At 38.6% G+C, this 106,262-nt stretch overlaps 1 protein-coding gene across 2 annotated transcripts; it reads right to left on the bottom strand.

Moving 5' to 3' along the window:
* Nucleotides 1–3,918: 3,918 nt before the first annotated feature.
* On the bottom strand, nt 3,919–96,668 carry UBA6 (ubiquitin like modifier activating enzyme 6). Of its 2 annotated transcripts, XM_081932883.1 has the most exons (34): nt 96,498–96,668; nt 86,771–86,830; nt 85,389–85,483; nt 83,457–83,485; nt 77,521–77,615; nt 68,591–68,702; nt 65,761–65,841; nt 63,573–63,695; nt 57,560–57,683; nt 54,056–54,159; nt 52,043–52,105; nt 49,747–49,823; nt 44,208–44,274; nt 43,136–43,279; nt 38,846–38,913; nt 37,868–37,946; nt 37,367–37,447; nt 36,521–36,598; nt 34,717–34,898; nt 32,693–32,798; nt 31,791–31,880; nt 31,549–31,629; nt 28,044–28,172; nt 18,875–18,926; nt 18,731–18,794; nt 17,722–17,791; nt 15,894–15,965; nt 13,402–13,446; nt 11,737–11,854; nt 11,190–11,383; nt 10,916–11,043; nt 9,314–9,401; nt 8,978–9,072; nt 3,919–5,642 (listed from the first exon to the last, which is right to left on the bottom strand). In XM_081932883.1, exons 2-34 carry the CDS (start codon nt 86,809–86,811, stop codon nt 5,507–5,509), a joined length of 3,111 nt encoding a protein of 1,036 aa, XP_081789009.1. In that variant the 5' UTR covers nt 86,812–86,830; nt 96,498–96,668; the 3' UTR covers nt 3,919–5,506. The 2 variants fall into 2 exon arrangements, with proteins under 2 accessions (XP_081789009.1, XP_081789010.1); XM_081932884.1 differs by lacking the exon at nt 13,402–13,446.
* Between the last annotated feature and the right edge of the window lie 9,594 nt (nt 96,669–106,262).

Here is a 106,262-nt window from a genome sequence, read left to right as displayed (position 1 = left end):
AGCCAACACAGTTCTAGGCTGCATAAACAGAGGGTTAGAATGAAGATCGCATGAAGTGTTAATACCACTTTATAATGCCTTGGTAAGGCCACACTTCTAATACTGCATCAAGTTTTGGTCGCCGTGGTGTAAAAAAGATATGGAGCTGCTAGAAAGAGTGAGAGAAGATCAATAAGATGATTAGGGACTGGGGGCTAAAACATATGAAGAATGGTTTCAGGAACTGGGTTTGTCTAGTTTGATGAAAAGGACTAGGGGAGACATTATAGCAGTGTTCCAGTAGCTCAGGGACTGCCACAAACAGGAGGGAGTGAAGCTATTTTCCAGAACATCTGAGGGTAGGACAAGAAGCAATTGTTGGAAACTAATCAAGGAGAGAAGTAACCTTGAACTAAGGATAAATTTCCTGACAGTTAGAATAATTAATCAGTGGAACAACTTGCCTCCAGAAGTTGTGAATGCTCCAACACTGGAATGTTTAAAAAAGATATTGGATAACTATTTGTCTGGGGTAGGGTTTCCTGCCTATGCAGGGGATCGGTCTAGAAGATCTCCAAGGTCCCTTCCAATTCTGTTATTCTGTTACATGGTTTTTCTCTGTTGACTTTCAGGGTTAAGAAAAACATGGACCTAGGTGTTAAATTGTCACGCCTTTATATGTTGATTGGCTCCTGCGCTTGGATTCCTGGCTTTATGCCCTGTTGCTTTTTCAGTGTTTAAAAATTATTTTCCCAGCTATCATAAGGTTGACAATGTATTCCCCCCTTTTGGAAAAATTGTATTTCTCTGGCTGTTGCTAATTAGTGGCCAGACCTCCTTTCCCCCAATCCATCTCCACCTATCTGCAATCTAAGCACTTTAGGTAATTCAAAACGCATTTTTATTGGCTCCCTGGCTTTCTGATACAGTATAGCTTTATGAATTAATAATACTTTGTATTTTGTGGATGGAGATGACATTTTTCTCACTGGCAATAGAAATGGCTCTTAAACAGAAAGGGGAGACAATATTTTCTCATGGAATTTCTTCCTTCTTTTTAGGAAAGTTTTCTAATGTGTTGTTTCCTAATAAGAGGTTTCAAAATAATTCGTACAAGGGTGAGAAACAAGAGAAAGATAATGCAATATGCAAGGAATAAGAATAATGTATTCTGCAGGTTAGGATAGTTTCTTTACCTATATCTTCCACATTCCCGAGGCAGAAACTAAGTATCAAATATGTTCCTCTCTATGTTTAGAATGTTGAGTTTATTCCAGTCCATTTCTTATTCCAAGCTGGAAGAGAAGTGGCAGGCGTAGAAAAAACATGGGACAGGTAGCAAATTGGAAAGGCAAACTAATGGGTTTTTGTTAAGTCCTTTGTTCCTAGCTTGTTGATGTATCTGTGAGGATGCCCCCCCCCCCCTTTGCAATGTTTGACAGAAATATCTAAATTGGAGTTATAACTTTCTCTTTATTGCGTATAGAGTAGGCTAAAAGGATGTATGCAGATATAGATGATTTTGTGTTCCTAATGCATCCTTACCTTGGACAATCAATTTCAGTCTCCTGTTAATTGCTTTTCATCTCTCAGAGATTGATTTGCTACGCAGTATTTTATTCAGGATCCAGTTTTATGAACAGGCATTATCTTCATGAATAAATCAGTTTCCTTAAGGTTGGTTGGCACCTGTCTTAGCAGTTAAAGGGATACAGAAAGCTTGTCCGTTTTATTTTAATGGGGATTTTTCTGCTTGCCTCCTGGGTGATTGTCTTTGGGAAATGTTTCTATTTTTAAGAGATTCCTAGGGTGGTGGGTTTTCTTTACAGGAATAAGCCAGCCTCAATTGAAAACAGCCCATACTGAGGCTATTAAGAAAGCAACAAGTCCATTTGTTTGATTTTTTTGTCTCAGGATACAAATATGAATTCAAATAAGATAGAACTGGTCCAAGAAACTAGGTAGCTCTTTCCTTTATTAATATTAATTTGCCCTTTACATCTCTTAAGAAGTGTATTGGTTTCCTCAGACATTTTGGGAATACAGGTAGTCCTCGATTTATGACAATTGAGCCCAAAATGTCCACTGCTAAGCAAGAGAATTATTAAGTGGGTTCTGTCCCATTTTAAGACTCTTTTCCTAATTGTTAAATGAATCTTTGCAGTTATTAAGTGAAGCAGTTGTTAAACGAATCTGGCTTCATCCATTGACTTTGTTTGTCCGAAGCCAGTTGGCAAGGTTACAGATGGTGATTACATGATAGCGCAAGCATTATAAATACATGCCAGTTGCCAAGCACCCAAATTTTGATCATGTGATCACGCGGGTGCTGAAATGGCCACAAGTGTAAAAAACATTCATGAATTACTTTTTTCAGTGCTGTTGTAACTTTGAATGATCACTAAATAAATGGATGTAAGTTGAGGACTACTTGTAGGATTGGGGCTGTATAATTACATCATGTGAAGTAATGATGGAGATTTGAAATTGGAAACACTTGCAATATTACCACCTTGTGTACCATTTTTGGACTTGGTCATGCCGTTTAACACTTACCATGCAACAAGCTTTCGGTGCCTGTCCTAGCATTATGCAGGGAGACATTCACCTTAATTAACAGATGCTAGTAAGAAGTAGCTTTGGAAGCATTTTAATTTCTCTGCTATCTTAATCATGGTGGAGAGCATTGCCGGTGTTAATGTGTATGGACACATGGTATTTTTCTTTGCTCTAGATAGTAAAATATTTTGGAGCAGTGCTGCTATAGAAGTACATTCCAAAAGAACTACAGACATACATCAAGAGGTACTCAATAGTGCTATGCTACAGACCTCCATGACTTTTTGATCATTAGATATTTCAGAAATCATAGTCTTCTGATAATGAGAGTTCAAGTCTAAGTAGGATGCAGGAAACAAATTATTCTGTTACTGCTACTATTCCAATGTAAACAATACTGTGATGGAACACTAAACACCAAGCCCCTGATGAGAGTGGATGATTTTTATCTATTTCAATAAAATTACATGCCTGGTTCTCACTGTAAACCATAAATTATATTATATTACAAATATAATGTAATCATATTACAACATGTCTCAAAATACTGACAAAGTTAAGCACATTTTGATGTTATCTTTTCAAATTATTTAATATGAAAGACAAAAAGCAGTTTTTGTAACTACTTATGCTATACATTTTATTTTGTATACACAAATAAAAATAATTCTTCAAAATGTATTGAAATCAATTCAGAAATAATGCAAACTATGGAAGGATAATATAATTATACATATTTTTCTTTTAAATTGATAGCCCTATTTGAGATTATCTGTGTGCGCAAAAAACCTTCAAGACTGATTAAGTAGCTGCACCACAGGTATGGAGATTTTTGTGTTGGCGATGGCCCTTTTTTGTATTTTTCTATAAAGTAATATCTGCAAGAAAGACTTGCAAGGAAAGAGTCTTCAATTTAAAGCTGACTGATGTATGACATCAAATGCAGTTTTGCATGTGCAAATACAGTCTTGTTGCTACTTCTGATTGCTAATTAGTAACCCCAAAGAAAAATAGAGAGCACAAGACATTATCATATCCAGATTGTTAAATAAAACACAAAATTAAATTGTTTAATACGTTGCTTACTATACTTCATGCATGAAATCTTGTTTTGCTGCATCCTAATTTTTAAATCTTTCTGAATACATAGTAATTTTCTTTCTCCAAAATTATTTCTAATAAACTAAAAAACATCAAGTATTTATTTGGCAAAATACAATTTAAAAGCTGAAGAGTTTTGTATGGTAAGAGTAACTCCCAAATGTTGGAGTAAGTTTGCTATGGATTTAGCTCACAGAATAATTAATGTTTGGTGTGTTGTCTCCTGAAATAAGGAACAAGTTGCTATCATAATCTACACAATGACGATAAAGGCAGTGGTGGAACAATATATAATGGGCAACAATTTATTCAGGCTACATACATAAAACAAAAATGAATTATGCTTCTGTAACACTACTTTTTCATACAAAGCCAAACCTGTTTTTTGTTTTTTTTTACTATGGGTGCTCTCCAGATGTGAAGATTTCAATTTCCTGAATTTCCTACCTAATATGACTATTGCAGATGTTTTCAGGGGTTGAAATGCACATTCTGGAAGCTACCTTGGTTGCAGAGTACTGAACTTAATTTTTCTTGTCCTCTGCTAATAAACTTAATGTTTAACTTTACATGTCTAAACTGCTTGCAATCAGACTCATTATAGCTGAAACATGCTTATATCCAAATACTTTACAGAATCACCACATTAAAAAGTGGCCAAAGGAGATAATCACGTACATTTCTAGTATGTTTAAGCCTATTGATTTTCATCTTAAGCATTGCAAGTTCCATGTTAAGTGATAGCAACAATATAAAACTTTCAAACCTAGGGGACTTACATAAAAATAATAAACTCCTCGGCCAGAGATTGCAATAAAACAGTTCAACAACTGGATATATTAAATCTGAATCACTCCTAATTATATAACAGTGGGTTGCTGCTTGTGTGTCCAACCACAAAAAATGGTTTAGCAAGGCTTTTTTTTTTTGCACTAAAAGCGTACTTTTCTATCTATTATCCCATTAAGTGTTTTTCCTAACCAAGGTCAGTAGTTCAATAATAATAATACACAAAGAGTTAGACTGTAGGAAATAAATCAATGAATAGGTGGTATGCATCTATATGTCCCTTTTATTATTATGAAAAAGTGAACCCCACTCTCTTTGTTTAGGATTGGATGAGGTTTAAAACAAGTGCCCAATAATGGGTAATGTGACTTATCAATTCAAATTTCAAAGTTCTCTAAAATATAATATATTTCCATTAAAAGCATGTTAATTCTCTTTTTAATTAGGATCAAATCAGTCTTCTTTATACATAGTTCTTTACAACAATATGTAAAGGACCTATCAAAATCAAATATTTAGGAAATAAATACAAATATCTGCAATTTTTCACGTAATGTTCCTTTGGATGTTCTACTTCTGGTGTAAGTATAAAGTAAACCAACATTATCACTTTTTCCTATCTATAACTTATCCTATTTTATATAAAAATTGCATTTTATACAATGAAAACAGAATCAATATGCAATGGAACATTAAAGGATAGATGGGTTCAAGATTATGATACAGTGGCGAAAAACAGCAGAAATAAATCATTTGGAACGTGGTGCAGTTTCTCCAGTCTTGATTGCCACCTCACATAATGCTCAGCTCCTGTTTTCAGTGCAGATTTTGTATTTGCCTTCAGATCTTTTTGAAGATAGTAATAAGTTCTTTTTTTCCACAAAATAACAGCAATATTTTCCAGCAAGCTTCAAATTTCCTTACAATGTTACAAGTTATTTTGCTGTAGGACTTCTTAGAATAATTCTCTTCCACTGTTCAATTCTGAATTAAGGCTTTGTATATAATACCATTTATAAAAAGGAGATGGTGCCACACTCAATTCATATGACCTACTAAGTTGTAAACAGTAGATTTCTCAGTTATTTTCATGGGCAAAATAATATCTAACTGGTGGTCCTGGCAAGTCTTCTTCACCATCTATTTCAGGAGCAAATGATACTGTGAGGTCCACATATTTCTTATTCACCACTGGCTTCACAAGTTTTTGCATCCTATGAGATATGATTGAAAAGTTAAAAAGTAACAAATAAATCACAAGCAAGTTTTTTAAGAATGAGATGACTAATTTAAGACATAATTTCTACAGATTAATATGGACATTTTAATGAAAAAATCAGAATCAACCTGAAATGTCTTAATAAAAGCATGCTATGATTGTACAATAGTTAGGGGGCATTCTTACTCTTTTCTATCGTTTACTGACTTCTCTGAGGTAGGGATTCTAACTTTCCAGAATAATTTTGTTTTTTGATAAGAAAAGGTAGCTTCAAATAGTCATCAACTTAAAACCATTAGTTTAGTGACAGTTCAAAGTTACAATGGCACTGAAGAAAGTGACCTATGACCGTTTCTCACATTTATGACTGTTCCAGAATCTCAATGGTCATCATGCGATCAAAATTTGGACACATAGCAACTAGCATGTATTTATAACAGTTGCACTGTCCCGGGTCATGTGATCACAAGCAAAGTCAATGAGAACTTAACACATAACAACTATTTTACTAATTTAACAATTCAGTGATTCCACTTGCTATGTATTTCAGCTCCTGATAAAATGATATGATTTAGGATGTGTGAGATAAGCAAAAAAGATAACTTCAAGCTCTACCTTCTGGTTCCTTAATGTCCCCTGCCCTCATTTCCTTTGCCAGGCCCTTGTATGTACTAATTCTTTTTTCATATTTTCTCTTTCTCCTAAAGATTCTTAGCATCTTACACAGATTATTAAACAACATTTAAGTATAACATCCACAAGAACATTTTTTTTAAATTCCCAAAACAAAACCACAAACTATAAAATAGAAAGTAAAAACATAAAAAACTACAAGGTTAAAATCTAAGTAGCTTGAATAAATAGGAAAGTGTTTTCTATCTAGGATCTGATCCATAATTTTGTATTTATTTATATTTCTTGTTTCTAGAACACCCATACCTATGATTACTTCTTTCCTACTTTTAAAGAAAAAAATTCCAAATGGATTATTCCCAGTGAGCAAGGATTACACAAATCAAAAAGATGTGCAGGTGGATCTTGACTTAGAACAGTTCATTTAGGGACTAATTGAAGTTATAATGGCTCTCAAAAATTGACATGACCATTTCGCACATGACACTTCATAACTAACTGATATTTATGATGGTTGCAGTGTCCCAAGGCCATGTGATTTTGCAATTTTCTGACAAGCAAAATCAGTGGAGAGCCAAATTAACTGTGTTACTAACTTAACTGTGACAAGAAAAGTTGTACAATGGGACAAAACTCAATTAACAAATGTCCCACATAGCAACAAAAAATTTGGGCTCAATTATGATAACTTGACTAACCTGTATTTTGCTATATAGCAGAAAAGCACTTGCCCTATTTTAGAAATAAATATATCTTCAAAAACACAATTATCAATTCAGCCTTATACAAAACAGAATTCCTTTCTCCACTCACATCTTAAAAATAGTATAAAAGAAAATTTGAGTGTCTATGCAATGTCACATTATTTTTCAGTTACAAAATAAGATGCTGACAGAATACAGTCCTGTGGTGGAACAATAATTTTATATCTCCCAGTAATACTAAATCCATGTTCTTTGCTTAACAATGTTCATTCATTCCACTAAACAGTCTTATCATAAAAAGCTAAAAATATACAATAATAATACAATAATACAATAGCAGAGTTGGAAGGGACCTTGGAGGTCTTCTAGTCCAACTCCCTGCATAGGCAGGAAACCCTATACCGTTCCAGACAAATGGCTATCCAACGTCTTCTTAAAGACTTCCAGTGTTGGGGCATTCACAACTTCTGGAGGCAAGCTGTTCCACTGATTAATTGTTCTAACTGTCAGGAAGTTTCTCCTCAGTTCTAAGTTGCTTCTCTCCTTGATTAGTTTCCACCCATTGCTTCTTGTTCTACCCTCAGGTGCTTTGGAGAATAGTTTGACTCCCTCTTCTTTGTGGCAACCCCTGAGATATTGGAACAATGCTATCATGTCTCCCCTAATCCTTCTTTTCATTAAACTAGGCATACCCAGTTCCTGCAACCGTTCTTCATATGAACGGTATGCAGTATTTGTTTTTACAGTGGTAGGAGATATCCTCAAAAGGTGATATGCATGTGAACTGAGATTTTTAGAATAGTTGCCCTGATAGCAATTTGGGAAAATGTAGAAGTTGCCAACTGAAGATAACTTGCCAGAAGTGGAGCTGACATTCACAGATCATCATTGGACCCTCTCTTTATAAGGAACTAATCTGAGACCTCCATATGTGCTTCAGATGGCTGTTCCAATGAGGAGATTGCAGGACAGCTTGATATCCAAATTTGATTTACAATTGACAGGTTATTAAATTTGTTTATATTTGTTGGGAATAAAGTTGAAAATCAGGCATTTACATATGTTTTCTTTTTCTTTACTATATTATTTTATCTTTATTTTTTTCTTTCATTTCCTTGCATTTTCACTCCTGCCTATTTTAATTTGTTTAATTTGTTTAATTTGTATTAGTTTTAATTATTATAATCCAAATTGTTAATTAAAAATTACATACAAATAATAGTAAAGTCAATTAACACTGAATCTTTCTCATTCTGATCCAGAAAAATAAAATCCTCCTTGTGATTGTAAGCTGAGGACGACTTGAAAAGAATCAACTAAGTGAACTCAAAGCAGACAGTATAAAACAGTTGTATGAGAATTCAACGGAGGTATCTTGCACAACAAAATTAAAAACAAAATTCTCCTCACCCTGCTCCTAATCATGCTTTACTGATTTAATGGAAATGAGAAGCACTGCATTTCCATGTGACTTCAGTATCTCTAGAAACTTAAACATATGTAGTGATTAAATCTAACAAATAAACTTTATATAAATTAGGTTAGGAAATCTGCTAACTTTACAGCTAATGTAATAGCATTCTCACCATAATGAATGTACTGAACTTCTGGAAAACATAAATCATGTACCAGTTATGAATTATCCCAACAATTCTTGAAAAATTAATCACAGAATCTAAAAATAGTCTGGAGTAGTTAAGCTCCAGAACTTCTTCAGATGTTTTTTTCTTCTAAGGTAACTTTTTCCAACCCATTCAAACAGAAGAAATGAAAACCAGACTATATCAAATCTAATGTTTGATGCTAAGCAATGTTGGATCTAGAAGAAGGCCGACTTCTCTTAACATTTATGAGGAATAACCCAAACAACAAAAAATAGAATACCAATCTGTTTAAAAAAGAAATCTGCCAACATAACCAACATAAAACAGATTTTTTTGGTAGAAACTCAAAGTCCCCATTAATTTTTGTGTTATGCCCAGTTAAAACTTACGTCAGCTTTAATCGTTTAATGTGGCCAGGCATTACAGGTACATACAACATTTTGACTCCCTGGACAACCATGATTGGTTCAATTCCGTATTTTTCCTGTAACACACACATAAAAAAAATCAACTGTATCACATAGAAAATGGAGCAGAAACAAAGGAGGAAAAAGCAATTCAGTGTGATCGTATCCTTGTTTCTATATAAACACATATTATAAAACAAAAACTTCAGCTGATGATAGCTAATAACTTAAAAGGCAGTAAAGCTTTTAATGAAATCTATCAGAACATTAACAGATCTCTGAATTATTTCTACCATATATTTTATTAAAAAACCTTACTTTGACGGTATTTATGAAGTCCAATAGTGTGAAATTATCTTTCCCATGAATAGTCCATCTATCCCAGATTGTGAAAGAGATTCCATTTCTGTTACAAAATAAGAATGAAAAGCATTTTTGTAAATCCCTAAAATAGTTCTGGGGAATAAGAAATTGCCAAACTGATGTTACAGTAGAGCTTTCAAGTTGCACAGCAAAGGAAAAAGATAGTTTCATTTGTTGAATGTTGATAGCAGGTTGCCAAGCCAAAGTCATATTGAATTAGTCCCCCAGAGTCATTGACTAAATGGGCTGCTATGGCAGGTAGGTAAATACAGTAGGTAGGTAGGTGGGTGGGTGAGTAGCTAGGTAGGTAGGTGGAGAGAGACTGACAGAGAGACAGAGAGAGTATTAGAACAGTTATAGTAACAAAATATTACAACTCCCTCACTATAACTTCACACGAATAGGGAGGAGCCTGTTTCAGATATTTTTGTAAATTAATTTCTTGGAATGGACTTAAACCACACTTCTCTGATAGTTGGTTTGGTAATGGATCTTTCCATTGTCTATCAAGGACACCCTCTATGCCTCCTACCTTGGGATTGTTACCTATTTCTTTTAATCCAAATATTCATCGTGCCCTGCAGTGTAACACTATGAACACTTAGAGCAGCGATGGCGAACCTCTTTTGGCTCGCGTGCCATAAGTGGGGGGAGCGCAGGGGGGTCATGTGCAGGCGTGCCACACCCATAATGCAATGCACTACCCCCCCCAGTGTGCATGCGCACACTACAGGCGCGACCCCCCCATTTTTGCATGCTTTTTTCGCCCTCCCCAGGCTCCAGAGGCTTTATAGGAGCATGGGGAGGGCAAAAACAACCTCCCCCCCCCCGGAAGCTCTCCAGCGGCTTCAGGGACCTTCAGGAAGCTTCCCTGAAGCCTCCGAAGCAGTAAAAACGACCCTCCAAGCAAACCGGAAGTCACTTCTGGTTTGCTCGGAGGGTCGTTTTAAGCACTCTGAAGGCTTCAGGCACCTTCAAGAGGCTTCCCTGAAGCCTCCGGAGCTGTCAAAACGACCCTCCGAACAAACTGGAAGTCCGTTCCTGAACTTCTGGTTTGCCCGTAGGGCTGGTTTTTTGCGCTCCGGAGGCTTCAGGGAAGCTCATGAAGCCTCCGGAGGGCCTCTGGGGAGGCTCTTTTCGCCCTTCCCAGGCTCCTATAAAGCCTCTGGAGCCTGGGGAGGGCGAAAAATGGACATGTGTGCTGGCCAGCTGACAGGCAGCGCCTCACGTGCCTTGACAAATGGCTCCGCATGCCACCTGTGGCACACGTGCCATAGGTTCGCCATCACTGACTTAGAGCTTTGTTCCATATAAAATACCGAATGTTTGGAATGTTTAGAGTTCTATCCTATCAGAACATAACTTTGTGGGGATGTTTCAATGAGACATTTTAGGAAATGCTGTTTTCCCCCGTTTCCCCCCCCCCCCCAAATTAGAATAAAATATTATTGTATACTCTTTGTGTTTCCTGTCTGGCAGCAGGTGATGTTCTAAAATATTAACTTTACTGAAAAATTGCATATTTAAAATATATCCTGTTTTAATATCTTAATTTACCTTATTTCTGTTTTTCTAACTGCAGCTGTTTCTGAAAAGACAATTATTGGAATGGCCAAGTTGAAAAAACAGTTCTTATATGCTTGAAATGGGCAGACACCCACTACTTTGATCAATTCCAAAGCAACCTAGAGAAGAAAAAGAGAGGAATATAAAACCAGGGAAAACTGACATATTTAATCTAAAATACAACTAAAACATCATTGGATGTGTGCAACATACATCTACAAACTTGTGTATTTTTGTATTTGAACAAAAATGCAATCTTACTCACCAAGCCAGATACAGCTGCTGTAGAAGTTGCAATAGCAGGGATAATTTTTCCAGCTATACGTTTTGTTTTCAATCTATCTGCAGGTTCAATGTTATACACTTTGGCGCGCAAATTGGAAGCTGCTGTAATAAAGTCTATGTGGCCATTACTGTCATCATCTTTTTCAAAGTTAAGTTCCTTCATCTGTAAATCACCTAATCAGAAACCAAATTTCTTTATTAATTCATAATTACTTTAAATATTTATTTTAATTTTCCTAAAGGAACATTTTGTTTTTACTAATTGTATTTGAAAAGCCATAAAATGGGAAATTTTTAGAAATATTGATTATTAGAAATACTGATCTGGCATTCATATAACATCCCTTTTCCTGAAAATCTTTTGTCCTCTTTTCCTTTCCACTGTGGCTCTTTTTTCTACATATTTATCAATTGTTTGATGTATCTTGATGTAAATTTTATATAACTGTTTTTAATGTATACATATATTGAGTGGATCAATCTGATTAAAAAATCAATTTTCTATATTTCAAATAACGGATACTAACTTTTTGTAGCTTTGTTGGCCAAGATAGCACTCTCCAATTGAAGAAGAGCATTTCTTTCATCCTCACTGCTTACAGGAATAGGATCTGGTTTCCGTACTGCTTCATCTGTTTGTACAACCTATAAACATTAACAATAAATAGTACAACAAATATTTTATTTAAATTATTTGAGAAATAGATTACTGCTTATTATAAAATATAAAAATAAATCATCAGGGAAAAATACTACTTTTCATTGCAGTACAATGTAAAGTAACACACTTTGGGATTGACACTAAATACACTTAAACTGGGAAGATAGGTTTGAAAGCAGCAGACTGGTAGAATATGCCTAAAAGCCAAGTACCAAAAGTATGACATGCTTTAGGGAAGACTCAGATATATGGTAATTCTCAACTTATGACCTTAATGGAGTCTGCAAATGGAGTGAGAAATCTACCTGCTGAAAGAGGGCACCTCCCCTCCATGTGGAGAACTAGTGTTTACCCAGCCTCTTGAAGAACAAAATACTGCTTGCCAAAGGAGGAGTCTCTTCTTCAGGCAGCTATTTTGCTCTCAGTGAAGCTGAATGAAGAAGTCCCTCCATGAGGGATCTTTTTCAGCAAGCCTCTTCAAGAGCAAAATGCTACGTGCCAAAGAGATCTTCAGGATACAAGTTTCCTTTTTCTGTCAAAGACAGCCAGTTCCTCTCTCCACAAATGAGCTTCCTAGTCTAGCACATGGTGATGAGGGGAACCAGCTGTCTGTGCTGGAGAAAGAAGGCACAGCTCTTCACAATTAGAGCTTTCATTCTCTGGAAAAGACAACTGCCTCCCTTCCCCACTGTACATTAGCCCAGGGATCTGCAACCCCAAGTCGGTGGACCAGCACTGGGTCACAGCTTGTGAAACCACGCCCCTGTCAATCCACGGAAAAACCTCCCTCCATGGAACTGAACCTTGGTGCCAAAAGGTTGGGGGCCACTGCATTAGTCTGTCTAGCATTTAGAAACACTTTATTTGCTAACTTTCTGGTTCAAAAGCCATTTTTTGCAATCTTTCTAAAAGGTGAGAAAGTTTTTTTCAGCCAGAGTCTTTGAAAATGACAAGACTATTTGACAGAGTAATGCTGGCTAGAAAAGTCCATGATGAAATCAAAAAATGGATTTTAGCCCTGGACACTTTTATTTATTTTATTTATTAAACAAATTTATATACTGTGTTTCCCCAAAAATAAGACATGCTCTGCTAATAAGCCTAATCAGGCTTTTCAGAGCATGCGTCATAATAAGCCCTCCCCCGAAAATAAGCCCGCCCCCAACTGTTTTAAGCGCATGCGCAACCGGTCCCCACCATTACCACTGTACCACCTTCTGGTACAGCTTGCGGGGCAAAAAGAGGGCTCGCCGTAAAAACAGTGGCACATGAAGCAAAAAGAGCCCACCGCAAAAACAACGGCAGGCGAAGCAAAGTGCTTTCACCCCACGCCCTTCCCTCCCGTGCAAAAAGAGCCCGCCGCAAAAACAGCAGGTCAGCAATGCGATCACCCCTTCCCACCTGTTCCTTCGCACGCAAAAAAACACCGCCCACCCCAATGGTAAAGGCAGCCTGCCTGGTTCCATTCCCCGCTGTCCCTTTAGCGAGGGGTGGCAAGTGGGGGGGGGGAGAAGCGAGGCGCGCCTCTTACCTTTCCAGGTCCGTTGTGTTCCTCGCCCTTTCGTCCAGTGAATCCCTTTGTAAAAAAAAAAGTCATGAGTTCAACTCGCGAGGTTTTTTTTTTTACAAGGAGCTTTAATGGTGAAAGGGCGAGGAATGCAAACGAGCTGTCAGTCTCTGGTAGCGCTAGGGCGCGGGTCTCACTTCTGCCCCTCACGGCCCAACACCGCCCACCTCACCCCAATGGTAATGGCAGCCTGCCTGGTTCCCTTCCCTGCCGTCCCTTTAGCGATGGGTGGCAGGTGGGGGGGGGAGAAGGGAGGCACGCCTCTTACCTTTCCAGGTCCATTGCGTTCCTCGCCCTTTCGTCCAGTGAATCCCCTTGTAAAAAAAACCTCATGAGTTCAACTCACGAGTTTTTTTTTACAAGGGGCTTCAATGGGCGAAAGGGCAAGGAACGCAATGGACCTGGAAAGGTAAGAGGTGTGCCTCGCGGCCCAACACCGCCCACCTCGCCCCAATGGAAAAGGCAGCCTGCCTGGTTCCCTTCCCTGCCGTCCCTTTAGCGATGGGTGGCAGGTGGGGGGGGGGAGAAGGGAGGCACGCCTCTTACCTTTCCAGGTCCGTTGCATTCCTCGCCCTTTCATCCAGTGAATCCCCTTGTAAAAAAAAACTTATGAGTTCAACTTCAATGGGCTTCAATGGACAAAAGGGCGAGGATCGCAGCGGAGGCATGTGACTGTGATTTAGATTCTGGCTACTGACTCACACTTACAAAGGTTGTAATGTCCATGGATATTTGATTACCATTTACAACCTTCTCTACAAGCTTCCTACAAGAAAAGTCAATGAGGAAGATAATAAGGATATGTTCCGAGTCATTCTGGTAAGTACCCTTAGCCTTTTTGCATTCACATGCTACCACTCTGCCCATACCACAGCCTTCCTGTGCTCATGCCATACCATTCATTTTCTGGCTTTTCTATATGCCCACTGTGATATCCTGGCCTGCACTCAAAATATGCCATCCACTCCACCATCTTAGACATGCACCCTGCTATCCACACACTCAGCCTTCTTTCACTCTTATCATGCTGTCCAAGCACATGTTCTCCTTCACTGAGATGCAAACTGAACTCAGCCTCTCAAGCTTTTCCCCAACTTATACATGCTCTGCACTCTCCCAGGGTTTTCCCCTCCCCCATTCCACTCATACCTCTGGGTTTCTTACCTGATACTCTTAAAACTCACATCTCTTGTCTCAATCCCAGCCACTATTATTACCCTTGGGGTTGTAACAGTGGCTGGGACTGACTGGATTGTTATTGCTAAGTGATGTGGTTACACGATGTCACACTTCATGATTGAATCACTTAGCAATGAAAATCACAATCTCAATTGCCATCAGAAGGACTATTTGTAATAGAAGAAGTCAGAGATTTGTTCCTTGATTTATAAAAGCTGTTGCTCCTGGAGGTTCTATCTGTTCTATTTTTTCAGGTTTCTTACCCAACTCACTGTGGCAGAACTTTTGTGGATCACAGGTTTTGTCACTAAAAAGAATGACTGAGGCTTTCAGGTCTCCTTTTTCCTTCGTTGGTGTTTCTCTCCCCACCCCCCTCTATTTCCAGAATTCTGCTAAGGACACTCACCCAAGTTAATTCATTCTATGTTCTGCACAATTCATTTCAGGATAACTAGCATTTATATTCTCTCTCTCTCTCTCTCTCTCTCTTCCATCCATCCATCCATCCATCCATCCATCCATCCATCCATCCATCCACTGTGTGTTCCCCAAATTGAGACCCAATCGTATTTTCTTCTGGGCCCCAAAATAAGCACTAGGTCTAATTTTCGAGGGATGTCTTACACACTTACCTTAGGACCACCACAGCCAGGTCTCCCACTCCCTGACACCTGTCACGCTGCTGCCTGACCTTTTCAGCCGCTTGCAGCCATTCACAGCCATACGCTGTGTGGCTTGCCGTGTTGATGCCACAGCTCACGGCAGAAGGCTGTGTGGCGGGTTGCTCCATTGCGAGCATGAGTGGCGGCACCAGCACGATGCGCCACACGGCTTCCTGCTGCAAGTGGCAGCAGCAGTGCAACAAGCCACATGGCTTCTGGCCGAGAGCAACTGCAAGCAGCCGAAGACATCAGGCAGCAGTGCGACAGTTGTAGGGGCATGGAAGGCCTGGCTGTAGCAGTCCTAAGGTAAGCAGGTACAGGGCACATGGGGCAGCTTCACCACCACCCCTCCCCTAGCTTGATTTTTACGCATGCACTTCACTTCACCTCGTACAACCAGATGGTGGGACAGAGTGCGCAGGGTCTTAACTAGGGCTTATTTTGGGGATAAGGTTTATATTAGGCACATGTAAAATCAAGGTGGGGCTTATTTTTGGATAGGTCTTATTTTCAGGAAAACATGGTCTCTATCTATCTCCATCCATCCACTACCCTAGGTAATAATCAGAAAAAAAGACAAAAAGAAGAATCACATTATTCAACAGTTAAACTTACTTTGTTAGAAGGTCGAAACTCCTGAATTTTTAACCCAGTAATTATCTTGAAAATAGTGTCTTGTGATACATCCTATATTTTGATTAAAAAAAAACCCAATAATTATTAACTGTCTGAAACAAGCACTCTTCAAAGTTATTTCACTTCACTCCACTCCAAAGCAAGGAAATCAACTAGCAAAATAATTTATAAATACATTTGCAATGTATTTTTAGAGCAGATTTTATGAGTCTATGTTTATCAAAACATGACTAATAATGTTTCCTAGACAATATTTCTTTTCCACATATAAAATTATATGAATAAAATCGCAAAGTTGCTTATTGTCTTTTGTTAAAAGGTACTTTAATATTACAGAATGGAAATAATCTCAATGTGTGTGTGTGTGTGTGTGTGTGTGTATGTATATATGTTTGTGAAAAATTAGATTATAATTGATAAGAATAAATATATTGCAAGGAAAAAACCCTCGAAAGTAGAGTATCAAGAAGCATATTTAAAATAAAACGAAGAGGGAGAATATTCAACTCAGAAGATTTATTTAAAACATGTTATAAGGATTCTTACTCCTTTAAATCTAACTAAACACTGGATTTAAAAGGTTTTTCCCCATTTCTTGAATTTTCAAATTACTCTGAAAAACTAACAAAAACAGACTACAGGTAGTCATTGAGTTATGACTCTAATAGAGACTGCCCATTAGGGTTGAAAATTGGGACAATGTTGAATGAGCTGCCTCAAGTAACGACTAGCTCTCTCTGCTCTCCCAATGCATTTCCTGAGGCTAGTCGGGAGATCCTGGGATGCCTAGCAGGCACAAGACTGCCTGCTTCAGGCTTCTCTAGGCCTCCCCCACCCTGCAAGCAGGCCTGCAGTACAGATAACTGCTAGGGAAAAACAATGGGGAGAAAAAATACTGACTGCTCCTGTCTTTCCTAATTCTGTCTCTACCCTTCCTCCTATTAAGATGCCCTGCATTTTGGGGCAAAAAAGAGTAAGTTACCTTGCCTTTCAGAGCTTTCTACTCCGATCAGCTGGCCAGCAGAAGATTTAAAAGCTCTTCTGCCAATTGCTTGGTTTTGAAAAGCCAGGCCTTGCATAAAAGGCAGCTTCAGGTATAGCTTCCTAAAACTTTTCCCTTATTTAATCTCATCCTTTCCTCAGAAAACCACATTTCAATAAAAATAAAAAACCCAAAGAGAAGACTTGACTTCTCCCCCCCCCAAAAAAATAGTTGCTAAAACTAAATTCCCCCTCTGCTTTCCAATCTCTATCCTTTTTAAAATACTTTACTCTAAGCTGAAGAGTAGAGGAATAAAGAAGCAAAGATATAAAACATGTCTGCAACTTTTTCCCTTGAACATCATCTCCAAAATTTGTTCAACAAAATGAAGGATGCTGGATGTTTGCAAGCTTCAAGTCTCTATCTGCCAGCCAGAGGAAGACAGCTGGGCTCTAAGATAGTCAGATGGACAGCTAAAACTTCAAAGAAGCCTCCATTTTGTGGCACAAGTCTCTAATCAAGTAATTTTGGACATTTTTTTCTTCTAAAGAAAACGCTGTAGAAAGATTAGCCCCAAAATGACAACTACTTCCAGGAGGCATGGAGAAGCGCCTGAGAATTGCAAGTCTGATGGGATGGGGACTGCCTGTAGCATGCCAGTGGTCTGTCAAAAGGATGAATGATCACAGTAACACTGCAGCTGTTGCAACTTTGAATATATAGTTTTGGGTTATCAGTCATAACTTTAAATTGTTGTTAAGTGGCATGTTGTTTCTCAAGCACTACCTGTAGTGCAAATACTGCATCAGTTATTTGAAGATTTACCTTTTCTGTAAAAGAGATACAATAAATTGTTGCAAACAGTTTTGCTGTACTCAGTATGAAACTGTAGTGCCTAAAGAAAAAGGAGAGACAGATTGTAGGAAACTAAAACAAAAAGCTTCTCCAATCAAGTTTATAGCAAACTACATTTAACTGAATCTCAAGTCAAATCAGATTCCTTTGGAGAAAATAATTGATACTCTTAAACATAGCAGAATGTTCTGTGAGAATGTTCAGAATCAACTGAGACCTTCCTAAAACTAGGACTGCCTTTTGAAAGTCTGCATAAAGTCACAATGTATACCTAGACATATAATTTGTGGGACTTATTTTTGAGTCATAGGTATTATTTCATCAAAGTTCTCCAATTATAATGCTCTGAAGAAAGCATGTTGAATACTTAGAGACAATGTTTTTTCTAACATTTGTAGACAACAAGGAATTAATCTTTGGGTTTGTAATTTTCATTATTTGTACCCCTCCTTATTATCCTTCCAACCAACCCTCCAATCTTTTTCTCTGCTTCTTCCTTTCAGTCCATCAATTTATATTTAGAAACTCGAAATGATATAAAGCACTATTATGCCAGAGCAAGTATTCAGGATACTACACTACTTCCATTAAATAAAGTACAAATAAGAATTATCAGCCAATATAATAAGAATTTAAATCCTCATTTTGATATATATATACAAAATATTAGGCATGAATTTTCATTGAAATATTTCTAAAATTAGCACTTTCATGTGATTGGCATGTGTAAAAATATATGTTATTGAATGACATATTCAGAGATAACACTAAACAAGTAAAGCCAAAAAAAACCACAATTCACTAACATGTATACATCAGAAGGCTTTATTACAGGACTTAAAGCTTATTCTCAGTCATAAAATATCTTCCGATACCATATTTGTATACGAATACCAATATAAAACTAGTTCTATAAGTCTATAGTCAAACATTTTTGTCAATTACAATAACAACGTATAAAAAAGAGAAATGTACTTACAAAGAGTCATTAAAATCAAACTGAATTGGAAAAGGTGGCCTTTTTGGTGATTGCCAAAACAAACCTGCCAATTCAAAGAAAAACAAATTAATTGCTAAAAACAGCAAAATTAAATTTGTTAGAATATAAAATTACTGCACTTACTGCCATCTTTTAATCGTGTATCAATAGGAAATGAATGCAGTAACTGAAGAGCCTAAGTAAAAAAATAAATAGCATAGTTCAATGAGTATATGTGTTTTTCATTAATGAAAACATGGCACATGTAAACTATTCTAAATATCAGATAAGAAACTACAATGAAATACACAACACAGGACTTCTATTGTAAAATTGTTCCCTTGGAAAGTTTATTATGAACTAATATTCAAACAGTAATTACTATAAAGTAGGTTTGACCAACTTTTGGCTTGTCTGGGCCATTTTAAGTGCAATTTGTCTTGGGTCATATATAAACTATTTAATATTGTTATTATCATGAATATAAATAACAAACTTCCTTTAATTTTTGAAACCTTGTGGAGCTGCATTACTAGATATCCAGGACTGGATGCAACCCGTAGGCCCCAGGTTGGATGCACTGCTGGTACGGGGGTTGATAGCAATATCATTTACTATAAAAATAATTTATTTCTTGTGGAATCTTCACCTAATTTTAATCTTATATAGATTTTTGAGATTTTTATTTATCAATTTACCTAATAATACTAGGCTACGAGGAATGCCATATGGATGAGTGTCTTAGGTGAGGGGGCAACCTCTATATTCTTCTTCCAGTTTGTTTGGTTTTTCTGCTTTTGGGGGATAGGAAATTATCCCTTGGCTTTATTCCTCTTCTGCTAGTCTGATTGGTAGAACTGATAAACTCATATATACTGTATATGCAAACATGTATGTTAAAAGCCAGCATTATTTTCATGTGGCTGAAATGATAGCTAATAAAGTATTTGGCATATTTACAAAGATAATTTAGATTAATATTCAAAAGACATCTAAGAAAAAGGTTATTAAATAGTAAATGTAGCTTTGCAAAAAATTATCTCCCTATTTAAGGTCTAAAAATATTTTCTGCATGATCCCTGCAATGGAAGGATTTTGCCTCAGTTTGGGTATAATGGAATAAACAAAAATAATATCAACTTGAAAATCAAAGAAATTTTAACATCTGCTTGGTTAAAGTCACTTCCCAACATCATCTGGATTTAAAAAAATCTTTTAGCTCTCATTGCTTTAGCAGTGGAGCTTGCATCTCACTATCAAGGTCATCATTCTTATTCTGTACAGTTAATATTAGGAAAACAATATTTTGAATTATTAATAAGAAAGTAGTGATGCTTCCCTATTTATATATTACAGTGGAAAATATGGACATTTATCTAGCCAAACAGCTTTTTAAAGTATATAATTGAACCAGTGGCAAATGAATTCCTCTTCAAGTTTTTTTAAAATTTCAATGTCTATTTAATAACTCTAGGATATTGCATATATTAAGCATAAATTAATTACCGTGTTTCTCTGAAAATAAGACCTTATATTTTTTGCAGTTTCAAAATAAGCATTAGGGCTTATTTTCAGGCAACACGATATCAGGGTGATCAGAGTTCTCTGTGCACGGTGGCACCAGCAGCAGATAAAGGCAGAGGCAGGTGGGGGAAAGGCAGGCAATCTCAACATGCCCTGCAGGCCACAGGCAAGCCAAAAGATGTGACGATGAGCCTCCCACGGCTGGCCGCTCAGTACGTACCAATGTCTCTCAGTTGGCCTGTGGCCCACGCAGCATGTCCAAATCACTTACCTTCCCCCCTGCACCTCTGCCTCCATCTGCTGTCAGTGCCCCTGCCACTCCAGCCCATGACTCAGCTTTTCCTCACGGCCGGATTTGTGTGTCTCCCCGCCTTTGCCTTCTGCTTGGACAGGTAATCAACTCACTGTGCTGCAGCTGCTGCTGGATACCATTGGCCCCCACACCCTTGTATCTCTAGTGCTGGTTACACCCACCCACCCCGACCTGCTGATGACGACCTTAACTGGGGCTTATTTTTGGAATAGGTCTTATATTAACAGCACATTAAAAAATCGGAGTAGAATATATAGTTTAAATGAAAATAACAGTGCTTTCTAAAAATTTCAGCAGACCTTTCTAAGACAATGTCTCTAACTCTCATGCCCTCTATTCTCCTAGTTTTTAGCCACTAAAATTTCATTTATTTTCACTGTATATTTTTATCTCTTTGTAAGCTATCTAGAATCGCCGCAACAGTAAGAATACATATAAATACATAAAATAAAACAGGGTGTTTTTTTTTAAGGGGTGCGGTGGTTCAGTGACTAAGACGCTGAGTTTGTCAATCAGAAGGTGGGCAGTTCGAATCCCTAGCGCTGTGTAACGGAGTGAGCTCCCGTTATTTGTCCCAGTTTCTGCCAACTTAGTAGTTTGAAAGCATGTAAAAAATGCAAGTAGAAAAATAGGGACCACCTTTGGTGGGAAGGTAACAGCATTTTGTGCGTCTTCGGCATTTAGTCATGCCAGCCACATGACCACGGAGATGTCTTTGGACAGCACTGGCTCTTCGGCTTTGAAACGGAGATGAGCACCACCCCCTAGAGTCGAGAACAACCAGCACATATGTGCGAGGATAACCTTTACCTTATTTATTTTTCACATTTTTGAAGTGCCCATTTCCCTCAAAGAGGGACTCTGGAGTGTGTACAATAAAAAATAAAATATAAAAACAGTACATGAAAATTAAAGTTTTAGAATTAAAATTTTAGGAGGAGGCAAGGATGACTTTTCAGTTTCCAATAATCTCTATTGCTTAGCATAGAAGTTACAGCTAGTCTGTTGTTAATCTGATCAATTTTTGATCCAAACTTCAATTCACTAGTCTGAATCACTCAATTTTAATAAGGCTATGAGCATAGAGTCAGGACCAATGTTACCTCTAAGCTGCACGGCTGCGCACGTGTCAGGAAAACACTGCGCAGCAGTTTCCAATTGCCGCGCAGTATCAGACACGGACTGGAGAGCAGCCGCAGAATCGCGATTGAAACTCCCTCTAGCTAACCCTTTCCTACCGCACCGCACATACCTTGCCGACTTCAGGATTCTCCCTAATCAGTGTGGGTCGAAAAGAAATAAGGGAAACGGGAAAGGAAAGGTTGAAGATAATTGGTAAAGAGGGAAAGTACAAGAAAACACCGAACACACGTGGCGCTCAAAGGTTCAAAAGACCGGAGCAAACGCTTCAGAGGCAACAGTTTTCGTGGGGAATTAGAACAGAGAGCCCTGCAGTTTCACTGCCCATCCGGACCTCGCTTTCCGCATGTGGTCAGCTGATTTGCTACTGCCGGGCTCCCCGCCAGGAGTCCCCTGAGTTCCCAGTTAAATTTTTGTTAGGGGGGGGGAAGCTCCTCTGTTTCTTTTTCTCCCTCCTCACTTCTCGGGGCTCCACCAATGGGGGGTGGGCAGGGCTTAGCAGCGTGAGGCTTTTGGCCAACATGATTGATGCCCTCGGAAAGAGCGAAAGAGCCCGGTCAGGTGACATCATGCTTTGTGACCACAATGCTGAGTGATAAAAATTCCAGTCCCACATTGTTGTAATGAAGGAGAATCTATATTTGATAACTCATTGGGATTTTCAAAGTCATTGAGAATATTTTTGCTTTTAATCATATTAAACTTCCTATCTGTCAGTTTAAATTAGTGACTTCCATAGTTAAATCATTTGGAGCAAACTAAAACCACTACTTTATAAACAAAAGAAAGGTGGTTTTTTCTCTTATTTGTTATGGTAGAGCCATTTTAACAATCCATTTATATTTGCAAGTAGTATGGAGTTTAGAAATTTTTTAGAATTAAAACCTTAACTACAATGTAAGTACTTAAAAGTCATCTCCGCAGTTCACTGGGTTGTAAGAGGAGTAAGATTTGAAAAAAGTGTGGCTAAAATATTTTTCACTTCCTACAAGCTAGGCTTCAGCAATATGTGAACTGAGAACTATCAGAAGTATAAGCTGGGTTTAGAAGGGGTAGAGGAACTAAAGATCAAATTGCCAACAGTTGCTGGATTATGGCAAAAGCAAGGGAGTTCCAATAAAAAACCCCATCTACCTTTGCTCATTAAGCTAAAGTCTTTGATTGTGGCTGTATATTGTCGCCCTACTTATTTAACTTATATGCAGAGTACATCATGCAAAATGCTGGGTTGGATGAATCACAAGAAAGAATTAATTGCTGGGAGAAATATCAATGATCTCAGAAATGCAGATGATATCACTCTAATGGCAGAAAATGAAGAGAAACTAAAGATCCCTTGATAAGAGTGATAGAAATACAAAAGTGGCTTGAAACACCCTTAAAAAAAATAAGATCATGGCATCTAATCTCATCATTTCCTAGCAAAAGAAGGGGAAGAAATGAAGAATGACAGATTTTATTTTCTTGGGTTCCAAGATCACTGCAAACAGTGACATCAGCCATAAAATCAGCCACTTGATCCTTGGGAAAAAAGCTAGACAGCATATTAAATGGTTCCGCCCCAGGCACCTGATGGACCCCGAAAGGTTCCTGATGGAGCTTGGAACTTTTCCTGAATCCCTTGCTCACAACTTGACCGAAGCCCTAGTGGGAGCCTGGGATAGAGCTGCTGCTGGGGCTTTGGATCGTGTTGTGCCTTTGCGACCTCTGACCCGGTGTCGATCCCGGATGGCTCCCTGGTTTACCGGGGAGCTCCGGGAGATGAAACGCCGGAAAAGACGCCTAGAGAGTGGCTGGAGGGCCAGCCGGTCCGAATCTGATCGAACACTAGTAAGAATTTATATTAAATCCTACTTAGTGGCGATAGAAGCGGCAAAACGGCAATATTTTTCTGCTCTTATCGCGTCCACAGATAACTGCCCAGCCGCCCTGTTTAGGGTGACCCGCTCCTTACTTAATCAAGGAACTGGGGAAGACCCCTTGCAGGGTAGGGCTGAAGAATTTGTTCAGTATCTGCAGGATAAAATCGCTCAGATCCGGACAGGCTTGGACTCTGACTGGGTAGATTCGGGCGAGCCGACGGGGATGATTCTTGAGGAGACTATCTGGGATGGATTTGACCCTGTGACCCCCCGAAGGCATGGACAAGATTATGGGGGGACTCAGTGCTGCCACTTGTGTGCTGGACCAGTGTCCCTCTTGGTTAGTTTCAGCTTCCCGGGAGGTGACACGAGGCTGGCTCCAGGCGATTACCAATGCTTCATTGAGAGAGGGTTCTTTCTCACCGTCTTGAAGGAGGCGGTGGTGAGGCCCCTTTTCAAGAAGCCTTCCCTGGACCCAGCTTCTTTAGGCAACTATCGTCTGGTCTCCAACCTTCGCTTTGTAGCGAAGGTTGTCGAGAGTGTGGTAGCACGTCAGCTTCCCCAGTACCTGGATGAAGCTGTCTACCTGGATCTGTTTCAGTCGGGTTTCAGGCCCGGGTACAGCACGGAGACAGCACTGGTCGCGTTGGTCGATGATCTCTGGCGGGCCCGGGACAGGGGCTGTTCCTCTGTCCTGGTCCTATTAGACCTCTCGGCGGCTTTCGATACCATCGACAATGGTATCCTACTGCGACGACTCGGGGGGTTGGGAGTGGGGGGCACCGTTTTATGGTGGTTCTCCTCCTACCTGTCGGATCGGTCGCAGTTTGTGTTGACTGGAGGGCAGAGATCGACCCCCAGGCGCGTCACTTGTGGGGTGCCCCAGGGGTCGGTTCTCTCACCCCTCCTGTTCAACATATACATGAAACCGCTGGGCGAGATCATCCGTGGTTTTGGGGTACGGTATCATCAATATGCTGATGATACCCAACTTTTCATCTCTACCCCAAACCACCCAAATGATGCCCTCGACGTGATGTCCCGATGGCTGGAGGCTGTGCGGATCTGGATGGGGAGGAACAGACTCAAGCTCAATCCCTCCAAGACTGAGTGGCTGTGGTTCCCGGCATCCCGATTTGTACATCTTGTTCCATCTTTGATGATAGGGGGAGAAATTTTAGCCCCCTCAGAGAAGGCTCGCAATCTGGGAGTCCTCCTGGATACGCGGCTTAGTTTAGAAGAACACCTGACGGCCGTGACCAGGGGGGCCTTTTACCTGGTTCGCCTGGTACGCCAGTTGCGCCCTTCTTGAATCGGGATGCTCTGTGCACAGTCACTCATGCCCTCGTCCTTTCTCGCCTAGACTACTGCAATGCTCTCTACATGGGGCTGCCCTTGAAGAGCACCCGGAGGCTTCAGCTGGTCCAGAATGCGGCCGCGCGGGTTGTCATGGGGGTACCTAGGTGCTCCCATGTTACACCCCTTTTAGGCGGCCTGCACTGGTTGCCGGTTGTTTTCCGGGTGCGATTCAAGGTATTGATTATGACCTTTAAAGCACACCATGGCTTAGGCCCAGGGTACCTGCGAGACCACCTACTGCCACCAGTAGCCTCCCACTGTCCAGTACGATCCCACAGAGTTGGCCTCCTCAGGGTGCCGTCGGCCAAGCAATGTCGGCTGGTGACCCCCAGGGGGAGAACCTTCTCTGTGGGAGCGCCTTCCCTCTGGAATGAGCTGCCCCCGGAGCTCCGCATAATCCCTGACCTCCGGTCCTTCTGACGCGCCCTAAAAAGTTGGCTTTTCCAGCAAGCCGGCCGGCCTGTTAATATTAATGTTAATTTATTTTAAATGTACTGTTGTTGTTTTTTTAATCGGTTTGGTCTTTTTGGAATTGGGTTTAATCTTTTTTTAACTTTTGTGATGTGTGTTTTTAATGTTGTACGCCGCCCTGAGTCCTTTGGAGAAGGGCGGCATATAAATCCAAACAAACAAACAAACAAACAAACAAACATTAAAAAGCAGAGACATCACCTTGACAACAAATGTCAGTTTAGCCATTGCCAGTAGTTCCCAATATTTTTCGACAGCAGAAACTGGTTTCATGGAAGACAATTTTTCCACAGATTGGGAGGGGAGGAGTATGCAACCTAGAGCCTTTGCACATGTAGTTTCACTTGCCTGCCACTCACTTCCAGTTTTGCAGCCCAATTCCTAATAGGCCACAGACCAGTACAAGTCGCAGTGTGAGGGTTGGGAACTCCTGGTCTACATTATAGTTTGCACAGTAGTAATATATGGCTCTGAGAGTTGGACTACAAGGAAAACTAAGTACCAAAGAATTGATGCTTTCAAATTGTGGTGTTGGAGAAAATCTTGAGAGTCTCCTTAACTGCAACAAAATCAAATCAGTCAATCCTAAAGAAATCACCCCTGACTGTTCTTTGACAGGACAATAACAGCACACCTGGAATACTGAAATTCCAGGAGTCTAAACCATATGAAGAATAGCTGCAGCTTTTGGTCTGTCTAGTCTAAAGAAAAGAAGAATTAGGGATGACATGATAGCAGTATTTCAGTATTTGAGGGGCTGCCATAAAGAAGAGGAAGTCAAATTATTCTCAAATACTGGGAGGGCAGGACAAGAAATAATGGTTGGAAACTGATCAAAGAGAGAAACAACCTGGAATTAAGGAGACACTTCCTAACAGTAAGTACAATTACTGCTTGCCTTCAGAAATCGTGGGTGTTCCAATCACTGGAGGTTTTTAAGAAGAAACTGGACAGTCACTTATCTGAGATTGTATAGGTCTCCTGCTTGAGCAGGAAACTGGACTAGAAGACCTCCAAGGTCCCTTCCAGCTCTATTCTATTCTAACAAGATGCTGAAGCGCAAATACTTTGGTCCCCTTCTCCACAGTTACATGATGAAATTTTAGGCACTCAGAAATGGTTCATATTTGTGACCATTTGCAGTATTCCATGATCACATCACCAAAATTTATGATGGTTTACAGTCCCTTAATGATCAAATGATTCACTTAACAATTTCTACAAAGATGTTGTATAGTCAGGTGCAGTGACCCTCTTAGCAACTGACACAACTTATGGCCGGCAGGGCTCAATTATGGTTGTAGGTTGATGACCAGCTGTATATTGTATCCTTGATCTATATTCCTGGAGCGAAGTTATTGCATTATAGTTGGTTTTTTCTTGAAATTAATTATTTCAATTTTTGTGGATATTACAGAACAGAAATTAAACAGTATCTAACAGCAGAAGCTTGCTGACTACAGAAATAGGGGAAAAGAATTTTAAGCAACGGAGTAATATCCTAAAAACTTGGGTTTTGCTTTGGCAGGATTTTATTTATTTTTTATGCTGTTTGATGATCAAACTACAGTTCTGGATTTCTATGAATTGCTGGCAAGTCAAAGGTAACAGATAGTTTTCCTACTGATACTTGAAATGAGTTTTTTAAAAAAATTATATTAGTTTCATGTGCCTTTTATTACACTGAACATTACTTTAGAAATCAAATGTGGGCACTTGTATCACTTACCATATCATGAGAGAACATGTATATATGGTGCCCCAACCACCAAATATACTGCTCATGTCATATTTATTGTCAATTATATATCCCTTTTAGACTTAAATATCTAAAATCTGTATTGAAACACATCCTTTGGGACAAGAACTATGGTTTTAATCATTTAGTGTCTAACTCTTGGATAATTTATAGACAAGTACTCTCCATGCTACCCTGCCAAGCATAGCTTCTTTCAGTTGTTGGATGTTCATCTTTCTATCATGGTATCAAAGCAACAAGCTCTTTGTTTGCACCTTCTTGATTCTTAGCATCACTGACTTCTCCTATGAATGTGCACGCATTGACATAGCCAAAATAAATCAGACTTAGGGTTGACATTTTGGTTTCTAGATATGTTTCTGGTTTTATACAGTTCAGCACCACCCTGTTAATTGCTATGGCTATTCATGAATCAAAGATTGTTCTCTTTCCTCTTGAGGTCTAATGTATACATTGTTAACAGAAATGCAAAGTTTATAGACAAGGCAATTCAGCTAAGAATCCATTATATTGAACAGACCAGGATATTGTGTACAGGCAATGTTTTAATCGAACACTATTTCATTTTAGAAATGAATATTGGATTTTACTTTTGATTAGCCTGACAACTAAGTAAATAAATAATAAACTATATATATATATATATATATATATATATATATATATATATATATATATATATATATATATATATATATATATATATATATATAGCAATGCATTATTTTAGAAAGTGTATTTTTAAAATGATAGCATAAAAGCATTTTAAATAAGGAAATAATCTGCTTAATTTACCTACAAACAAATAAAAGGGGTACTTTTAATAAATGAGGTCTTGCCTATTTTTATCACTTGTCATTAACAAAAGAATTAAAGCATTCATACCTTATGATTAAAGTACTTCTCAAATTTTAATCTTGCCAATTCAACACATTGGGGCCAGTTTCTTGGTCTTCTACCCAGGCACTTAATCACTTGGAAAGAGCCTTCCAAACTTTCCCCAGATTTTATTCTCTAGAAAACATAAAAACAAGCTTGGAGCATATCTCACAAATTACATGTAATTAAAACATATGTATTTCCACAGTATGTATTAATACAGAATTATAATCAGTAGTAAACATGCAAGATAATAACCAAAGATAAATAGCATAACAGAAATTTATATTTTTGCCCTAACTATATTCAATCCCAAATCTGTACACTGTGGAAAATTCCTAGTTTCTATGTTATATTTTTTCTTTTGAACATGAAACATTTTATGGTTTAAGATATATAAAACTAAGTATTTATGTTATGCTTTGAATTCATTCCTTTACACTAACACATTATAACCTTAGATCACAATTAAATTCTAGCTTTCAATTCAATAAGAATCAAAATTTATATCTATCTCACTGGGTACCTTAAAGTACAACCTTTTATCTTATATATGATGTAATTATTTCACAATCAAAAAACACAGAAAGGGAGAGAAGAGCCAGACGTCGCGATGGCACAACGTGCGGTCTCGACAGTCTGAGACCACCGTTGATTTTTTTACCGCTGCATGGTCCACATGGACCTAAACCGTCCCGAAGAGACGGTGACAGGGAGACAAATCCTTGCTGGTCTCAGGGACACCGCAAAGTCCGATTGACCCAAGGGAAGTTCTCCAAGCTGGCGGTAAACAGACAGCCCCCAGGCTGACAAAGTCGGAGACGACTCCGGAAAGAAGGCAGTGAAAGTGAGTCCAGCTGGTGAGATTTTTTTTCTTTGAGAATGATTGCCCAAAGAATTTTTAAAAAAAGATAAATTACTCCTTTAAGCAAAAGAATAAAGCAGCGAAATTTATCTTTATTGGACTGCCTTAGAAAGTTTTTTTTCCCTCTTTCTATGTAACAATGCTTTGTGGATTGAAATGATTGTAACGCTTCCCGTTTCTCCTCTTAAGTGAATGAATTGATTTTTTTCTCCTATTCTTTGCTACTTTACTTTTTGGTTGATCTAAAACCTTTTTTTATTTTAATAATCCTTCCTTCTACTGTTTATGAAATTTTTATTATTTAGAGATTTTTGCTTTCTTTAAGTCTGAAACGAATAAGAGAAAGTTGAATCTGCCATTCGGAAGCCAGAACTTGGTCTTTTTAATTTTTTTTATTTTTCTTGAAACAATGTATCCTTTGTTCTATTTTCCTTGACTCTACTGATGTTGCAACTAGAGGGTTTGCAGCTTATCTGTGAAGACTGATAACAACTCAAGGACATGGACTGTTCCTTTGCAGGTGTCTTTGTGAAATATTTTGGGCAAGGGAAGGAAAAGAAAAGATAGAACCCTCCATTTTTTGAAAAAAATTAAAAGAATCTTGTGCTTAGGCAAATTCAAAACAAAAGTATTTTTATACATAAAAGAGACATTGAAGGCGAGAGTGGCAGTGGATTTTAGACTTTTTCTTCTCTTTTTGGAAAAATGTATTTATATACAGATGAAGAAACCTTAAGTTTCCAAGATTTTTTGGATGGAATTCTAAATATATTGGAAGGATTTGAGAGATTTGATAAGAAGTTGGATAGACTATTGTCTGGCACAACAAAAGATGAAGGGGCTGGAGCTCCAAAAATTAAAGAAGAGAATGAAGATATAGAAGATGAAGACAAGATAACAGATGAACCTAATAATGGAGCACTCATGAGTGAAAGTGGAAAGAAGGGAACATGGAAAAGTGAACCTGATTATTATTATATACTTGATTATCTGGAGCTCTACCCCTCTTGTCAAGATATGGATTTGATGATGGAATTAAGAATAGAAACAGCTTTAGAAAGACATCTGATAATCAAAGACATGTTAATTTTAATACCAGTTCAAGGGCAACGAGACTATATGAGAGATCTTTCAAGCAAAAAAGTGCAGAGAGAAGTCTTAAAAACTTAATAAAGAAGTTTATAAGAGAATTGACGCAACAACTGGCTAAAGAGATAAGATTGTTTTGTTACTGGAAAGACACAGGCTGATAATGAAGGATGATAATTAAAAACTTAGTTAATCTTTGGTGATTAATAAGTAGGATTTTGTAGACACTTTTAGAATGCTTTTAAAAAAAATGTTTATTTGTTAACAAATAACTCATTATGATAATAATAATGAAATAATAATTTTAACTAGTAAAAACAATTTGGATATAAACTGTAAACCGGGACCTGGGAAAAAGAGTTATCAATTTCACTAACACATTTTTGTTTAGATTTTGTTATAAAGATGTAATTTCTCTTGGGTACTTATAAACTTTACTAACAAATTTTTGTTTAGATTTTATTATAAAGATGTAATTTTTCTTGGGTAGGATGAGAGGAGATGTGATATAAATGGTAAAAAAAATATTTTTTGTTAGATAACTACAATAATGAAATGTTAATGGATAATGTTTAATGATTTCTACATGTGTTGGCATTGGTAAAAGCAATCAGATATAAGCCTTAAATAGTGAGTTGGGGGGAAAAAAGGGAATATGCTATAAAAGGGAATTATTGGAGGTATATAGAAATAACTAATGAATGCCAGTAGGTGATTGTGTCTTTAAATACAAATGATTCTAGATAAAAGCATGTTTAAATAATTATAGCTAAATGAGAATGATGGTACATTGATAATAAAGATTTTTGATTTAAAATGTAATATTCATTCTGAAGGAAGTATAAAGAATGATTGTAGTAGTAACGCATGAAATTTATTTGTAAACAATTGACATGCTTTCTACAAGATGTAATGAAGAACGATTCTTTTTTTTTCATTTTTGTTAATTAAAACAATAAAAAAAATTCCAAAAAAAATTACTGGGGAAAAAAAAACAGAAAGAGTAGAATGTTGAGACAACTGCAATAATGAAATTATTCAGAAATTGTCCCAAGTGATTTTCAAAAGGCAACTGAACTTTCTTGGATTTTTTCTTTGAAAATATTTTATTTCTCATTCAAGAAGCTTCTTCAGTTTAGTTTAGTTCTTCAGTTTAAGAACTGAAATAGCTTCTTGGATAAGAAATGGAATGTTTCAAGGAAAAAAAATTCCAACAAAATCTGGGTTTTGAAAAGTCTATTTGAGACAATCATGACCCAGATGACTGAGAATCTCCATAAACATTTACTCAGAAGTTACAATTCTATCATCACTAATATCACTGAAATATTCACAGTAAGTTTTAAAATGAAATTTTATCCAATTCATTTCAAAAGATCTTTCTAGTTCAAACTTCTGCATAGTTTTTTGGGAAAATATGAACATGTACCAGAGATTTAATTATATTAAACAATTAATATACCCTCAAATATGTAAAACTTACTACATAAAATTTACTTATTAAATGACAAACATAGTAATTTCACATGTAATTTTAATCATAATTTAGAATATTACCTGTAGCACTTCTTCTGCGGATGGATACGTTTGCCAAAACTTGTTGAACAGGGAAGGCTTGTGTGAAAAAGCACTTTCAAACTAAAAATAAAATAAAATGTTATGAGAAAATACTACTGCACATCTACCCATTTTTTTTCCTAGAAAAAGAAACCAGGATTGCAATTCATTTCCACTTTTTCTTTCTTTCAATGGAGCTTGTCTTTCTAATTTGTATGTATCATGCTCATACTAAAATTTACCTTGTCTCTTGCCCACTGTATTGTGTGTTCAGTAGCAGCTGGGAAAGACTTTATTGTGCAAAATGGTATTTCTTCTTCAGGTGGATCTCGCTGAACATTAAAAAAAGTGCACACACAAAAAAGATTATATAGACACAAACATATACAAATAAACTATGATTTGGTATTTCATCTCTAACTCAGTTAATTTCACAGCCTGGATTAAATGGAGTTAATTTTTAAATATATACATATAGGAGCCAATTTTCTTTCAAATCAATACACCTCTCACATTGGATGTTAAGAATTATTTCACTGAGATAAAATTAAAACAATGACAGTGAGAATAATCAAGGCTTGCCTCTAGAATTTGTGGTTATTCTGTCACTGGATGAATTCAAGACAAGATTGGACAGCCATTTTTTGGGAATAGTAAAGGGTCTCTTGAGTGGGGATGGACTAGAAGACCTCCAAGGTCTGTTCCAACCCTGATATTCTATGTTCTAAGTAAGTAGTCTTAGCAATGAGGTCAGAATGCCTTAACAAGTAAATTACATTTTCAAAGACAACTAATGTTTATGGAAACCATAAATTCCAACATGTATTGGCAAAGAAAAACTGAATACTGAAATACTTTACCTTAAATTAGCAAGCAAACTTCTTACTATATGGTTCAGTTTTTGATTATTTTATATATCAATTATAATATTGTAAGTTTGCTTTTATGTTTTGACTGTGTCTTAAAATGGTTTCCAAAAGCCGAAGAATTTGACATGTTTGCTCAAGAATATTTTGACCTTATATACCATATCTGTAAAAATATCAGTTGATTTTTAAAGCATGAAAAAATTATCTACTTCAAAAGATATCAAATAAAAATTATGTTCTCCAACCCAAAGGAAAGCATTTTTATGGCCACTTACATGACTATTGTAAGATTCTGTTAGATGAGGCACAATTACTTCTGTATGCCCTTTGGTTCCCATTGTTCCAGAATCTAAGAGAGGACGTAAACTTGCTAGGCAGCGACTTTACAATGGAAACAAAGAATAAAATTATTTTTATTGAGTAATAATAGAACACAGAATAGAAGAAAAATAATATGATATGAGTTCACAACTCAGCTCAGACTATCTGTCTGAAAAGAGAAAATTAGAGCAACTAATTATAAATCACCACATTGAATCAGATAATTGGAAACATTTATTAAATATTTATATCCTGATTTTGATAGCCAAATCTGTTATTAAATTCTGACCCAGCACACGAAGCCCCAATTAAGCAACCAGGGGGGGGGGGGGGAGAAGTATGATTTATAGGAAATCTTTCAGAATAAAAATCTTTTTCTCTATTCAAAAGAGGAAACTGGTTCAAAGCTTGGAATTCCCTTTTATAATTAGCACAACAAAGAAAAGTACAAAGAAAAAGTTGATTGGATAAAATAAAACATCCTGCATAAAAAAACAGTTAAATTAAGTTAAATATGTTACATGTTAACATCATACAATACCAAACATAATCATTTAAATGAATTTAGCATACTGGTAGGTAGAGATTTTAGAATGTTAATTAATAAAAATCTCATAAGGTTAGAGTCTATGAAGAGAAAAACCAGATGTTACTAACACTGCAGGAGCTCTTTCTTTTACAATTGATAAGGTGCAGGTATCTTGTTATCTATAGACACTTCTTTTATTTTTCAAGCCTGGGGAAGTAAAAGTAATTTATCTGCTTCCAATTACTGAGACAGAGACTTCTAAGGAAAATAAAATACAACTAAATTAAAGTATAAGGAAGCCCAAGTTGCTTGACATAGTCCATGTTACTTGGACCTCACCTTGCCTTTAGAAAAAAGATCCATATCTTTTAATATATTATTATTCTGACAGTGGTTTACATTTTGCAGTTAAAGCAATATCAAGGTGACAAATATATTTAAAGTTATATTAGAAAAGATAAACCATATCTTAGCATAATATATAAACCCAACAACATGATCTTTTAGGATTTTTTTATTTCTACTGTACAACACATTTTCTATGAAATACAAAACTTATCAATAAACCACAGATACAACCAACTATGGCTTAGCAATTATAACCCTAATACTTACACTTACGTACTGCTTCACTGTGCTTTACAACCCTCTCTAACTCGTTTACGGAATTGGCATATTGCTCCCAGCAATCTGGGTCCTCATTTACCAAGCTTAGAAAGTTGGAAGGCTTAGTCAACCTTGAGTCTGTCAGAATCGAACTCCTGGCAGTCAGTAGAATTAGCCTGTAAAAGTGCATTCTAACCACTGCACCATCCGGCTCTTATGATTTAACAATTAATTATATTTATTCTGTGGAAATTATAAATGTCAAGGACTATACAAAACATTTTGATTCAGAATGTTTTAACCTTAAAAGGACCTCTTTGAGTGTTTCAAGATGGAATGACAGTTAGCAAGCAAACTAGAAAAGTGTGTCCCTTTCCAAAAGCTAAATAGTTATGTAAGTATTACATAAACTTATATAAAATTTATAATGACTCAACAAAACAAGCAACATTTCCATTACTGGGGATTGAGTCCACTGAATAAAGATTTGAAAGATGTTTTTATTATGAAGAGTCCTATAAATAGCTCAATCCTAAACCATTGACACTACAATCCACATCTTAATTTCAGTTTGATAGGAAAGTGAAAGGCAGTGAAATTGTTTCAATATTAGTCTAACGAGGGACTTCAAGAGACATCCATTCATTACAGAAATAATTATTCATACAGCATAAACCAAGATAAATTTTTTGAATTAAACAGTTTATAAATTGTTTTGAATTAAGCAAAGCTATATATAACACAAAGCAATGATTAATCTCAGGAAACTAAAGATAAATTACTACCTGGGAGGCGAAGAGAAAAAGCAAGAAAAAACAAATCAACCTCTGATCACAGATTTACCTGTCAATATACCTCCTGGCTTCCACATTGTCTAATGCAGTTACAATTACATCTTGCTTGGTGTAGAAATCATCATTGTATATGTTCTCAGTAGCTGGGCACACTTTGTTAAGGTATGAGTCTATTTTTATCTCAGGATTGATGCTACGTGTTGCTGCTGCTGCAGTACAACTCTTGGGTTTCTAAACAAAATTGAAGTTAGTCTTGTTAATAGTTTTCATGGGAACAATCCCTATAAGCATCAATGATTTAATACTATAGTATGAATAATTGCAAATCACAATGATACCAGGACATAGCAACATTTTAAAGCTAATGGCAATCATACCAACATTACTTTTTTAAAAAATCCCCAAATCTTGCAACGTGAAGGTTACAGGTAGTCCTTGATTAACAGTAATTGGAATTACAATTTCTGTTTGTAAGCAATGTGGCCATAAAGCATGATGTCATGTGACTGCATTGCTTAGCAGCCATAACCCTGGAAGTCCCCATTGGCATTATTAAGCAAGAAGATCATTAAATGAGGACCTTACATAATTGCAACTTCCACCTTCCTGTCAGCATGCAACAAACAAATTAATAGTGAAGCTTGCAGGAAGTTGCAAGTCCCAGTCAGAACAAGCCTTACCTTACGTAGCTCATAAGCAGCCAATGGCAGATGAATGCTAGAGAGCAGGGGTGGGTGCAAAGGGTGATGCAGTGGCATGGCATGAAGGTAAGCAGACGGGGTCAATGCCATAGCATGTAGGGAAAAGAGGTTGAAGGCCACAGTCACTCATCAAGATAAGTAACTTATAGATTTTATCAGCCTCTTTCCAAGCATCCGTTTTAAAAGGACCAAGATTAGAAGGCAGAGTTGGAGAATTTAGTTTCAGCACCATTTTTTTTTGGGGGGGGGGGGAGATCAACAAGTCTGTCCCTCAAAGCTTTTTGTTTACTTTATTAAAGAAATTTTGGTTTCTGGAGGAGGAAAGGGGTTAAATAAGGGACAGGTTTTGGGAAGCTTCTGCCTCTGCATGCAGGCAGCTGGCTTCCGAAGGCTAGCAAGAGTAGGGAGAGGTTTGCAGTTTCCTGACAGCTGGCTAATCGGGGCAGAAACCCAATTCATAATATCACCTTCACTGGCCAAGTACAGAGACTTGTTTGGAAGTTCCTCTGGCACTGGAACACAGTGTTAGTCCCTAATCTAGCTGAGCTCTTTTCCTACTCCCGCTGCTCCCCTTCTAGGCTGTCTGACTTTGCAAAGTCTTTTCCTGCTGGTTTGCCTCATTTATGAATCCAGCTGGGTGATGGGCATCCCAGGACATCCCCCATCCATGAGGTATTGCATATTCATTTAATGGCCATTCATTTAATGATAGCATCACAGACAGTAGGGTGTGGGGTCATTAAGTGAGGCTTTTTTTACTTAACATTGTCACCATTTATGGCCATAATTGGCAAGTTTCATTAAGGATTACTTGTATATAGTTTAAGTATGAAAACCTGTTACATTAAAAAGATTACATGGTGAAAAATGCCAAAAATGAAACATAAAAAAGAATTTAGAAAATGTATCCATCTCAGCCGAAATAAAGGCTCACATTGTAAGTAACATGGTTTGTTTGGTACATATCCATTTTAGTACTCATCACACTGCCCAGAACTAATTAGTATTCAATTTGATGAATACCGAAGTACTACTCAACAAAATCCAAACATTTGCTCCACATTTAAATATATCCAAATATAGCTTCCTAATTAAAATAGCCATTTTTTGAACAAATCACTGTAACATTTTGTCCTCATCACGCAAACCTACCTGTATGTGATGAGGCCGGAAAAGAAACTGCCTATTCAAATTGGACTTTTCTATTAAGTCTGGGTCTGTTATTTCAACCTGTATATTGGACAATTGATGAAATTATGAATTAGCAGTAAAGTGATCAAAACAGTTACATCAGAATCAGTATTTGAAATATTCTGTTTTCTTGTCTCACATCATTTTAAAAATGGGAACATTCCCAGAATATTGTATATTGTGTTCCTTTACTTAAACTATGCAAGTCATCCCATTAAAAAAAAAACGTTGTTATTACCTTTTTTTTACAACGAACTATACATCAAAAATAATGTGAACTAATTTTTACATGTGAGAACTCAACAATCCAAAGCTTGGCTCCAACTTCTAGTATATCCAAGTCATAACAGATTTGTTGTTTCAACATTATTGGAAAATGCATTGCCAATAGAGGTAATCCTTACTTAACAACTGCCCTGTTTAGTGACTATTTGAAGTTACAGTGGTGTTGAAAAAAGTAACTTTATAAACAGCCCTTGCACTTATAACTGTCACAGAGTCCCTACGGTCATGTTATCAAGATTTGGGCACTTCACAATTGGTAGCTGTTTATGATCATCATAGTGTCCTATGGTTATGTGATTGTCATTTGCATGCTTTATAACCAGCTTCCAACAAGCAAAGACATTTAAAAAAACATTAAAATTATAAATTGCAGAAGTGATGTCATAAATTCATCCTGGACACGATACCTTGATTAATGACTGTATTGCTAGTGACAGACTTGCCAGTTCCAATTGTGATTGTTAAATAAGAATTATCTGTACAGTTAGAGAAACAGCAATTAGGAGGGAATATGAAACATACCTTGCCTCTTTCTTGGCCTGCACCAACACCAAGGAGTGCAAAATTTTTTAACATTTCACAGCCTATTGCACCACACCCAACCTAAAATGTCAAAGTATGACAATAATATAACATTTCCAACCTTTAATTAACATAATTAAGAATTAGCTACTTTTTTGACAAATTAAGAAAACATTAACAATTGTCCCTAAAAAGATATAGAGATGCTAATTTTAGAGAGCTTTTAAAATATGTAAAATAAGCTAACACGTGAAATATATCAAAAACAATACAGATCCCTACTAACCACTACTGCCATTTTTAAATAAATGCACTGTATAATGTAAACTACATGTTTTAGTGCCTAGGATTAAATTTTAATTAATAAACAGTACCATAATTTTTAAAGCAGATGACCTCTAAATTTAATTAGAACAGAGCCCAAATTGTCTATGAAAAGTCATTTAGCATTCCATTTAAGAAATCCCCACTGACAAGAGTTAACCTCAAAGTCATACTTACTAAGAAAACATTCAGATTCTTTAATTTCTGGCACAAGGAGTCTCCAATACAAACTCTTAGAGCATCATATCTGTCTCCCCTATAAAAGTCAAAGGATGTGAAAAATGAAAAATATTTCAAGAAACATATTTCAAAATTACTTCATACTATTAATACTCAATTCTTAAGAGTTTAAGCCAAATATTGGCAACCTACAGACTGTATGAACATGTCACCCATGTTTTACCCTATTTCTTATATTTAAAATTAATGTACATGCTTTCAGACTGTATGGAATAAAGCTTTAGAGCAGCCTTTTCCAATTTTTATGTTGCTATGTTAGCTAAGATGATGATAAATTCTAACATCTGCAGAGCCACAGAATGGGATTAAGCACTGGATTTCGATTTAGAATATTGTGATCACATATTTTAAGTTTTTAAGTTAAGTTTGAAGTCATTAAGTTAACTGGGTCATTTCATAGAGTGCTGAGAACATACTTACGGACCCCTCGCATCCTGAATATAAACCCTAACTCCTACTCTCAAAATGACACTATAGAGCACTGCACACCAAAACTAGACACAAGAACAGTTTTTCTCTGAACGCCATCACTCTGCTAAACAAATAATTCCCTCAACACTGTCAAACTATTCACTAAGTCTGCATTACTATTACTATTAATCTTGTCATTGTTCCTATCACCCACTCTTACCACTTATGACTGTAACTTTATTGCTTGCATCCTTATGATTTATATTGTTTCCTAGTATGGTTTGATTGCTTACTTGTACCCTATGACTATCATTAAGTGTTGTACCTTATGATTCATGATGAATGTATCTCTCCTTTTTGGTACACTGAGATCATGTGCACCAAAGACAAATTCCTTGTGTGTCCAATCACACTTGGCCAATAAAGAATTCTATTTTATTCTATTCTATAAATATTATGAAGAAAAATAATTAATGAAACCAAACAAGTTCATTAAGTATTTACCTTGGAAGGAATTCTTCATCATGGACTTTTTCTGGAAATGTGACTAATTCCAATGCATCAATATACAGCTATCGATAAAAAGAAATGCAGTGATCATAAATCACAAAGTCCAGATTCCAAACAGGACCGTATATTAGGATTATGCAAATTATTTTAAAACACCTTTTTACCATGTGGAATAGAGAAATGAAACAGTCTTCTTAAAGAACTTTATCTTTTTCCAGCCCTGAATGGTATTTTAGAGACAGCTCCAAGCTGTCTCTGCATATATGCATGTGTGCATACATTTAAAAGTCAGTTGTTATGAAGTGCCTCTTTTGAAACATCTGTAAATCCTAAAATAATGTTGTATGGCAATATAAAATCCTTAAAATATAAATACAACAGAGCAGGAGACAGGGTGGTGTTTTTTAAATGATTATGGTATAGACGAGGAAAGCTTATCATAGTTTTAAACTTCTTCCACACATAAATGTTTTTATAAGTAGAAGTTCAATACACTGTAGAATATAAATCTCTCTGTTTAGTGAATTAGCAGATAAGGCAAAATTAGATTATTTCAATATAGAAATGAAAATCATTTGCTGTAAGTTTTATTTTACTTTCCATTATTTTAGTTTCTATACCCCAAATCTCTGGTCTACATTAACATTTTCTGATACTCTTGCAAGAAGAAGCAGAAACAAATTGGATCTCATGATATATCAAAACTGAAATTGTTTTGTTAAGAAAAGTACTAATACTTGTATGAAATTTAGGTCCAAAACAAAAAGAGCTTAAGCTCTGCCCAGTACAAAAATATACATACAGTATTTTTTTGTATGTCTATACAGTAGAACCTCTGGTTACAACCATAATTCATTTCATAACTTTGGTCGCAACCAAATGACCCAAAGCTAATTTTGGAAATTTGGCACTTACAAAAAAATGGCATGCAAGGGGAAATCAATCATGAAAAAACCAAAAATTTGTGAATTTTTTGGTTGAAACCTGATTTGGCTGTGGTCAGAAGCATTCGTGACTAGAGGTTCTACTATATTTATATACACCTATTTATATCTGCAGCACCTTCATAAGTCCAGAACACAGCAAAAAAAAAAAAAAAACCAGCAAAAAACAGATAAGCAGGGATTAACACAGATAAACTAAAGCAGAAAACAATACTCTAATCAAGAAATTACCAAGGAGAAAAACCACACCCCCACCAACACTTGCAGAGAAAGTTACTGTACATAAACAGGGAGCAAACTCCACATTCATCAGCACTAACGTAGTTGGATAAGAAAATATTGCAAGCAAATAACCAAAATCAGAGAAGACCAGGGAGTCCACACTTTGGTAAGACAATACCGCCTGATCTCTAACCACAGAAGAAGTTTAATGCTCCTTCCATCTCTCCATAGTTAAACTTCTGTGATTGTTTTAAAAAACACAATCTTTATATACAAATTATAGGTAAACGATGTAACTGTAAATTAAGATAATGCTTATTTGAAAACTAAATTCCATTACAGTTTATTCATTTCACTTTCAGTAAAAAGTACTTATATAAAATATATTGGTATTTGCTCCAGAAATTTAAATGTAATTCTATCCCCATATTATTTTCAGTCAATACCAAATATTAATTTTCAAATTTCAGGATGAATTAATGATTAATGAATTTATTACAGCAAATACATAATGTTTTATAATTGTGTATTAAACAATTTCTACTCTAAAGACTATTGTCATTGTGCTATTTCTTAAATTTAGCTTCATCCTACAATTAAAGTAAACAGAACCTTTGTACACATTTCAATTAGCTCAGTGATGGCGAACCTATGGCACGCGTGCCACAGGTGGCACGTGGAGCCATTTGTCAGGGCACGCGAGGCACTGCCCTGTCAGCTGGCCAGCGCGCATGCGCGCGCTGGCCATCTGAGTTCACCGTTTTTAAAAGCCATTTTTTCACCCTCCCCAGGCTCCAGAGGCTTTATAGGAGCCTGGGGAGGGCGAAAAGAGCCTCCCCCACCACCCCTGGAGGCCCTCCGGAGGCTTCAGAGACCGTCCGGAGGCTTCTCTGAAGCCTTCGGAACGCTTAAAATGACCCTCCGAGCAAACCGGAAATGACTTCCGGTTTGCTCGGAGGGTCGTTTTGAGCGCTCCGAAGGCATCAGGGAAGCCTCCGGACAGTCCCTGAAGCCTTCGGAACGCTTAAAACGACCCTCCGAGCAAACCGGAAGTTACTTCTGGTTTGCTCGGAGGGTCATTTTAAGCGTACTGAAGGCTTCAGGGAAGCCTCCGGACGGTCCCTGAAGCCTCCGGGGGGCCTCTGGGGGGGCAGGGGGAGGCTCTTTTCTCCCTCCCCAAGCTCCTATAAAGCCTCTGGAGCCTGAGGAGGGTGAAAAAAGCATGTAAAAATGGGTGGGGTCACGCCTGTTGTGCATGCATGCACACTGGGGGGGTTCACGCATTGCATTATGGGTACGGCACGCCCGCACACAACCCCCCCTGCGCTCCCCCCACTTGTGGCACGTGAGCCAAAAAAGGTTCGCCATCGCTGAATTAGCTCATAACTGCAATCAGATGGCATAAATATAAGATTTCCAACATATGTTGTATAATTCATTCCATTTGGAGGAATTGGTGAACTATTGTTTGAACTGTCCAAGTCAGAACCTACAATCTTGGTTTAGAATGGTTTTATTTGAAGCACAGTTTATCATTTGGGATACAACAGCACATTGTGGTTACTTAAAAGTGATGTTAAAAATGATACCAGGCATGGGGAAACTGTGGCATCCCTTATATTAATGAGTCCCAACACGCTATACTATGGATTGTTGACTGCCTGGTGTTGCTCAAAATTGTAATTCAACAACATTAAAAAGACTATCAGTTATCCATTATTTAGTTACTGTATTTTTCGGAATATAAGATGTACTTTTCCCCACCAAAAGAGGGTGAAAATTTGGGTGCGTCTTATTCACCGAACGTAGTCCTACCCACCCACCGACCCCTACCCTTCAGCCTCCACACACACCATTTTTGGTCTCTGCGGGTTGTGTTATTAGGCAGCGATCAGCGGCAATGTGCTGTGGCAATCCTCGCATAGATCTGAAACAGAGTGTTCAGAGGCTGCAAACACCAGGCATGGAGATCAAAATGGCAGCCTGGAACAGCTGCTGTCTGGTCAGACATATTCCGTGCTGTACTCACCGGAGCGCCCGTAGAAGATTAATTGCATGTTTGAAGCTGGATTTCAGCCCAAAGTGTGTGCTTACAACCAGTAAATATGTTAATGTTCACCTCTGGGAACAGCTGATTGGGGGTATTCCGGGAGGCCGATCCACCCGCAAATCAGCTGCTCGTGGTGAATCAGTTTAATGTGCTGAAGCTGACCAGGCTGTTTGCTAAGATGAATACCGATGGATGCTGGTAGGCAGAGGCAAAACATTTTTTTATTTTCCTCCTCAAAAACTAATGTGCATTTTATACTCCAGAGCATCTGATACTCTGAAAAATACGGTATGTAGAAAAGCATGGTATGATCACTGATTCCCTTCAGCTATAGCACAATGAAGGAGATGGTGAATAAATCCTGTTTCTACATTTTTTCTTTCTTTCCTGTTGTTCCTTAATTAGAGGATACCATATTTTTCCCACTATAAGACGCACCTAGCTTTTGGGGAGGAAAACAAGAAAAAAAAATCTGCCTCTGCCTTGCAGCAGTTTGCCTCCTTGCCTGAAACAGCCTGGTCAGCTTCAGCACAGCCTGATTTAGCATGAGCATCTGATTGAATCCTTACTGCCTGGAACGGGCCAAAAATGGGACGCGTGGAGGTCGTAAATTGGGTGGATGGAGGCCAAAAATGGGGTGGAGGTGAAAGGAGGCAGCAGCAATGGGTGGTGACAGTGCCGATGGGCAGTGCTGATCCCCGCAATGTGGAACAGCTGATTGGTGGTATTCTGGAGGCTGATCCAACCACCAATCAGCTGCTTGTGCTAAATTAAGTTGTGCTGAAGCTGACCAAGCTATTTGCTGCAAGGAGGCAAATTGCTGGGAGGGAGAGGCCAGCGATTGGACAGGGCTTTGGCAACATTCGCTCTATAAGACGCACAGACATTTCCACCCATGGGGGGGGGGGAGTGCGTCTCATAGTCTGAAAAATACAGTAATTTACTTTCAAAATAATAAAAGTAAAAAAGTATTATTCTTTAGTCATTTATTTAAAAAATATTCCCCTTATGTCACATAAAAATCATTTTGAGAAAGTTGCACTCAATTCACAAGCAATAAGCCATTACCCATTGTTGCAGGGGAGAAAACTTTCCAGTCACTGCTTTTAAGACTTCCTGACTAGCAATACCACCAAGTGCAGCTGTGAGAGGAGCTAAAGAGCCCTGAGCCATCCTTGATAGCCATTTCACAATGTTTTCATTTACTTGATGCTGTAATTAAAAATAAAACAAAAAATCCAGATATGAAAACATTCTATAAAAAACAGTTTTCCAACAACTCATCCAGAATTCATTCCTCATTCAAATTCAGCCCTTCTTCTCACCACTGTAATCATAATCTGACAAAGAGGTATCATATGAAAAAGCAGCCATACAATTTAAAAAACAAACTGTGGTTTAAAAACAACTGCCCTGTTACAAAACACAAGATCATACCGGAGGACACTCTCCCCAACTTGTTCACACCCACATAGCATGGTAGCAATCCCTAACCAGCCCACAAGCACTTAACACAGAACTCTCCACCTAACTCCTAGCGTTCCCCTGCCCTTTGACTTACCTGCAAGTCACTCAGGACATGCAATTTCCAGTTACTTCCCCATTAAATTTGCTTGTGGGAAGTTGGCAGAAAGTTACTAATCATACTCATGTGAGACTCTTCCTTAACAAACCAATTTTCCCTTAGCAACAGCAATGGAAATTGCCCAGATAGCATTCAGAAAGTGATATGATAATGTGATGATCTATTACTGCATCAATTAGAAACTGAAATTCCAGCCCAATTACTGTCATTAAGCGAGGAGTACCCATGCATAAAATTCTCTACTCAAACTGGAATAGAATTTGTCATATACAGATATCCACTTAACTTTCATAGTTAACATATCACTAGTGTTCAGAGATGCCTAATTTAAAACAACTTTGGAAATCTGTTTAATATTTCTGGCAGAAATATTTAGAAATTTATACCAATCATAACTCCATTTGTATTTGTAAATTGTAATTTATTAGCCAACATGGGGCATCACAGTAACAATACTTTCAAACATATATGTCAGAGTCTCATTTACTGTCAAGAAAAGTGAACTAAAAAATAAACTAAAAAGTTTTAGGTATTACTGATCTTTAAAGGAATTACCTTGCCTTCCAGTGTTTTGCTTAAGGACAGAGCTATCTTCACCATTTCTTCAGCATCTTGAAGACATCTAGAGCCAAAACAAAAATAATGTAGTAACCTTATGTTACTGTTAAAATAAAACATAAGCACATACACTTTGCGAGATATCTGGTATTAGCTTTTATCTTTTGTCTATCTAATGTGTCCTTTCTAAGGACTTGGCATAGACAAATGTGGATGTATGTTCCAAAGATGCTTTTCAAGAGGCAACTGGAAAACCATGACCTGGATGATTTAGAATCTCCACAGACATGTGGATGTATTATTTATTAAATTTGTATGCTGCTGAATTATGCAGACTATAAACAGATACCGTATTTTTCGCCCTATAGGATGCTCCGGAATATAAGACGCACCCAATTTTAAAGGAGGAAAATCTAGACAAAAAAGATTATGAACCAAATACTATAGTAAAATATTTTATATCAACTGTATAAAGTTAACAGCAGTTTAAGAACAATTTTATGTCAACCATGTAACATATTAAGAAATATCTTTACTCTCATTAACAGTCAGAGCAAGAAACAGCAAGAAATCCAGAAATGAAAGAACTGTCAATATTACCAATATGTTCTTCATTTCCCCTCCCCACTTATATTTCATCTGGTGCTCTCTTATCCAGCCATATTTCATCTAGTGGTCTCATAACCCCTCATATCTCATCTGGTGCTCTCTAACCCCCATATTTCATCTGGTGGTCTCTAACCCCCTCATATGCATCTGGTTTGAGTGAATGCTGCTGGAAAGGAGATTGTAAAAACTCATGAATGAAACTCATTTAATAATGCTCTTGCTTAGCAACCAAAACCTTGGGCTCAATTGTGATCATAAGTTGTCTTCCTTTTTCTTTCTTTCTTTCTTTCTTTTTCTTTCTTCCTTCCTTCCTTCTTCCTTTCTTTCTTGTGTCTCTCTCTCCCTCTTTCTTTCCTTCCTTCCTTCCTTCCTTCCTTTCTTCCTTTCTTGTGTTTCTCTCTCTCCAATGTTCTTTCTTTCTCTTTCTATCTTTGTCTCTCTCTCCCCCTTCCTTCCTTTCTCTCTTACTCTTTCTTTCTCACTCTCCCCCCCCCTCTCACACACACATACGTACCTTCCAGTTGGCAAAAATTTCTGTTTTGCCAGCTGGGAGGCTGGCAAAGAAGCCTCGTTTTCCCTGCCGCCCGTGGCACTTCACTTGCTGCAACTCGGACAATGGGAAGGTGGGCGTAGCGCTGTCCGGGTTGCAGCAAGAAGAAGGATCGGCTGCGGGAGTCCGGCAGAGCAGCATGCGGAGCCGCGCGGAGCCCCGGGGAGCCGGGCTCCGCGCGCTGCTCTGCCAGACTCCCGCAGCCGATCCTTCTTCTTTAGGGGTCAGCGGATGATCGGCAGCCCAGCAGAACAGCGCGCAGAGCCCGTCTCCCCGGGGCTCCGCGCGGCTCCACACGCTGCTCTGCTGGATTCCCACAGCCGATCCTTCTTCTTTAGGGGTCAGCGGATGATCGGCAGCCCGGCAGAGCAGCGCGCAGAGCCCGTCTCCCCAGGGCTCCGCACGGCTCCGCACGCTGCTCTGCCAGATTCCCGCAGCCGATCCTTCTTCTTTAGGGGTCAGCGGATGATCGGCAGCCCGGCAGAGCAGTGCGCAGAGCCCGTCTCCCCGGGCTCTCCTCCCCGGGCTCTCCTCCCTAATTGTTTCCTCTCTGTATTGACATTATCTCTTTGCTCACTATAATGCCACCCAAAAGACCACCCCCGGGGAAGCTGGGTTTTGCAGTCTCCGCCCCGACATCCTCAGTGTCCAGCCCCAGCGGACAACAGACTTTAACCTCTCTGCTTCAACCCAAGCCTTCTGAGGTGGACTTTCAGCAGATGTTCCAACAGATCTTAAAGGGACAGGAGGACTTAAAAAATCAATTCAAGGAGATGAATGAACAGCTTAGAGAGAACCAAGACCGGGCGATTAATAACTCACAGAGACTGGATCTTTTGGAGGAGGAGACGGCTGAGATGAGGGGGGAGGTGGGGGGGTGCAGAAAGGGAACAAAGTGTTAGAGAACCACCAGATTAAAATGGAATTTGAAAGAATGTCCTTTTTCCTCAGGTTTCAAAATGTGATTGAGGCAGATGATGAAGATTTAAGGGACATTATGATAAACCTTTTGGCTGAATACATTAAAAAAGACAAACAACAGATGGGGTGGGACATGGACCTGGTTTATAGAGTAAATTCAGCATACGCTAGAACACATAATGTTCCAAGGGAGGTACACATTAAATTCCTTAGAAAGACTACAAGAGATGAGATTCTGAGTGCACAAAGGGGGCAAGCATTAAAATACCAGGATAGAGAAGTAACCATTCTGAAACAGATCCCTAAGAAAGTGAGAGAGAGAAGAAAAAACTATTCGCTATTAGCAAAGAAATTATACCAGAAAGGGGTGTGGTTCAGATGGTTGATGCCTGAAGGTATGTTAATTTTCTGGGAGGACACAAGAGTTAGAATCAACACAACCATAGAGGCTCAGGCCTTTAAGGAAAAAAAATAAAGCCCTCCTAGACAAATCTGATGATACTACACCAGACACACAGGACACGGGAGGGGCCGGAGCTCTGCTGGCGGGGGGAGAAGGGGCAACGTCGAGAAAACTCAGATCACAAAAATGAACAAGAAAATCTGTTTGATGTAAAATGATTGAAATTATTTGAAGATAAAAGTTTATATGCTGACAGAATACCATTGACTTGTAACAATCTAATGTATTAATAAATGAAATGTATGAGTACAGGGGGAGGGACCACCTCCTGCATATTGTAACTGCCAAAATTTGTAACTTATTCCACTACCCCTTTCCTTGTCTATTTTTCTTAAAAATCAATAAAATTTTGTTTTTTTTAAAAAAGACATAAATCCTGTCCAATAAAACATCAATAGTATGAAGAAATAAAAAATAAACTGCAATCTTGATATTAAAAATTTATAAAAATCAAAACCAGGGGAATTGCATAAAAATATAACAACAACAACAACAACAACCCCTCCGAGGAGCTTTACCTTGTTGTGGTGGAGGGGCTTGCACGCTCTAGTGATCCTAAGGGCTATGCTGAACAGGTGCAACCATATCAGACAGGTCTTAGGTGAAAGGCCAGACAAAATTTGCTCCACTACCCATTCAAACATGGTGAATACAAGAAAAATGAAATTTATGCCAGCTGAACCGTTGCCCGGATTAACAAGGGTTCCGTTGGATGCTATGGCTCCTGGGCATTCTGCGCAAAATGAGCTACAGGGCTCAGCTCCCTCTGCTAGGCAACCAGGGCATGGAGCTGACAAGCTACTGGAAGAAAAAGCAAAAAAGCGAAAAATCTGGACTAGGGAAGAAAACATCTCTATTATGGAAGCTTACTATCAGTCTGAGCCAGAAAAATGTGGATTTCAAAAACAAATGTATCAGATTTGGAAGGTGAACCACACGGATTGTGATATCAGTGAACAAAGGCTAATGGACTAACAGCGTGTAATTCTGAGCCACAAATTTTTCACTACAGCAGAATTAACAGGAATCGAAGAGAAAGCAACTAATGGTCTGAGTATATCAACAAAGAAGAGTAACATCAAGAATGATTTGCAGACTCAAAAGCAAACTGAGGAAGAAAAGGAGGAAGAGGCTGCTGAAATGGATGAAGATAAAGAATAAGGAAGCACTGAAGAGCAAGCACCAATAGATAGTGCTCAATTAGCTGAGAAAATAAAGTATCAAATGGAAGATGCTGAAAGAACATGTTTGCCAAAGCTGAACCAAGTGAACAGGAAAGAATTGAGAAATGAATTTTAAAATGAGGCTGTGCAAACCATTCAAACCACTACATTAGCTGAAACAAACCAGCTGATGTATGCAGCAGCCTTCATAACCACCAAAGAATTGGGTTTGAAAATACAAAGGAACCAAAGAGGCAAGAAGGGGAAGCCTAAGTGGAAAATTTGGTTGGAATTGAAGATCAAAAAATTTCGTGGAGACTTGAGCAACTTGAAGAATTTAAAGCAAGGTCAGCTAAAGAACAAGCAGGTCAAAAGCAGCCTGGAAGCAAGATACGATTTGGAGAATAAGGAGATTGTGGTAGTAATTGAAGAGCTGAAGCAGAGGGTTGTTGCCATTGCTGAAAAGATTAAACAGTATGAAAATCGAGTAACTCAATTCAAGTGAAACTCACAATTCAGAGCAAATCAGCACCAGTTTTATAAGAGCTTAGAAAGTGGAGATGGAGAAACAACAAATGAAAAGCCTGATAAAGAGAAAGCTCTGAAATTCTGGAAGAATTTGTGGGAAAACAATAAGAAGCACAACATAAATGCAACATGGATCAAGCAGGTTGAGAATTCTATTAAAGTGCATAAAATGGAAGAAATGAAAATAACAAAAGAAATGGTACAAAGGCAGTCAAGAAAAGTGAAGAATTGGAGTGCACCTGGATCAGATGAGCTACATGGTTTCTGGCTAAAGGCACTTTACAAGTATGCACGAAAGATTGGCAGTCCAAATGAACCAGATCTTAAAAACACCTGACAATGATGAATGGATAACAACTGGAAGGACATCTTTGATCCAAAAAGATAAAGAAAAAGGAAAGGACCTTAGAAACTATTGGCCAATCACCTGTTTGCCAACAACATACATGCTCCTTACTGGTATCATTGCAAACCAAATTTACGGATACTTGGAAAGAAATGACCCCTTGAAGGTCCCTTTCAACTTTATTAAATTATTAATAAAAATATTAATACCCTCAACAGATGACTGCCCAACCTTTGCTTGAGTTATTAATTAAAGTTTCTGGAATAGTCAAATGGGTTGCAGTTTTTCTGAGCTATAGTGAAATTTAATACTTAAGGATAATTTTTTCAATTATTCTCTTTTACAGAGTCAGCATATTGCCCCCAACAATTTGTGTTCTCATTTTACCTACCTCAGAAGTATGGAAGGCTGAGTCAACCTTGAGCTTGTTGGGATTTGAATTGCCAAATTGCAGGCAGCCAGCTATCAGCAGAAGTAGTCTGAAGTACTACACTCTAACTACTACACCACAGAGGCTCAATACTTTTTTCTACTTTGTATTCTAAATGGTCTGTGATTATGTGATGTGTGTGTGTGTGTGTGTGTGTACACATATGTATACACACATGCATAGCTAGCTAGCTAGCTAGATAGATAGATCCTGAGCATGTGTAGAAGGTTCTACGCATGCCCAGACATGCACGCTCCCGCTACCGAACCAGTAGTGAAGAAAAGAGGACACCATTACTGATGTGGATGTATGTGTATTGACAGAACAAAATGATAATAAAGGTTATCTTATCTTATTTACAATTAAACCACTTCAACTCCATTGTAATAAATCAGACTTTAAAAAAGTTAAGTATGCATAAAATTACAATTTAATTTAAATCAAGAAATAAGCAAATATAAATATATTAAAATTTATACCAACTTAATTATAATATTTATGTAACTATGATTATAAGTGTATTTACCCAATGTTTGGCATGCGAGCAAAACTGTCCTGAAATTCATTCAAAGCAAGCATAGCAATATGAATCTGTAGAGGTGCCTATAAAAAGAACAAATATTGTATAGTATAAGGAGAAGTTTTAGTTGAGAAATAGGAATTTTAGCAAGGAGAGATAGGGAGACACAGCTAATCAAAGGATCGACTGAGTCTATTTCTGGGGAAGAGCCTCGTGGGCGTGTCTTTAAGACCCAATCCTATTGGATCCTGATGGAACCATACTCATGCCATGCCTGGATGATGTCTCCACCTACTGGGAGAAAATACAGTTTTCCAAAGGATAACTATATTATGTTATTATACAACAAAACAGCCACAAATCTTGTGGCCGTAAAGTTTAAATGATTTATTATGGCATAAGCTTTTATACTTTAAAGCCCACTGAGCAAAATACATGCTATTTTTAATGTTAGCAAATCTGACCAAATGGACACTAATCCTAATAAATCCTATTTCTAGAACATGCTACAAAACTCATTTGTTTTTGCTCAATTTATTTACAGTCATATCCAGCTTGAGCTGCTTTTCCAAATATCTGCCATATTCTTTTTTGCAAATCTCTTTAAGAGACTTAAATAAATTATTTTCACAAGCACATATTTTCTTTTACAGCTTTTATTTATTTTTAAATATAATTAATGACTTAAGCTTTTTAAGGGGATAGTCAACTCAGCAAGCAGTATTCTGGCATTAATATATATATATTTGTGTTATATTTGTACTGATAAATAAATAAAGGGAGACTAGTATAGATCTATTTCGAGCTAATTAGCTCTCATCAGCTAGCCATACCGTTACTGGGATTTGAACCCGGGCTGTATATATCTTAGGCAGGAGTTTTAGCCACTAAGCCACGGGCTCTGTTCCTTATCAGTTGAGCCAGGGAAATAGGTATGTATTTGTGTTACAACCCCTGGTATGACTAAATATGGGAGGAAGGTCACTACTCTCTCTTTCTGTCCTTCGGCTTATCACAGAAGACCATGCAGGCAGAAAACCATATTTTTATTTTTAATGTTGTCTTTTTATATTTGTGTTATATTTGTACTGATAAATAAAGGGAGACTAGTATAGATCTATTTCGAGCTAATTAGCTCTCATCAGCTAGCCATACCCTTACTGGGATTTGAACCCGGGCTGTATATATCTTAGGCAGGAGTTTTAGCCACTAAGCCACGGGCTCTGTTCCTTATCAGTTGAGCCAGGGAAATAGGTATGTATTTGTGAAAGAGGGAGTAGTGACCTTCCTCCCATATTTAGTCATACCAGGGGTTGTAACACAAATACATACTTATTTCCCTGGCTCAACTGATAAGGAACAGAGCCCGTGGCTTAGTGGCTAAAACTCCTGCCTAAGATATATACAGCCCGCGTTCAAATCCCAGTAAGGGTATGGCTAGCTGATGAGAGCTAATTAGCTCGAAATAGATCTATACTAGTCTCCCTTTATTTATTTATCAGTACAAATATAACACAAATATAAAAAGACAACATTAAAAATAAAAATATGGTTTTCTGCCTGCATGGTCTTCTGTGATAAGCCGAAGGACAGAAAGAGGGAGTAGTGACCTTCCTCCCATATTTAGTCATACCAGGGGTTGTAACACAAATACATATATATGTATGTATGTATGTATGTATGTATGTATGTATGTATGTATGTATGTATGTATAAAACATTGCTTTTTCTATGTACACACATACTTTCATATATACATACAATTTATACAACCCCCCCCATCTGACAGCTGTTAATCTAAACAGTATACAAAGTTTAAAGCCGTTATAACTGTTTACACTCATAATGCCTTAATGAAACAATAACCCTCCAAACAAAACCACATCACCAGTAGAGCTTAGCTAACTGCCTGACCCCAAAGACTGAAGGAATACCCAGATGTTCAGAGCCTTATAAAATGCTAGCAGGTCAGAGTAACCTAGATCACTGCGGGGTGGGGGGGGAGAGGGGGGATGCTGTTCCATGGAGCAAGTATAGCCTCAGAAGCCACAAAAATTTTGTTGATACAAAGTGCGGTATCATCAGTAAATTTAGTTTATGTCATCATAATATTGAATATTTTGCTAAATCTGAATATTTTTCAAATATTATTCATTTAAATGGGCTTATGTTGATTTTTCACTATTTTAAGTTCTATTTTGAAAAAAAAAACAGTATATAAATAAAATTAATTTAATTCATGTGCATTCAATAAATTATTTTTAAGTTCAATTATCTTTATATATATTCCAAATAAACTAACCTCAGGTTTGCTGAAGTCAGCAGTAAGATAGGTTGGATTATACAACTGCTTCTCCAATGGTTCCTAGGAGGAAAAAAGAATCTATATATAATTTCCAAAACGAAGAAATAATCACAGGCAAACTGAATTAAGATTGTCCGTATTTTTCAAACTCATGCATTAATATTAGCAGAGTTCAATAGCAGAAACCATGAAAAAAATGGAATGTGATCCCGAAGATAGTGGAAAAAATAAAAATGTTTTAGAGAGTTTCAAGAAGATAAAATCCCACCATTCTCCACAGAAAAATCATCAGCAACAAGGTATAGTTGTTGAGCCAGTCACAATGAGCATAATCTTTATATTGTTCCACAATATCAGTTAACAAGTACTGTACTATTGCTCCAACATCCACCCACCAAAATTCTTTTAGGACAGGGGTTCCCAACCTCTAGACACGGAGGGCATCAGTCCACAGCCTATTAGGAACTGGGACTTGCAAGTGAGCAAAGCCCTATCCGTGCATGTACAGGATCCAGGCAGCACATGAAACCATGCCCCTTTTCCAGGCAGCAGAAAAACCACACTCAATAGAACCGGTTTCTGGTGCCCAAAAGATTGGGGGCAGCTGCTTTAGGATATTAAAATGGGTGAACTGAGTATTTGTATGGGAAGACTGTTGCTGTTCTTGTTAATTTACCTATGGTTTACTCAATTACTTTTTTCAACCCAACCATATGGGCTAAGTTTATACAATAGACTAAAAGTAAAGGATCTATTTAAAAAAATCAATGTAATATATTCTAGCTAAACAACTTATGAATATTTGATGTGTATCATCAGATTCTCATGGGATCCTATTCTTTCTAAATTCTTAGACACGTTGCCTTGAATTTGTTATATATTCTGTTCTGTCCTGTCCTGTCCTGTCCTATTTTAAAACATGCTTAACTAGTTCAGTGAATCAGTCCATGCTTAGTAACCACAATTGGGACTGACAAATTATATTGCTAAGTCATGGGGTGCCTAAGTAGAAAATCACATGATCACTATAGGCTTATGATCCTACTTTCCTTCCAATCATTAAGTTAAATGTTGTGGTGCTAAGCAAAAAAAATGTCATTACTTCTGCCTTCTATATTAACTGCTTCTCACAAGCCAGTTGTAAAGCCCTCAAATGGTGATCACATGAATGAGGCATATAGCATAGCGATGGTTGAAAATGCATCCTGGTTGTGAAGTTATTTTTTTAAGCATTGTCATAACTTCAAAGAGTCACTAATGGGGCAGTCAGTAAGGAAGGACAACATATATATTATTTAGATGCAGCTGAAACTTTTAGATCAGAAAAACCCAGAATCGATTCTCTAATGAAACTAATAAAATATGTAACAATCATATTTCTGACCAAAAGGCATTAAAATAAAACAAAGCTAAAGGAAAAATAGATTTTAAAGGACCAATAATTAGAAACAGGCACACAAACAATACAATCATGATCAAGACATTTAGGACAAACTGCTACATGCCGAAAGGCAGCAAACCTCACTCCCATGTGTAAAAGCCCTAATAAAAATTACAAAGATTTTCAGTTTGCTACCAGAAGCATTTAGAACCTATTTTTTATGCCAAATAACGTGTTATGAAATTATAAAAGGTAACCAAACTTTTATACTTACCATATATATAGTTTCTACTTTGGATATGCATCAAGTATGCATTCAAATTTGTACCAAGTAAGTATTCCTGGTTTTCAACATATGTATGTACTTTCTTCATATACAACACATTCATCTTCCCTTTTCATATGGCCAGGTTTTTTTATATATAACTTATACACCTCAATACTGGCATTCCACATGAATTTTATCAAACAAGGATTTAATAATGTTTGCTAACCGTATTTGCCTGCCTCATTAAGATTTTTCATTTTTTTCTGATTATTCTCCATATATTAATTCATCACATTCAGGTCAATAAAATCTAGAAGAATGAATACACATACTGTTAATAATTATCTTTAAAGTCACTTACAAAATGAAATACTTTAGGTATCTTTACTTGGACAGCTATACCACCATGTAAATAAGGTTCCATATCTGTAGTATTCCCAATGCTGAAGGAATAAGGTGATATCACTGAAAGAGAGAGAAATTTGAGGGGGATTTTATTTTACTTATCTGATATTCTTAAATAAAAAGAAACTGAAAATGTTTATCGTTCTACACATCTAGTTTAACTTTTACTGTTTTGAATTCAGTTCTGACCTAATCAACCTATACAATAGTAAGGTAATTCTCTATCATACATAATTATATAAAATGGAACAAAATTCATTACAAAGTAACGAAATTCTGTTCCATGACTACAAAAAGAACTATATAATAATCAGACTAATATAAAATGAAAAAGTATGTAATAGTAATATGCAGAACTCTCTGGTTTGGAAATGGAACATTCCAGGGAATCCTTCTACAGACTACCGTATTTTTCGGACTATAAAATACACCTTTTTCCCTCAAAAAAGAGGCTGAAAATCTGGGTGTGTCTTATACACTAAATACAGCATTTTTTGCCTTCCGAAACCTGCCCCCTTCACCAAAATGGCCATGCAAAGCCTTTAGGAGCCTTGCAGAGTGCTCCTGGGGACTGTGGAGGGCAGAAATGAGTGAAAGATGGGGCATTTTTTTGTTCAGTTTTGCCCCCCCCCCAACCCCCAGGAGCATTCTATAAGCCTCCTAAAGGCTAATTCGTGCCCTTTTTTTGACAAAAACTGGGCCAGTTTTTTGCTCCCCCCCCCCCCCCAGGAATACTCTACAAGCCTCCTAAAGGCTATTCATGTCCTTTTTTTGAAAAAAAAACAACTGGGCCCGTTTTCGTGAAAAACTGGCCTTTTGGGGGAGGTCTGCATAGTGCAAAAACTTTTTTTAAAAATTTGCCTCTTCAAAACCTTGGTGCATCTTATACTCCAGTGCATCTTATACTCCGGTGCGTCTTATACTCCGAAAAATAAAGTATGTTCTTCTAAGGTAGTTTTGATGGTTTTTCTGAAAATAAATTCGATAAACCTAAGTGAAATGTTTGGGACATGGAATTCCAGACAAAACTGGCCTATTTATGCCTAATATTTAACTGTTGGGCACTAGCAAGCCTCTTGGATGAAAAGCAGGAAGATATGTCTATGAAATTTATAAATAACATTGGTTGGGATTGTAACACAGAAAATAATTTCAAAGTAATGTTGGTAGTTTAGAGAAGTGAGAACAGCCAAGACTTTTAAGGTTTTCTGGAAGGTTAAAAGTGGGAGTTATACGGATATCAGGAGGAACCTCATTCCAGAGGTGTCACAAAAGAGAAGGCATGCGTTCTGGGTTCCAAAAAATGACCTTTAATTGAAAGGACCCAAGGACACCAATTTTGTTGGTTCATACTATATACCAATAGGAAGACACCAAGAGAGATAGTTGGTTCTTCAGATCAATCAATCAAACAAACAGAATAGAGCTGGAAGGGACCTTGGAGGTCTATGAGTCCAGCCCCTTGTTCAAGAAGGAGACCCCATACCAGAGGAGGGTTTCTGTCAATTCGCTGTGCATCGGACGAACTGGTAGTGGTGGCGGCAGGAGGCTCTGCCCACCCGCCTGGACGCTTCTGGCCCTGTGCAGAAGCGTTGCAAGATCTTGTGCGCATGAGCGAACCAGTAGTAAAATAAATTGAAACCCACCACTGCCCTATACCATTTCAGGCAGGTAGTTGTCCAGTGAATTCTCAAACCTCCAGTGATGAAATAGCTATAACTTCTGAAGGCAAGCTATGCCACTGGTTAATTCTCACTATTAAAGTTTATCTTTAATTCCAGGTTGCTTCTCTTCTTGATTAGTTTATATCCATTGTTTCTTGTCTTGCCTTCTGATGGTTTGGAAAATAGATGGACCCCCTCTTCTTTGTGGCAGCCCCTCAAATACTAGCCATATCCAATTCCTGCAACTATTCTTCATATGTTTTTGTCTCCAGGTCTTTAATTATCTTAGTTGCTCTTCTTTGCACTTTTTCCAAAGTTTCAACATCTTTTTCATAATGTGGTGACAAATAGTGGATGCAGTATTCCAGGTATATCCTACTAAGTGTTTATAAAATAGCACTAATACTACTAATAATGACTCTAATAATTTTGACTCTACACCTCTGTTTATACAACCAAAGATTGTATTAGCATTTTTGGCTGCTGCCACACTGCTAGCTCGTTTAAGTGATATCCAAATGTGCACAACCTCCAGAAACTAGGACAGAACCTGGACTACCTTCCCTCATAAGTTGAAGGTTGACATGAGTCTACTTATATTTGGGGTAGCATTGTGGCTCTGCAGTTAAGACACCAGGTTTATTGGTTGGAAAGCCAACAGTCAAGGTTGGCTCCATGTCATGCAAGCCACATCAATATGGAAACATTTTCAGACAGCGCTGGCTCAACACTCTTAAAATGGAGATGAGCACTGTCTCCTGTAGTTGGCAGTGCTCGATAGATGCTATCATCTCAAAAAACTTTGGCCTTTCTTTTCCTCACATATGAGTTCTCCTTAAGATCTTCAGTATTGCCTACGATTGCTTCATCTGCAATCTTCGATTTGGTTTTCTTTGTTGGAATTGTTTGTGATTTTAAGAATAATTTTATCTAAGAACTTCCTACTATTTTGATTTTCTTTCCCATTAGTTTGACCTGCTAGGAAAAAAATCTGTGATTTTTAAAAATCCACTTTAAGTTGAAGAATTTGAAGTGGTACATCATAATTCTGCTCCAGTGATCAGTTTGAAAAATGAATTGTTCTTAAAGGTGTGCATTTCAGAGGAAATATTATTTTTCCTTCTGAAGAAATGTTATTTTTCCTTCTGAAATATTATTTTTCCTTCCTTTTTCCTTCTCCACACTCCTCCACTGAAATTGTTCTAAGGTCATTCTTTTCTTAGACACCTAGGGTAGGGATAGTTTACAGTGTCTGAGGACATGACATACTTATTGAAGGCAGCACTGTCAAAAGTATCTCAGGATTTCATATTCTCCAAGGTAAATACTTGAAATGTTCCAACTGATGCTAAAAAGTGTGTCCTGGTAAATTATTTTTTGTGTTATGTCTAATGTTCGGTGTGGCATGACATAAATCTAATACATTAAAATAAAATAAGACATTGAAACAATGCTTACAAGTGGACTGTGTAAATTTCGTTGTGCTGTCTATCCAAAACCATACAGTAGCTATTTTTGCAGGTATTATTAATCTTTATTAATAAATTATACAATGGATACAAAATGCATAAAATATATTCAGAAATCTTTAGGAATGTAGAATAACCAAGCATCTAGAATCCTTTTTTAAGAATTAACTTATTAACCATTTTTCCTATGATAATAGTGTATTGTCCCCCTACTTCAAAATTCCCTCAGAACAGACATTTTGAATCTAAATCTTTCTTGTTATAAATTTAATTTATAAAGATATGATTTTACTATTGCTGCACAGTTTGAAAAAAAAATTGGCTTACCACTTATTTGATGAGTAGATCCATTTAAAGATGTCATTCCATTAATTTCCCGGAAAGTTACAAATTGTCCAGTTTCAAGTTTATGAGGATTATTATCAAGGCAGGTGACAATACCACAAATCGCCTGAAATTGGAATACACCAAATATCAAAGAAAAGAAAGATTGCAGTAAAAATTCAAACACAATTCTCATTCTTGACTTGATTCCTGATAAATACACGGGTATGCATTTTTCTTGGTAAGATTGGTAAATTTTTTAGAAGTTTGTCAATACTTTCAACTAGAATATTTTTTAACCTCCAGATGTTAGGCTGGGAGAGATAACTAACTACATTCCACATCTAAGGTAAAAATATTACCTGCTCCTAATCTTATTTTAATTTTATTTAATAATTCCAAGATATGACCGGAGGATTAACACAAACGTTAATATGAAAATTACTGTATTTCAACAATGATCATAATTAAAACTCCACATGCATATTCAGACTTACAAAACTGCAGTAGAAGGTATGCACATATTGAGTAATGCATCCCTCCCCCAATGGAGATTCCGCTGTATGACAATGACAATGCTGATTGAAAATTTTTCCAAAATAAGTAAATAAAGAAATTTTTCCATTTTATAAATTTAATCATAAGAGTAAATGGGTATTGATTAAAATATTTGGTTGGCTTGGTAATTTCAACATTTTTTTTGGATAAATATAGTAAGTAAGGTATATGAAAAAAATATATAAGTCATTACATTGTAAATAGAAAAATTAAAATCAGTTCATCTAGAATGATATTTAGCCTTAAGGACTTCAAATGTATGAATTACAGGTAGTCTTTACTGACTGCAATTGGAACTGGCAACTCTGTCACTAAGCAACTCAATAATTAAGCACAATTTCACATGGCTGTTCCATCTTACAATACAGGTTATAACCATAATGGAGCCTGTCCATTAGAGTAGAAAGTCAGGAGCATATTAAGTGATCTATTTTAAGTGAATGAGCCCCCATCCCAGCTCTCCCCAATGCATTTGTTAAACAAATGTACATTAAGTATGCATGGGGTAAATTGAATGGGGAAGATGATGGTGGGCCTAGTGCAGTAACAAGAGCACTGGATTTTGGCCACCCCAAGCCTCCCCCAAGTTATCCCATGCACTGCTTCCCAACTCTTGGGGCCCCAATCACTTGGTCCTCTTCCACACTCAGCTCTGTACCCACTCTGTCACCAAATGATCCTTTAACTTTTGAAGATCTTCAGAGCTCAAGAATTCAGGGTAGGAGGGTAAGCTCCATCACTGGGCCAGATGGCAGAAAAGAAGCCATCTTTTTCTGAGACACTGACACAGCCCTCTGTTTCAGCAAAATTCTTCCCTTGTTACATTTCCCCTTCTTCCGGTACACACATGGGCACACATAGCCAACACTCCCTCTTCCAGCAAACTCATGTGACCATACACTCTCTTTCACACTCACTTTCTTCCTTCTTTCTGCAAATGCACACATGCACATGGGCACATCCTTCCTCTTCCAGAAAACTCACAGAGCCACACACTCCCTCTTTCATTCTCCCTCTTTGTTCCTGCAATCACACACACACATGCAGCCACACACTCCCTCTTCCAGCAAATTCGTGGCCACACAATCTCTCTTCCCAACACTCCCTCTTTCCTCCTACAAATACATGCACAAGGCACACACTCCCTCTTAAAGAAAAATTGTGCAGCCAAACCCTCCCTTTTTCTCCCAGTGAATGTACACAGCTAGCAAACGTTTCCCTGTTGCTGGAAGAAAGGAGGAGTGTGTGGCTGTTGAGTTTGTTGGAAGAGAGTGTGTGTGGCCATATGTGTATATGTGTTTCCAGGAATAAAGGAGGAGCGTGTGAAGAGGTAGTATGGAAAAGATTGCTGGAAGAGGGAGTGTGTTACTGTGTGCATGCATGCATGCGTTTGCAGGAAAAAAGAGTGTGGAAGAGGGATTTTATGGAAGAAGAATGTGTCATTTTCCTAGTTTGCTGAAAGAGGATGTTTGCAGGATGAAAAAGTGTAGAAGAAGTGTGTGGAAGAGGGAGTGCATAGCTGTGCGAGTTTGTTGGAAGAGGGAATATGTGGCCACGTATATGCATGTGTTTGCAGCACGGGTGGGTTGCTGCCGGTGTTGCTGCCAGTTCGTTTCATGTTGCTTTATGTGTGCTGCTGGTTCACTATGTGCACACTGCGTGCACATGCGGTTGCCTGTAAATTTCATGCACAGAACATGAAAAAATGGCTAAAAAACAATCCGGTAATGGCAGAGGTGACCAGGGAACCAGTTCGGGGGCGTGGCCAGTCTGCCATCCCTACCAATTCGGCGACCCAGTCCCAGTTTTTACTACTGGTTCGCCCAAACTGATGCCAACCGGCAGCAACCCACCTCTGGTTTGCAGATAGAAAGAGGGAGAGGGGAGCAAGAGAAGGTTTTGAGAAAAGAGAGTTGTGTTAGAAAAATATTTAAACAAAACTCTTCACTTTATAAATCAATTATGTTCCAAAGATGTTATACAAATTTGCAAGTGATTGGAAGAAAGATGAGTATATCAGAGATGTAATTATGTTTACAAAGTTACCAAATCAGTGAGGCAATTTTCACAAGTAGCTGACCATGCAAAGGACTTAACCACAATCTTTGAATACAAATCTGACACCAATCTTTATTGTGATGATGGCTTAAATATAAATCTCCCAGCTGCAATTTCAAGCAAATATACAACTTTCAGGAAGACAGGTTTTGAACTTTTTCTTTATGGATATTAACATGGTTGTTTATAATTACTTGTTAAACATTCCAGAGATAAAAAAAGGTTGTATTCTATGAGGATGAGCTGGAAGGAGTGACTTAAATTTAATCAGCTAATTGGAATTAGGAAGAATTTTTACCAGTCTGATGTATTGTATATAACTGAAAGAAAATTTTAATATAGCTATATGTTTCTAAAGTAGGTTTGAAAGTGTGTTTTTTCCTTCATTTATACTTTGTTGAGTAAAGCTTGTAAAGAATTATTGAAAGTAAATTTGAAAGTATCTAAAGAAGTTTAAAAAGATATATTAGAATTAATTTATTTTAGAAATATTTTTTAAAAAAGTTTAGAGTTTTAAAATGGATGAAAAAAAGGTTTTTTCCCATAAAGAATCAAAGTATAGTGAATGTTGATAATATAAATGATAGTCTGTTAAAATTAGTAAGTGCAAGCAGAAATACATATTATTTTCCACAACAAAAAAGTAGACATGGTTGAATTGATTACTTTAGTCAGAGGAAAGAACATACAAAATTTTGTTTTCATTTGGAAATCACTTCTAGATTTTATGCTTGTGATGGAAAAATGAAACTGGTTTGGTTTTGCTGATTAGATATGTTCACTGTTACAAAAATGGCTCGTATATCAGTGTGTAAAAATAAAAAGTTGAGGCAATAATGTTATCCATTACTGTGCTAAAGAGTCAGAAGTCACATCTTGTTTTCCCCTTTTTCTCCTTCTGCCCCACATTTTGACCTATTTCTTTCCCTTTTTTCCCCATTATTTTTATTTTCCTTTAATATTAGAAACAAATAACAGAACATTTTATATTCTGATAAATTATTAATATTTTGATCCATTAAAAATCAGAGGTTTTAAGCATAATGTCACATGATTGTGACTTGTGATTTTCTGCAGCTTCCCTCACTGACTTTGCTTGTCAAAAGTAGTGTGAAGGTTTTTGTTAATTATGAAGAGTTAAACTCACAATTGTACTTATAACTGCTGTAAAGAAAATCAGAAGCTACTTCTTTGCATTTTTCCTACTTTTCTGTTATGTATTTTTTTTCTTTCCTGCATTTTTCTTTTTCTTCTTTCTTTTTCTTTCTTTCTTTCTTTCTTTCTTTCTTTCTTTCTTTCTTTCTTTCTTTCTTTCTTTTCTTTCTTTTTTTTCTTTTATTTTATGTTAGTTTGCATTATTTATTTCCTTGTTTAAAGTATTTAATAAAATTATGTCTTAAAAAAGGAAGCTGGCTGTGAACATTGGAAATGGCAATCATATGACCATAGGATTCTGTGACATTTAAAAATGTGTGCCAGTTGCCAAGCACCCAAATCATTACGTGACTATAGAGACATTGCAAAGGCTGTAATTTTGAAGACCAGCTAAGGGTCATTTTTTTCAGCACCAATGGGACTTCAATATCACTGAATAAATGGTAAGTAAGCAAAGGCTACCTGCATTATAATTTCATTTATTTTTATTCCAAGGACATATTTTGTGAAAATGACTTTGATCATCCTCTAGAACAGGGGTATAAAACACAGGGCCCACGGTCCGGATCCAGCCTGTGATGTGGTCAGATCCGGCCTACAGGGCTGTCTTGGAAAATGTAAGGAGCCAGGCTGGCCCGCATTGCTTCGCCCCAGTCTATCCAATGTGAAGAGGAAACATCAGCTTTGGCCCAGTCTACCCAAAGCAAAGAGGAAACATTGAGCCAGCATTGCTTCAGCCCGGTCTACCCAATGCAAAGAGGAAGTATGCCAGCAGTTTGGAGAGTGGTGTCAAGATGGCCATGCCCACCCAATTGGCCATGACCAGTGAGTGGCATCAAGCTGGCCACACCCACCCAATTAACCACAGTCAATTGGCCACACCTGCCCGGCCCCCTCGAAGTCAACCACAGCCTTGATGCGGCCCTCAATGAAATCGAGTTTGACACTCCTGCTGTAGAATATAAAATAATATATTTCCTATGCAAATGAAAAAAAATTAATTCAAATTAATTAACTAAATTATCCACTATCTGTATCACTGCACTTGAGAAATTAACCTTTAATATAATTGAGGCATAATGAATGTCCAAGCTGAATGTTTGTCAAGTAAGAACCATTTTACAATATTCAAGGACATCTAACTATAATGAATAGTTAATGTCTGAAATTATTTTAAAATTCTTAACACAAAAACTTATTTTTGCAACTATATAGCACAGCGATGGCGAACCATTTTTGGCTTGCGTGCAATAAGTGGGGGGAGCACAGGGGGGTAGTGTGCGGGCGTGCTGCACCCATAATGCAATGCGCGACCCTCTCAGTGCACATGCGCACACTACAGGCGCGACCCCACATTTTTTGCATGCTTTTTCAAAACGAACCTCCGAGTGACTTCCGGTTTGCTTGAAGGGTTGTTTTGAGCGTTCCAAAGGCTTGAGGGATCTTCAGGACGCTTCCCTGAAGTCTCCGGAGCAGTCAAAACAACCCTCCGAGCAAACCGGAAATCGATTCCCGAACTTCCGATTTGCCCGTAGGGCCGTTTTTTTTGCACTCCGGAGGCTCTTTTCGCCCTCCCCAGGCTCCTATAAAGGTTCTGGAGCCTGGGGAGGGCGAAAAATGGCTTTAAAAAGGGTGAACTCAGCTGGCCAGTGCGCACATGCGCGTTGGCCAGCTGACTGGGCAGAGCCTCACGTGCCCTGACAAATGGCTCCGTGTGCCACCTGTGGCACGCGTGCCATAGGTTCGTCATCACTGATATAGCATGAAAAAAACTAAATAATATAAAATGGTACAGAAAAAACTACCATTAGGTGCTAAACATTTCAAAAAATAAAAATCAACCAAACCTTTTCAAAAGCATATGGTATAATCTTTAGCAAGCAATACTTCTGAACTACTTTATCAAACCCATGGCCTTATCATAGCTTTGCCCATCTAATTATGGCTAAAGATCTCTTGAGCAGGAACTAAGGCACTTTTGAGTACTAGATGCTATTGTACTGCATTGAATTTATCTTTATCTTTCCCACATCTAATCTTCAGATGAACGATACCACTACTAAAAGCACATTTCCCATAAAAGACAATTTTGATGTACTACATATAACTGCAAAGCATACAACATTATCATCTGTATAATACTGCCTTATACTTTTTTCTACATGTGAATTTAAAATTTTAAGGATTTAAGTTAAACCACTTAACATACACAAAATAAATATATCAGTATTTAAGACATTCTCACCTGAGATATATTTGAAATGAAGATTTCTTTTGGTTCTTCTCCTGTGGTATCTAGGACTTCAAATTCATCACCAAAGTCACAAAACAGACGTGCCCATATTCCATACACATCCGCACTTATAAACTGTAGGAACAACCCAAAATAATGACAATTAAATTTCACAAGCTTGCATCAAATATTTTATTTTGCTACTGCTGATGAAAAAAGAAAAGTTAATATGTTAACATTTAATACAGATTTATAATTTGCCTATATTGAGTTTTTCAGAATTTGAACAAAATAATAGATACTCACCCAATCTCTTTAGATCTCTGGCCAAGTTGTAGTTTCGGAACTACCCTTACAAAGCTTTTAGTCACATTTGTACTATAACCCTTAGAGGTGGGTTGCTCCCAGATCGAGCGAAACAGTATCAGCGGCGGGAGGCTCTCCCCACCCACCCGGATGCTTCTGAGCATGCGCAGAAGCATTGTGTACATGCACAGGCAAACTGGTAGTAAAAAAAAATGGAAACCCACCACTGATAACGCTGGTAAGAGTTTTTGCTTCTTTTAGCTTGCTTGGATAGGAATGTGTGAATTTAAAAGGGCTTGAACCAAAAAAAAAAAAATTAGTAAAAGCTGTTAATTCTACTAACTTTTAAAAAGTCAAGCTTATAGAGTATGTGATCACATTACAAAAGTCCAAATATTTTTTTAAACATGTTAATTAACTACAGATAGCTGCTTTTTTTCACAAGGGACTGCAGATGACAACTTTAGCTTCAATTCACTTAATAATCACGACTAGATGTTTAGATACAGAAGAAGGAAAACAAATCCTTCTTGAGTAATCAAATAAAAATGACTATCAAAAGCAATCAAAATTTTATGTTAAGGATAATAGCATTCAAATATGAAATATATAAAATTTAAAATTGATTTTAAACATTAAAATTATTTTAAAAATTGAACTTTTTTTTTCAAGAGAAAAGTAGCAGAAGTAGACATATCTAGCCACTCTGAAGTCTCATCTGTGAAATTGAAGAAATCCTAGAACAAACGAAAGTCTGTATACAAACTAAACAGAGCAAGGGAGAAACAGCTACAGAAAAAAAAATGAACCGCTAGAAGAAGAGCGATGGAATCATGTCACTTAAGAGGACAAAAAACCCAAAAAAGACTGTCCCTGTCACTGGAGCTGAATAATCAATTTCATATCCTCCCCATAGAAGAAAATATGCAGACATTTAGAGAACAGTCTTTATTAAGTGTTACAGTGACAGTAAGGAAAGTAACTCAGACTATCACAAAGAAGAGTAATCCACTGAGCTTCTCAAAGAATAACTGTGTGTGATGGTGATTGCTGATTCTCTTCTCAGAGGAACAGAATCAGCAATTTGCAGGCTATGTATGAAAATATGTTGTCTACAAAGTGCAAAGATGTGACAGAGAGGTTTACCCAAATAATAAATCCCACTGATCATTAACTCTTTCCCCGCTTTCATGTTGGAAGAAATGATACAACCAAAAAAGAGTCTGAAAAAATATACAAACAACTAGGCAGGAAAACAAATTAATTAGGAGCACAGGTAGTGTTCTCATCTGTACTTCTAATAGAAGGCCAAAGGAATGGAAGATTTTTAGAGATACTGCTGGCTCAAGAGATAGTGCCACTGAGAGAAATTTGGATTTTTGGACTATAGTTTACATTACCTACAGAAAAAAATTCTGGCAAGAAATTAGTTGTACCTCACAAGAACCAAGAAGAATGTATTTGAAAAATATCTGGCTTAGCTGATCCAAAAGGTTTTAAGTTAAATCTGAAGGGGGAAGGAAGCCAGTTTTTAGGATCAAACCCAAAACATTAACCCCAAAACAACAATCAGACATTGGGAATGGAGTGGTGAAAAGGAAGGGAAACTCTGGTATAAAACAGGAGACACAAAAAGCAAATAGAGGGTCATCCAAAAAGGGCTCAGATCCATATACACTAATGTTCAAAGTATGAGAAACAAACAAGGAGAATTTGAGAAGTACATGAAGGCATATATGATATTGTTGCTATTACTGAAACTTGGTGGGCTGTAACGGTGGGATGGAACTCACAAGTAAAATATACTACTAGAAGAACATAATTTATTCCCAAAAAAACCACAACCCCAAACTCAAAAACAGGAGAAGGAGTTGAATTGTACACAAAGAATTACCTTAATAGGTGGATGCTGTGTATGGCAAAAAGCATTAATCTTCTTCTGCAATGACATCTTCATCTCAGTTAATATGACACACTTTAAAAAAATAGTCCAAAGATAAATCTTAGATTAAGACAAGCTCGATTATAACCTGTAATCCAGTTTCTTTTATCTACACCAAATAAAGATTTCTAACTTTCAATTACTATAATATGAATAAATGTTTATGGTGTAAAAATCTAACTCCTCAGCTAGATATGTCTAAATACATTAATATACTTTTCACTTCTGCAAGGAACTATTCTCTCTTTATTTTAATAATTCATCATATAATTATTGAGCTTGTGTCACTGTTTTTACCTGATTCTATGCTGTAATAGTGTTCTTACCAATTAAAATGCCTAATGAATTTTAAAAAAAATTGTAACAGAGAGCTAGAGGCTGGGGATCCTTTGACTGAAACTGGTTCTACTCAACTCATGTCAAGAGACTAAACAGCTTTTTCAATTATTCTGAGTTATTTCCATAGTATTTGTTACATTAACATCAGTCTAAATTTTGTGCTATATATTACACAAACATAACCATTAAGATTGACTAAGGAAGGTCCTAACACCATTTTAAAAAGAAAAAGGCAATGCATAGGGTAAGACATACATAACTTAATATAAGCCTATAGAATATCTAAGATTCAGCAGTAAAGCATATAAGACAGTCCTAAACTAAAGACCAGCAGGCTCCAGCTAAGGATAATCAGGAAACTTGGTGATGTAATTATGTGCATACTATCTTAATTCTTATCTAAATGATGCACAAAATAATTCACTCCGATATAAATGAAAATTTCTAAACAAAGCAGAATCCAGAAGGATTTACAGCACTGAAATAATATTTCAAGACGACAATTGAAACATTGGAACATCAAAATGCAAATTCTATCCTTTAATGCTTATGTTATTTGATTCAAGTCTGTGTGTGCAATTTCTGCATCTGGACATAACGGCATAAGTTTCATCATATGTTATCCTTCCTGAGGGAAACTTATGGCAGAATCAAGCCCATAAATCTACATAAACATACACATGCATATACCAACACATACCTGTAATCATTTACATTAAATCAGGCATTTAAAAAAGATCCTTCTGAAGAAATAGTATCTGCCAAATTTAATCAGAATTTGAATACTCAGAAATAATGGTTTTTTCTCTTCTTTTTATTACTTTCAAAAGAAACCCAACTTCTCAAATGTTTGAAAAACTGAGAAAAGGTTACCGTGTTTTTGGGAGTATAAGACGCACCGGAGTATAAGATGCACCAAGGTTTTGAAGAGGCAATTTTTTTTAAAGTAGATAGGTAGAGAGAGAGAGAAATACAGTAGGTAGGTAGGGGGAGAGAGAGAGTAAGGTAGATAGAGGGGGGAGGGAGAGAGAGAGAGAGAAAGGAATACAGTAGGTAGGTAGGGAGAGAGAGAGTAGGTAGGTAAGTAGGTAGATGAAGAGAGAGAGAGAGAAATACAGTAGGTAGGGAGAGAGAGAGTAGGTAGGTAGATAAAGGGGCGAGGGAGGGAGGGAGGGAGGGAGGGAGGGAGGGAGAGAGAGAGAGAGAGAGAGAAATACAATAGGGAGGGAGGGAGAGAGTAGGTAGGTAGGTAGAGGGATAGAGAGAGAGAGAGAAATACAGTAGGGAGGGTGGGAGAGTGTAGGTAGGTAGATAGAGGGATAGAGAGAGAGAAATACAGTAGGTAGGTAGGGAGAAAGTAGGTAGGTAGGTAGAGGGAGGGAGGGAGAGAGAGAGAGAGAGAAAGAAAGAGAGAGTGAGTAGGTAAGTAGGGAGAGAGAGTAGTTAGGTAGGTAAATAAGTAGATAGAGGGATAGAGAGAGAGAGAAATACAATAGGTAGGTAGGGAGAGAGAGAGTAGGTAGGTAGGGAGATAGAGGGATAGAGAGAGAGAAATACAGTAGGTAGGGAGGGAGAGAGAGAGAAGGTAGGGAAGGAGGTAGAGGGATAGAGAGAGAGAGAAATACAGTAGGTAGGTAGGTAGGTAGGTAGGTAGGTAGGTAGGTAGGTAGGTAGGTAGGTTGATGTTCCCAGGTGTATTTATCCATGTGCTGGAGATGAAATCGCTAATAACCTGCAGCACCTAAGACTTGTTTCTGCTGGCACAGCACTTGATCAATCTATTTCTCATCAATCACTCTAACTAAAGAGGGGGGAAAAGGTTTTTACACTCTGCAAACCTCCCAAAAATGGGCCCATTTTTTTAAAAAATAAAAGGCATGAATAGTCTTGGATGGGGCTTGCAGAGTGCTCTTGGGGGAGTTGGGGGGGGTGGCAAAAACAAAGAAAAAACTGCCCGTTTTTAATTATAAGGGCCTGTTTTTTGTCAAATATATTGCATGCATAGCCTTATGGAGGCTTATAGAGTGCTGCTGGGGTTTGGGGGGGAGCAAAAAAGGCCTATTTTTTGCTCATTTCTGCCCTCCCCAGGCTCCAGAAGCTCTCTGAAAGCCTCCATAAGGATGTGCACGGCCATTTTGGTGAAGGGGTGGGGCTTCGGGAGGCAAAAAAATGCTGTATTCGATGTATACGACGCACCCAGATTTTTAGCCTCTTTTTTGAGGAACGAAAGTTCATCTTATACTCTGAAAAATACGGTAGGTTCTCACTATCTAAGTTGGCTTTTCCTTAAAAGCCGCAAAAGGAATTGCCACAATTTTAAATGCCTTCAGAAATTTTTCACTGCCATTTTCAAGATGTACAAAGCAGGAGTTTGGGACAGGAGCGACTATTATAGGCATCAAAGCTAATTAAATGGAAGATATTTCAAAAAGGTACCACATACCTGATATTGTTTCAGAAAAGAAATATCAGTCATTTCATTTAATGGATCAGTTGATGACATCACTTGGACATATGGATTCAGCTCTGCAATGTGATGCTGTGCTGCTTCAGCTCTGAAGTGCATATAATAATTATATTATTAATAGGTGTAACGTGTAGGTTCTGCCCTACCTTCCAATGTATTTGCCTGATCACAATGACAGTCAATTTTTCAAGGTCAGTTCTATAGACATATTTGCAACAAATAATTATATCTCCTGCTCTCATATATAATCCTTTAATATTTCAATTATTATAGGAGAGACATGATCTGCAATTGCAATGGCATCTTTTTTGTGGTATGACAAGAATAAAATACATAGATATTTCCAAAGACATTATGTAAGAAGCATACTATTTTTAGTATGGGAAAAAGTAAAAAAAAAAACTATATGAAAATTTCTACGATGGAAGCACTGATACATCCAAATGTTGTTAACTTGGAAAAAATGTAACATATGAAGAAGAGGAACTTAAAACTACACAGGAATTGCAGAATCAAAGGGTAGATTTAACATGGTGGCCATACTTGCAAATACAATCAAGATATGTGAAAGACACAAAGATATATGCCTTTTATAAAGAGCCAATAGCACTTGACCAGATACTTTTATGGACGGATGAAAAATTAATAAAGAAAATATATAGCTATTTGTTAAATATCAAAATGGAAGACAAACAGGTGAAAGAAAGTTTGGGCAAAAACCTTTGGATATACTATAGAGCTAGATAAATGGCAAAAACTCTTGGGACAGAAATTATAAATTGACAATGGCAACCACTTATTAAAAAAAAACCTGTATAAAATGTTTGTACATGGCACTTGCCACCAGCAAGACTAGCAAAGATGTTTAAAAATATGTCCGCCAAATGTTGGAAATGTAATCAGACACCGTGTTCTTATTATCACATGTGGTCGACATGTTTAAAGGCAAAACAATTTTGGATGAAAATACATACATAGTTAGAGAAAATGAGAAAGCAACACATACACTTAAAACCAGAAATATTTTTCTAAGGTATATTACCAGAAAATTATAATAAAGGGATTACATATTTAATAATGTATGTGCTGACAGCAGTGAGAATTATATTTGCTCAATATTGGAAAAAATAGGATACACCTGCAGATAAAAGTATAATTAGAAAAATATTAGACTGTGCAGAAATGGATAGACTGACATTAATAATAAAAGATAAGGAAGAAACAGAATATTTTTTTAATGGATTTGTTTTATCAATGGTTAGATAGAGGCAGAAATTAGAGGATGAAAGATTATTGATATGTATAAGTAAATGATGCAAGAATTTCATTATATATAAGTAAGTAGTATTATGATTACTGTGGTTGTTGTTAATACTTTGTATAAGCAAATTGTACAATACACTGTTTATTAAGCACTTATGTGTTTTAAAGAAAAAATGTATAAATAAAATTCAAAAAAACCCAACAGGGACAAAAACCCAATTAGTACTCATCCACATTACAAAAACCTTCATAACTGAAGCAATTGGGTTATTTAGAATACTACATTACCTGAATAAAGGTAAGAGTAAATTTCAAAAATACATAATTCGATTAAATTACACCCGAACAAATATTGTCTGGACTTTCAATTTGTTTACTTTTTTTATTGACCTAATTTTGATTTAGCAAGGTGAAATTATACTTATCTTTCAAAGAATCAGTTACACTGTGTATTTTAATGATCAGGAAGAGGGACAGTGTTTTGGATCTGGCTGTACCCTTTAATTTCCTGTACCCATCAACAAGACTTTACACAATCCCTTTCCTGGACTCAAACAGTACATGTCCTGTGACTTATCTGTTTTTCAATTAACACCTGGAAAAGAAGTTTTCTTCCTGTTTTCCAGAACAGTGCACCACTTCTTTGCCAAGCACAAGCTGTTAAGTACCATATTTTTCAGAGTATAAAACACACCTTTTTCCCTCAAAAAAGAGGCTGAAAATCTGAGTGCGTCTTATACACTGAATGAAGCATTTTTTGCCTCCTGAAACCCCGCCTCCTTCACCAAAATGGCCATGAATAGCTTATAGGAAGCTTTCAGAGAACTCCTGGGGGCTAGGGAGGGCAAAAATGAGCAAAAAATGTTTTTTGCTCAATTGTATCCCCCCCCCCCAGCTCCCAGGAGCACTCTCTAAGCTTCCTAAAGGCTATCCATGCCCTTTTTAAAACAATAAACCAGTTTTGAATCAGGATACAGCACATCTTGAAACTTCCTCTCAAAATAGCTGTTGTATGGTAAGAGCTTGTTTTTTCTCTTACCAACAATCTGCTGATTTTACTGCCAAAGCTCTTTCTTTGGCAGCGCTGCTCCCTGGTTTTGAAAGAACGTTGGTCTTACCTGTCTTTTCTGTAGAGGGAGGGGTCACGCGAGGGTTATAACACAGCCTGATTGGTCCATTAGACTGAGAGAAAACTTCTTAACCTCCTGTCTCTCCTATTCGTTCCCAGTTTCCTTAATGTCGCCAGTCTGCATCTGAAAGTCAAAAACAAGAGGGACAAGCCCCGGGGCCGCCCGGTCTTCCCCCACCCAGTCCCTATCTCAACTAACTAGGGAAGGATGTGACCCCTCCCTCTACTCTACAGAAAAGACACGTTCAGGTAAGACCAACGTTCTTTTTCCAGTAGAGGGAGGGGTCACGCGAGGGACGTACCTAAGCTACGTCCCAGGAAGGGAAGACTGGGTCCCCGGGGGAGGATCGGCTACCACCCGCTGAAGGACCCTCTGGCCAAAGGACGCCTCAGCCGAGGCGTAAACATCTAGCCTGTAATGGCGAATGAAGGAAGTCGGTGAGGCCCAAGTGGCCGCCCAACAGATTTCCTCAAACGGAGCCCTGGTAGCCCAGGCCGCTGTAGCTGCGGCGCTCCGAGTGGAATGGGCCATAATGCCCGCAGGGGGAACCCGACCAGCAGCATTGTAGGCTGCAGCGATAGCCTACCTTATCCACCTGCCAATGGTGGCAGAGGAAACCTTGGTCCCTAGGGACCCCGGTCGGAAAGACACAAAAAATGCCTCTGTCCTACGTGACCCTTCCATTCGTTTAAGATATATGCGGAGAGCGCGCCTGACGTCCAACCTATGCCAGAGTCGTTCCCGCTTGTGCGACGGGCTAGGGCAAAAATTAGGTAACACAATTTCCTGATCTTTATGAAAGGGAGTATTCACCTTCGGTAGGAAGGTGGGGTCAAGACGAAGGATAACCCTGTCCTGACGAAAAACGCAGAGCTCGTCCCTGGTCGACAGGGCGCCCAACTCCAATATACGTCTGGCCGAAGTTACGGCAATCAGAAAGGCCACCTTGAGAGCAAGCAGACGTAGGTGGACTGTACGGAGAGGTTCAAAAGGTGCGCCCGTGAGAGCCCGGAGAACCAAAGGGAGGTCCCAGGTCGGGAATCTATGTACTGGGGGAGGCCTAATATTCGCTGCCCCCTTGAGAAAACGCTTTATGAGAGCAGAAAGGGACAGAGTGTGGGATCCCTCTCCACCTAACACCATGGCCGGGGCTGCCACCTGTCTTCATAAGGTATTATGAGACAGGCCGTCCTCCAACCCCTTCTGCAGGAACTCTAAGACATTAGGAATTGTGGCCCTGGAGGGGTTCAGACCTAGAGTAACGCACCACTTGGCAAAAACCGCCCAGGTAGCATTGTAGATCCTGGTGGTGGAAGGCCGCCTGGATGCCTCAATAGTCGCTATCAACCCAGAGGAGAGCTTTGCCTTCCTCAAAAGCTTCTGTTCAAGAGCCAGACGGTCAATTGGAGCCACTGGGGCTCCGGATGGACAAGGACCCCCTGGCGTAAGGTCACCTCCCCCAGGGGAATCTGCCACGGATCTGACACCGACAACTGGACCAGGTCCGTGAACCAAGGTCTCCTGGGCCAATGCGGGGCGAGCATGATGACGAGAGCCCCCTCCGCTACTATCTTTCTGATGGTCCCCGGGATGAGAGGAAGGAGAGGAAAGGCATAAAGTAGGCCCGGAGGCCATCTGCTCCTGAGGGCATCTGTGCCCTCCGCTGTGGGCGTATGGAACCGGGAGAAGAAGCGAGGCAGCTGCGAATTGCTGGGTGTGGGAAACAAGTCCACTAGAGGGTTGCCAAACTTCCGACAGACCTTCTGGAACAGTTTGGGCACCAGTTGCCACTCACTGTTGTCCAGAGTCGCCCGGCTCAGCCAATCCACTTGGTGGTTGGACACTCCCGATATATGTTCCGCCACCAGGGAAGCCAAGTGTCTCTCCGCCCACAATCCGAGAGTCTGCGCCTCCCGCCAAAGGGCACGGGAGTGGGTTCCCCCCTGCTGGTTCACGTGCGCCTTCGTGGCGACATTGTCCGTCAGGAGGAGGACGAGCTGGCCCAGCAGGTGTCGGCTGAAGTGCCGTAGGGCCAGCCTCGCAGCCTTGAGTTCCAGCCAGTTTATGTTGTGGCTGACATCCGAGGCCTGAGCCATGTGTGAGGCCATCACCGCCCCCCAGCCGAAGAAGCTTGCGTCCGTCATCACTGTTACTCTGTCCGGCTCCCAAAACGAGCCTCCCTGCTGTACCGCCGGGGACAGCCACCATCGAAGAGACGCTCGTACGTCCGGCGGCAGTCGAAGGGACCGTAAGGAGTTGCTCAACCTCCTCTTCTGGAATGGGATCAGAGCCCACTGAAGTGGACGCAGATGGAGGCGGGCCCAGGGGACTATCCCTATACAGGATACCATCTTGCCTAGGAGTTGCGAGAGGGTCAGGATGAAAACTGACCTTCTTGCCCTGACCCTGGTTACAAGCAGCCGAAGGCTGGTCAGTCGTTCTGGAGAAAGTTTCACTATCCCTGTGGCTGAATTTATGACTGTCCCTAGGTGAAGAATCTGATTTGAGGGGGACAGGTGACTTTTGGGGAAGTTGACGGAGAACCCCGGGACCTGGAGCCATGGTCCCGAGGGGCCCGACCCTTGGCTGACCGGAAGTGCCTGGAGGAACCTTCCAGGGATCTGCCATTCCTGCCTCAGCAGGCCCGGGAGACTCTGGAGGGGAAGGAGAATCATCATCCCGAGGGGGACGAAGGACTGAAACCCCTCCGGGGAGAGGGGGAAGGATCCTGAACTGGCCCAACCGGGGAGTGGGACCTAGATTTGGGCCTAGCGGTCATGGCCTGCTTCTCCACCCACTGGCATCTCTGCTCGTCCCTCTCTGTTGCCCTAGGCAGCCTCTGTGCTGACAAGGGCCTAGAAGCAGTAGGTCTGGCCCTTGCATGGTCAGGATGGGCCTCCCTTTCGTCTGGAACCTGAGCAGGTGTGGCCTGTGCTGATTCAGCCCGCGCCGCCATCGCCCCACTCACGTGCTCGCAGCTGGGGACTCTTGCTGGCCACCTGCTCCTGCTCCAGTGGCCTCGCTGGTCTGAGCCTACTCACTGGTGCTAGGGTGGTCCTGGATAGTCTTAGCAGCCTCTGATCGGCATGCGCGGGAGTCTTAGAAGTTTGCCGGCCCGGTGCACGTGGCAGCTTCCAAAATGGCCGCCGGAGCCGATCTTCAATCTTTGGGCGGCCGCGGCTTGTGTTTTAAGAGTCCGTGGGCCGCCCCCGCGCCTTGCCAGAAAAAATTTGGGGCCGTTTGCAGAGCGCGCGCAGCTCCGACAGGGAGACTGGCGCGAAGGAAATGCTGCCGGCGGACAGCGCGCAGCCAATCAGTTTTGGCTCTCTTCGGCGGCGGCGCAGATTGGATTCAGCCCGAAACTCAATGGCAGCGTCGCAGGCGGAGTTTCCCGGCTCCTGTGGCTGCGATGGTCGCCCGGCATGCCTGCAGCTCCGGGAATATGACCACCAGGCCCGCGGGGAGGGAGAGAGGACGCCCCATAGGGCTCTCCCTGCCCGCTGAGGATAGGCACAAGACCTTCCTTCTGGGCGCAGCCTCCAATTTAAATAGCCAATTTATCGAATTTAATTACAAATTTTACCTTATCTAATTGATTTGGATAGACTTTGTCAAATTTTCCTATCTAGAGAACCAAAACACAGTGTTTGGACCAAAAGACTGAGAGGAAACTGGGAACCAATAGGAGAGACAGGAGGTTAAGAAGTTTTTGCTCCGTCTAATGGACCAATCAGGCTGTGTTATAACCTTCGCGTGACCCCTCCCTCTACTCTACTGGAAAATGAGAGCATTTAGGAATGACCGAAGATGACTTCTGGACCCAGTTGGGAAGAAGGGTCTTGAAGATTCCAATTCCCTCTGGAAATGATAAAAAAGTCAGGGGTGTATACACCTTCCTGTCAGCAGTTTCATCTTCTGAGAATGCCTGAGTATTAACTTTCACTTTTCGAATGTATTGTTTCATTTTGCTTTTTGTTTAAAAAGTTGATTAGCAGTTCAATGCTGATTTATTTTAACATCTTATTGGATTCTGATTGCTTTTTCTTTTTCTTTCTTTGTGATATATGTTGTTCTGGATAACATCTGTTCCCTCCTTATGGAAGCACAGCACTGTTCAGGGAGGGAGGGTTTAAGAGGTTTTTACATTCCCACCATTGAATCTCTATATTTTTTGAATTTACAAAATATCTGGTGTTTATTTCTATTAAACCTTTCTTATAATATTGGATTGATATGTAGAGGAAATCATACTTTCTTTGTTCTCTGATCAAGTTTCACAGATTAAAATTATTGAACAGTGGCTGAAAAGCAGAATGGGAGAATATTTCTCTTTAAAAACCATGATGAGATGATAATGATTTTGCAAAGTATGTTAGGGCACGAAACTTTGTTTAAAAATACAGAAAGAACTTTGATCCAATTCCAGACCAAAGAGAAAGTCTCAACCTTGGAAAACTAATAAAGTGGATTTAATCTGTCGCTCCGAAGTTTAAGTCTGCATATTCCTACAATATAAGGAATCGGACTGAAAGAGAAAGTGACAAATTCCTTTCTTCTACAAACACTGAGAGAGACTGGATAGTTTTATTACAATTAACTGAATTTGGGATTTGATCAGAAGCTAGACTTATTCTGGAGACTGAATCTATTATATTTAATTAAACAACAACTGATAAGAGATGGAATTAAGAACCAAATGTAGATATTTGATCCAGGACAAATTATTTATAACTTTGGGGATGATTTTGGATAGATCAGATACCATGGTAAACTTTCTATGAGTAAATTACAATGTGTTTGTTAACAGAGAGTTTTCAAACTTTAATTTTGTTTTGTTTTAGTAGAATTATTCTTCCTGCAAACTATTTTGTCATTAATATAACATATAGAAGACAAGTCAATATGTAAATAGATTCAGTGGTTTAAAGAGGGCCTGTTTCGCAAGAGGTTGAATTAATGCTGTAAAAATGTATTAATCAATATTTATTTAACTACAGGGGAGAATATATGATGCACCTTCTTTAAATGTTTTGATTGCTTTGTGGTTTTGTCCTTTTTTGTCTTCTTTTTTATTTTTTCCTTACCTTAAACAATATGTGTGTCCATGTGATAGATAGATGATAGATAGATAGATAGATAGATAGATAGATAGATAGATAGATAGATAGATAGATAGATATCCAACATGTGTGCCCTGTTTTTGGCCAAATGGCAGTGGCAATCCCTGCCATCTGGAACGGGCCAAAAACAGGGTGCATGGAGGCCAAAAACGGGATGTACGATGTGCAGAGGCCAAAAATGGGGCGTGCGAAGATGGTGATAGGTAGCGACGATAATGGGCAGCAGTAGTGATCACTGCAACCTGGAACAGCTGATTGGCAATATTCTGGGAGGCCGATCCAACCATCAATCAGCTGCTTGTGCTAAATCAGGCTGTGCTGAAGCTGATCTGTTTGTTGCAAGGAGGCAAACTACTGGGAGGCAGAGGCCGAAGAATGGGTGCAAGCGGGTGGGCAGGGTTTTGGCAACATTCACTCTGTAAGATGTACAGACATTTCCACCCAATTTTTTTTGCGGGGGGGGGGGAGTGGATCCTATAGACCAGTGATGGCAAACCTGTGGCATGCGGAGCCATTTCCTAGGGCAGGTGAGGCGTTGCCCTGTCAGCTCCACTGCGCATGCCTGCGCTGGCCAGCTGATTTTTGGCCTTCATTTTTGGCCATTTCCCCCCTTTCCTCCGGAGGGTGAAAAACAACCTAACACGCAAACCGGAAGTTCAGAACAGACTTCCGAGCACACTGGGTCATTTTTCTCCAGAGGGAGAAAAGGGAGCGTCTCCCAACTTCCCCCCTTTGTGTCACTCTTTCTCTCTCTCTCTCTCCCCATTTCTCTCCCCCCTTTCCTTCCTCCTCCTTTTCCTCTGCATGTTTCGCCACAGTTTTTCATGCTGAGCCATTGGGGGACGACAGAGGGAGAGAGAGAGACGAATTGAGGGGAGCAAAGAGATGGGGGCGTCCCATTTTGAGAAGCCTCCCTTCTCAAAAGATTGCTGAGAGGAGGAAAGGGAGGATTCCCCACCCCACTCAGCGCTGTTTTCGATGGGAGGCTCCCCCCCCCTCTCAGAGCTGTTTTAAGATGCGAGGTCAAAAGTGTGGGGGAAGGATGTTGCAGGCATCCACAGGACGAGTGCTGGGGGAGGGATGTCTCATGCGCATGTGCAGAGAGCGCGTGGGAGGAGCATTGCATTATGGGTGTGGGCACGCAAGTGCATGTGACAGCGTGCGCGCACACGATTTCGGCACCCGAGGAAAAAAAGGTTTGCCATCGTTGCTATAGACCAAAAAAAAATACAGTAATTGCATCCTGCACACCATCAAAGAATGTAGTGCATAAATTCGCAATTTGGAAATATGATCTCATTGATTTTCTTCAGTACATATAAAAATATAGCTTGGATAGAGCTCATACAAGAATTGCAATAATTTTGACAATACTTTGATACTTTGTACAGACCTGTTCCTTACATTTAGAACATCATCTTCACAAGCAAAGAAGTTTGTTCCTAAATCCCATGTCTTGCATTGTTTGGTATCATGGATAGTGAGAGCCTTGAAATAATATTAGAAGAAAGGAAAGAAGTATATTTGAAGTAGCAGTGATGCAACATCATAAATATACACACTATCACACATCTATCACACCTATGAATTACAAGTAGTCTTTGACTTACAACTGGTGACTTATTGACCATTCAAAGTTTTGAGATACTCAAAAAATGTTACTTACAATCCTTTCTCAAAGTTACCACTGCTACAATACCTCTGAAGTCACATGACCACATTTCAGGCACTTGGCAACGGAATTACCTTTATGAGTGATTGCAGTGTCCCACAGGTCAAGTTTTGCAACTCTTGTCATTTTTGACAAACGGCATTTGGGATTCACACTTAAGATCTCTTGATGATCAAGATGATTTACTTAAGAACCATTGTAAAAATTATTGTGGTGACTCGACATGACCATAACCATTTATGACCAAAATTTTAGATCAATTATGGTAAAATCAAATATCTTTATTAAGGTCTTTGATCAACCTTTATAGTAAAAAACTAGAGATAATTTGATATAACAATGCATTATTTAAAGGGTAAAAAACAATTGGATAATTAAACAACATATCTAATTAAGTTTTTAAGAGTTTTGTATCTTGATGAAGATATTTGGCCACCTGATGTGGATATAGGATTAGAAACTCTTTAAAAATAGTAAACATAAAATTTATCATTATGGCTTTTGCATTTAGAAATTATTGGGATAATCAAAACACTATATGAAGACATGAACATAGTTTCTATCTCTCTAGATCCACAAGGACACAGTCTCTAAAAATAAGGAATCCAATGAAATCTTCCCTCCAGTAAAGTAGATGGAAGGGCATCAAAGTGAGCTCTGGAATAGGCCTGTTTATATTTGTTTAGGATTAGACCAGTGGTTCCCAAACTTTTTCAGTCCACCGCCCCCTTGGTGCTACAAACTGATCCTCAGTGTCCCCCACCCAGTGGTGGAATTCAAATTTTTTTACGACCGCTTCTGTGGGCGTGGCTTGATGGGCGTGGTTGGGGGAGTCATGTGACTGGGTGGTTTGCATGAAGGAATAAAGATAGTAACAGTAAAATTCAAAACTGTAACCATTAATTGCACATTTATGCAAAATCCAATTTAAAAACCTTTGTAGTTAGTTAATTCAACAAAATTGTTGAACATGATCCAGTGATACCAGGTTTTCAAAGTCTGATAGTCATTTATCAAGAACCTTAGTAACTAGTAACTTAGTAAACTTAGCAAAATTTAGTAACTACTTCACTGTTCAGTAAATTCTTAATGTGATGGATGGGCTTGATGAAGTGATACCAGCTTCCCAATGTCTGGTTTTAGTCACTTAGCAGGAGTCTTAAATCACCACATTCAGTAATCTGGAGTCATTTTCTTTGCTTGGAGACCACACTGAAGCCATGTTCCACCAAATATGATGTTGGAAGTGCAACAAGGAGCTTCTTAACTGTCCATAGTGCAGGATAGCGATCAGAAATTTCTTTCTGTAACTAAAACTCTTGGTACAATTTCTTGAACTTTGGCTTCAGCTCAATGTCACCAACATTTGCTTGAATTATTTGATGAGATTATTGCATGATACCTAGGGATTCCCAATATGGAAAGGGGGGATGGGAACATTTTAACAGATCTATATGTTCTTGGGTTATAATTTTCACTAAAGAACCATGGGGATGGAAAGGGAAATATAGACAATGGAGTCCAATCCCTCTCCTCAACAGTTTGGAAGCAAAGAATAACTCTAGCAAAATGTAGCCTTTTACCTCTTTGGGGAATCATTATTTTATTGTTGTTGTTGTTGTTATTGTTATTATTATAGGATTGTATCACAGCGGCCAGTTGTTTCGCCGGATTTGGCATTGATTACTAGTCGGGCCCCACCCAGGGGCCTAGGACGTCGTAACGTATTTTCGTAATATACGTGCAGATCCAAACAGTGCAGCTTTTTGCATTTGACTGATGGTGATTTTGTCAAGTTTTAACTGTTTTAAATGTAATTCCAGTGCTTTTGGAATAGCACCCAGTGTGCCGATTACCACTGGAATTACAACTGCTGGTTTGTGCCATAATCATTGAATTTCAATTTTTTTTTATTAAAAGAGTTTTATACAAACAAATTTTCCTCCTTTTCACCCCCCTGCCATACAATGTAAATCTCATACAAATGATATGCCCCCCCACCCCCCCAAACAAATTTCTCAGTCAAATATTATACTAAACACTTTGCCCCCTCCCCTCCCCCATCTTAAAATAGATTACTCATTCACATATTATACCCCCTCACCTCCCAACAAACATAATATAAGTTTCTCTTAAAGTAACAATAGCCCATTGATCCCATCTTCTAAGTTGGTTGAACATATATAAATCATAATATAAATTTCTCTTAAAATAACAATATTTCATTAATCCCATCTTCTAGTTTAATTATGCATATATATTAACCCACCCTCCACCCTAACCCACCCCCACCTCCCACTCAAGCCCCCCCCCCTAGCTTCCACTATACACCACTCTAACAATTCCAAGCAGCCCATGTATTATTTACTCGAATCATCTATCAGTCTAAACATTCTTACCTAAAGGCTACATAATAACTCCTAGTCTGGTATTTATTTTGTATATAATCAATCCATTTTACCCATTCCTGTGTATAATCCTCCTGCTTAAAAATTTCAATTTTTAAGTCCTGGTATTTCGCGACTTTTCATGTTCCTTCTCCTCGACCCTACTATCACCTGGTTTTGCCATGTCTATGATTGTAACCTTATTTTTCTCAACCAGTGTGATGTCTGGTGTGTTATGCGCTAGTATTTTGTCTGTTTGTATACGAAAATCCCACAGGATCTTGACCATCTGATTTTCGGTGACTTTTTCAGGCTTATGTTCCCAGAGTTTGTTGTTGTTTTAATGTTATAATTTTTGCACAAATTCCAGTGGATCATTTGTGCTACTGAATTGTGCCGCAATTTATAATCTGTCTGCACGATTTTTTTACAGCAGCTGAGTATGTGGTCAACAGTTTCATCAACTTCTTTGCAGAGTCTGCATTTGGCATCATCAGAGGATTTTTCGATTTTGGCCTTAATGGCATTTGTTCGGCTAGCTTATTATTATTATTATCATCATTATCATTATCATTATCATTATCATTATCATTATTATTATTATTATTATTATTATTATTATTATTATTATTATTAATTTTTCCCAATACAACTCATGCAAAGGGTCATCCACAACTACATTACATTTTCCACACTCATATTTGTGATTCCTTATAACTTCTTTAAACTAAACATTTTTAGTACAAATCAACGCATTGACATATATATCACTAATGCAGTTTCCTCTCTCTTCCATTGACATAATTAACACCTTATGTATTGAATACAAGTACATCAAGTATAGGTTAAACATGAATTGAATAACATCTAATTCAAATGTATAAGCTGTGAATTTATTATATAATCACAGGCAAACATTGCACTTATGCCTAAATCCTCTACCGACGCACATTATAAGACAGATAAAACTATCTTAGCTAGCTGTTGTAAATATTACTCTGCTAATTCAACAAGAAATGCTACTGCATGAACCCTTAATGCAGAACACAGCTAAAAGTGATTTTAGCAATTTTCTTCCCAAGTTAATTCAAAATGTATATCCAAATGTTCCTCTTATTTTTTCCCCAAGCACTAGGGAGGATTATATTCAAAACCAGACACTTTTGCTGTGTGTGTGTGTTTGCTTGCTTGCTTCTGGTCTCCAGAGTCAGAAGGGCCGGTTGGGACCCCCAGAGGTCATCTAGTCCCACCCCAGACAGCACCTCCCCGCCCCACATTCCCCAGCCCCACCTCCTCTGGGAAGGCTCTGGTGTGTGTGTGTGGGGGGGGGAATGTGGAGCCCCTGCAGAGAGCCCCTGCTGCTCTCCCTCACCCTTCACTCTTACTCCCTCCCTCTTTTTGCAGGCTGAGCGGCCGCAGTGTTACTGGGACGGTGATCATGGATGTGCTGTTGCCCCGGGGAGGGGAGGTCTGGCCGCCAGCAAAGGGCTTCCGCCGAGGCACCCCATGCAGGCAAAATAGCGAACGAGCTAAGGAGGATCAGGCAGGGCACTGAGGCCCCTTCGCCTCCCACTTTGTCTTGATGAGGTCACTGCAACTTCCGGGTGTGGACAGACGGAGGTAGCCAGAGCGGCCCGGGCGGGCGAGCGGGTGAGCGATGGAGGATCAGGCAGCTCTCTCACTCGCTCGCCCGCCCCCCCAGGCTTCCCCACCACTCTACCTCCGTCCGTCCGCGCCCGCAGCTGTAGCAACCTCATCAAGACAAAGTGGGAGCAAAGGGAGGCGAAATGGCCTCCCTTTGATCACTCGCTCCCCCCACCTGTCCGCACTATGCTAGCCCTGCGCACACTGATTGGCTGGCTCACCAATCGTCCCGCCCACCTCTAAGAGCCTTATCTATAGAAAGCCAAGCAGAAAAAGTTAACTAAGTTTAGATAGGGCTCTTAGAGGCGGGCGGGGCGATTGGTGAGCCAGCCAATCAGTGAGTGGGCAGGGCTAGTATAGTGCAGATGGGCGGGGGAAGCGAGTGATCGAGCAGCTTCTGGATGAGCGGGGGTGAGTGAGCAAACTTGTTCTGAATAGCTCGCTAGAGGAAGCCACCCCCAGCACTCCTTTGCCGCCCCCCTTGCCTCTTACCGCCCCCCTGGCCTCTTACCATCTCCCTGCCGCCACCCTTGCCTCTTACCACCCCCCCTAAGCCATCTCACTGCCCCCCAGAGGGCGGTAGCACCCACTTTGGGAACCACTGGATTAGACGATACCCCAAAGTGATTGGTTGTAAATAAAGGACTAATTGTAATTCATAGGCACAGTTGAAGGCTAACATCTGTCTATAGTTTGACAATGGAATTCAAGGGTATTAGTGATATCATTTAGACAATCAATGTCCCTGATTATTTCTTTTATTGTTGATTCAGCCTTCTCCAGACTTAATTGGCCTAAATATTCAGAAGAGAGGCCAAGACTATAAGGTTCTGCTATTCAGATCCAGTACCAGTGAGATTGGTAGCTGTCTGACAATAGTAAAGCATTAAGTCTGTAGGATCAAACATCATTCGAAATCCTGAGATTAGAATCTTTAACACTTGGCACATTCACTTCAAGCCATCACTTCCATTGGTATACCAAACACCAAAGAAAATTTAACTGAATGGCTTCATAAGTCCTCAGGTTTGTATATAGGCCAAATTGTATCTCATATAATAGTTGTGCAATTATTTTAGCCATAAAAAATTTCATTGCTACTGGAAAGTAATTTGCCCCGTTGCGTATGAAATTGAATCATTACTTGCATCCTCTTCTGGACAGTGGCAGTAAAGGTAATAATTGATTATTAATTCTTCCTCATTACAGTAGGATGCCATAATTCTCAATGCTCACTTCATGCCAACAGAAAACAAAGAGAGAAGAGCTGCATTGCCAGCATAGAATAAAATTTTGGAATATCTGTTGTCTTATTTAGGTACATGGATATCAACTCTCTGGAGAGTTTTAATTAGACATCTATACTTAATCATCAATCCCTTCATAGTGTAAATATCTGGCAATGCTACATGCAGTTGCAAGCAATTCTAAATCAATCATCATGTGACTTTTATATTTTCTAGTCATATAAATTAGCATCTGAGAATCAAGATACTAATTTTTTTAATATTTTGCTATTGTTTGTGTGAAAGTTATGAGTCTCATTAGTTTTTTAGGAAGCGGAATACCTTAAACTAAACATATACCAAATATTTATTCTTAAAATTAGAACGTCTTTCTTCTTACCTTTATTCCTGCAAGAACTATGTTCTTAGCTGAAAAGAAAAGTGAAGAGTTGTAAGTTTCTAGTAAATATTTACCATTTATAATTCTATACTGTACAGTACCTATTCCTCCACTAAAGTTAACCCTGAATTAAAGACAATTCTCTTATCAAAAGAAAACATAATGTACAGTGTACAATACAGATAAATATCCTGTGCAATGCAATGTTCCTCATGTTGTCAGTCTAAGGTTGCCAGCTCCAGCTGAAACTTGTACTGAAGATGTGCTTCTCCCAATCAATATGTGCATGTATTATACTTTCTGCTAAAAGCTAATTTTCAAACAAGAATAATGCAAAAGGAAAAAACATTAATAACTACAACTTAAATTAAGAGCATAAAGTAAGATGACCAATTTATAAACTTAATTGATGCCCATCTATTTATACCAACAATTATATCTATACAATTGAAGCCATGGCGAGGCATCGGTTGCTACAGAATTTTTGCCCTACTTCATGTTCTTATTCCTTTTAACATTTTTCATCCTCATAGGAATAGAGTGATTATTATATAAATAATTTTTTAATTCCAATTCTAGTTTAATTAAATATTGCAAGGATTTGTATACCATTAGTATACTTAAAAGGGCACAATGGCTCAGTACTTAAAGACGTTGAGCTTGTCAGGTAGAAAACTGACAGATTGGGTTCAAGACCCAAACACCACGAGAGGGTGAGCTCCCATTACTTGCCCCAGTTCCTGCTGACCTAGCAGTTTGAAAGCTTGCAAATGCTAATAGATAGATACCACTTTGGTGGGAAGTAATAGTTCTATGTGCCTCAGCATATAGTCATGCCAGTTACATGACTATGGAAGCATCTTCGGACAATGCTGGTGGCTCTCTTGGCTAGAAAACAGAGATGAGCACCGCCCCCTAAAGTTGGACATAACTGGGCAGGGAAAACCTTTTCCTTTTCCTTTAGTATATTTAATGTATTAGAATTCTTTATAAATGTAAGTAATGACTGTATTTATTTCTACAAAAGGCTACTGCTAATGTTTATGTAACACACACCCCATGCTTTGTAGGTTTAAAAGAAAATTTCTTTTAAAATATATTATTTTATAAAAGATTTAAAAGAAGTATGAGACATAGATTTAGGAAAACGAAAAGATGATATGAAGATACAATACTATGGAAATTAGATGACTTTCTATCTGCTTCAATACAAGAAATGTAGTAAAAGATTGCTGGCATTATTTAACTCCGGTTACAAATTTCTCATAATTAATTATCAAAATGTTTGAAGGGCTGCATCAGAAAGGACCATTTTGTCATATGTGGTGGATTTACAAAAAGTGACATCTTTCTGGAACAAAATATTCAAAAAAGCCAAAATACTAAGTAAGCCAACAGTAGATTCTAATAATGATCTATATAAATCAATCGATAAGAAAAACTAAATATCAGCAAGAGGCAGTATCTACTAGAAGAGACTACAACAGAAGTCTATTATTTCACTCCAAACTATGCAATATCTGGTTATTCTTATTCTATTACAATCTACATTTATAAGTCAGGCTCTAACACTTCTACTGTATCGAATACTAAAAAATTTAAGAAGTTGTAATTATATCTCTACAATATATGTGGCTAAAATGTCCTGAATTACCGATATAAGAATCCTTCCAAGAAATTCATGAAGCTTCTTCCCCAAAAAACAATGAGAATATATACCTTTGTAATTCATTTTACTTGAGTGATGTTTATGATGTAAGTAATAGTTCTATATTTAATATATTCCAAATAGTAGAAAATATAAGTTTATCCTACTGCACAATAAATGTAATAAATTTTTCCCAATTAAAAAAAACATAGTAAAAAAGTTTATGTTTATAGTTTACTTGATTCTATAGGCTCTGGAAGCTTAAAAAAATTCTATTCACCTACCAATTTCCACTCCAAGCCCGCCCATTCCACTTAGGAATACATGAGACTGAGCCATCTTGTGCATTGCTGTATCTCCAAGAACGTATCTCTGCCGACTACATGCAAGTATTAAAAGAAAATCATAAATAATTATAATCAACAGCATAAAGTAGTGCAATTTGCAAAACCTCTCACTTCTGACAAACTTCACAGAAGAGAAAAATTAATTTGATCTCAAGAAATAACTTTTTACAAATTTTGGATATTAAGCAATTTCTTAGGGAAATTAATATATCATCCTATAATAATTTCCAAAGAACATAATCATGATCCAACAAAGTGCTGCAGCTGCCAAAAAAGCCAATCCAGTCCTGAGATGCATCAACAGAGGGAAAATATCAAGATAGAAGAAATGATAATACCAGCCTTGGAATACTATGTCCAGAAAAAATGCTTGAGACCCTAGAAAATGTGCAGAGAAGAGCAACAAAGATAATGAAGAGCCTGGAGGGTAAATCATATGAATGGTTGAGGGAGCTAGGTTTGTCTAGCCTATTGAAGAGAAGAATTGGGGAGGGACATGGTCATTGTCTTCTAGTAAGTGTCTTGAGGGGCTGTCGCAGAGAAGAAGAGAATGGCTTATTCTCAAAAGCCCCTGAGGGCAGTACAAGAAGTGATGGGTGGAAGATCATTAAAGAGAGATCCAACCTAGAAGTAAGGAGAAATTTTCTGACAGTGAGAACAGTTAATCAATGGAATAACTTGCCTCCCAGAATTCTGGGAGCTCCATAATTGGAAGTTTGACTGGGATGATATAATGCTCTTGCCGTGAGCAGAGGGTTTTTAGCCTTAGAATTTTATGTTCTATAACCTGCAGTCTTGCGCTTCAACAAGATGCGTAAGTTTCACTAACAATTTAAGGAGTTTCTTCATTTCAATCAAAATAGCTATGGGCTACAAATAGTGGGATTCCTTGGTTGTACATCTCCGGTTTTGACCCTATGAAATAAAGATGGTAATGCTCAAGTGTGAAAGTCCATAAAACCAATTTAGTTTGGAGTAAGACAGCACATACATGCTCATAATCTGCTAAATACAGTCAACATATCCCAGAAAAAAAACTTTAATCAGAAATTGGAAATTCTATGCACAAAATGGATTATTAAAATAGAGAAAAGAGAAGTGTAAAACAATTTCTTGGCACAGTTTTCAGAAGAAACATTTCAAGGAAATAGCATTCTTTAAACTGAGCGTAAAATACATGTTAATAAAATAAAGTTTATGATAGAAACATTCTTATCTTTATATTTAAATTCATTGTTTAAGAAAGTTTACTTGACATTAAAACTTAAATATTATCTGTAGTTTATTAAAACACATTAAACTTTTGTTAAAATGCTTACCTATACAAAGCATCATCAATCTCCATTGAATCTGCTGCCATTACTGAACTCTTGCTTGGACTGAAAACAAAAAGACAAATAAATATTTTGCCAACAGATGAGCTCCTACAATTTATGCTATTTCCTGAAGTGAGCAAATACATGAAAATGTATGAATTAAATAATTCACTGCTGAAACAAAATGGTAACAATTGAAGCTATGAATGCCTTTGAGAGAGTTGTTTTGCACCTCTCTCAATATGGGAGTAGAGACTAAAATTTCCATTTAAACATGCAAAATGCATGTTAGCAGATTATGAAACAATCATATAAGCTTTGAGGAAAACATGGCTGCTTTATAGATTTGAAGACAGATGCTCTCGGAATTCTGTTTTCTCTTTTGAACACATTTTGTATTCCTAAGTAATGATAACTATAGATTCACTACATAAATAAAAATAAATAATTAGAAAATGTATGTATACTTCTAACTTCTTTTTACATAGGTCTAAGAGTTTTAAATTATATTTGTAATGAATGAATATGGAAATAAAAATAAGTCAAATTGTGGGTGCAAGCATTTCTTACGTGTCAAAGTTTTAAGTTTATTCCACAGAAATAAACAAGTGTTATACACACAGCTATGTGTTTTGCCTAATTAGACTGATACTTTTCTAAAATCAACGGTAGTACATGTAGCAACCGTATATTGCATTAATATTTTCCCATAAAATGCCCCTATTCAGAACTTGAGGATTCCTAGACATTTGGTAAATAACAGTTGGTAAGTGCCTATAATATAAATGTAATTCTAAAAGCTATCTTGCCTGTATATTACGTTATTCTTGAAATTTTCAGTACAATTCAGTTTTTATCTCCTTTCTTCTATTGGACCAAATTGCTCTATAGTCATATTTTTCATTTTATGTATTATGCACTATGCTAAATTAATGTGAGATGTTAATCTGGAGATAATGTTTCACTCACAATTATTTCATATACTGTGCATACAACCGTAATGTTACACTGGATTCTCCCATGGCACAAATTACATAGCTAAATTTATATGTAAGCTTGCTGTTAAATTTATTTTTCTGATCTGTTTTCAGGTGTATGCTCTTCCACAATCGATTCATTCAATAAGAAAGTTTCTATTAATTCTTCAATAGAACTTTCTTCTTTTCTGACCTGTTTGCCATTCTCTTTATGGCCTCTCATCCAAAACTTTTCCATCAGGTAAAGCTATCTGATTAATCTTACAATACCCCCTCTTTGAATATCAACCAGGTGCTTTCTTTTTCAAAATAAACACTGCTGGCAAGTAGGAAGGTATAGCCAAACACATGATATGGGCTTATAAAGATATGCAAATGGAATTACTGAAGAAAGTGCAGGGCACATTTCTTTCTTTCTATAATCTGAATTGATAGGTAGCAGTGTGAGGCCTGTTAGAAACCAAGCTATGCAAGCAAAAGATAAGCAAGCAAAGTTTCATCTGTGCATGCAGAGGGTCTAGGTTTGTAACTATACCCCCTCCCCCAGTCTATGGAAATATTGTCTTCCGTAAAACTGATCCCTGGTGCCATAAAGGTTGGGTATTGCTGCCCTAGACTACTCCAAAAAGTGAAGAAATCTGGTAGAAAATAACTTCCTGATGACGGTAGTCAGCACAGCAATTATAAGAGATCCAAATAAAAACCATGATCCTTGAGAAAGTAGCAAATAGTTTGCAGTTCCTGGAGAAAAAAGGGAGACATTGGAATGGAGGAGGGTAAAAGACCCAGAAGAAAACCTTAACTAGCCTAAAATAGCAATATTTTAGTAAAATCACCAACTGAACAAGGAAAGTAAGTAAGCAAACCTAGCCTTAGGTAACATTCTCCACACACATAGTATTTAACCCCTTATAATCAACACAGAGATGAAGTGTACTGTCTTTTTTCTCCCGGAATAACACTGGAGCTAACATTCATGGTCTGGCTGGTGGATTAATACCCATTTCAAGTTCTTGTCAATAAAAGCATGCAGCTCATTTAGCTCATGAGGAGTCATCAAATAGATTTTTGGCTTAGGAAATTTTGCCCCAGGGAGGATTTCTATGCGGCAGTTAATGGGACGATGGGGCAGGAGCACATCGGAACCCTTTCACTGAACACCACCCTTAAGTCTCAGTATTCCTTTGGGATTTTCTGATCTCCCTTGTTGAGCTCTTGCACAGCAGATCCTAACTCCCTTTTCACTTTGGCTCTCTTGGCTTCTGGCGAGGGATTCTTCCCCCCTTTCTCCCCATCAGTTCGGGTCGGATTTTTATGAGCTTCCTCTTCCAATTCACAAAAGGGTTCCACCTGTGGAGCCAAGTTAGTCCAAGCAAGAGGAATCTTTCCATCCCGGGTGCTACTATAAATCTCAAAAGTTCTTTGTGGCTCTCCATCTTCATTTCCACAGGTTCTGTTATGAAGTGAGCTGCCCTCCCCTCTAGGGACCCATTCAATTGGCAAAAGGCTATGGACACCTTCAATCTTCTCAGTTTCAGTCCCAATTTCTTCACGACCTCTAGGCTAACCAACCCCTGGTGCAGCCCAACTCCAATAGGGACAATATCCTCTCCTAGGTGCCTGATGAGGGCACCACTAGTTCCACTGGGATGGTCACAGGTGTCACATATTGACTTACCAGGAGGTCATTATTGGAATCAGATTTGCTCTCCTTCAGTGGAGTCGAAGTTCCTAGCCGCTCCTGGACAGGAGAAGAAAATGTGATGACCTCCACCCCAAAGACTGTTTGATAGAGATTCTGTGGTCCCTTCTCAATTTTCCTACCCACTGCAGCTGCAGGTTTGCTGGAGCGGCAATCGGCTGTTTGATGCCCTTATTTTCCACAGTTGAAGCATGCTGTGGATCACTGCTTGGGCGCTGGCCCTCCCTTGGCCACTCTTGGAGGTTGTTTGCGAGCAGGAGGCGAGGACTTGCTCTAGCCGTGACCACCCCAGTGTCGTTCCCTGGCCAAGTCTATTTGCACCTCATCAGCCAGTATGTACAATTCTGGAGGTCCCAGGGAGGCCCTCCCAAGATGTAGGTGTAGTAGACTTCATTGTTTAGCCCGTATTTGACACATTCAACCAAGATCTCCTCAAACTACATGGCCAGCCTACAGGCTCATGGAATTCCTGGGTGTACTCTGCCACTGATTGCCTCCCTTGGGTAATGGTTTTTATCCGGGTTCTGGTTTATGCTCTGCTAGAGGGTCCTTAAACCACTAGCAGTACTGCCATAAACTGGTCATAGTTCCTTAGTTGCGGGGGCATTGTCGTTGTAAAGTGAAACCATTTTCTGCTGCGGCCCCTTCCATGGCAACAGATGGTGACACAACTCACTTTAGTAGTTTCTGTTCTCAATTCACCCCATACTTCTGCATATAATTCCAGACTTGAGCTAGGAAGAATCCCAGAGACTTGGGATCTTCCTGAACTTTACCCCAGTGGCGGCACTTTAAGATCTCGCCTCCTTTGGGAGGTAGCTCCTCCAGTCACAGCTGCTAGTGGCAGTGTGATTGCAGCCAGCATCATCCTCTGTGGGGCAATGGAGACAAGGCAAGATCTGAGTAAAATCCGCATGAAAGTTACACATTGAAAGTAATCCCCCAAAGCCCTCCCCCCACAGGGTCCAGCCTTAAGGACCAATAAGTGTCCAATATGATGTTATGGGAAACCTCTTCAGCAGATGCTGGATGCCTCCAGAGGCCCAGTATGATTAGCCTTGGAAAAGTTAAAAAAAAAAAACCACTCCATTGAAAGGTAGCAAACCTCCCTTCCAATCACAGGAACACTTCACAACAGCTTACTTCCTCTTCCCAAATGCCAACCCCCCCCCTCTCCAATTCTATGCAGCCATGGGCAAGCAAGCTGCAAAATGCATCCTGGAGATTTGGCTGACCCTAGAATTGCAATAGTGGTCAATCTGGAGAGACATGGCCTGTTAATATTAATTTTAATTTATTTTAAATGTATTGTTTCTTTAAAAAAAAAATCAGTTTGGTCTTTTTGGAAATGGGTTTAATCTTTTTTTTTAACTTTTGTGATGTGTGTTTTTAATGTTGTACGCCGCCCTGAGTCCTTTTGGAGAAGGGCGGCATATAAATCCAAATAAACCTAAACCTAAACATCCCTATTGTGGCGACCATGCACATGATGTTGGCTCATGAGGGCAAGCAGTAGAGATTGAGGCTTGGGGGGGAAGCATTGTTGAGACCCCAGCGTAGAGTGGACCACCCAAAAAGGCTGGGAGAGGCAGAGGCCACCAGGCAAGACGCCAATGGTCTCCGGGTCAGGAAGAAAAGAGGTAAGTGGAAAATGATTTTCCCTGGGGATGCTTCCAATTCTGAGTTCTCTCCTTCAGTCTGTTCGGTGCCTCCGCTGTATTTATGCAGTTAATAAATGAAGTACCTCATGAGCACCTATATAAAGAGGTCTTAGTCTACTTGGAAGACATTTTGATTTATACTGAAACCATGACAGAACACGTGAAACTGGTCAGAGCTCAAGAAACTTTGGGCCACCTAACTATACGCTAAACTGTCCAAGTGCGGGTTCCACCAAAGCAAAATTCACTATCTGGGGTATCACTTTTCCCATGAGACAATAGAAATGTATCCTGAAAAACTGCAGAGTTTTGGAATGGGCTCCTCCAAGCACCCAGACTTCAAAGCGTACTGAGATATGCAGATTTTTATCACCAGTTCATCCTATCATTCACCCAGATAGCCCTGCCCATCACCAACCTGGTGAAGATGAAAGGAAAAGGTAAGCCTAAGCCTAGCCAACTTCTGAAATGAATGATGGAATGTTAAGAGGCATTTGAGAAACTCAAGTGCTTGTTCGCAGCAGAGCCGGTCCTAAAATACCCTGACTCAAATGCTCCTTTTGTCATCCAGGCAGACGCCAGTGACATGGCAATGGAGGCTATGTTGCTGCAGAAAAATGACCAGGGAGCCTGCAGCAATGCTCTTTCACCTCCCAAAACTGAGACTGAATACAGGTGGGCATTTTGGAAAAAGAAAATGTACTTAATGTTGTACATTAGACCTCCTGACTTGGAGGCACTTCTTAGAAGGGAGCAAAGCCCCTTTTGAACTATGAAAAGACCACAAAAACCTGGCTCTGAAAAATCCACGAATGCTGTCACCCAAACAAGTCCAATGGGGTTAGTACTTCAAACAGTTCATCTTGCGGTACCTCCTGGGAAAAGAATTTATGTCCAGACTACTGCAATAAAATAGTTCCAAGACAGAAATTATTAAACCAATTATCCCATCCTGACAACTGGCAGCTCTGATCACCCCTACAGTGCAAGGGAAACTCAAAATCCAAATGGCGGAGAACTTAAGCATGTTAAAAGCAGCACTAAAAAAAGACAAAGGGTTTCAAGACCATAAAAATGAATGTACAATACAAGAATAATTAGCCAGGGTAGAAGCCAAACTAGATGTCCCAGAAAACCAACAAATAATAGTCTTACAAAAAAAGTCATATTTGAAATTAGTGGGGCACTTCAGCTTTGTAAAGACCCTACATCTTGTTAAATGTTTTGATAGCCATCATTATAGAAGGACATAGAAAGCTATGGGGCTAGCTGTCTCATCTGTGCCTCTACAGAAAGACATCAGGAGAAGATACCAGGGCTCCTTCGGCCAGTGGCAGAGCCCAAAACACTATGGAAAGAGATTTCAATGGACTTTATAGTAAAACTAACATAAAAGTTCAGGAAACACTGTAATATGGGTGATATGTGATCTATTCTCTAAAGAGGTGCATTTTATATCATGCCTAAAAATCCTCTCTACTCGCACCTTAGCTAAATTGTTCATTCAACATTTATACAGTCTGCTTGGAACTCCGGAATGAATTACCAGTATAGCAGATTACAGACTCCAATTCACTCAGCTCAGCATTCAATACCATCATTCCAGATATTCTTCTAACTAAACTAAAAGAGTTAGCTTTATCTGATCACACTTGTAAATGGATCATAACCTTTCTAACAGACAGGAAGCAGCAAGTGAAGCTAGGCAAAATCACATCTGATAACCGTATAATTAGCACAGGAGCCCCCCAAGGCTGTGCGCACTTCTCTTCTTGCTATATACCAATGACTGCAACTCAAAAGATCCCTCAGTTAAAGTACTGAAGTTTGCAGATGATACAACAGTGATTGGTCTCATTCAAGACAATGATGAATCTGCATACAGACGAGAGGTTGAACAACTAGCCTTGTGGTGCAACCATAACAATCTGAACTAAATACACTCAGAACTGTAGAAATGGTGGTAGATTTTAAGAGAAACCCTCCTATACTACTACCTCTTACAATATTAGACAACACGGTATCAACATTTCTAGTTTCTAGACTCTATCATATCTCAAGACTTAAAATGGACACCTAACATCAAAAACATCATCATAAAAGCACAACAATATTCTTTCTGTGCCAACTCATACAGCTCAAACTGCCCCAAGAGCTGCTGATACAGTTCTACAGAGGAATTATTGAGTCTGTCATCTGCACCTCTATAACTGTCTGGTTTGGCTCTCCAACCAAACAAGACAGACACAGACTTCAACGGATAATTAGAACTGCAGAAAAAACAATTGCTATCAATGTGCCTTCCATTGAGGATCTCTATACTGCACAAGTCAAAAAGAGAGCTGTGAAAATATCTACAGATCCCTCACATCCTGGACATAAATGGTTTCAAATTCTACCCTCAAAACACTTCTATAGGGCTCTGCACACCAGAACAAGAAGACACAATGAAAGTTTTTTTCTTGAATGCCATCATTCTGCTAAACAACTAATTCCCACAACACTGTCAAATTATCTACTAAGACTTTATTACTATTATTCTCCTCCCCCTTACTAGTACCTATCTTTTCCAACTTATGACTATATCCATGTTGCTTGCATCTTTACAACATATATTGTTTTTGTTGTTTCCTAGGATTATTTGCTTATTAGTATCCTATAATTATCACTAAGTGTTTGCATCTTATGATTCTTGACGAATATTTTTTTTCTTTATGTACACTGAGCGCATATGCATGAAAGACAAATTCCTTGCGTCCGATCACACTTGGCCAATAAAGAATTCTATTCTATTCCATTTTATTATACAAGCAGCAACAAAACCACCCCATATCCCATAATGAATTAAGGGGAGCAGCAATTTGAAGTCAAAGATGTTTTGGATTAATGCGCATACTGAGGGAAAATCCAATACCTAGTGGCACGGAAGGACTTTCCACCTTCCAAAACTGAATGGGTAGATTCAAAACATATCAAGACTTCTAGATTAACAATATCCAAACAGACCTCATTGAACATTAACTAACTATGCATCCGTATCCCCCCCTCTTTCTCTCTTGTCTATCCTCTGCAGGACTAATGCCTCTGAAAAAGTAGAGATGGAAATAGGGAGGGGGATAACAGTTTGACAAAACAGTTTGACAAAATCACATGTGCCAGTCTTCAAGGTGATATAGCTTGGAAAAGAATGTGAATTGCTCCAAACATCACAACAGTTCTCAAATAGCTATGAGGCTCACCATTGGCCGAAAACAAACTGGTCAAAGGGAGAGGGCTGTCATAAGGGGGAAAGTTTGTATCCTTTTGTGTGAGAACTTTAGTTCTAGCTTACTTTTACAGCAGTCACTAATCCTTAGTAAAAGAACATATCACTTTAACCAAATGGAGTTAAGGGAATTTCTTACCTAAAGACCTAGCTAGGGAGGTTTGACAGATACTTTATTCAGCAGTAAAAGTTTCCTTTTCATTTGTTCATTTGACTGCAGACAGAGTACAGCTAGAGTTTAACATACAATATTTGAAATACGCCTTCCAAAAACATTCAATGAATTAAGTCCCTCTTTCAGAAATGAGGTGACTGGGCAAGCCATGATTTGAGAAAACTTGTTAAATAAACAGATTATAAATTTGAGGAGCAAATGGGAGGCCATGACAACAAAGGAAATAAATCATGTTAGAAAAAATAGTTTATTAATTATATCCATAAATAAATGTGAATATGGTTATTTTATATGGTCTTAATTTCCATTTCACCAAATTCTGTTTTATACTTTCTAAATCAGGGAAGATTAGTACCTTATCATAGTACTATGACTGCAGCCAGCAACAGCACATCAGAGATTTATTTTCTCTGTTCAAACCTCAACCTGGTAAGGGACATACTGATACCTCTTATTTGATTCAAATTCTGTGGTACAAACAACAGACTTGTGAGTCTCTGATGTCCACAAATTACATCTGATTGATTTTCTAGCAATCTAACTTAAAATTTATATTGTGGATATTGAGTCTCTTTTTAATTAATGTTCTAATAATAAATAATATAACATTTCTTCAGGAATATAAACCATACTGCATAAAGAAGATAGCAAATGGACAAAGGATATTCATCCATCATTTGCTGATAACTCTTCTTAAGGCTGAAATATTATTCAATCTTTAATTTAAAAAAATAGAGGGATTGAAAAATGGGTTTTATATCCTTAATTATCAGCAATCCCTAAAAACAGCATTACAAACTAATATTATTCATATGGCTTTAAATAGACAATTCTGTATCTATTAACATTAACCTGTTTTAATTGCATTACATTTTTGTTAACTCTCTTTAAACAGTAATGCAGTCTAATTACTCCATTCAATACTACACTGCTTCAACCACCCCATCTGGAAGCCAAAAGCAAATAGACAACTAATGTGCTATAAATGTTATTATCTTAATGCTTTTTAGATGAATCCATTCTCTCATCCTACGTTGCTAAAATCTTCTATTAAGAAACTTTGTTTAATTTAAAGACTTTTAAAGGTGAGGTGACTGGAGTCTCCTTTTAACCTACATTGTTTTCTTTTGTTCCCCCTACCCTTTGTTATCTCATCTCTATCCTTCCTTATGTTTCTTCTTCTTTTTTCTATCTTGTCTTTCATGTTTCAAATAATTTGCTGGGACTTGATGGTACCTAAATCCAATATTACAATAATAAATTATTAGGTTAGATACTAGAAAGTTCAAAGTACTGAGTATGACAGTGATAATCTTCGGGAATACAGGAAAATAAATAAAATAGACTCAAATCTTCACAGAATTGATCTGAACATGCATAATCGAGCGACGTCTTTCCATTGGAAGAATGGCATCACTCTGTAATATGGATTTTCCTTTCATAGCCACGTGCATTGTTTCAGTCTGAACGAAAATCTGGAGTGCACGTGGGGTCAGAGCGGGGAAGGAATGACAGTTAAGGTCAGCGCTGCGGCGCACGCGTTAATCCATACACGCTATGCCGATTACTGTCCAATATTACCTATCTCGCTGGAGTATTTCTCTGCCTGTGCATCGTTATAGGCGATACCTAGCACTTAGCACTTTTCCTTTTTCTTCCCTTCGGAGGAGGAAGGGAGGGAGGGGCAAAGGCCACCCAAGGCCTCAAGTCCTGCGCCCCACTCGGTGTCTCCAGCGGGATTCCCCAGCGGGTCTCGCGCACGCACGAACGCAGCCCGCAACCCTTCATCCCGTGTGAGACACGGGGAAAGAGAGATGCGAGCTTCTAAAGCCAGCAGCCGTCAACCTAAGGCCCCGGGAGCCGTCTGGCTGCCGGGCCTCTCTGGACTGCCTCACCCGAGACCGCGACGCAAAAGCGGGCGACAGCTTCTTCCGCCTCTCATTTCCTCACCCGTTGTGGTCGCCCGCCTCGGCTTCCAACTGCCTCTTCCTCTTCACCGTGGCTGCTTCGAAAGAATGGCGAACACGCAGGCAAACTGGCAGACACCTCAAAGAGTAGGGAGGAAAACAGGAATTAGCCTCACGGAGCCGGCATAGGCGGAGGCGGGGAAAGATAGCGGCCCTCCTCTGCCCCGGATGGAGGTGGCCGAGCCCGTCATATAGCGCCGGCCAATCCTGCTCAGAGCGGGAAGCCTCTTCCCTCCTCTAGCGGGCGCCCCTGATAGCCAGGGTGCGTCAACGTCGCACACCCTCGCGGCCACCTATCAGGTGACAGGGTAGGTTTTCAATCGTTCATATTCGGTCTCTAGAGAAAAGTGACAGTGTTATAGCAATCCCAACCTATTCCTTTTTAGAAATATTCATAATACTGAAGCGTTTCAGTTGCACTCGCTCAGCAACTCTTCCGGTAGTCGTTCGAATTTTTTCCTCTGCGAAATTTGGAAAAATGCTCTCTATCTGAATTATATTTGAATATGATTCTATGATTCTTTATTAAGCTGCCCTTAAGACTCTCGCCTAAGATGTATTGGGTTCCGTTGGCAATGCTTAGTAATATGGGGATAAACCCCGTTAGCAGTAAATAAAGAGCTAATCATACGAAAGCTCTTCTCCCCCAAATCATAACCATTTTTCCTGGTCTGGTAGGTTTTGTGCTTTTATGCTGTAGCAATGAATAGCATCTGGCTCACTGTTGCTCATATAAAGCTCGGCATGGGTGAGCATAATTTGTCCTGCAGAATGGGGATCTGAGCCCTGAAAACTACCCTGTGTTCTAGATAATAGCACTTAAAAGAATCCAAGCAAACCTTTCCACACTTTTATAGCCTTTAATATTTACACTTCTACCTCTTTAAATGCACTCTTATATTTTGAATTTGATTTGTAAGAGCCTATACACAATCAGATATTCAGTTACTGATATTTTATGAGATTTTAAACAGTTCATTAAGTAATAATACAAGCTGTTTTGCACAGATAAATCACTAAAACACTTTACTACAATAAAGCAAATTACAATGAGCATAGTATTATTTATACATCATTTAAAATGTATTAAATAGGTTTTAAACATAATTTAATTGTATTAGAAATATTACTTTTGTGTCAGATACAGTTTAATAATGTAGGAAAGACCCCCCCTCCCCATAATAAAATATTCTTTATTCTTAATATTAAAAAGAGGCGGAATAGAATATTTCCCCTGAAGGAGAAGGGGAGAGATACCTTTGAGGAAAATAGCCTCAAGCAGAAACCTGAAGAGGCTAGTCTTTAGGAATGGATTTTATTATCCATTCAGAAACTGGGCCATTCTATTCATAAGCAAGAAGCCAGAAACTCCAAATAAACAACAGAATAGGTAAGGAGCTGAACTTGACAAGATTAGCTCAGACAAATAAAACACCTGGAGTTTGCATTTCCTCTTTTGCCTGTAGAGCCAGCTATGACCCCTACATGACCCTATAGGAAACTGTCAACAGCCATTAAAACACTAAGGACATATTCTTCCATAGAACAGGCATCTCAATCATAAAGCCCAAAGAATGTATAAAAGTCTGCCTACTCTCAACTCCATTTTGTCAAACATGCTGTCACTGAAGTTCTGGTTACCAAATAAACAGAGACCTTCTTTCCTGCCTCCATTTTATTTCAGAGTCTTTCTCTTGGCTTGGAAGTCAACCTGATTTTTCCCCCAACAATAATAATACTACATACATAACCAATTTTGTTGTATTTAAGTATGATGACAATAAAGATTATACTTATACATATCACATATTAAGTAATTAAGTCAGTGGGAGACAAACACTGACAATAAGAGGCACTACAGTAACACATTTTCACTACAGTATATAAAGAACACTACTTAGATTGATAGGTTATATAAATTACATTTATATATAGTATTACAAAATCCTTTCCAGGTAAACTTGAAAAAATCTAGTTGTTGGATAAAATAAGCAATCTATATATTACTAACTCTTGTGTCTTCCATTTTGTGTCATACAATTCCATTTGTAACCCTCAATTGGATGAAATGGAGTATTGTAAGGCAGCAGAATTAATATATCTCAAATTGGCTAGCCTTCGGAATGCCAGGATCCATTATCTCTGTGTGAATGACATTTGACAAAATTAGAGCATCACCATAGTCAGTCATAGTCACGTGACTGTCAATTTCCACATTCCCTGACAGCTTCCCACACATCAAAGGGGAAGCCAGCAAGAAATTCATTGTAAACTAAGCCCTTATTTCCTGCCAGTTTCCAAACATGCAAAGTCTTTGCTTATGGGAAGCCAGCAGGCAGAGGCAGCAATAGGAAGGCTGGCGGGGAAAATCATAAGTTGCTTGGAGTAAGTCTTTTCCACCTGCAAAACCTACCTAGCCCTCTTGTACTTGTACAGTAACATCCACTCTGCACCTTTCCCAATTTGCATCACACACTACAGGGAGATTACATAGGGTGCAACAGGGTTGCAAGGAGATAAGCAAGGATGTGAGGGAGTTATAAAATTGTGCTGTAAAATACATTGGTAACTTTGGACAATAAAGTTTTTGAACAGTTTTGTTTCCTGAAAAATTGTGACATTCTTTTTTCTTTTTTTTGAAAAAAAGTTTTTTATTGGTTTTACAAAATTTTAAGGAAAGGGGTAATGGGTATGGGTACAAATTTTGACAGCTACATCGTGCAGGAAATGGTATTCCCCCCAAGTCTCATAACCTTTACAAAATGATAAACAAAATGTTATTGCTTAACTAAATCTTGACAGCTTATTTTTACATTGCATCTTTCAATAAATTCAATCATTCACTTTGTATCTAACAAAAAGATTCATTGTATCAGCAATTGCAATGTTTTTCTAACTTACTTTTGTGATCCGAGTCTTCTCATTGTTGCCTCCCCCCCCCGCCTGCCAGCAGAGCCTTGGCGCCTGCCTCCTTCATATCTTGTGTACTGTCTTCCGCTTTGTCTAGGAGAGCTTTGTTTTTTTCCATGAAGGCCTCCGCCTCCATAGTTGTAGTAATTCTAACTCTGCTGCCCTCCCAGAAAATCAACATACCTTCCAGCAGTGGTGGGTTCCTGCCGGATCGCACCGGATCGCGCACTCCCTTTCGGCGCTAAACCCGGAAGTACGGTCTTGCCCCGCCCCTGGCGACGCGATGACGCTTGCCTGCGCTCCACCAGCTCGGCTGGGAACGGAGACGTTTCTCTGCTCAGCAATGTCTTCAGTGGAGTGGTGGCAGCCTGGCAGGCTGAGCCTGCGTCTCTTTCAGGCGCTCCACTCCGCTGAGGAAACGTCTCCATTCCCAGCCGAGCTGGTGGAGCGCAGGCAAGCGTCGTCCCGTCACCAGGGGCGGGGCAAGACTGTACTTCCGGGTTTAGCGCCGAAAGGGAGCGCGCGATCCGGTGCGATCCGGCAGGAACCCACCACTGCCTTCCGGCAATAGCCACCGAAACCAGAATCCGTTATCAAATTTTTTTTTTGCTAATGGTGAATATTTTTTCCTCTTATCTCTTACTTTCTTCGGGATTTGTTTCAGGATGGCTATCTCTTTGTCCTTGTATTTTAATGTTTGCCCCCTTTGTGCCCCCAGAATCTCATCTCTTGTAGCCTTTCTAAGAAATTTAATATGACCCTCTCTTGGAACATTGTGTGTTCTAGCATAAGCTGAATTAACTCTATAAACCAAGTCAATATCCCATCCTAGCTGCTGTTTGTCTTTTTTAATATATTCAGCTAACATTGTCATGATCTCCTTCAAATCTTCATTGTCAGTCTCAATTATGTTTTGAAATCTAAGGAAAAAAGACATTCTTTCAAATTCCATTTTTATCATGTGGTTCTCAAATTCTAAATTTCCTCTCTGGACCTCCCTCACCTCCCCCCTCATCTCAGTTGTCCCCTCCTCCAGAACGTCTAGTCTTTGCTTGTTTTGTGCAGTTTGGTTTTGATTTTCTCTGAGTTGTTCATTCATTTCTCTCAGTTGATTTTTCAGTTCATCCTGCCCTTTTAAAATCTTTTGAAGCAGCTGATGAGTTACTGATTCCTCTTCAGGGGCTTTAGGTTGTAGAAACGATGTTAGTGACTGTTGTCCAATTGGGCTGGAGTTGAAGATGCTGGAGCAGAACCTGGCTTCCCAGGTGGTGGTTTCTTCGGAGCCATCGTAAAAAAAAAAACCTCAGAGATATCTATGTCCATACAAAGAAATGGCGACTGTGGAAAAGCACAACCAAGAGAGACCACGAGACAGACAGTCCAGACAGGAATAGAGACCTTTTATATAGTTCAAATCCAGTCAATTAAGTCAGTTATTCCAGATCCAAGATACTATATAGCAAGAGATGTTTCTGAAGAGAAGTCTAATTTCAAAGAGCATAAAGATGGAGGAAGTGTGCCATCTTGCTTTGCCAGCACCGGAGGTCAGGAAGCAACAAGTCAAAAGTTTTCAAAGTTTTTAAAGGAGTCAGATCATTACTTTTCTTTCACAATTGCATTGAGAAAGTCATTTTGCCATAGCTTATAGCGAGTGTGATTCCTTTTAAAACTCTCTCTCTCCTCCAAAAGAGAGGAGATAAATCCAAAGCCGCTTTTCCGAGGGGGGGGAAATCCCCCTCCCTCCAATCACACTTCCCAGGAGAAGATTGAAAGTCTTTTAAAAAGCTGATGTTCTTTCATTTAAATATCAAAAGGAGAATTGGGGAGGATTCCCATCTCACCACACTTCAGCTGTAGCCTTCAAATTGTCAATCATCCAGCTGCCTCGAAACGAAAGCGCGCGGGAGCGTAGGAGCTCCATCGCCCACCCCCTCTTGCTTCTCGGCTCCTGGGGCAATGCCAGAGACCCCCCCGCGGCCACCGCCAATCCAGGGGACCCCCAGCGAGCAGCCCCTAAGGCAGGGTGCCCCTTCAAGGCACCCTGTGCCCCCCCAACCCGAGGGGAGCCCATCAAGAGAGCGCAGGGCGGACAACATGTCCGTCGCTCTCAACAACAGAATCAACCCTGGGAATTCTTCAAACTGAACACAAATATAATTTCAGAGTGACTGTATTATGCAGGATTCTTGAGAAATATGAAATTAATTTAATCACATAAGGTTTCCAATATGCTGCATGAGTTTAACAGGGCTGAAAGTGTTTTGTTACTGATTTTCAGTGGCTGCTGCATTGTCCAACATAATAATTCAGTGTCTGATGCATCTTGCTGAAGTGTCCAACAATAGTCAGCCAGTATTGATGGATTCTAGTTGCCCTGATATCAATTTTCCATTGTGGTCAGTGGTGGGTTTCAAAATTTGTTAGAACCTCTTCTGTAGGTGTGGCCTGCTTTGTGGGAGTGGCTTGCCAGCCATGTGACTGGGTGGGCATGGCCAACTTGTAAAATGTGGTAAAACTCACTTAACAACGCTCTTGCTTAGCAACCAAAATGTTGGCTCAGAAACTCTGGCATTTGAAGCATGCAAGTCTTAAAGCTGTCAAGTTACAAGACCCTTGCACTCCTAACCCTTTAGAAAAAAAACTCCCAGGGGTGTTCAAACTTGACAGCTTTAAGACTTGTGGACTTCAACTCCCAGAATTCCTCCTCTCGCTTTTCATCTTGATGATGTGCGGATGGGCGGAGGGAGGGTGCTGGAACCGGTTCTAAACAGCACTGTAGATTTGTCGAACTTGTGCTATAGAAGAGGTTAGAACTGGCAGGAACCCACCCGATGGTGGTAATGAAACCTTTCATCATGTTCGTCAATGACTGCACCTTTAGCTTTGGGAAGGAAATCTGAGCATCAATGCAGAAAATGAATTTTTATTGATATGTCCCAAAGGTGCTTTTCCAGAAGACAACTGGACTGCTAACAATCAGTGACTGCAAAGAAAATAAATCCTTCCATTCTCCTCCAGTCTGTTTGAACAAAGAAGCTCCTTGGATGAGAAGCAAAATGATTTTTTTTTCAAATCAGGTCTAGTTATCTTGGAAAAGCACCTTTGGGACAACCATGATCTGGATGATTGAGAGTCTCCGTAGGGTCTCCTGCTTGAGTAGAAGACATTCAAAGTCCCTTCCAGCTCTATTCTGATTTCAAAACAGGCAAATTCAAACAGGTCAATAAAACACCTTCCTTTTATAAATCTATCTATCTATCTATCTATCTATCTATCTATCTATCTATCTATCTATCTATCTATCTATCTATATATATATAATGAATTTGAATTGTTGGGAGTAGAAAAATTGTGTAGAAAAGTGAATGAGGATACAAACATTTATTATGCAGTAATAAATCCTTTCATCGTCCTTCAGAAAGAAATAATATTTTCATAATAAACAGACTCCTCATGTCAAATTCAATTCCATTGATGTAACATTCTTGTTAGTAATGCAGAAGTGACTGCTACTCTCTTCTTCCAGAATTTTTTTCAACTTCCAGTCTGTCCTGCCATTCTGGAGAGTGGTCTAGCATCTAAGTACTAATCAGGCCCAAACCTGCTTGATTTTAGAAGTCAGCCAACATTCCTGCTTGACTTTTATTTTTGAAGATTTGATGGTAGAGGAAAGAGAAAACGTAGATGACAGAATTTTCAATAAATTGTTATAATCCAAGTATAGTATATTCATCAGGGTGGAGCTTTGAAAAGGGCAGTTCTACAAATTTATTAAATAGGCATAGTGTTGTTTGACTGCTATGCATGTTTTCATGAAGAAATTTCTCTATTTTCTCTTCCCAGAATATTTTGCAGGAGAATGTCAGAAAAAAATTCAGGAGTTTTGGACACTACCTTAGCACCACCACTACCATCATCATCAAAATTAACATTTGCTATTCCCATAGATAGAAATACTAATAAATGCATTATATTTCTGATACAATAGAATAATGAGGGGTCCCAGGAAGAAAAGCTACAGCAATATTTACATATTTCTTAGTGGAAAGCAATTCTATTTTATATTTGAATAATGACCTATTAGGCAGTGTAATTGTCATTGAGTGGTGGACCTGGGTGAGTGTAGCTGGGTGCTCATGTGACTGGATGGCCGTGTCCAACTCGACGTCTCTTTTTTGCCCTAATGACTGTTTTAAATATTAAAAAAGATATACCAAAAGGTAGTTTATTATTTCATGCATTTAATACTTAAATAAGAGCAATAAAAGAGGTACACAAACTAGATTTTGTTACAAGGAAGAGTTATACAATATTAATGAAAAACTATTAAATACCTGACAAAAAACAATAAAATTGTTATTTAAGGTATTTCCAAATTACTGTTTGTTTGGCATCCTCACTTGTACTTTTCTTCAGTTTTACTTGAGCTTCATTGGCTGTGTGATTTACTCTTAACCATTTTTTGACTGTAGGAATAGAGTCCCATTCCTTTAAAGGTAGGCCAATTAGACTAATAGTCATTAGGTTTGTTATATTGGAAACAGGCGACTTCACTTCTCTGAAAGGGGTTTTTCATTTTCGAAGAAACCCGTTCTGCTTCTGCTGAACTTACAGCGATTGTGCTGCCAAATTTTTAGCTTTTTGAAAACTGTCAGAAATTGCATATTTCTGGAAATTTTTAAAAACATTTTCTACAAAATATTGATAATCATTAATATCAATTTGGTAATTTAAAATGTCACCAAATAGAAGCAATTGTTCTTCAGCTGCTTTCCATGGAACTATTACTTCTTCGATATTCCAGTAATCTGGCTCTCCCCCTCAAAAAAGATGTAGAGAAATTGTAATTTATTCCAGTCTTGAAATTGGCTACAATCTGTTTTTAGTCCTTTTAGTCCTTAGTCCTTTATTCAAATTTGTTATGATGTTTTCTAAAAGTCTTTCCCAAGGAAGCCCAACAAATTGATGATTTTCTACAAATTTTATATTTTTGAAAGTTTCTGAAATAATTCATCAACTTTTTTTCGTATATACCTTTTTCCTTTCTAAGCATTTCAAATGCTTTAATAGACCTCATCACAAGTTTTTCAGCCTTTATTATGTCTACTTTTCTTGCTTGCAATGCATTTGAAAGAAGAGAAATTTCGTTTAGAATGTCAATCATCAATGCCAAATCAATCATAAAATATATATTTTCAAGATGGACATTTGAATGAAAATATTGATGTAACGCTAGATAAGCATGTTACAGCTAGGGTTGACCTTAAACTATAGGCAGTCCATCTTGGTCCTAAAACTCTACCTACCAATCTTTATAATTTCAATTCCAAATTGTTTGGATATTTTGGTAAATTCAATTTGGTTCTTATTGTATTGATGAAAAATAGTATATATCTTATCAATAAATATTTAAAAATGATTTACTTGCTTTATTTCCTTTATCGAATCATCTAAAACAAGTTGGAGGTGATGGTTTAAGCAGTGCCACATTATTATGTTTGGAAACTCTTGCTATCCTAGTGCTCACTCCAGATTTTCTCCCAAGCATAACACTGGCACCATCAGAGCAAAATCCTATTACATTTTTTTCTAGGTAGTTCTTCTTAAGCCCAACATTATTTAAACTTTCCATAACTAAAGAACATACTATCTCTGCATCTTGTTTTTCCAATTCAACTAGCTCAACGAAAATTGTTGGTGAGGTAACAGAGTCCTCAACTTATAAGAAAAGTATAACAACTGATTTGCAAGATATTGTTGAGGCTTTGTCAATAATCAAACATATTTTCAGATTATGCTTTGCAACTAGAAGGACTTCATTAGTGTGGTAAATTTTTAAGACTAAAGGAGATTAGGGTCCAACAAAAAGATATAGTCCAAAATAATCTAAGTTATCGAATGAAATACATAGGTACATTCACAGAGTAATACTGAATTCTTTTTCTGAAATTTATTCCTCAGTTTAAAAAGCAGAATATATGAATTAAGTTCAATATTGGGCTCAGCTTGTACTCAAGCCAAGTAGGGCATGTTGTGAAAAACAAGTAATGATTCCATAGGATGGCTTTATTGAAAGGTAGCCCTCAATGGGGGGGAGGTGTGATTGGGTAAGGCACAGGCAGGCAGTTTAGGAAGCAGAAAGATAGGGCACGCTGGGGGGGAATCTATAGAGATCTGGGAAGGTGTGGGTAGGCGGCAGAAATGGAGCAGAAAGGTAGGGCTTGCTGGGGAGGAACCTGTGGAGCTCAGGGAAGGCATGGGCGTCAGAAATGGAGCAGAATGGTAGCACGCTGGGGGGGAACCTGGGAAAATTGGGTAAGGCCCAGGCAGGCAGTTCAGGCAGCAGAAAGGTAGGCCGGGGCATGGGGGAGGAAGCTGAGCAAGGACTGGAAATCAGGAACGGCAGATACCTGAGGCAGAAAGGTAGGCTGTGTGTGGGGAGCACATGGGTCAAGGCAAGCGAGCGAGCGAGGGAACCAGAGAGTAGCAGCAGCTATGCCGCAGGTGAGATAAGGAGTGACTGAAAGGAGCGGGAGGGGTGGGCCAGTTGGGATTCGTAAATTCTCTGAACTGCACAAAAAAATTAACAACTGGTTCAAACCAGCTGAATACCACCTCTCCTCTTAGGTATGCCTAGCAATGAGACATTTCTATTTCTCACTTTCTGTGAGATAGGCCCAGAAATCTGCATCTCTCTAAAAATGAATGCTTTGCGCAGCCCACTTCAAACTTACCAAGGACTGTTGTTGACATGTAGCTGCTTAATAGTTAAGGATAATGCCCAATCTTTTAAAGACTTAGACTCTCTTTCACTAATGTCTCTGAAGGCACAGGAAAA

The sequence above is a fragment of the Natrix helvetica genome (assembly GCF_964273705.1).
Source record: "Natrix helvetica genome assembly, chromosome: Z".
In the NCBI taxonomy this organism is placed as follows: Eukaryota; Metazoa; Chordata; class Lepidosauria; order Squamata; family Natricidae; genus Natrix; species Natrix helvetica.
The sequence above is the reverse complement of the archived record's forward strand: the minus strand, read 5'-3'. Positions and strand labels throughout refer to the sequence as shown.

Bases quoted from the DNA above. Each gene is read 5' to 3' on its own strand.
- UBA6 (XM_081932883.1), bottom strand. From the start codon at position 86,811: ATGGCAGCAGATTCAATGGAGATTGATGATGCTTTGTATAG. The intron at 28,173-31,548 runs GTAATATTCTAA...TATGTTTTCTAG, and splicing joins CCGCAGAAGAAGTGCTACAG to AGAATAAAATCTGGGGAAAG. The intron at 17,792-18,730 runs GTAAGTACATTT...CTTTTTCTTTAG, and splicing joins TTTGATTTTAATGACTCTTT to GCACTACAGTTTCATACTGA.